We start from the raw sequence: 144179 nt of genomic DNA on the forward strand, positions 1-144179 counted from the left end.
AATACACTTCAACTTGGAAACTCTCCCAACTTCACCAGCAGACTTTCTGTTGAATGCAGCTATTGTCCTGTTAACCTTGAATTGGCTCCTCATGCCTGGGTGTAACTCATTCCAAACACATGCCGGAGAAAATGACATGGGTAATGTACAATTTGGGAGTGTACCATTTTGTGAGAGTTGAACTGTCCTTGAATTGCATTTCTTTTATAAAAGCCAAACAGGCTGCCAATTTGGTGCTTGTCTGACTTCCATACAATTGGAGATGGGTGTGATGATGTCGATTGGCAATGCAATGCCATCATTTCAGATTTTATTTCATCATGCGAGGAGGGAGCAGCAAAACCAATGATTGAAGCTATACTGCATACACACATATAAACATTGTACATTTCATTGAATATGTTATTCACTTCAGATTCATATACATCTATGGTTTGTTTGGCAAAACTTTACAACTATGAGAAAGCCTGCAAATTTGATGGATTATCCAAATTTCAGTTGTTTATTTACCCTAGTCCTAACCCTATTGGTATTATATAATGTCCATCTTGCTCCAATAATGATACATTATCTTTCATGTTATTTAATCATACTGGCCATGTTGAACACCATGTTGTCTCTTTTATCCATGTGTGAAACACCACAAGAGTTAACCAATAAATTGTTAAAAATAATCCGACATCTGCACACATTTCCTGTCAACTCGAATATATTTTTATGTCTATCATGTTAATGGAAATTGGCTGTGTACTTCTAATTTTCTGGCAGCAGAAACGATTTTTCATCACCAATGGCAAAATGACAAGTTTAGATAAACAGTTTCCATTATAAATGCAGGGGACATAGGAATTTAAACAAACATAAAAATAAGGATATTTTTATATTAAATTTTAAAATTTAAAATTAATGTCATTTGTTTTCATCTAAATGTGAGAGGATCATAATGTTTTTGATTATGCTTTTGAAATACAATTGAACTACAGCCATTTTGTGGGCTATAGAGGAAATTGGGGCCAATGATTATGTGCACAATTTTTGCAATTGTTTCACATTAATGTTAACATCAAAGAGAAAATACGTAGAAAGTATGCTTTTTTGATCAATGCTGGATGTTGCAAAGTCCTTTACAGTCAATTTAGTACCTTTGAACAATAAATTGTTTCTATTGGAATGCAGGAAACATGGCAGCCAATTTTTGCAGAACAATCACTACAAATAGTAAACTAGTAATGATCAGTCAATTTTTTTTTGCACTATTGTTTGAGCAATAAGTATTGGCCAGATCACCAGGGATAACTCCTCGACTCATCATCAGAATAGTTCTTTGAATCTTTTTACATATGTCCCAGCAAGGAGATGTGTGCTCTAATGTCGCTTCAGAAGATGGTGTCTCCAACTGTGAGTCTCCCTCAGCACAGAGCTCAGGCATGATTTTGTGCTCTAAGAGAGCACAACTTGGGCCCAGAGAACTTGTGACTCAGAGACCAAGTACTATTCATATCAATGTTAAGACTGGGAAAAACCCCCATGGAACTTGCCATCACTTAGTAATAGAAAAAACATGTGGACGTTTCTCATCTTTATTGCAGGTCTTCTGCCAAATAAATGCTGGTGTTATACATGTTTCCCAGATTTTTAAAAATCTCTCCATGTAAGAAGACAAATGTAAAATTAAGTGAAATGGAAAATGTTCCAGCTGCTTGCTTTGCACATCAAAGAATTTCTCCGTTTCTGGTTTGCTGGTTGCTTGGGTCCTGTCCATTTCCCATTTCAAAAAGCTAAACTTCCTCCAAAGGCTTCCTCAGATTAAAATGGCTTCACTCCTAGACCTGGTTCCTGTTTTCCCATCCATCCTACCAGATTTCTGTTTCTGTTGTTTAACAGTGCAAGTCTAAGTCTTCTCCTTGATCCAAATCCTCTTTGGTGCATAATTCATAAGCCTTTAAATTGTCTTTCAATATTCTTAAAGGTAAGAGATTAGATGCTGTGGAGGGGCAAAGAGATTTGGTTGTTTCCATACACAAGTCACTAAAAGCTGCCACATAGATATGAAAAGCAATGAAAAACAATAAAATTTGGCTTTTAGCCCATTGGCTGCTGGAGGATAAATATGAGCAGTTGATACTTTAATTGTACTGAAGCTAGGATCATAAAGTATAAGAGCAAAGAGATGACATTGAACTTTTATAAAGCAGTTGTTAGCCCTCAACTGGACAGTATTGTGTATAGTTCTGCGTGCCATGTCATTAGGAAGGATATGATCACTCTGGGGAGTTTGCAGAAAAGATTTACAAGAATAGTCCCCAGGATGAGAAATTTCAGTTATGAGGATAGATTGAAGAAGTTGGGACTGCTCTCATTGGAGAGAAGAAGGCTGAGAAGAGATGTTAAACAAAACTATAAGTGAGCTGGATGGATTAGATAGAGAGAAACTGTACCTGTTTTGAAAGGATCGAGAAGCAAAGGGCTCAGATTTGAAAAGAGTCACAAAAAGAGCATAATGAGAGAAAAAAGACCTTTTCACACCTAGTCAGGGTCTGGAATGCATTGCCTGGAAATATAATGGAGGCAGATTCAACTGAAATATTCAAGTAGCCATTGGATGAATATTAAAATAGAAATAATCAAGATGACAATGGGGGAAGAACACAGATTGGCATTAGGTACTAATACTATTAGACCACAAGACATAGGAACAGGAGTAATCCACTCAGCTGCTCGAGTCTGCTCCTTCATTCAACAGGATCATGGCTGACCTGATATTCCTCACATCCACTTTCCTGGCCTTTCCCCTTATATTGATTCTCCTACTGATCAAGAATCTATCTAACTATCCCAGCTTTAGATATACACAAGGACTCTGCATCAATCCCCCAACCCACCATTCCAACTCCCTCTGACAAGGAGTTTAAATACACACAATCCTCTATGAATATAAGTTCCTCCTCATCTCATTCTTAAATTGGTGCCCCTCTATGCTGAAACATCCTCTCAGCATTTACCTTGCCAAACCCCTTAAGACTCCGAAATGGTTCAGTTAGATTACCTCTCATTCTTCTAAATTCTAATGTGTCCCAACTGTTCGCTCTTTATTCACAATTCCTTGTTAGTATAGTGGTTAGTATCCCTGCCTGTCACATGGGAGACCGGGGTTTAATTCCCCGATGAGGAGGCTTTTATTTGGGGTAGCATGGCGGCTCAGTGGTTAGCACTGCTGCCTCACAGGTTCAGATTCCATGGCTGTGTGAAGTTTGCACATTCTCCCCACGTCTGTGTGGGTTTGCTCCGGTTTCCACCCACAGTCCAAAGATGTGCAGGTTAGGTCAATTGACCATGCTAAATTACCTATAGGTTACGTGTTTTAGTCAGAGGGAAATGGATCTGGGTGGATTACTCTTCGGAGGGTCAGTATGGACTTGGTTGGGCTGAAGGGCCTGTTTCCACACTGTAGGGAATCTAATTCCTCCATATCAGGGATTATCACAATGAACCTTCTCTGAACTGCCTCCAATGAAACAATATCTTTCCTTAATTTTTAAAATCATGAGGGGAGTGGATAGAGTAAATAGACAAGGTATTTTCCCTGGGTTGGGGGAGTCCAGAACGAGAGAGCATTTGTGTCTGATTTACAGCATCCACGGTTCTTTCGGGTTTCCCTTATTCTCATTTTCTGTCAGCCTAAGTATCTATCTGACTTACCATTCAACTTTGGTGTTTATTTTGTTCTTGTCCCTAAATGATTTGTTTGATTCCCTACATTATTCCCATTCCTGTACTTGTACCCTATCCCTGACACTTCCTTCTTTTCCAGTGCCACTAATTCATTCATGTTCCGCGGTCGTAAAAAAACAGCTTTCCATCCAACTTAATCTCTCTGTCCAGTTGAAACTGTCAGCCCTTATCAGCGCCTTGAGCAGTTAGTGCTGAACTTACACTGGATCAAATGCGAAAAATGCTTCTCCTTTTCCGTATTTCCATTCCATCGGTAAGTTCTCTCCGAGTGGTGTAGAGATATTGAAAAATAATAGGTCAGCAAGTTTCAAGTTAGGCATATAGCTCAAATAAACGGAAAGCGTATTTTGCAACGCTAAGTTTGACTTGGTTGTTGAGAATGAGGCAAGAACATACCTCCTACAGAACCGGAGCCACCCAATGTTGCTATGAGTCGCTTTTTCAATGGAGCAATTTGAAATGAACCTCATTAACTCGCCCGAGTCCTGTATCTGTCAGTTGTCCTTCAGAAAGTGCATATTTTCTCCTTTAAAGAGTGCATGCTTTTGGATCCTACACCACCCGCCCCCCCTCCAAAAAAAAACACCTGATAAAATGCAACATGCCTTTGGGGAGTATGATTAATGAGATCATGCTTAACGATGCTGTCTGTTACTCGTGTATTCGTTTCTCAGAAATATGTTTCACAACATGAGGCGGCTTTATTGGACAGCACCGGGGAGATGTTGCAAATTGAATGGTGGCGAAAGTCATTGCTTGTTCTGGCGACTTTGACAATTGGGCAAATTTGAAAGCCTGGGTAGAGCTATCCTTTCCAGTGAAAACTAAGCAATACAAATTGAGCAATACAAAGAGGCGTGTTTTTGTTTATATCTGATGTCAGCCAAAAAAAAAAAGCTGTACTTTAAATGAACCGCAGTTTGCTCGTACCCTACAGATTCTGAGTATGGCAGGAGTAACCTCAAGAGCAGTGTTCACTAAACCCAAGGTAAGACAGACTTTAAAGTGACGGTCGTTTCTGCAGGAATTCCAACCTAATGTGTGGTGTTCGTTCAACTTTTTGTTTTGGCGGGGAGTGGTTGTTTACTTTTAAAGGACTTTCCCATCCCTCACTGCTTTACACATTTCAGTTACATTTGCTAGATGTATGTTTTCATTGACTGTCACACTGGAGGTCCCCCCCGCCCCCGAAAGATTTGTTTGATTTTTCCAAACGTCCCGTTGAAAAGTGAATTATCTTGGGAATATTCATGCAGCCGCAGTGGTTTTTCCTGCGGTCATTCATCGATTGAAGTTAATGCACACATTTAATATACTGGTGATGTTGAATGTGCAGTATGTCAATTCTAGTCTGAGGTATTCAATGGATGTCAGCGGCTTTAGTTTATAGCATCATAAAGTAAGAAAGAGATCCTTCAGCCAAATCCACCACCAAAAATAAAACTGCTACCTTCACAAGGATGTTGCCACAATAGGAGGGTTTGAGCTGTAAGGAGAGGCTGAATAGGCTGGGGCTATTTACCCTGAAGCTGGAGGCTGAGGGGGTGACCTCTGGAAGTTTATAAAATCACCAGGGGCATGGAGAGGGTGAATATCGGGGGTCTTTTCCCCAGGGTAGGTGAATCCGAAACTAGAGGCCATAGGTTTCAGGTGAGAGGGGAAAGGTTTAAAAGGGACCTAAGAGGCAACATTTTCACACAGAGGGTGGTACGTGTATGGAATGAGCTGCCAGAGGAAGCGGTGGAGGCTGGTACAATTACAGCATTTAAATGGCATTTGGATGGGTATATGAATGGGAAGGGTTTAGATGGATTTGTCCCAAATGCTGGCAAATAGGACTAGATTAATTTAGGGTATCTGGTCGGCATGGACGTGTTGGACCAAAGGGTCTGTTTCCGTGTTGTACATCGACTCCAGTCCCACTTTCCTGCACTAGGCCTGGAGTTAGCCTTGAATGAAGTGACCCTTCAAGGGCTCATCAAGTACTTGTGAGGTTTTTTGTCTCAACTACCCTCATGGGCAATGCATTCCAGACCACTACTGCCATCTTGCGGCAGGTTCAGAACACATTTTGTGCAGTCCTAAATTGCTTAATACTGGCGTTACATTTGGAACGTCAGTGCACAGTTATTCAAATCAAAATCAGGTTGTGCACAAATCATTGTGAACCAACCCAGACTCCGTTGTACAGAGAAGCATGCCTTTTTTAAAGGCTACACTTGTAGCTAGTAAACAATAAATATACTAATTATCGTTTTGCACCAGTTTTTCAACAATTAAAAATTATTAGAGGTGATTCTTCAAGTTAGTTGTCATGCTGCTGTTTACGAATACCCATCCAGTTAGTAAAGTCCCATCAACATTTGACACCAATTGTTATTAAATCTGTAAACTTTGAAGAAAAAGCTTGTTTACTATTGACATGTTGACCAGACTTTGATCGGAAAAACGATGACCATTTCACACTACCTTAAATATGTTGAAAACCAAAGTACTACAGATGCTGCAATAAAAGCCAAAAGTGCTGGAGAAACTCAGCGTTGATAGAGACAGAAACAGAGTTAATGTTTCAAGCCCAATATGACTTCAATGAAGAGTATCTTAAATATAAGCCTAGGATAAGTCAAAGTGCTGCAGAATGCACTCTTGTATCCTTAGTTTCCTATAGCTAACATTCCTTCGTACTTTAAACACATATGATCTTTACCACCATATGACCATACAAAGTTGCAGAACATTTTTTTAAAAAAAACATTCTTTGAGTCTGTGTCCTAAAAGGATGATCCCAAATTTTTAAACAAAGTGCTTTGTGTGTCAAAGGTGTTGCAAGTGCAATGGGAGTCTGACTGTATGGTGCTGGCACAGTTTGGGTTTTGGCACCATATTTGGTACATTTTTCAATATTCCAATCTACACTGACTTCATTTCTTTTCAAGATCATGTGATTATTTGCCTCACCTTCCAAGCTTCAAGTTATCCAGGAAGACTGCCTATTGGCCCGCAGATTCGGTAGGGGGCTAGGGATCTTGTTTCCAGTGTCTTTGTGCACCATCGGGGGATCTGGCAAGGGGATCCACAGAAGGTACACCTCTGCTGCTGCTGCCATTGGCACCTCAACACAACCTCTTCAGCAACCCAACCTCCCTGACATCCCAATCTCAACCCATCTACTTGACTGTGGAAGATCCAGTGTGGTACTGGCTGTGGCTACACTCTCAGATACTGAAGAGCTGCAGGTCTCAGACTGGAGGTGGTACCTCCACTCTGCACTCGATGATTCCATGAATCAATGTGCCCCCTGGGGACAACCAAGATCCTGCTGGCACTGGGACACTTAATTTCATCAGAGTAGTTAAAATGTGCGATTGCATGGGTGACACCTGTTTCTGTTGTGGAAATCAGTTCACATGCCAGCCGTATTAAATCCCATCTTTTATGTTGCTTTGTCTCTCTTTTACAGGTTGAACTTCACTGTCATCTTGATGGGGCCATAAGACTTAAAACTATTCTGCACTTTGCCAAGTATGTGAATTAATGCATGTTATTCCTGCTTATCTTACTGTCTGTGCAAAATAAAGGCTTCATTATGGCTCTTTGGCATTGGGAAGAGTATCAGCGAGATTAATTATTCCAGGTTCCCATCTCCCTCTGTAATGTTTCCTTCTCCCAGTGTATGATCCCACAATTTATGAGAACACTCACTCTTCCAAATTTTTTAACAACCCAGCTACAAAGGTCTATGCTCAATGATCGTGTCTCAGTTCTTCACAACCGCCATGAACTCCAATCTCGAACTCAATGGGTTGCTCGGAATCCCAACATCCTGTGTTTTCTCAGTCTCTGTGCACTCCAATTTATAAATAATTCAGCACACCTAACTTTTGAGCTTTGGTTAAACTCTTCCAGATTCCCTCATGCGATTCTAGATCGTGGCATTTCCATAGTCATGCTGGTTCATGGCAATTCTCCATTTCCTGCTTGTTTGCATTTTCCAGGGCTGTTTTCCACTGTGCAACTACAAACTCATGTTTCATGGAGTGACTGGAATGACTTCTGCCCTGCAGATCTCATAAAATATGAGTTCCATGATTGGGGCTGTTGGAAGCCCTGGCTGACAGATATAAACAGGAGTCCCGAGGTTCTGCTAACTCTTGGAGCCGGCTTTGTGTTAGCTGGGTCAGTATCATGTACCATGCACATGTAAATAAAGGATGACTTGGTGACGGGATACTGGCCTTTGTGGAGCTATTTCATTCACAGTACAAAACTTCATTATTGCTGAAAAGGCACATTTTACTGAAACGTTTCCTCTTGCTCATATCAGGGCATTTTGTGAGAACACAAATTATCACTCAAATTTGTTTTCTTGCAAAATATCCCGATGAGTGCAAGATGGAAAGTTTTGACAAAATGTGTGCCCTTTTTTTCTGGTAAATTCCTGGGAAGTGTTGCTGAACAAAGAGACTTTGGAGTACAGGTTCATAGCTCCTTGAAAGTGGAGTTGCAGGTAGATAGGATAGTGAAGAAGGCGTTTGGTATGCTTTCCTTTATTGGTCAGAGTATTGAGTACAGGAGTTGGGAGGTCATGTTGCGGCTGTACAGGACATTGGTTAGGCCACTGTTGGAATATTGCGTGCAATTCTGGTCTCCTTCCTAACGGAAAGATGTTGTGAAACTTGAAAGGGTTCAGAAAAGATTTACAAGGATGTTGCCAGGGTTGGAGGATTTGAACTATAGAGAGAAACTGGACAGGCTGGGGCTGTTTTCCCTGGAGCGTCAGAGGCTGAGGGGTGACCTGATAGAGGTTTACAAAATTATGAGGGTAAATAGACAAAGTCTTTTCGCTGGGGTCAGGGAGTCCAGAACTAGAGGGCATAGGTTTAGTGCGAGAGAGGAAAGATATAAAAGAGACCTAAGGGGCAACATTTTCACACAGAGGGTGGTACGTGTTTGGAATGAGCTGCCAGAGGAAGTAGTGGAGGCTGGTACAATTGCAACATTTAAGATGCGTATATGAATAGGAAGGGTTTGGAGGGATATGGGCCGGGTGCTGGCAGGTGGGACTAGATTGGGCTGGGATATCTGGTCGGCATGGACGGGTTGGACCGACAGGTCTGTTTCCATGCTGTACGTCTCTATGACTCTATGACTCTACTGAAATCTAACATATCTTGCCAGACCAAAGATCCATTCATTCCGTTATAAAATATCTCCTTACAAACTTTCTGTTAAAGTTTTCACTGAATCAGCTATTTGTTAGCTCCTCTCTGACTTCCTTTATCAGTGATGGCCTCCAAACTATTGTATGCTCCCCACCCCACCCCACCCTTCCATCTATTACGTTGAGCAAAAACATTATCATGCATGGCAGTAAACACACACAAAAACAGAGATATGAGAAGGACAGAAGAGGGACAAAATAGAAGGGAAGCGACAATGACGAAAAAGGGAACTGCAAAAATGGAATTATAAAATAACCGACTGGAGTGCTTTACACAACACCAGAAAAGAAAACCAGATGAGCAAGCCAAGAATTAAGACAAAAAATGCATGGGAGACATAGATACATGTTTCTTTGATTGTTGCTAATATCAAAATGGTCTGAATTTTAAAAAAGGGGGAATCAATCACCTCCATCTTTTTGCCATCTGACAAGGGCAATTAAAATCAATCCTGTAAGTTCCTTGTGCCCAATTTTATCATTTATATACTTTTGCAAATAACCCAGGATGACAGCAGCTCCTTCGCTCTCTGCCAGCTGAGTAACTCTCTTTCTTTTTAACAGCTTCAGCAGTAACAATAGTGACTTCTATTTATGTACTACCTTTATCATAAGGAAACAAAGAAACATAGAAAATATGTCCAGGTGTGTGCCATTTGGCCCTCCCCAGCCTGTACCACCATTCAACATGATCATGACTGATCTTATAACTTCAGTCTCCCGCTCCTGCTTTCTCTTCATGCCCCTTGATCACTTTGGCTGCAAGAGACATGTCCAGCTCACTCTTGACAAACTGGCCCCAATAGCTTCCAGTGGGAGAGAATTCCACAGGCTCACAACTCTCTGAGTGAAGAAATTCTTCCTCATCTCAGTTGTGAATGGCTCACCCCTTATTCTTAGACTGTGATCCCTTGTTCTGGATATTCCCAACATCGGGAACATTCTTTCCACATCCAGCCTGTCCAGTCCCATCAGGATTTTATATGTTTCTACCAGATATCACCCACCCACCCCATTCTTCTAAATTCCAGAGTATAAGCCCAGTCGATCCAATCTTTCTTCACATGTCAGTCCTGCCATCCCAGGGATCAATCTGGTGAACCTTTGCAGGACTCCTTCACGAGCAAGAATGAGCTTCCTCAAACTAGGAGACCAAAACTGCACATGATACTTAAGGTGTCACCTCACCAAGGCCATGTATAACTGCATTTCCAGCGATCAACTCAACACGACATCTACTTCAAATCTACTGACTCCCACAGCTACCTGGACTACACCTCCTCCCACCCTACCTCCTGTAAAAATGCTATCCCTTCGTCCCAATTTCTCTACCTCCACCACATCTGCTCCCAGGAGGACCAATTCCACTCCAGAACATCCTAGATAGCCTCCTTCTTCAAAGACGGCAATTTCCCTTCCCATGTGGTCAACGATGCCCTCCAGCTCATCTCCTCTACTTTCCGCACCTCTGCCCTTGAACCCTACTCTTTCAATCGCAACAAGGGCAGAATCCACCTGGTCCTCACCCCACCAACCTCCGGATACCCCACCAACCTCCGGATACAACGCATCATCCTTCGCCATTTCCACCACCAATAAACAGAATCTCACCACCGAACATTTATTTTTCTCCCCACCCCAATCTGTGTTCTGCAGAGACCATTCCCTCCATGACTCCATTGTTAGGTCCATGCCCCCACCAACCCACCCTCCACTCCCGGCACCTTCCCCTGCCACTGCAGGAAGTGCCACCTGCACCCACACCTTCCCCCCTCATCTCCAACCAAGGCCCCAAAGGATCCTTCCACATCTGGCAGAGATTTTCCTGTACCTCCACACATGTATCTACTGTGTCCATTGCTCCCGATGTGGTCTCCTCTACACTAGGGAGACAGGACGCCAACTTGCAGAACATTTCAGACAACATCTTCAGGACACCCACACCAAACAACCCCATTGCCCTGTGGCCGAACACTTCAACTCTTCCTCCCACTCCACTAAGGACATGCAAGTCCTGGGCCTCCTCCAACACCAGATTCTAGCCACCCGATGCCTGGAGGAAGAATGTTTCATCTTCTGTCTTGGGATCCTCCAACCACATGGGGTCAATATTGATTTCACCATTTTCCTCATCTCACCTCATCCGAGATCCAATCTTCTGACTCGGCACTGCCCGCTTAAACTGTCCTACCCCCGTCCATCTTCTTTCCCACCTATGCGCTCAACTCTCCACTCTGATCTATCACCATCGCCTCCCCAATCCCCCCCCCCAACCTCCCATCTACCTATCGCATTCCCAGCTATCTCTCCCCAGCCGCATCCCCTTCCCACTTGCCTCTCAGCCCTCTTGAGTCTCCTGATGAAGAGCTTATGCTCAAAACGTCGACTCTCCTGCTCCTTGGATGCTGCCTGACCGGCTGTGCTTTTCCAGCACCACACTTTCTGACTGTGATCTCCAGCATCTGCAGTCCTCACTTTCTCCCTGTATAACTGCAGTGTGACATCCCTACTCCTCTACTCAGATCCTCTTGCTATGAAGGCCAGCATGTCATTAGCTTTCCTCACTGTCTTCTGCACCTGCTGCAGTTACATGGGAAGATGCTGTGGAGAAGGGAGGTGGGGTGGGGTGGTGTTGGTAATTGTGGGATGGACTAGGGGTGTCTTGGAGTGAATGATCCCTGCGAAATGCAGACGGGGTAATGACATGAAGGGATGTGAAAACATGGATAAGAGTTCAAATGGAGGTGTTGCTTGACTAGAACCAGTGTAGGTCAGAATGTACCAGGGTGTTGGGTGAACAGAGCTTAATGTGTGAGGGTGTAGGTAGTAGAGATTGAGATGGCCTCAAGTAGATGGTGGATATAATGTGATAGGTCAGTCAGGAATTAATTGGGGTAGAGAGAAAGTAAGGACTGCAGGTGCTGGAGATCAGAGTCAACAAGTGTCGTGCTGGAAAAGCACAGCAGGTCAGGCAGATCCGAGGAGCAGAAGAATTGACGTTTTGTGTACCAAGGACCAGATATAGATGAGAACAAAGAGGGGTCGTCTGATGGAAAAGGTATGCAACTTGGAAGTGAAGCCATTAAAGAGGCTATTAACAGATAGACGAGAATAGAATCAGATGAATGCATTCCCTTCTGATGAACAATAGTGGAGAGGCATTGCGGGAGGGTGATATGGTTGACCATGTCTTAGTCTTCAGACAAATTGAAAAAAAAACAAGGAGGGAAAGTTTACCTTTGCCATAATCATGCGGGATGGACGTTGAGAGTTTGATTTTAAAAGTTTCAGTTTCTGTGACACTGGCAGAACATTGATTGGAGGGCTTCAACCATGGTATTCCAGGAAAGATGGATCGAGCTTTGGAAGGTCGCAACATGCTTTTGAGTAGAAGGGAAAGTAGAAAATGGAGCATTGGTTTTGCAAAGGTGGTCAGGTTAAGGTTTTTGTTTTGAGGACGGGACTGATAACAGCTTCAATGGAGAGAAGAATGTTACTTAAATGGATATCCCTGAATAAAATTGGCCAATGTGAGGATCAGGAGGGATAGTAAGGTGCTCAGTAGTTTGGTGGGGAGTAGGAATGAATGAGCAGGAGGTGGATGTCATGGACATACTTACCACAGAGAGAAAATCACGGGTGATCGAAAACAAACCGGAGGAAGATACAAATTTGGGATTGGAGTAGGGGAACCCTGAAAGGAGGATTGGCTCAGCAGACTAGTAGAAGGAAGGAAAGTGGCAGAAACAACTAACTAAATGGTGACAATCTTAGCACGTAAGAAGTTCACAAGCTTCTTGCGCGTATTATTGAAGGTCAGGAAGTTAGAAGAAAGAGAGGATTAAAAGCATGTTTTAATGAAGCTGAAGTTTATCTTTGCATTTCAGCATGACCCTGAAATAATAGGCAGTGTTAACAGACTGAGTTGATGTTGACTTGACAAATGATGGAAAACATAGCTAGCTGGGAAGGTGTCACAATCTCTCAGTCAGGATAGCGTCAAGGTCATCACAACCTGCAAAACGTGATCACAGATTGCAAAGACCATTGTTGATCCTGGGGGAAGATAATTAGGCAGGCAATGCACAATGACCCACTGTCAGAGTGTACAGCAATGGAAGAGTTGAGATGGACAGGAAGAAGATTGACAAGATTAGCCTTTAGTAGGCTTGCTGGGCTGGAGATGGGTGAGAGAGTAGGATGGGGCAATTGTGGCTGTTGCTGGGAATGAGACAATGCAAAACGTGTGGATCGGAAAGGCTGCCGACGTCATCATTATACTCTCCTATAACCACAGAAGACACAGAAGCTAGAACGCATATACCAACAGGTTCAGGAACAGCTTCTTCCCTGCCATTATTAGACTGATGAATGGACTATCTAATTTCAAATAATGTTGAGCTTGTTAATGTTGATCTTGCTTCACGCACCTCCTGGGCAGTATAACCTGTATGCCTCACTCTATCTAACCACCCTATGATCTGTTTGTCCTTGCATACAATAGCCTGCCTGTACTGCTTGCAAACAAAACTTTTCACTGTGGTTAGGGACACACAGAACACAGAACATTAGAACATAGAACATTACAGCAAAGTACAGGCCCTTCAGCCCTCGATGTTGCACCACCCTGTGAAACCAATCTGAAGCCCATCTAATCTACACGATTCCATTCTCCTCCATATGCTATCCAATGACCATTTAAATGCCCTTAAAGTTGGTGAGTCTACTACTGTTGCAGGCAGTGCGTTCTATGCCCTTATTACTCTCTGAGTAAAGAAACTACCTCTAACTTCTGTCTTATATTTATCACCCCTCAATTTAAAGCTATGTCCACTCGTGCTAGCCACCGCCATCGATGAAAAAGGCTCTCATTGTCCAACTTATGTAACCCTCTGATTATCTTATATGTCTCAATTAATTCACCTCTCAACCTTCTTCTCGCTAATGAAAACAGCCTCAAGTTCTTCAGCCTTTCATCGTAAGACTTTCCCTCCACACCAGGCAACGTCATACTAAACCTCCTGTGAACCCTTTCCAAAGCTTCCACATCCTTCCTATAACGTGGTCACCAGAATTATATGCAATACTCCAAACGTAGCCGCACCAGAGTTTTATACAGCTGCAGCTTAATCTCATGATTCCGAAACTCAAACTCTCTACCAATAAAAGCTAACACACCGTATGCCTTCTTAACAACCCTATCAACCTGGGTGGAAACTTTCAAGGATCTATGTACCTGGACACCGAGATGTCTCTGCTGATCTGCGCTACCAGGAATCTTACCTTTAGCCCAGTACTCCTTATTGCTGTTGCTCCTTCCAAAGTGAATCACCTCACACCTTCCTGCATTAAACTCCATTTGCCACCTCTCAGCCCAGCTCTGCAGCTTGTCTATGTCTTTCTGTAACCTATAACATCCTTCATCACTATCCACAACTCAATCGACCTTAGTGTCATCCGCAAATTTACTAACCCATCCTTCTATGCCCTCATCCAGGTCATTTATAAAAATGACAAACAACAGTGGACCCAAAACAGATTGTTGCAGTACCCCAATAGTAACTAAACTCCAGGATGAACATTTACCATCAACCACCACCCTCTGTCTTCTTTCAGCTAGCCAATTTCTGATCCAAAGCACTAAATCACCCTCAATTCTATGCCTCTGTATTTTCTGCAATAGCCTACCGTGGGGAACCTTATCAAATGCCTTACTGAAATCCAGAAACACCACATCAGCTGCTTTGCCCTCATCCACCTGTTTGGTCACCTTTTCAAAGAGCTCAGTAAGGTTTGTGAGGCACGACCTACCCATCACAAAATCGTGTTGACTATCTCTAACCAATTTACTTCTTTCTCGATGATTATAAATTTTATCTCTTATAACCCTTTCCAACACCTTACCCACAAGCGAGGTATAATTACCAGGGTTGTCCCTACTCCTCTTCTTGAACAAGGGGACAACATTTACTATCATCCAGTCTTCTGGCACTATTCCTGTAGACAATGACGACATAAAGATCAAAGCCAAAGTCTCAGCGATATCCTCCCTGGCTTTCCAGAGAATCCTAGGGTAAATCCCATCCAGCACAGGGAATTTATCTATTTTTACACTTTCCAGAATTGCTAACACCTCCTCCTTGTGAACGTCAATCCCATCTAGTCTAGTAGCCTTTATCTCAGTATTCTGTCTTTTTCTATTGTGAATACTGATGAAAAGCATTCATTTAGCACTTCCCCTATCTCCTCTGATTCCACGCACAACTTTCCACTACTGTCCTTGATTGACCCTAATCTTACTTTCATCATTTTCTTTGTTCCTGATATACCTATAGAAGGCCTTAGGCTTTTCCTTGATCTTATCTGTCAATGACTTATCATATCACCTCCTAGTTCTTCTTAGCTCTCTAGTTCTTTCCTGGCTAACCTGTAACTCTCAAGCACCCTAAATGACCCATCACATCTCATCCTAACATAAGCCTTCTTTGTCCTCTTGACAAGGGATTCGATTTCCTTAGTAAACCATAGCTCACTATCACCAAAGTGCTCACCTATCTCCAAGTCTAACACCTGGCCAGGTTCATTACCCAGTACCAAATCCAATGTGGCCTCTCCTCTTGTTGGCATGTCTACATACTGTGTCAGGAAACCTTCCTACGCACATAAGACAAAAACTGACCTATCTAAAGTACTTGAATTATAGTACAGGGGAACCTTGATTATCTGAACGAGATGGGTGGGCACTTTTCATTCAGATAATTGATCATTCGTTTAATCGATTCAATGCCTTTACTCCATGGGGTCAGAGTTTTCTATTAAGTCTGCTCCCTGTTCAGACTAGGCAGCAGCACACTGCGTGAGAGCCCCCACCGCCCATCGCGCCCTCAAGCCCCACCCAACACCGACTCCACAAATACCGTCCAACACCGCTTCCTGCTTGACCCCCTGGCCATCCCCCAATCTCGTCCAACTACTTCCCCGCCCCACCCCCACCCCCGCGCACCCCTGCCCCCTCTCCGGGGCAGCCGGACTGGACACCCACAATAAGGCTGCTGCTGCTGCTCCTGCCTTTTAGTGGGGAGAGGGGTGAGTCTCCAAATGGCATGTGTACACACACACACACACACACACACACACACACAACTTTTTGACAGGTTCCACCTTTGCCCTGTACAGGACAGTGTTAGAGAGATTATCTGGGGAAGGGGGTTTAAGAAACACCCTTGTATAGGACTCCAGGGAAAGTGTGGGGAGGGAGAGAGAGGGGTTGGGAGGTGAGTCATTTAGAGACAGTGCCTGCACTCCCATCAGTCCAGGACTGTTCTCAGCAGCACTTTTAATTACTGTAAACAAAATATGCGATCAGTGTTGGAGACATGTCTTTGATGTAATGTTTCTGTCGGGACCTCGAGATCTCCTTCGGATAATCTGATTTTCGGATAATTGGAATTCGGATAATTGACGTTCCCCTGTATTTCCAGTCAATATTAGGAAAGTTAAAGACCCCCATAACAACTACCCTGTTACTCTCGCTTCATCAAGGATCATCTTTGCTATCCTGTCCTCTACATCTCTGGAACTATTCAGAGGCCTATAGAAAACTCCCAACAGGGTAACCTCTCCTTCCCTGTTTCTAATCTCAGCCCATACTACCTCAGTAGACAAGTCTTCAAATGTCCTTTCTGCAACAGTAATACTGTCCTTGACTAACAGTGCCACACCCCCACCTCTTTTACCATTTTCTCTGTTTTTACTGAAACATCTAAATCCCTGCTCTACCCATGTCTCTGAAATGGCCACAACATCAAAATCCCAGGTTAAAGTGAGGACTACAGATGTCAGAGATCAGAGTGAAGATTAGAGTGGTGCTGGAAAAGCACAGCAGGTCAGGCAGTATCAGAGGAGCAGGAAAATTGACATTTCAGGCAGGAACCCTTCATCAGGATGAAGGGCTCCTGCCTGAAATGTCAATTTTCCTGCTCCTCACATGCCGCCTGACCTGCTGTGCTTTTCCAGCACCATCTGATGGTACCAGCCCATGCTGCAAGTTCACCCACCTTATTCCAGATGCTCTTGGCATTGAAGTAGACACACTTCAAACCAACTTCTTGCTTGCCAGAGCTTTCTTGCAATCTTGAAATCTTAGTTCTGACTTCATATTCTCTCAACCTACTGTACACTCGATCTACAACTTTGGTTGCCATCTCCTGCTGAATTAGTTTAAACCCACCCGAAGAACATTAGCAAAATTATCCCAACACGATATTGGTACCCCTCTGGTTCAGGTGAAGACCATCCAGTTTGCAGAGGTCCCACTTACCTACAAGACTACAGTAAATCAAATCAAATCATATGGGAAGGATGTTGTAAAACTTGAAAGGGTTCAGGAAAGATATAAGGATGTTGCCAGGGTTGGACGATTTGAGCTATAGGAAGAGGCTGGATAGGCTAGGGCTGTTTTCCCTGGAGTGTCGGAGGCTGAGGAATGACCTTATAGAGGTTTATTAAATCATGAGGGACATGGATAGGATAATTAGACAAGGTCTTTTTCATGAGTTTGGGGAGTCCAGAACTAGAGGGCATAGGTTTAGGGTGAGGAGGGAAAAATATAAAAGAGATCAAAGGAGAAACACTTTTACTCAGAGGATGGTGCGAGTATGGAATGAGCTGCCAGAGGAAGTGGTGGAAGCTGGTACAATTGAGGCATTTAAAAGGCATCTGGATGGGTGTATGAATAGGAAAGGTTTGGAGGGATATGGGCCGGGTGCTAGCAGGTGGGACTAGATTAGGTTGGGATATCTGGTCAGCATGGATGAGTTGGACCGAAGGGTCTATTTCCACGCTGTATATCTCTATGACTCTATGACTGTAAATCAAATGAAGCCTTTGGAGATTGCTAAGGAAGCTATTAGCTCATCTAAGATTGTCAAATGTAATTGCTGGCAAGAGAACAGGAAGGTCAAGGTATTTTATAATGTTGAAACAGGCATTTGGGAGAGCAGAGTAATTAAGAGAGGAGAAGCAAAAACAGGCATGGTAATAAAAAGAGTAATCCAAGAGGAGTAAATATAAAAGAGACTGTAAAAATGGAAATTGAGTGATGGATTCAGGTTCAGAGTGGCAGATAAATGCATAACTAATGGACACAGGGAGAATTCAAGTGATGTAGCTCTGAGTACATAATAATTGAGAAGATGCATAAAAATCTTGATCGTAAAACATAAGTTGATAGAAGACTAGCCGATAGAGTCCAGAGTTAAAGTTAACAGTTGCATGGTGGATTAACAATTGCAGGGTGAGGTTAGAATGCTACATTGACAAAACTGTTGACTCGAAACTTAAGATAGGCGCAGTGAGTAAAGTTAGGGAGGTATTGGAGTGCAGACTGTCAGAGGAGATCTGATAGCAACCATTTTGCAGGAGTACAGAAGACATTCAAAACTGTTTGCAGAGCAGAAAAATGCTAAAATTGGAGGGCAACATGAAATCCACACACAGTAGAGGTTTGTCTTAAGAAGAGGTTGCAACTGGGAAACCAAAATAACCAGTGGCTAGTCATGAGCTCAGCATGTGACTGACATCAGTCACTCATCGCAGCGGTCAAGGACGGACAGAAACTTGATCAAATCTACCTGAAACTGAGCTAAATATCCAACCATTTCACATTAAACGATGAAACTGCCCAACTGGTTAATTAAACGTTTTCTACTCTTTTACTCACAGGATATCTAAATCTATCCCTTGCAAGATTTTATATTTGATTAATCAGCAAAAATGCATATTCCTGCCACATTTGTCCTGTCGTGCAACTTCTTGCAGCCACTTCCCTCTCTTACTTCCTTAATGGCAGCTATCCAAATATTGTTGCTTTTAAGATTGGAATGTATCAGTGTCAGACTTCAATATCAACAGTATTTCTTTCCAATGTGCTGACACTGTTTCTGAACCTTTCTGATTTATGGGTTTTGTAAAGTTGTGTGCATATGTTTAACTGTGCCCCTCCCCGCGCCCCCACACCTCCCCACTGCCACCCCCGCCCCCCCCCCCAGTACTATTGTAGAAATTTCAATGTTTGTATATGTTTTTCTATGAAAAAAAGCAGACAGACAGACAAAAAGGGAAATCTTTTGAAAAGCACCACCTGATTCCTCCATCCATGAGATCTTGCTCCCACTCACTCCAAAATGAGTGCTCTCTGGTCCATCCGTTGTTCCAGCCCCATTATTAATTATATTTTTTTCACAAACTAGCAAATGAGACATAATGATGTGATTCATCTTGTACACTTCAAGTTGAAGCTCCAGTCTGACCAGTATGTTCATTTCCAAGTATTAATGCTTTTTAATGATTTAACCCTCTGTTAGTTCCCTAGTTTACTTTCACTTTTACCCACCTTTATGTCTACCTGCCCATTTAGCCCATTTGTACTTTGTGTTACAGACAGATGCAAATGGTTTCAAAGAAATGGTGAAAGAAGCTATTGGAAACAAGAAGATACATTTTCCACTTGTGTGGAGGCTTGATCATTGATTATGTTGAAAGCAGAGATTGATAGATTTCTAGGTATTAAAGACATCACAGGATATAGGAAACCTACAGGAAATGGTATTGAGATGGAACTCAGCAATGCTGTAACTGAATGGTGGAGCGTACTTGAGAGGTCCATTGGTGCAACCCTACTTTTATTGTCTATGATTCTAAGCGTGATTCTAGTCCTAAACCTGACCCATTGACAAATTAATGCAAGGCAAGTTATGCTCACAAAGAGTGGTAGGACTACAGAGAAGTGAAATGTACCATCTGTTTGGCAACAAAAAGATCGTTCCCACTGACAATAATTCAGATTTATAGCACGCTCTTCTTGATAAAAGCAGTTCTTAATAAGGTGGAAATCAAACCGAAAAGAAGCAGACTGAGCAATGGGAAAGCTTGCTTTCAGAGATGGAGGGACAGTGGAGACCAAGGTCATTTTTGAGTGACCATTTGAGATCAAGAGGTTGTCAGCAGCAGGAAATAAGCAATTGTTAGAAGGAGAGGAGAGTACAGACAGCTGAATTTGGCTAAAGGAGAACGATAAAGGGCCATGCAGTTATCTGAAGATGAGAATGGATCCAGTCACAAAAACATCAAGGGTCAGTCAACCTCAACACTGAACTGTCAGTCTGCATCATGGTCTCAAATTTCTAGAGAAGGTCTTTGCAATTTTTTTCATGGAAGCAAAAATACTATCAGAGAGCCAAGATGGATACAAAAGAAAGAAAAGGAGAAAAAGCTGCAAACAATCATTTAGAATCTGTCGACAGAGGAAATAAGTTGTAACCTTTCATGCCTAATAATTGGGCAGAAAAGTTTGCAAGTAGGTGGATCAACAATGGGATATTTTCAAATCTGGAATGAAAATAAATACATTCCTGTGAGATGAACAGGGAATAGGATTCAGTGGATACATGGGAGAGTTCAAGGTAAAGGGAAACCTTTAAAGGGGAGGATATGATAAAATTAGAACATAAATGTTAATATTATAAGAAATTTTGAAGTAGTAAAGAAGTGAATAAGGAGAATAAAAGGTCAAAAATGGTAATGAAAGCAATTTTAGGAGATAAGAAAGAGAAATGTTAATGGAACTTATAGGCACATAAAAAATGAAAATTGTTAAAGGTGATTTGAAAGGGAGACTGATTGGTGGTAAAATGGAGATTTACCCTTAATATTAACTCCTCCATCTCTAAGGGAGAGGAAAATCAGTGAAGGTAGAAATGAAACACAAAGACTCACTATTTAAGAACCTCACAGATTCCTAACAAATATCCTCGCTGTGATGAGGCAGTACACTTCGAAACAAATTTAAGTCAGGCTCTGATAGTTCACCTTGGAGCCTTTTTTCTAAAGTTGTTAGACAGACTTTCTCAAGATTTGGAAAACCTGACATTAAACATGTGACAGGAATCTCCAAGCTAGAGATGAAAAGAGAAAACTAAAAGCAAAGTCCCTTTTGCAGCGACATTCGTGGGCAAGAATGAACAAGAACAGGAGGAGCTCCCAGCTGTGAACTCAGGCCTTCCCTTGGTCGCAGCACTAATGTTCTTTCCATGGTTGGAAAGATCCATAATCTCTCCTTCCCCTCCCCCAAGCCCTGAGCTTCCCTTCCCTTCAGTGGGAGCTGTCCTCAGGAGCTCCTGGCTGTGATTAGATTAGATTAGATTAGATTACTTACAGATTAGATTAGATTAGATTAGATTAGATTAGATTACTTACAGTGTGGAAACAGGCCCTTCGGCCCAACAAGTCCACACCGCCCCGCCGAAGCGCAACCCACCCATACCCCTACATCTACCCCTTACCTAACACTACGGGCAATTTAGCATGGCCAATTCACCTGACCTGCACATCTTTGATCTTTTGCCTTTGGTGGAAATACCTACCAATCACGTGCCTATTTTTCTATAATGTCACACTTCAACACTGTCAGGTGGAGACAGGTGATTTTGAAAGGGTTCTTTACTTCTGGGCTTATCCCTTGTGGTCATTGCCCTCCTCATGCAGGTTCATGCTTCTCTTTATAAAGCTTCGGTGCCAACTCCTTCACAGTGTTTGAGAAACTGCTGATCCTGCTGTCTCTCCCTCTTCTGCTGTTTATGAAGCTGCTATCACAGAGTCATCCAGAACAGAAACAGACTCTTCTGTGCAATTCATCTGTGCCGACCAGATATCCTAATCTTACTTAGTCCCATTTGCCAGCATTTGGGCCACATCTAAACCCTTTCCGTTCATGCACACATTTGGATGCCTTTTAAATGTTGTACCCGCCTTCACCACTTCCTCTGTCAGCTCACTCCATACAGGCACCACCCTCTGTGTGAACAGGTTGCCCTTCAGGTCCCTTTTAAATCTTGGCCTTCTCACCTTAAATCCATGCCTTTTAGTTTTGGACTCCTCCATCTTTGTAAAAACATCTTGGCTATTCACCCTGTCCATGCCCCTCATGATTTTATAAACCTCTATAAGGTCACCCCTCAGCCTCCAACACTCCAGGGGAAACAGCCCCAGTCTATTTAGTCTCTCCCTGTAACTTAAACTCTCCAGTCCCAGCAACTCTCTTATAAATCATTTCTGCACCCTTTCAAGTTTAACAACGTCCTTCCTATAGAAGACCTACTGGAATCGAATGCAGTATTCCAAACGTGGCTGAACCAATGTCCTGTACAGCTGTAACATGACCTCCCAACTCCTATAACTCAGTGTTCTGACCACTGAAGGCAAATATGCCAAATGCCAGATGACGCCACCCTGTCTCCACTCTGAAGGAACTATATGCTTATTACCTACGTCTTTGTTTGGCAACACCCCCAGGTCCCTACCATTAACTGTATAATTCCTGCCCTGCTTTGCCTTACAAACATGCAGCTACGCACATTTCTCTAAATTTAATTCCATTTGCCACTCTTTGGCCCACTGACCCATCTGATCAAGGCCATGTTGTATTCTGAGATAATCTTTGTCGCTGCCCACTCCACCAACAATTTTGGTGTCATCTGCAAACTTACTAACTATACCTCCAATACTCTGGTGGCTGACATTTTTTAATTTCAAAAGTATAGATAATTTGTGAATAAAATATATTTTTGAAATTAAAAAAATGTCAGCCACCAGAATATTGGAGGTAAGTTTCCAGATGACACTAAAGTTGGCGATGTAGTGGGAGTGAAGAAGATAATCTAAGAGTACAATGTGGTCTTGATCAGAGAATTTGTGAATAAAGTATAAGTAAATACAAGTTCAAAACTGTTTAGGGCAGATTTTGTGCAGAAAATAAAGAGGAATGTTAACACTCATCAATAGACCTTCTATCCAGTTGCAACAAAAAAATCATTTTCTAAATACGAAAGGAAAGTATTTAGTTTCCCATTAAGGCTTGCACTCTGTCTCACACTGTTTCAGATACGCAGAGTTCTCCTCTTTCTCACTCGTTTAAGTTATGCTGATTGTCCCTTTTCCACTTGTCTAGGAATAGCATGTGATAGGAATGTTAAATTTTGTATACAGTTATACTTTAAACCATATAGATCCTGGATAGAATGGAGTTGGGATTCATGTTGACATGGGAATGGGCTTTGTGGGAATGAATCCATAGCAAGCCCCTGTAATATCAGATTTTTGTTAACGTATACCTGAATCTCATAGGTCAGTCTGCAGGAATCTGAGACAGATTCTGTCACAAAGAGAGAAAGATTAGAGATAATGAATCTCAATTGTTCATCATAAGTGGGAACATGCACTTAGATAAAAGAGATTAAGTTCAAGGAGCTTTTAACAAGCCTGAAAGATTTGATTTCATTTATTGTTGACGCATGTACCTAAGTACAGTGAAAAGTTTATTTTGCATGCAGTACAGGGGGATTATACCATACAAGGACATACAGATCAAAGTTTGATTGAACAGAGCGAGGTGTCCAAAGTTATGGCTGCACAAGAGGTGCACAAAGAGCAGGATCAACATGAGATTTGAAATTCACGAAGTCCGTTCAGGCATCTAATAGCAGCGTGAAAGAAGCTGTTCTTGAACCTGTTGCTCGGTGTGGTAAAGCTTCTTTATCTTCTGCCTGACGGAAGAGATTGGAAGAGATTATAACTGGGTTGGGAGAGGTCTCTGATGATGTTGGCTGCCTTTTCATGCAACAACAAGGGCAGATGGAGTCAATGGATGGGAAGTCGGATTGCGTGATGCTCTGGGCTATGTTCACAACTTTCTGGAATCTCTTACAGTCCTGGACAGAGCAGTTGCCGTACTGAGCTGTGATGTACTCAGATAGAATGCTTCAAAAGTTTGTGAGGGTCCTTATGGACCTGCTCAATTTCCTGAGCCTGCTGAGGAATAAAATGGTTGTTGTGCCTTCTTGACTATCACATCAATATGGGTGGTTCAGGACAGATTGTTGGTGATCACCACTCCTGGGAACTTGATGCTTTTGACCCTCTCCACCTCAGCTCCGTTGATGTAGGTGGGCACGGGGTCCTCCTCCTTTCTTTCTGAAGTCGATGATCAACTCTTTAATTTTGCTGAATTGAGGTAGAGATTTTTATCTTTGCACAGTGACACCAAGCATCCTATCTCCTTCCTGTCATTGTTTGATGTCCGGCCTACAACGGTGGTATCGTCTGCAAACTTGTAGCTGGCATTGGGACGAAATTTGGCCCCACAGTCATGAGTGTACACATCACTAGCTTTTGGCTTGAGGGAACGACCTCTGGGTAGTCATCATTCTGAAAGGCAGATTGTGGATTAGAAGTTGCTTTAGTGGAAAAAGGAAGTAAGCACCAAGAGGCAAGAAAATAGCTCTGGACAGTTTCTGAAAAATGAACAACAGCACAGTACAGGCCCTGCTGCCCTTGATGTTGTGCCAGCCTTCTATCCTAATCTATGATCAGGCTAATGTACATATCTTTCGTTGTACTATCTTCCATGCACCTATCCAAGACTCGCTTATATGTCCATAATGGTCTTTGCGGAAGGAGGAAAGGGGTGGAGACGGATCCCACCACCAGGGATATATTTCCCTCCCCACCCCTTTCCGCCTTCCACAAAGACCACTCCCTTCGTGACTACCTGGTCAAGTCCATGCCCCCCAACAACCCACCCTCCCATCCTGGCACCTTCCCCTGCCACTGCAGGAATTGCAAAACCTGCGTCCACACCTCCTCCCTCACCTCCATCCAAGGCCCCAAAGGAGCCTTCCACATCCATCAGAGTTTTACCTGCACGTCCACCAATATCATTTATTGTACCCGTTGCTCCTGACGCGGTCTCCTCTACATTAGGGAGACTGGACGCCTCCTAGCAGAGCGCTTTAGGGAACATCTTTGGGACACGCGCACCAATCAACCCCACTGCCCTGTGGCCCAGCATTTCAACTCCCCCTCCCACTCAGCTGAGGACATGAGGTCCTGGGCCTCCTTCACCACCGCGCCCTTACCACCAGACACCTGGAAGAAGAACACCTCATCTTCTGCCTCGGAACACTTCAACCCCAGGGCATCAATGTGGATTTCACCAGCTTCCTCATTTCCCCTTCCCCCACCTCACCCCAGTTCCAAACTTCCAGGTCAGCATTGTCCCCATGACTTGTCCTAACTGCCTATCTTCCTTTCCACCTATCCACTCCACCCCCCTCTCTGACCTATCACCTTCATCCCCACCCCCATTCACCCATTGTACTCTTTGCTACCTTCCCCCACCCTCCTCCCTGACCTATCACCTCCATCCCCACCCCCATTCACCTATTGTACTCTATGCTACTTTCTCCCCACCCCCACCCTCCTCTCACTTATCTCTCCACCCTTCAGGCTCTCTGCCTGTATTCCTAATGAAGGGCTTTTGCCCGAAACATTGATTTTTTTCCTGCTCCTCGGATGCTGCCTGAACTGCTGTGCTTTTCCAGCACCACTCTAATCTAGACACCACTGTCTGAGTAAAGAACCTACCTTTGACATCACCCTGAAACCTACCTCCAAGCACCTTAAAATTATGCCCCCCTCACGATGGACATACCTGGCATGGGAAAAAATCTCTGACTATCCACTCTATCTATGCCTCTCAACATTTGGTACACCTCCATCAAGTTACCTCTCAACCTTCATAAAAGTTAAAATTACAGCCTCTGTTCTCATGTACTTCTGGAGGGTAAACATAAATGCTGACAACAGGTGGGTTTTTGGGGAGCAGGGTGAGATAGATAGCCCTCTCATTATTTGTTGTTAGGTCTTTCTCACTCACTGTTTAAAGTTTCTCTGATGACTTATATGTACAACATTGCATTTTGCATCCTGCTTACACAGGACTTTGTCAGTCTTTGAATTTGAAACTGCAATAATTTTGGAGGAATCGTCATTTTTGAAAAGAAAGCATTTTTGAATTAAAAGCAAAAATCCTTGGATCTATCACTTATTGTGGAAAAGTACAAGCTACATTTTCGAAAGAAAAATAGTGAGATTAGGTGTGCTGTGAAAGGAACGTGAAAGGAAAGTGTTGACACAATTCGAAAAAGATTTAAAGCTAACAGCATTTTAAATTTCACAAATGAGAATGTAGTTTGCAACATTATACACAGGAATGATGATGCGGTAATTGGAGAACTGTATACAGTTTGGATGAAGAAATTTTATAAAAGTTTTTAAGGAATGTGTTCAGTATCATTTCACCAGCATGATGCCAAGGGCAAGGAATTGCATACAAGAGTTGAGATACCAGGATTGCATCCATTGATGCAATGAAGGCTAAGAGGGGATTTAATAAAGATATTTTTGATGAAACTTACTGGAGCGAACAGGAAAAGTTTAATGAGTAACGGAAGAGTTTGTAATGGGTGTCATCAATTTAAAATATTGTAACTTGGAATGAGAAGGGAAACATGAAGTATTTCATGACGGGTAATTGTTGAATTCAATGTTTTTGTTCTTACCAAAAATCGATCTCTGTTATTGCAATGCCATCTTTGGAAATCTCATTCAGCCCTATGGGGTACCATTCCTCTGACTCCAACCTTCCATGTTTACCTCCTTTCACCTTTTCCATTCTTGGAAAATGTCCAGTCATCACAAGCCAATACTTTGGACCAATACTTTTTCCAAATCATTTCACCCAACGCTTTGTGAACCTTCAAGTCCCATCTCTTTGACCACGTTTGTGGTCACCCCATCTAACTTTGCTCTTGTTGGCCTGGTGTTACTTTCTTTATTTCTGTTTCTGCATCACCTAAGGATGTTTGTTCATATTCAATGCGCTATAAATGTGCAAAGTCATGGATGCTTACAGAAACCCAAATATTTATTATGCATGATGGCCATATTCTTTACTTTTAGGAAAAGAAAAATCCAAATACCAGCCGAAAATGAAGATGAGCTTCACAAACTGATAACCTGCAGCAAACCATCAACACTCACTGAGGTCTTGTCAAAGTTCAGTTACTACATGCCCGTGATTGCGTAAGTACATTGTCATTTTTATATGTTTTTATAATACGGTCCTTCTGAATATCAGTGTCTTGCATATTGTTAATGAGATCATTGATCAAATATCTGTTTATGATGGTGGTGATTGAAGGAGGACTGTTGACTTATATTGTGGTCATATTTTCTACTCTTCAATTAATACCATGTGTTCTTTATGATCCACTCAAGCTGGCTGAAAGAGCCTGTGTTTCTTCTGCCACCTCTGCCTCCATGCTTACTTGTTCCATCAGGACTCCCACACACCCTCTGAGGGCCCCTTCTCCTGCCTCCAACACATTCTGTCCACTTGGACACCCCATGCTAGTTTGTTACCCACCCTTGATCGCTCTATGTCCAACTGCCGCCATGACATTGACTGCCTTAACCTGTCCACCCCTCTCCCCCACTCCCAACCTCTCAGCCTCACAATGCGCAGCCCTCCACCCCCTCTACTCCAACCCCAACCTCACCATCAAACCAGCAGATGGAGGCGGGCACTGTGGTAATTTGGTGCACTGTCCTCTAAACCACTGAAGCCAGGCACCAACTCACAGACATCTCCTCCTACAGTCCCCTCAACCACGACCTCACCTCCCACCACCAAACAATCATGTCCTAGACCATCCACAACCTTACCACTTCAGGGGATCTCCCACCAATAGCCTCCAACCTCATAGTCTGGGAACCCCACACCGCCCAGTTCTACTTACTACCCAAGACCCACAGACCTGATTTCCCTGGTCAATGCATCGTCTCAGCCTGATCCTACCCCACTGAACTTACCTCTGCATACTTTGACACTGTCCTGTCTCCCTTGCTCAGGATCTTGAAACACCACCCATTGCCCTCTACCTCCTCCATGACTTTTAGTTCCTTGGCAGCAATGCCTCATCTTTGCCATAGGCATCCAGTCCCTATACGCATCCATCCACCATGACGAAGACCTCCAAAGCCTTCCATTTCTTCCTCTCCTGCCAAACCAACCAATGCCCTTGCACCGACACACTCATTCAATTGGCTGAACTGGTCCTCACCCTCAACAATTTCTCCTTCGAATCCTTCTGACATTCCTGATGAAGAGCTTATGCTCGAAACATTGACTCTCCTGCTCCTCGGTTGCTGTCTGACCTGCTGTGCTTTTCCAGCACGACACTTTTTGACTCTGATCTCCAGCATCTGCAGTCCTCACTTTCTCCTAGGGCCTGTGTTAAATGGCACAGGTAACAGATAATGATGGTGCAGCAATCCAAAAATGTATATAACTTTTGGAGTGGTGTCTGAAATCAATTTGCCACTGGTAATGGCCAATTCAGACAAATGGATGCTCCTTTTGTTATCGTTAGACAGGGGCTGATCAGCAGGGAACACTGGGAATTTTCTCAAGGATTTTCTTGACAGTCACTGCACAGTACTGGCAATGCTATAGAACCCTCAGCAGTCATATAGAACTTAGAACAATACAGCACAGAACAGGCCCTTTGGCACTCAATGTTGCACCGACCTGTGAACTGTTCTCAGCACATCCCCCTACACTATCCCATCATCATCATCCATGTGCTTATCCAAGGATTGTTTAAATCTCCCTAATGTGGCTGAGTTAATTACATTGGCAAGCAGGGCATTCCATGCCCTTACCACTCTCTGAGTAAAGAAACTGTCTCTGACATCTGTCTTAAATCTATCACCCCTCAATTTGTAGTTATGTCTCCTCATACAAGCTGACATCATCATCCTAGGTCATCCTACGTCCTATCTACATCATTTACATAGTTTGTCCAAGGTTTCCACAATGCTTGTGCACAGGTTATAGAACAAAACAGGAAAATCCCAGCTGAAGGCCATCCATGGTGGCTTAGTGGTCAGCACTGCTGCCTCACAATGCCAGGGAGCTGAGTTCGATTTCAGCCTTGGGCAACTGTCTGTGTGGAGTTTGCACATTCTCCCTGTGACTGTGTGGGTTTCCTCCAGATGCTCTGGTTTCCTCCCACAGTCCAAAGATTTGCTGGTTAGGTGAATTGGTCATGCTAAATTGCCTGTAGAGTTAGGGGGTCTGGGCGGGTGACTTTTCGGAGGGTTGGTGTGGACTATTTGGGCCGAAGGGCCTGTTGCCACACTGTGAGGAATCTAATCATTAACATCAAGCAAGATTTGGAAAACCATATGAATTTTGTGCATGCAAAAGCATCCTGGTCACACATCTTGAGCATAATTTTCACACTCAAATGAACATATTTCAATGAATGCTAACTTGATGTAAACTACAAAATGAAAAATATTGCAGTGTTGATAATAATACATGAAAAACAAAATACTGCATGTACTGGAAATTAAAAACAGAAATATTAGAAATATTCAGCTGGCCAGGCAGCATCTACGGAGAGAAAAAAGGTAAATATTTTAACTCACTTTCCATAAATAGCAATTTGATTGATTTGAGAAGTAGAGATTGATTGCATATTTAATCAGAAAAACCGTTCCTGATGAAGGGCTTTTGCCCAAATTTTCCTTCTCGGATACTGCTTGACCTGCTATGCTTTTCCAGCACCACTCTAATCTTGACTCTGATCTCCAGCATCTGCAGTACCCACTACTGCCTAGCTGTGAGCCAGCAGCACTAACCACTGAACCACCATGCTACGTGTTGTTGCACAGTTTTTAATGGTATCCAAAATATACAAAGAAAATTTACAGCCCAGGAACAGGCCCTTTGGCCTTCCAAGCCTGTGCCAATCCAAATCCACTGTCTAAATCTATCACTCAATTCCTATGGATCTGTATCCCTCTGCTCTACACCAATTTATGCATTTGTCCAGATGCACCTTAAGTGAATCTACTGTATCTGCCTCAACTATCTTTGCTGGCAATGCATTCCAGGCACCTACCACCCTCTGTGTAAAGTAATTTCCACGTGTATTCCCCTTAAACTTTTCACCTCTCACCTTGAACATGTGACCTCTCATTACTAAATCCCTCACTCTAAGAAAAAGTTTATCTCTACCCACTCTGTCCATATCCTTCATGACTTTGTAAACCTCAATCAGGTCCCCCCTCAATCTCCTTTTGTCTAATGAAAACAAGCCTAACCTACTCAACCTCTCTTCATAGCTAGCACTTTCCATACCAGGCAACATCCTCGTAAAACTTCTCTGCACTCTCTCCAAAGTGTCCACGTCCTTTTGGTAATGTGGCGACCAGAACTGTACACAGTATTCTAAATGCAGCCAAACCAAAGTCATGTACAATTTTAATCTGACCTGCCAGTTCTTATAATCAATACCCTGTCCAATGAAGCCAAGCATACCATATGCCTTCATGACCACTCTATCCACCTGTGCAGCCACCTTCAGGGTACAATGGACCTGAACTCCCAGATCTCTCTGCTCATCAACTTTTCCCAAGGCTCTTCCGTTTACAGTATAGTTTGATCTAGAATTAGACCTCCCAAACTGCATCACCTCCCATTTGCCCAGATTGAACTGCATCTACCACTTCTCTGCCCAACTCTCCAGTCTATCTATATTCTCCTGTATTCTTTGTCAGTCCCCTATGCTTTCTGCTACTCCACCAATCTTCATGTCATCTGCAAACTTACTGATCAGACCACCAATGCCCTCTTCCAGATCATGTATGTATATCATAAACAACAGTGGCCCCAGTACTGACCCCTGTGGAACACCACTGGTCACCTTTCTCCATTTTGAGAAACTTTCTTCAACTACGACTCTCTATCTCCTGTTGCTCAACCAATTCTTTATCCACCGAGCCAGAACACCCTGCACACCACGTGACTTCACTTTCCCAATTAGTTTACTATGGGGATTTAGGGTGTAGGTTTGCTCACTGAGCTGTAGGTTTGATATCCAGACGTTTCATTACCTGGCTAGGTAACATCATCAGTGGCAACCTCCAAGTGAAGCGAAGCTGTTGTCTCCTGCTTTCTATTTATATCTTTCTCTTGGATGGGTTTCCTGGGGTTTGTGGTGATGTCATTTCCTATTTGTTTTCTGAGGGGTTGATAGATGGCATCTAGATCCATTTATGGCACCACAACGCCATAAACAAACACATAGATCTAGATACCATCTATCAACCTTTCAGAAAACGAACAGGAAATGACATCACCACAAACCGCAGGAACCCCATCCAGGAGAAAGATATAAATAGAAAGCAGGAGACAACAGCTTCGCTTCACTTGGAGGTCGCCACTGATGATGTTACCTAGCCAGGAAATGAAACATCTGGTTATCAAACCTACAGCTCAGCGAGTAAACCTACACCCTAAACCTCAACCTGAGCTACAAACCTTCACAAACCTTGTGATTACTATGGGGAACCTTATCAAACATTTTACTAAAGTCCATATATATTTGGATTGGCATGGTGGCACAGTGGTTAGCACTGCTGCCTCACAGCGCCAGAGACCTGCGTTCGATTCCCACCTTGGACAACTGTCTGTGTGGAGTTTGCACGTTCTCCCGTGTCTGGTTTCTTCCGGGTACTCTGGTTTCCTCCCACAGTCCAAAGATGTGCAGGTCAGGTGAATTGGCCATGCTAAATTGCTCCTAGCGTTAGGTGAAGGGGTAAATGTAGCAGGGTGGGTTGGTGTGGACTTGTTGGGCTGAAGGGCCTGTTTCCACACTGTAAGTAATCTAATCTCCAGCCATTCCTTTGTCTATCAACTTGGTCACTTCCTCAAAGAACTCTATTCAGTTGGAAAGGCATGATCTCCCCCACACAAAACATTGTTGCTTGTCATTGATAAACCCATTCTTTTCCAAATATAATTAGATTCCCTCAGTACCTTCTCCAGCAACTTTCCCACCACTGACATCAGGCTGACTGGTCTGTAGTTACCTGGAATATTTCTACTACCCTTCTTGTACAGGGGGACAATATTAGCAACTCTCCAGTCCTCTGTGTTGAAGGATGCTACAAAGGTATCTCCTCTCCCTCAGCAACTTGGGATAGATCCCACCTGGTCCTGGGGATTTGTCCACCTTAATATCCTTTAGCCTACCCAACATCTTCCCCCCTTATGTCAACGTGATCCAGGGTAAACAAACTTCTATCTCTAATCTCAACATTCATCATGTCCCTCTCAACAGTGTACACTGGTACAAAGCACTGATTGAAAATCTGACCCATTTTCTCAGGTTCGACACACAACCTTCCTTCCTTAAGCTTTAGTGGACCAACCTTTTTTCTAGTTACCCTCTTACTTCTTATATATGAATAAAAGGCCTTGGGATTCTCCTTAATTCTGTTCGCTAAAGTTATTTCATGACCCCTTTTAGCCCGCTTGATTCTTCTTTTAAGATTGGTCCTAGTCTCCCAATATTCCTCCAAGACCCATTCTGTTCTTAGCTGCCTGGACCTTATGTACGCTTCCCTTTTCCTCTTGGCTAGTCGCACAATTTCTCCTGTCATCCATGGTTCACAAATCTTGCCTTTCCTATCCCTTGGTTTCAAAGGGACATGCCTATCCTGCACTACTTTTAACTTATCTTTGAAAGCCTCCCACATATCAAATGTGGATTGCCCTTTAAAAATCTGTGTCCAATCCACATTTCCCAGCTCCTGCTGGATTTTGATATAATTGGCCTTAGCTCAGTTTAATAATGTATACATTGATAAAAGTGCAAACAAGATGTTTGTATTTTTATAACATCCTGAAACAATTATGATTGTGGTATATCTGGTGTTGGAAATTGTCTGCATATGGTCTAATATTGTAGGTAGGTTTTAAGGCAGCAGCTCTTAGAAGCAAATACTGAAAGAAGATTTTGTGAACTGAATAAATATCTGTGACATCATTTATACAATCGGAAGTCTTTTGTATTCATTATTCACCAGCAACTAATATTTACTTACTAAACTCGTAATAATGTAAATGTTTTCCTCTGAGTTAGAGACTTGGTCATTTGTTTTTCAAATTCTGCATTTCTCTTATGAATAAGGTAGTATCTTGAATCAGCTCTTACTCAGACAATTATATGTATTACTAGTCAGTGACATTGACCTGTTGATGGTTCCTGTTAGCTAACAGCATATTAATGGGCTCAGTGTTGGACTCACTATTGTGTTACTTGTGCTAAATTGCAACTTGGATAATGATGTGACTATACAGACATCCTAACCATTAATCTGTGTAAAGTGCATTTAATCTTTCCTCCCAGAGGTGACCGAGAGGCTATTCAACAAATAGCCTATGAACTGGCTGAGGATAAAGCAAAAGAAGGAATTGTCTACCTTGAAGCGCGATACAGCCCACACTACCTTGCAAATTGCAATGTTCATCCTATTCCATGGGGACAAACGGAGTAAGTAGACGCAATTAAAATCCGAAGTGACCATAACATCGTAATACAACAAAAAAATTATTTCTAATCAAATACTGCATAATATTTTCATTTTTATTTCCTGTTGAACAATAAAACATTGCAAAAGGATACAGGTATAATTATTCACTGATTGTCAAAGGAAAGCAATTAACAAAGGTCTATCTTATTCTATATTATCTCTGAAGACAGTTGGTTGCAAATGAAAACAAACTGTTCTGACCTTGTGCAAAAGAGAAAAAATTTGAGATGCTGGAAATCTGAAATAACAACAGGAAATATTTAGGAGGTTGGAAAACATCTGTGGAGATGCAAAGCTAACATTTCCGTCTTAACTGAACACATTAGAGATGTAATAGGTTTTAAATAAATCAGAACCATGGTAGAATATTGGGATCGGGGTCAGGATGGGGGCAGGGAGGGGGTGAAACATGTGAAGGCTGGGAGTTGTGTGAGCAATGGAGGAAAGAACATAAGGGAAAATAAAAGAGGTCAGTAATTGATGTCAAAAAGGAAGGATGGCCCAAGGCAAAAGGAGATATTGTTACAACAAAGAAATTAACAGAAGAAAGGTCTAGGGGAAATTTCAGTCAGAATAATTGAATTGTTCCCAACAGTTACTGCACTCAGTTTGAGAATAAAGGAAGGCAAATCTGTATCACTGGTTTGGAAGTTGATTTTGACAGAACTGATATGACAAGGAGGGTTGGAAAGATTCCTTGCATGAAATTGTAGCGTAGTAGTGTAGCAGATAGTTGTTGGAGTTAGTGGACTTGAAACTGATATGCTTTTCTTTCTCCTTAACCAAGGTTTCCATTGCATTGTGGCTAACATGTTCTTTGACTATGTCTATCTCATTGCTTACATTTCCGCTCTCATTGTTTCCTTCTATTGATGCCAAAATGTCAATATGAACAAAGAACATAGTGTTCTACCTAGTGTTTTATGTTCATATTGTAGTTTTGGCTACCTCCTTGCACTCACCTTCTGCAACAGCAGCCTTTACATTCATCCGTTTATCCTCTGCCATCTCCACCACCTTCAATATGATGCCACTGTGTATTTTTTAGCATTCTGAAGGAGTTTTTCTTTCTGTAAATAGTCAAGATTAGAGTGGTGCTGGAAAAGCACAGCAAATCAGGCAGCATACGAGGAGCAGGAAAATCAATGTTTTGGGCAAAAGCCCTTCATCAGGAAGGGTTTCACAATTCCTGATGAAGAGCTTTTGCCCGAAAAGTCGATTTTCCTGCTCCTCGGATGTTGCCTGACCTGCTGTGCTTTTCCAGCACCAGTCTAATCTAGACTCTGATCTCTAGCACCTGCAGTCCTCAATTTCACCTCGTCTTTTTGTAAATGTCCTGGGTGAACCCCTCCCATTTTCCGGGAGCACAAATAATCCCTCTAAGTAAAGCAATGGGAGGAATTTCATGCCATTCCTGGGTGAGTTTGGAGGTGGTTAGGAGTTTGGCTGTGTGCTCAAGGGGGATAGTGCAGGGTGGAGACTCAGACACCCCTGACTGACCACATTTGTGAAATGAAGACTTGCCGAGGTTCTCGCTATCCAGGAAAGCCAATCAGCCGACTCTGTTAGGTTGCCAGCACATGTCGTCTTAATTCTCCTCCTCACTCCAACTTGGACCTCTCTCTCTTCAGTGTTTTGTAGAGCACATTGTAAGCTCAATGAACAGTATCTCATCATTCAGTTCGGCACCTTACAGCTTTTCAGGCTGATCACTGTATTCAACAATAGTGTTTCTTGCCAGTGCATTGACAGACAAAGTTGACAATGCTGGTGCCAGTGACACTCACCACCCTCACTCACTCTACTGTCCTATTCTGCTTGCCCCATCCCTCTTCCCCACTCCCCTGCTCACCACTTCCAGTGAGGAACGGTGGAAGCAATGTTTTTCTCACTGTATTCTGGACGTCCTTCAGGAGAAATATGTATGCTGCTTGGCATTACCACTGTTTCAGAAGACGTTCAGCTCAATTAACATGAGAGAGTTCGTGATCCTCCTGTACTGAAAGTTACAATGAGTGATCTGCTAGTTAATGGATGCAGGCACAATGGAAGAAGACATTGTTGATCAGGATAAGAGTTTAGTGCGACTACTTGACAGAACTTGCCAGGTGAAGTTGATCAAGGAAAAAATTAAAGATGTTCAAAGTCAAGTATATAGGCCATGTACTAGCTGCAAGATTTCTTTGCCCTGATCTGAAAAAAAGTGCAGCCATGAACACACAAAAGATCAGTGCAATGATTGATTGGATTCATCAACTATTTGCCCAATTTGTTGGTGGATTATGAACCATTATGCCAACTCAGCTAAAAACATGAATGGTATAAAAACAGCATTCCATTAACATCCAGCAACGAGTTACAAGAATGCCAATTCTGAAATGGTGCAGCATAAATGATGAAGAAACTCTGCAGTGTGACATCAACAGGTGATGACTTGGAGCAACATAAGTGCAGCAAAGTGAACCAGTTAGTTCTTCATCAAGGGTGCTAACACAAACAGGACTATATTATGTGCAGATGAAGAAAGAATATCTAGCCACTGCCTTCATTTGTAAACATTTTCATCAATACATACAATGAAAAGACAAAATGACACTTGAGTAGACCAGAAGGTTCTTCAAAGCATTTTCCTCATGCTATCTGTTCCAAAGTTACTGCAAGCAATGTTTTCTGGTTACAGAAGTATCACCATCAGGGGACAGACAAGCAAGGGAAGCAGAAGCATGTTGGAGATGTGCTTCAACAGCGAGGAAACAGAGAGCATCAAGGAGACACTTGTTTCTTGAAGAGCATTTTCTGCAGATAGAGATTAATTGACAGCCCAAGATGGAAGATTGTACAAAGGATTTAGACTAATGATCATAAAAAAAGGAAAGGTGCAGAAGTGCATCCATTCAAGCCACTAATGAATTTAATCAAGTCTAAGGAAGGCAATAAGTGTGCTCCAATGGCCAAACATGGTCAACAACTTCAAGGACCCCAGGCAATACACCGCTTGTAATCAGTAGCAACCTAAGCAAGCTACAGAGCTAGAGATGACACACAACATCTCAGATAGAACATGGATGAAGCTGGGAGTAGATCTCTCTTCCAGCAGTTGATTAGCTTGCTCTAATGGCCTACAATTCTGACCACTGGGAGGGAAACTAGTTGACTTCCATAACTACCATGATGGCGTACCCAACATTGTCAGGAGTGACAATAACCCTTAATTTTTGAATGAAGAACTCAGTTGCATAATGAAAGACTAGGAAATACAACAATATATATCATCTCTGCACTCTCCCCAGTCAAACGGCATGACAGAGATGGCAATGAAAATTGCATAGGAAATCGTGAAGAAATCAAACAAATCCTGCTCATGTGGAAATACCCCTACTGGAGGCATGGAAAGTAGACCAATAGGCTAATGTCATGGCACCTGCAACTCCTCTTCCAATAGCGAAAAAGAAATGGAAGCCAGAAGTAGTAACATGTATCAGTGAAAAAATCAAGATGAAATGTCAGAGCCCTTCCTGAAGAAGGGCTTATGCCCGAAACGTCGATTCTGCTGCTCCTTGGATGCTGCCTGACTTGCTGTGCTTTTCCAGCAACACATTTTCAGCTCTGATCTCCAGCATCTGCAGTCCTCACTTTTTCCTAGAAATGTCAGAAAGCCAAACTTCACATTGAAAAGATGATAAACCATTGCCAGAGTTGAGTACTGGAGAGCCTGCCACGGTACAAAATCATTCAATGTTCTCAACAAAAGCCAACCCCTCCCAAGGAGGAGGGGTTGTCTATTTACCCTATACCCTTTATGATTTTAGACCACCTGGAGCAGTGGTCATCTTGATGGTACACAGTGAACATTAATGACCATCGCATTCACAGGCACATGTGCCCAGTTGCAGAGGCTGCTCCTCAATTACAGCCAGCTGATCTGGGGCAGTAAACACACCAGCCCACAAATTGCATATCAGAGTTCCACAGCAAGCCAGCTACAGAAACAGGCAACTGCTGCAACAGGAACAACAAATGACACAGGAATGAACCACACTGGCAAAAACAGCATCATCCAGATGAACAGCAACAACAAGAACATATATGTGTACTATTAAAAGACCAGCAACATTTAAGAGATCATGTGTGAAATGTTTCAACAGAAACTGTTGGAAATAACCAACTGCTAAGGCTTGAGAACAGTAATTGTACTTATAGAGTCATAAAGTAATAGATATGTACAGCACGGAAACAAACCCTTCGGTCCAACTTGTCCATGCCTACCAGATATCTCAACCTAATCCAATCCCACTTGTCAGCACCCGACCCATATCCCTCTAAACCCTTTCTATTCATATACCTATCCAGATGCCTTTTAAATGTTGTAATTGTACCAGCCCCTACCACTTCCTCTGGCAGCTCATTCCATACATGCACCACACTCTACATGGCATTGTGGTTTAGTGGTTAGCATTGCTGCCTCACAGCACCAGGAACTCAGGTTCAATTCCAGCCTTGTCTGTCTGTGTGGAGTTTGCACATTCTCCCAATGTCTGTTTGGGCTTCCTCTGGGAGCTCCAGTTTCCTCCCATAGTCCAAAGATGTGCAGGTTGGATGAATTGGTCGTGCTAAATTGCCCATACTGTTCAAGGGTGTGTAGCTTAGGTGCATTCATCAGGAGATTATGGGTCGGGGTCGGTTACTCTTCAGAGGGTCAGTGTGGACTTGTTGGGCCTGTTTCCACATGCAGTGCTTTAATAAAAATGTTGCCCCTTAGGTCTCTTTTATAATCCAGCAAATCTTAGCAGGACTTATACACTTAATGGTAAGGTCCTAGGAAGTGTTGCTGAACAAAGAGATCTTGGAGTGCAGGTTCATAGCACCTTGAAAGTGGAGTCGCAGGCAGATAGGATAGTGAAGAAGGTGGTTGGTATGCTTTCCTTTATTGGTCAGAGTATAGAGTACAGTAGTTGGGAGGTCATGCTGCACTGTACAGGATGCTGGTTAGGCCACTTTTGGAATATTGCATGCAATTCTGGTCTCCTTTCTATCAGAAGGATGTTGTGAAACTTGAAAGGGTTCAGAAAGGATTTACGAGGATTTTGCCAGGATTGGAGGATTTGAGCTATAGGGAGGGGTTGAATAGAGTGGGCTGTTTTCCCTGGAGCAATGGAGGCTGAGGGATGACCATATAGAGGTTTATAAAATCATAAAGGGTATAGGGTAAATAGACAAAGTCTTTTCTCTGGGGTGGGGGAGTCCAGAGCTTAAAGTCGCTTTCCCACAATATCGCGCATTTATCAGAATTAAACTCCATCTGGCACTCCTTAAAACATTGGCCCATCTGATCAAGATCCCATTGTAATCTGAGGGAACCTTTTTTGCTGTCCATTCAACCTCTAATTTTGATGTCATATGCAAACTTACTAACTATACCTCCTATGTTCACATCCAAATCATTTATATAAATGATGAAAAGTAGTGGACCCAGCACTGATCCAATGGTCACAGGCCTCCAGTCTGAAAACAGCCCTCCACCACCACCCGGTGTCTTCTACTTTCAAACCAGTTTTGTTTCCAAATGACCATTTCTTTCTGTATTCCATGAGATCTAACCTTGCTAACCAGTGTCACAAAGGGAACCTTGTTGAATGCCTTACTGAAGTCCATATAGATCACATCCCCTGTTCTGTCCTCATTAATCCACTTTGTTATCTCTTCAAAAAAACTCAACAAGTTCATGAGACATGATTTACCATGCACAAAGCCATGTTGACTATCCCTAATCAGTCCTTGCCTTTCCTGTCCCTCAAGATTCCCTCCAACAACTTGCCCACCTCCAACTTCAGGCTCACTGGTCTATAGTTCCCTGACTTGTCCTTATCACCTTTCTTAAACAGTGGTACCACGCTAGCCAACCTCAAGTCTTCCAACACCTCACCCGTGACTATCAATGATACAAGTATCTCAGCAAGGGGCCCAGCAATCACTTCCCTAGCTTACTACAGAGTTCAAGGGTGCACCTTGTCATGTCCTGGGGATTTATCCACCTTTATATGTTTCAAGACATCCAGCACTTCCTCCTCTGTAATATGGATATTTTTCAAGATGTTACCATCTATTTCTCCACATTCTATATCTTCCATGTCCTTCTCCACAGTAAACACTGATGCAAAATACTTGCTAAGTGTATCTCTCATCTCGTCCAGCTCCACACAAAGGCTGCCTTGCTGATCTTTGCTTCCTTCTTTTTATTCACCAAACCCTCAATTTCTTTCGTCATCCAGCATTTCCTACAGCTACTGGCCTTTCCTTTCACCTGAGCAGGAATATACTTTCTCTGGATTCTTGTTATCTCATTTCTGAAGGCTTCCCATTTTCCAGCCATCCCTTTACCTGCGAACATCTGCTCCTAGTCAGCTTTTGAAAGTTCTTGCCTAATACCATCAAAATTGGCCTTTCTCCAATTTAGAAAATCAACTTTTAGATCAGGTCTATCTTTTTCCACCACTATTTTAAAACTAATAGAATTATGGTTACTGGCCCCAAAGTGCTCCCCCACTGACACTTCAGTCACCTGCCCTGCCTTATTTCCCAAGAGTAGGTCAAGTTTTGCACTTTTTCTATTCGGTACATTCAGTTATTGAATCAGAAAATTTTCTTGTACACTCTTAACAAATTCCTCTCCACCTAAACCCCTAACACTATGGCAGTCCCAGTCTATGTTTGGAAATTCCCTACCATAACCACTCTTTTATTCTTACAGATAACTGAAATCTCCTTACAAATCTGTTTCTCAATTTCTCTCTGACTATTAGGGGGTCTATAATACAATCCCAATAAGGTGATCATCCCTTTCTTATTTCTCAGTTCCACCCAAATAATTTCCCTCGATGTATTTCCAGGAATATCCTCCCTCAGTACAGCTGTAATACCATCACTTATCAAAAACGCCACTCCCCCTCCTCTCTTGCCTCCCTTTCTACCCCTTCTGTAGCACTGGGATCACTAAAGTACGAGTACTATAGATGGGTCAGTTTTTGTCCAGTGTGTGCAGGAGGGCTTCCTGACACAGTATGTAGACAGGCCTACAAGGGGCAAAACCACTTTAGATTTAGTACTGGGTAACGTGCCTGGCCAGGTGTTAGATTTGGAAGTAGGTGAGCACTTTGGAGACAGCGATCACAATTCTGTCAGGTTTACTTTAGTGATGGAAAAGGATAGGTGTACTCCACTGAGCAAGAGTTACAGCTGGGGGAAGGGTAATTACGATGCAATTAGGAAAGATTTAGGAAGCGTAGAATGGGGAAGGAAACTGCAGGGGATGAGCACATTAAAAATGTGGAGCTTATTTAAAGAAAAACTCCTGTGTGTCCTAGATAAGTATGTACCTGTCAGACAGGGAGGAAGATATAGAATGTGTGAGCCGTGGTTTACTAAGGAAGTGGAATCCCTGGTCAAGAAGAAGAAGAAGGCTTATGTTAGGACAAAATGTGAAAACTCAGTTAGGGCATTTGAGGGTTACAAGGAATTCAGGAAAGACCTAAAAAGAGAGCTCAGAAGAGCCAGGAGGAGACATGAGAAGTTGTTGGCAGATAGGATCAGGGTTAACCCTAAGGCTTTCAATAGGTATGTCAAGAATAAAAGAGTGACGAGAGTTAAATTAGGGCCAATCAAGGATAATAGTGGGAAGTTGTGTGTGGAGTCACAGGATATAGGGGAAGCACTAAATAAATATTTTTTGACAGTGTTCACTCTCGAAAATGAAAATGTTGTTGAGGAAGATACAGAGATGCTTGCATCTAGAGTAGAAGAGATTGAGGTTCACAAGGAAGAGGTATTAGAAATACTGCAGAGTGTGAAAATAGACAAGTCCCCTGGGCTGGATGGGATCTATCCTAGGATCCTCTGGGAAGCAAGGGAAGAGATTGCTGAGCCTTTGGCATTGATCTTCAAATCATCATTGTCTACAGGAATAGTGCCTGAGGACTGGAGGATGGCAAATGTGGTTCCCTTGTTCAAAAAGGGTAGTCGAGGCAACCCTGGTCTAACCCTGGTAATTACAGACCAGTGTTGGTAAAGTCTTGGAAAAGGTTATAAGAGATAGGCTTTATAACCATCTAGAAAAGAATCATCTGATCGGGGATAGTCAGCACAGTTTTATGAAGGGTAGGTCATGCCTAACAAATCTTATTGAGTTTTTTGACAAAGTGACCAAACAGGTAGATGAGAGTAAATGGTTGATGTGGTGTATATGGATTTCAGCAAGGCGTTCGATAAGGTTCCCCACAGTAGACTATCATACAGAATGCAGGGGAATGGGATTGTGGGAGACTTAGCAGTTTGGATCAGTAATTGGCTTGCTGAAAGAAAACAGAGGGTTGTAGTTGATGGAACATGTTCATCTTGGTGTCCAGTTACTAGCGGCGTATCGCAAGGGTCAGTGCTGGGCCCACTGCTGTTTGTCATTTTTATAAATGACCTGGATGAGGGCTTAGAAGGCTGGGTTAGTAAATTTGCGGACGATACTAAGGTCTGTGGAGTTGTTGATAGTGACGAAGGATGTAGTAGGTTGCAGAGAGACATAGATAGGATGCAGAGCTTAGCTGAGAGGTGGCAAAAGGAGTTTAATGTGGACAAGTGTGAGGTGATACACTTTGGATGGAGTAATTGGAATGCAAAGTACTGGGCTAATGGTAAGATTCTTGGGAGTGCAGATGAGCAGAGAGATCTCGGTGTCCATGTACACAGATCACTGAAAGTTGCCACCCAGATTTACAGGGTTGTTAAGAAGGCATACAGTGTTTTGGCCTTTATTAATAGAGGGATTGAGTTCCGGAACCAGGAGGTTATGCTGCAGTTGTACAAAGCTCTGGTACAGCCACACTTGGAGTATTGTGTACAGTTCTGGTCACCGCATTATAAGAAGGATGTGGAAGCTTTGGAAAGGGTGCAGAGGAGATTTACTAGGATGTTGCCTGGTATGAATGGAATGTCTTACTAGGAAAGGCTGAGGGCCTTGAGGCTGTTCTCGTTAGAGAGAAGAAGGGTGAGAGGTGACTTAATAGAGACATACAAGATAATCAGAGGGTTAGATAGGGTGGACAGGGAGAGCCTTTTTCCAAGTATGGGGACGGCAAATATGAGGGGACACAAATTTAAAGTGAGGGGAGATAGGTATAAGACTGATATCAGAGGTAGTTTCTTTACTCAGAGAGTAGTAAGGGTATGGAATGCTTTGCCTGCAATGGTAGTAGATTCGCCAAGTTTAAGTGCATTTAAGTTGCCATTGGACAGGCATATGGACGTACATGGAATAGTGTAGGTGGGATGGGCTTCAGATTAGTATGACAGGATGGCACAACATTGAGGGCCGAAGGGCCTGTACTGCGTTGTAATGTTCTGTGTTCTATGTTCTATTTGTATCCTGGAACATTGGGTTACTAAAAATGAATGTGATAATGCTTGCCTTTTTTTGTAGCTGTAGTAGATTGAACTGTAATAGTGTACAGAACTCTTTTGAACTCATGTGAACTTTACCGTGAGGCACACAACGTATAAACAGACATTTTAAGCTTCACATAGATGAAGTCCCGTGGTAAACATACTGCTGTGTTATACACTTGAACCATAAGAGTCGCGCCCACTGGCGTATTTTAAAAATTCATTTTCAGAATATGGGTGTTGCTGATAAACCTAAAATTCATTGCTCATTGACACTTGTCTTTCAAAGGTGGTGATAAACTGAACGGTCCACTTCAGGAGATGATAAGAAATATTAACAGGAGTTCCATTTGCCCTCCTCATGAGCTTGCTCCACCCTCTGTTGAGATCATGACGGACCTGACTGTGGCCTTAATGGCACTTTTCTGCCTGCCTCCCATTACTCTCTTCAAGAATATGACTTTCCTGCTTCTCGGATGCTGCCTGAACAGCACCACACTTTTTGACTCTGGTCTCCAGCATCTGCAGTCCTCATTTTACTCTCTTGTCAGTCAAAAGTCTGTGTAACTCAGTCTTGAATATGTTGGTTTACCAGCATCCATCACCCTCTGTGGAAGATTTCCAAAGACTGATGACCTCTGTGAAAAGAAAATCCTTCTCATTTCTGTTTTAAATGGGAAATCCTCCACTTTTAAATGTTATCCCTTTGTTCTAGATTCCCCTATGAGCTGAGATATTCTGCCAACATTTACCTTGTCAGGACCCTGATAACTGTATACTTTCAATAATATTACTTTGATGTCCAAGACATAAAAAAGCTCTAGAGGAAGTAAAATAAAGGATTTGGGAAAGACTGAACAGTTTGAAACCTGTTCTATCAGAAGGGACAATACTTAGATGTGGCCTGACAGAATTACTTTTAAGGTGAACATGAGGCCTGCAGATGCTGGAGATCAGAGTCAAGATTAGAGTGGTGCTGGAAAAGCACAGCAGGACAGGCAGGAGCAGGAAAATTGACATTTTAGGCAGAAGCCCTTCATCAGAATGATTGAGTTAGATTGTACTCAGAGTGCTTAGAATGTGGGACTTATCAACACATAAAAGGGTTGAGAGAAATAAATTAGAACTTTTAGAAGGAGGCTAGGTAAACTCCTGTGAGAAAAGACAATAAATAGATAAGGTGAAAGGCTGTGGAAACATAGTTGAAATGGGAAGATACTGGTACAAAGTATAAACACCAGCACAGCCCAATTGAACTAGATGGTCTATTTGTGGTGTATACTACATGTAATCATTTTGGGCTTCATCAGAATCAGGCAGAGTTCTGCTTCAGGGCATCAAAGTTGATAAAGTGTAGCATTGGAAAAAGCACAGCAAGTCAGGCAGCATCTGACGAGCAAGAGAGTCAATGTTTCGGGCATAACCCTTCTTCAGGGTATCAAAGCCCAGCCTTATTATAATGTAACAATAGTTTGAAAATAACTTTTTAAGTTCTGAAAAGTGTAGTTTCAATCATGTACAATTTAAATATCAAATTTTGTTTCCTAGAGGTGATGTAAGCCCAGATGAAGTTGTTCATCTTGTTAATCAGGGCTTTCAGAGAGGGCAATGTGACTTCGGCATTAAAGTAAGATCAATTCTCTGTTGCATACGTCACATGGAAGGTAATTTTCTTTTCTACAATTTAGATCATGGCATTTTTAGAGATGTTTAATAGTTGTTTTTTGTAGTTTTAAAGTTTTTTAAAGCGTGGTTCTGTAACTGACAATAAATGTAGACATTGTATTGCTTATCAGACGTTTGCTCAGATGTTTGTATGACTATGCAATTGCAGTTTCAATAGTTGTTCAAGTATCTGGAATACTATGCATCTATTCCCTCAGCATTAAGTAGGTGCAATACTAAGAAATTTAGCAATAGGAAAGATTGCAGTTATTCAAATGAGTGCTTCAGGCCACTGTTAATTTTATCTTTAACTCTTTTGAGTTAGCCATTCAAAGAAGAGTGAATTCACCTTCAGTATGAAAGTTTCACATCAATTACTGAAAACCAAATATCATTCACTGGTTACTGGTTCGAAAGAATTCAAATTGTGCTGTGCCTTCCTGTTACCCAACCAGCAGGAACTTGATGGGGCAAGAGTGCAGGTCACTCATCCTAATCAGAGCTAAGAGTGTGTGTTGGAAAAGCACAGCAGGTCAGGCAGCATCCGAGAAGCAGGAGAATCGACATTTTGGGCATAAGTCCTTCATTAGGAAATTCCTGATGAAGGCCTTATGCCCAAAACATCAATTCTCCTGCTCCTCGGATGCTGCCTGACCTGCTGTGCTTTTCGAGCACCACACTCTCGACTCTGATCTCAAACATCTGCAGTGCTCACTATCTCCTACTCCCCGTAATCAGCAGCCTACATTGGAAAGTCAGTATATTCCTGCCTCCTTTCTAACAGGCAAAATGTATTTTGCCTAATGTCCATATAAATAACAAAGTAAGTGACTGCTAATATCACTGTTATAAGCTGAAATGAACCTGTGGTTGATGATACTACAGTCATAATATTGGTGGGACTCATGCCGTGTCCAATGCGATTAACTGTTACTTCATATCTTGTGAAGGGAATTAAACTGCCTGAAGACTAACATCTATGATGATAATCTCAAGAGCTTGTGTAGATGTTGAAACTGATTGTCACCAATTTTGCACTCATATGCAGGGTTTCAACTTTATTGAGGATGCAAATATTTAAGGAGTCTTTTCCTCCCATAAATTGTTTATTTTCCTAAGTGTCCTTGTCATATTTTGCCAAGCATGATCAAATCAAATGCTGACAGGTCATTTCCTGCAAATAATCCTGTACAAGCTCACGACCTTTATTTAACCAGTGAGGGAAGCCAGTGTTCAATTCATTGAATCCCTACAGTGTGGAAGGAAGCCCACTCCAAGAGCATCCCAACCAAACCCATCTCCCTACCCTATAACCATGCTTTTCCCATTCCTAATCCACCTAACCAGCACAGCTTTGGACTGTGAGAAGAAACCAGATCACCCGGAGGAAACCGACAGGGACACAGGGAGAACATGCAAACAGTTGCCCATGGTGGAATTGAACCCAGGTCCTTGGCACTTTGGCGCAGCAGTGCTAACCACTGAGCCAACCTGCTGCCTGACCAGACAGCAACTAGGGACACAGATCCTTTAACCGACACAGCAGCAGCTGCACATTGTGCATACCCTTGGCTGAGCGACTCGTTGTGAAATTGGCGTGTTGCATGCCTACTTAGCACTCAGCACTGGGGGAAACAATGATTAGCTATGTCGAACTTAATTTTCTTTTTCTGTCTCTTCAGCATGGTCTCTTGAAATTGTTGAGCTTTGTCAGAAGTATCGAAATGCTGGTGTTGTGGGAATTGATCTAGCAGGAGATGAACTGATGGACGCTGAATCCCATCCAGGCCATGTCCAAGCTTATGAGGTTGGATATGTGTACAGATTATACATTACACTCCCCATTCAAATTTCCTTAACTACTAAAAAATGATCTCACATCTCAATTTAATTTATAGTTACAGTATATATGTAAGTATTTAGCATTTGTTATTTACTTTCATCTATTAAGAATTCTGTTCCATGTAAGGAGGTGTGAAAAGTGAAGAAACATATTGTTTGTATATTATATACCAACCATATTATCTTAAAGAAGAAAAATAGTAAGTACATCCTTAAACCTTTGAGGAATCTTAAAACTTTCAATACTTGAAGGAAGTATTGATTAGGCTTTAGCCAGTAATTTGGTTGTTATATTGGTAGCAATTACCAATAAGTGCTTGCTGCTTAATTCAGAGTGTACCTTCTTTGGTGAATTCCTTTATCATTATTCACCAGGACAAAACAAATGTGGGGAAAAGGAATTTCCTTATAATTGTGCCAGAAACTGAATAAGTCCATTGTCAAATGGAAAACCTGGAAGATCTCCAAAAGGTAGCTGACAAAGGGTAATAAACATTTGCACCATACAAATGTTAGACCCTGAGCATTGCCAACAGGAGAGAATCTAATCTTTGTTCCTTGCCATTCAATGAAATTGCCATTACTGGGCCTCCCACTATTAATATTCTGGGGTGCCCATTGATCAGAAACTGAACTGGACAAATTATATAAATACTGTGGCTAAAGGAGCAGGTCAGAGATTAGGAATTCCACGGTGGGTAACCCGCCTCCTAACTCCTCTAAGGAAGGCTGCAATTCCCTCCAATGCACTCACCATCCTAACGTGGAAATACATTTCTGTTCCTTCTGTGTCCCTACGTCAGAATCCTAGAATTCCCTCTCCAACAGGATTGTGCAGGTAACCCCACACCACAAGGACTGCAGTGGCTCATGAAGACAGTTCATCACCACCTTGTGAAGGACATTTAGGCATGGGCACTAAATAGTGGCCGGGTCAGTGATACCCACATCCCATGATTGAATGAAAAACACAGATTGTCCAGCAGTTAGCAGCTCTCTATTGTAAGGCCTTCTCCCAGATGCAGGTCAAAGTCTCAATCTGAATCTGCCCTCAGACATAGGGTGGCCAGATTTTAAGTTGATTGGCTCAAGACTGACTTTTCCCATTCAGTGTTGGGGAAGAGCGGGGGAAGGGCTGTGTCTTCTTGTAAAATCCAGTCGATAATAGGTGGAAACAGACATGCGGTATCTATATATCACTGAGGATGTCTGGGTTTATGATTAAAGACACGCTGGATGGGCTCAGTGCCTCTGAAACCAAATATAAATCAGTACCATCAGAACAGAAAATCATAATATGGGGACAAATAATTTCATGTGATTTTGAATCTCCCTTCAGATGGCTGTGAAATGTGGGATCCATCGTACAGTTCATGCTGGGGAAGCTGGACCTGCATCAGTGGTGCGTGAGGTAAGGTAGTTGGCAAAGGATTTATGCTTGGTCATGTTGATCATGTTTTGTGATTTGTCCAAAGACAAAACCTTGTGTTAATCAAAGGTGAATTCTTTCTGTAGTTAAATTTTGGTGAGGTTTATTGCCATGCCCTCACTGAAAGGTACTTACAAAGAGGAACGGTGACTTGATCCACACAAAAAATTTTGATTTCATTGTGGAAAATGGATATTCTTTTTGTTAAAACTTTTGCCTCTTGCAGGATGAAAGTATAAATGCGTCAAAAGTATAATGATGAGAAAATCAGTTCTTTGTTTTGCCTGTGAGTTAAATGATTTTAGTAATGCATGTGAATGCACATAGGGATCAGAATCGTGGATGGATTCAATGAATGCAGATAGTTACAATGGTATTTGTGAGGGCCATGTGTCAGAGTGGTCAGTCCCTGCCTCTGGGTCATGGAAGCCTGGGTTCAAGTCCCATATGCCCCAGACCTGTGTCATATCATCTCTGAACAGGTTAATTAGAAAATAAATGGACCACTGTCTATAGCAGGTACCTTTATCTACATAGGGTTCTGTCTGCATAAAACATCCTATTGTGCGATACCCCAACTGTGAAGTTATCCATTGATAATTGGGTATAGAGACTAGGACCACAGTATTGCGGTGTGGCAGCAATACATACCAGCCACTTGCTGAACAAGAAAACAGGAGGGAAAAGAAATAAGGAGGTCTGTCATGCCCTGTCCCTGAGCTTTCAAGGTTCACCCCTCCGACACTGTGTCAGCAACTGTGCTCCACTATTCCCTCTCCGCCCCCAGAACATTATATTGACATGAACTGACTCCTAAATTTAATTTAATTAGATGCGATCAGGGAATTTGTAAGGAATGGCTCGGTTGGCTTCATGCACTGAATCTGACAATTCTTGAATTTACCCACAGGGTGTCTGAAATGTTCATGTGATGTGACAGGCTTTTCAAAGGAAATACATTTGGCAGCAATGCATTTTCTTCATCAGGAAACCAGCCTGATACATGTTCTTGGTTGGGTGTCTGGATGGAGGCAAAAAGCTCACTTGCTGCAGTCAATAAATTGTCTAATCCTTAGAAAATGTTGTGACTGTCTGGTCATAGTACCAAGTCAGCCAAATCAGAGATACCAGTCACATCTGGGTGTATCAATTTGAAACCCTGATTATCTACTCCACCTGGAACCTAATTACACGGCTGACTGTTTCATGAGCAGGAAAGTAAAAAGATCGATGCAGCTATGGGAAATCATGAACATACTTTGTGTTCCTCAACCTTTCTTCCAGTCCCTTCCAAATTCTGTTCACCTTTCCATGTTTCCATGCTCCACTGTTATTCTTATAACAGTTTATCCCTGCTCTGGGTCAAATATTCAACTAGTATTTCTCTCATTCTTTCTTTCGTATGACGGACCATTATTTCTCCTGCAATTTAATCAGCTTCTGATTTCCACCTAGTCAGAAACCAATCATTGAATGCTGCCCACCTGTAAACTTACCTACTTCTAATAAAATATATTGCTCTGAAACGCTAATCTTGCCTTCCTCTCTCCACAGATGCTGCCTGACCTGCTGAGTATATGCTGTATTTTCTGTATGTGTACTATCCCCTGTTTCTTGCAACTATTCTTCCCGCTCAGCATCTTTTTTTTATTGTCTCTCTCTCTCTTCTCAGGTTTGTCCTGCTACCCATTGTTAAAATTGTTTGAAATAGAGTGGAGTTAGAATGTAGAGATATACAGTATTGGTTCTCAGGCCTTTGTTTCTATTTTCTTTTGACCTGTCAAAAGTTAAGTCTGGACTGAAAATGTGCAAATTTAAAATGAATGAGAAACGGGGGCAGGGGCTGGGCAGGCAGCAACAATATATTTATATAGCACCCTAGGGTTAAGATGCGTAGCTCTCGTGAATTATCTCACTCATGATTGTGAAAAAGGATTGAGCTGTACTACTACCTGTATTCTCAGAGAGAGCTGAATAGCCTAAACTATTGAATTGCTTCACCAGTCTGCCTCTCAGTGAGACTGTGCGTGGAAAAAAGGATGAGGACCTAAGGATGCCGAGAATAACCTACAAAATGGACAATTTCAATTGCAACTTTTCAATTTGGGAATTAAAATCATAGTCACATGAGGAAAAAAAACAAATGATTATGTTATGAAGGGTTAGAGGTACTATACCTTTAAGAGAGTTGAAAAGCTAGCAAAACTGCCCGACACTGCACTATGTGTTCTGAGTAAGATGACAATGTAACACATGGTTGACACAAATAGAGTAGCTGGGTTGCCATGAGATAAAAACAAATTCAAATTTGGCCAATCAGTTTAAATTATGCCCCGAGATACCAAAGTCCAATCAAGTTTGAATTTAGTATTTTGATTATATTAAAACCAATGAAACAATCCAATGTTTTGGGGTATAAAATTGACATTTTGAACAGCTAGAGAGAAAACTGCGAAAAGACCAACACATGTAGGCTGCTAGCTCAAGAGCTCTCTGAGACACACCTGCCTGTGGGGATTCTGCACCACAGAGCATCAAAACTTACCTGAAGAGAATCTACAGAGGAATCCAGCAAAGTTGACTGGGTTTGAAATGTGATTTTATTTTAAGTAGACCTTAATTAGGATTTTTTTAATCAGACTAGTTTTGTAGAGTGGGAGGTAAAAGATGGGTTTAGAGAAAGGAGCTATAAATAGTTGTTAGGTTTAATATTCTCTGTTGGACTTAAAGAATAAAGTTATTGATTTTTACTTTAAATACTTACCTCTGGGATAATTCTTTGCCTCTCATATTTTAACAGATTACAGCATAGGGTGAATCTTTTCTGTGTTGCTGATTAAAATTAGCAGAAGGATTTACCCCGTCGCAACAATTAAGATCAAGTTCATTGTTTACTTTGGTTTTCACTAATTCTCACTAGGTTGTGCAGTTAGAACAGTGCAGGTGATCTAGGATAGCATTTCTAACACAGAAAATTGGAACAGGAGTAGGCTATTTGGCCATTAGTCGAGAGTCTGTTGCTGGAAAAACACAGTAGGTCAAGCAGCATCCGAGAAGGAAGGGAATCAATGCTTTGGGCCAGAGCTCTTCATCAGGAAGGGCTCTGGCCCAAAACATTGATTCTCCTGCTCCTTGGATGCAGCCTGACCTGTTGTGTTTTTCCAGCAACACATTCTCGACTTTGATCTCCAGCATCTGCAGACCTCACTTTCTCCTATTTGGCCATTAGAGCTTGCTTGGCTATTCAATATGATCATGGCTAATTATTCATCCCTGTTGCTGCTTTCACCCCATACCCTTTGATTCCTTCATCCCTGAGAACTGTATCTAACTCCGATTTTGAAACATTCAATGCTTTGGCTTCAATTGCTTTTCTATGACAGAGAATCCATAAGCCCACAGCTCTCTGGATGAAGAATTCTCTTGTTCGTTTCAGTCATAAATGGTCTATGCATTATTATTTCTGGCTCTGACTCCCAGGTCATTGGGAACATGCTTCATGCATCTATCCTATCTCATCCTGCTGGAAGTGTAGCTTTCTCTGACATGCCTGCTCATTCTTCTACACGCCAGTCTTAACCAATATCAGTCCTGCCACCCTAGGAATACATCTGAAAAACCTCTGTTGCACTCTCTCTGTAGCCAGCATGCCTTTCCTCAGATAAAGACACCAAAATTTCACACAATACTCCCACTGTGAACTCACCGAGTCCCTGTATGTTTACATCAAACCATCCCTGATTCTGTACTCAAATCGTCTTGTAACAAAGGTGAACATCCCCCTCACCTTCTTTACCACCTGCTGCACCTGCATGTTTCCTTTCAGGTCCCCAGGCCTCATCGCACCTCTCCCTTTCCCACTCTACCTTTATTTAGATAATAACCTGCCTTCCTGTTTTTGCTACCAAAGTGGGAAACGTCACATTTACCCACAGTGTAATTCATCTGCCGTGCATTTTCCTACTCACTCAACTTGTTCATATCTTTGCACCTGCCTCCCACCCAGCTTTGTGAACACATCACGTTTAGTTCCCTCATCTAAATCAATCATACATATTGTAAGTAGCTGGAATCAAGCACAGGTCCCTGCGGTACCTACTGGTCTCTGGCTGCCATGTAGAAAATTACCTATTTTTTTCTACATCTTATTTACCGTCTGCCAGCCAGTTTTCTGTCCATATCAGTACGCCACCCCCAAATCCCATACGCTTTAATTTTACATACTAATCGCTTTGGCACCTTATTGAACACCACCTGAAAATCCATGTAAACCACATCCACTGGTTCTCCTGATCAACTCTATTATTACATCCTCAAAAAATTCCAATAGATTTGTTAAGCATGATCTCCCTTTCATAAATCCAATCTGACTGTCTGATCTTGTCACTGTTTTCCAAGTGCTCTGCTGTTAAATCATTTATAATAGCCTCTAGCATTTTCCCTAATGCCAATGTGAAGCTAATCAGTCTATAATTTCCTGTTTACTCAACCTCGTTTTTTTTAAAAATGGAGTTACATTAGCTACCTTCCAATCCATAGAAACTGCTCCAGTGTAATGAAAGATAACACCAATGAATAAATTATTTCTATGGCCACTTCTTAAGTATTCTGTAATGCAGATTACCAGGCCCTAGGGATTTGTCAGCCTTCAATCCCTTCAATTTCCCTAACACCATTTCCCTACTAATACTGTGTTCACAACATTTTCAGGACATTGTTTCTGTCCTCCTTTGTTAAGACTAAACAAAGATGTGTATTTAATTGGTCCACCACCTATTTGTCCCCCATTATAACTTGCCCTGTTTCTGATGGGGAGGGATCTACAATTGTCTCCACTAATCTTTTTCTCTTCACATACCCAGAGAAGCTTTTTACCATCAGTTTATAACTTCCCTGCAAGCTTATGCTCAGACTTTATTTTTACCCTCTTAATCAATCCCTTTGTCCTCCTTGGCTGAAATCTAAACTGCTCCCAATCCTCAGGTCTGCTGTATTTTTTGGCTAGTTTGTATACATCTTCCTTGGATTTAATACTTTCCCTAAGTCCCATTATTAGCAATAGCCAGGCCACATGTCCCATTTTATTTTCATATCAGACAGAAATGAATAATCATTGAAGTTTCACCATCCACGCTTTAAATGTTTTCCATTGCCCATCCCTTTTAAGGAACACTCCCCAATTTATCATAACTATCCCATGCTGAATGCCGAATGGATTTAACAATTCTGAATATTCATCTCTTTCTGATTCCGATTGATAACACTTGTTAATCTTTATAAATTTATTATTTTGATAGGCTCTGGAAATTTTTAAGTCCGAAAGAGTTGGCCATGGATACGCAATCATAAGTGATCCTGTACTTTATAAGGAAATACTAGAGAAGAAAATCCATATCGAGGTAAAAATGATGCTTTAAGAAATGCAAAATACAATAAATCCCGTAGCTTTTGAAAGAATGTTTTTGTTGTTTATATTTTTATGTTTATAAAAGGCATGTCCCCAGTCAAGTGTTCTCACAGGAGCATGCGATCCTGATTTCACAAAACATCCAGTTGTCACGTAAGTGCTTTTTACCTCCCAATTATTTGACATTATGTAGCATTTACTAATGATATTCAAAGGTTTTTCAAAGGGCAAGGGCTTACTTATTTTCTGAGTGCTTTGAATGAGTGTACAGAATAAAGTAAAGAACATGTTTAAAAATGTATTGCCCTTGAGAACTGGTGGAGATAATCTAATTCCCATATTTAAGGCGGTGACAGAACACATCCAGGAAATTATAGACTAGTCATCTTAACATCTGTGTAGGAAAGCAAATAGGGCAACATCTACAATATAATAGATTTCAAAGTACAATATCTTGTTTGACTAAACTTATTTTTTCTGAGGAGGCAGTGTTGACAAAGCAGTAGATCATAGAATCCCTCCAGTGTGGAAACAGGCCCTTTGGCCCAACAAGTCCACACTGACCTTCTGAAGAGTAACCCACCCAGATCCATTCCCCCTACTCTCTATTTACCCCTGACTAATGCACCTAACTGACACATTCCTAAACACTATGAGCAATTTAGCATGGCCAATTCACCTCACCTACATATCTTAGAATTGTGGAAGGAAACTGGAGTTCATGGAGGGAACCTGCACAGGCACGGGGAAAATGTGCAAACTCCACACAGACAGTCGCCCAAGGCTGGAATCAAACGCGGGTCCCTGGCATGGTGAGGCAGCAGTGCTAACCACTGAGCCACCATGCCACATCTGGATTTTCAAAAATCCTTTGATAATGTGGCTAACATATAAAGTTAGAGAATATGGAGTCAGGGACAAATGGAATAATAGATTGCTAACTGGCATCAAGAGAGATAGAGCAGGGATAGTTCTGCAGAATGGCACAGGTAGGAAATGGTGTTCCACAGAATCAGCGCTGATTCCAAAGCAGTTCACAATTTATATTAGCAATTAGGAGGTTGGAATTAAAATCACAATTTCTAAAACTTTGGTCAGACCACACTTAAAGTACTGTGCATATTTCTGGTCACCATATCATTAGAAGGATATTAGGGCGTAAGAGAGGATGCAGAGAAGATTTACAAAAGCAATACTGAAAATGCATTGTGTGGAAAGGATTGACAGCATGAGTGTTTGCTGTCCTGAATGGGATGGTGAAGGGGTGACCTGCAGAATTATGAAATGTTTAGACAGAACAGTTATAGGGAGCAGCATAACTTGATGCCGTTATTGTAATATATAGAGAGAATTTAGAAGAAACTTCTTTGCCGAAAGATTTATGCAAATGTGAAACATGTTGCCACAGAATTGAATTAATTGAATTGAATTGAGTTAGCTTTATTGTCACATGTACTCAAATGAGTACAGTGAAAAGTTTATAAGTCGCCACTTACAGCGCCATCTTGGGTACAGTTTCTTATAGGGAATGGTTGAAATAAATAATATAGAGGCACTAAGGAGAAACTGCACAAGTTTTTGATGGACATTGCAATGAATGATGACAATGATAGATTGAAATGAGAAAATTTGGAAGCAGGTCCACTACAGCATAAACATCCAAATGGAATGGTTGGGGTGAATGTCCTGTTTCTGTGCCAGAAATCTAATGCAATTCTATTCTGTGTAAAACTGACAGATAAGCTCTAACAAGAGAAATGTAATAGTCTGCTCTGGATGCAGTCTGCTAGTTGATGCATCCAATTTAAAAACCAAAGTAACAGATTAGATGCAGGTTTGCTAACTGACTTAACAATGATAGTTCAAGGCAGAGGAGATGGCAACAGAATATGTAAAGAAACAAAACACTGAGCTACAGAATGTATAAATGTGAAAAGCAGACTCCTCCATGAATCATGTTGTCATTTAGAGTCACAGAGTCATAGAGATGTACAACATGGAAACAGACCCTTCGGTCCAACTTGTCCATGCTGACCAGATATCTTAAATTAATCTAGTCCCATTTGCCAGCATTTGGCCCATATCCCTCTAAAACCTTCCTATTCATATACCTATCCGGATGCCTTTTAAAAACTGTAACTGTATCAGCATCCACCACTTCTTCTGGCAGCTCATTCCATATACGCACCACCCTCTGCGTGAAAAAGTTGCCCATTAGGTTCCTTTTAAATCTTTCCCCTCTCATCTTAACCTATGTCTTCTTGTTTTGGACTCCCCCACCCCGGAAAATGACCTTGTCTATTTATCCTATCCAGGCTTTATAAACCTCATCCTTCAGCCTCCGATGCTCCAAGGAAAAGAGCCCCAGCCTGTTCAGCCTCTCCCTATAGCTCAAACTTTCCAACCCTGGCGACATCCTTGTAAATCTTTTCTGAGCCTGTTCAAGTTTCTCAACATCCTTCTTATTGCATGGAGACCAGAATTGCATGCAGTATTCCAACAGTGGCCTAACCTATGTCCTGTACAGCCACAATATGACCTCCCAATTCCTGTACTCAATTCACTGACCAATAAAGGCAAGCATACCAAATGCCTTCTTCACTATCTTATCTACCTGCAACTCTACTTTCAAGGGGCTATGAACCTGTACTCCAAGGTCTTTTTGTTCAGCAACACTCCCCAGGACCTTCCCATTAAGTGTAGAAGTTCTGCTCTGATTTGCCTTTCCAAAATGCAGCATCTCGCATTTATAGAACATAGAACATAGAACAGTACAGCACAGAATAGGCCCTTCAGCCCACAATCTTGTGCCGACCATTGACCCTAATGTAAACCTAATGTTCGAACCCTCAAATTTCTGTGACCATATGCATGTCCAGCAGTCTCTTAAATATCCCCAATGACCTCGCTTCCACAACTCTCTGCGTAAAGAACCCACCTCTGACATCCCCTCTATACTTTCTGCCAAACAGCTTAAAACAATGACCCCCCATGTTAGCAATTTCTGCCCTGGGAAAAAGTCTCTGGTTATCAACTCTATCTATGCCTCTCATTATCTTGTACACCTCAATTAGGCCCCTGCTCTTCCCTCTTTTTTCCACTGAAAAACGTCTGAGCTTAGTCAACCTCTCTTTGTAAGATAAGCCCTCCAGTCCAGGCAGCATCCTGGTAAACCTCCTCTGAACCCTCTCCAAAGCATCCATATCTTTCCTATAGTAGGGCGACCAGAACTGGACACAATATTCCAAGTGCGGTGTAACCAAAGTTTTATAGAACTGCAACATGATCTCACAGCTCTTAAACTCAATCCCCCTGTTAATGAAAGCCAAAACATCATATGCTTTCTTAACAACCCTGTCCACTTGGATGGCAATTTTAAGGGATCTATGTGCCTGCACACCAAGATCCCGCTGTTCCTCCGCACTGCCAAGAATCCTGTCTTTAATCCTGTACTCAACTTTCAAGTTTGACCTTCCAAAATGCATCACTTCACATTTATCCAGGTTGAACTCCATCTGCCGCCTCTCAGCCCATCTCTGCATCCTGTCAATGTCACGCTGCAGCCTTCAACAGTCCTCTATATTGTCAACGACACCTCCAACCTTTGTGTTGTCTGCAAACTTGCTAACCCATCCTTCAATCCCCTCATCCAAGTCATTAATAAAAATTACAAAGAGTAGAGGACCAAGAACAGAGCCCTGTGGAACACCACCCACCACTGACTTCCAGGCAGAATACTTTCCTTCCACTACCACTCGCTGTCTTCTGTTGACCAGCCAATTCTGGATCCAGACAGCTAAATTTCCCTGTATCCCATTCCTCCTGACCTTCTGAATGAGCCTACAATGGGGAACCTTATCAAATGCCTTGCTGAAGTCCATTGACACCACATTCACCGCTTGACCCTCACAAAGCTGTGCTGACTGAATTTAATCAAGCCATGCCCTTCCAGATGGTCATAAATCCTATCCCTCAGAATCCTTTCTAACACCTTGCAGACAACAGACGTGAGACTGACTGGTCTGTAATTGCCGGGGATTTCCCTATTCCCTTTCTTGAAGAGAGGAATTACATTTGCCTCCCTCCAGTCCTCAGGTACGACTCAGGTGGAGAGCAAGGATGCAAAGATATTCGCAAGCGGCAAAGCAATCACATTTCTCGCTTCCGAAAGCAGCCGAGGACAAATCTGGTCTGGCCCTGGCGACTTGTCGATCTTAATGTTTGTCAAACTTTTCAGCACATCAGCTTCCTCAATCTCTATCCATTCCAGCATGCTTACCTGCTCCTCCATGTTTTCATTGACTACAAGGTCCTTTTCTTTAGTAAAGACAGAAGCAAAAAACTCATTTACGTCTTTCCCTACCTCCTCAGACTCGATACATCGGCCCTACTCTTTATTTGATCATTCTCTTATTCCTCACATACGGGTAAAATGCCTTTGAATTCTCCCTAATCCTTCCTGCCAAGCCTGTTTCGTGCCCCCTCCTGGCTCTCCTCAGATCATTTTTGAGCTCCTTCCTCACCTGCCTGTAATCCTCTAGAGCTGAGCAAGACCCTTGCTTCCTCCACCTTACGTAAGCTGCCTTCTTTCTTTTGACGAGAAGCTCCTCCGCTCTCGTCATCCAAGGTTCCTTTATCTTAACCCTTCTTGACTGTCTCAGAGGAACACATTTATGCATCACTCACAAAACTGTTCCTTAAATAGTCTCCACATGTCTATAGTGACCTTTTCATGGAACAATTGCTCCCAGTCCATGCTTCCCAACTCACGTCTGATGGCATCATAGTTTCCTTTTCCCCAATTAAATATTCTCCCATTGTGCCTGCTTCTCTCCTTCTCCATAGCTATGTAGTATGGGAGGCAGTTGTGATCACTACCACTAAAATGCTCTCCCACCGCAAGATCTGACACTTGCCCCGGCTCATTGCCGAGCACCAAATCCAAAATGGCCTCTCCCCTCATTGGCCTGTCAATGTACTGAGTTAGGAAACCCTCCTGAACACACCTTACAAAAACAGCTCCTTCCAAACCATCTGCTCGAAGGAGGTTCCAATCAATATTGGGAAAGTTAAAGTCACCCATTACAACAACCCTACTACATTCACACTTTTCCAAAATCTGCCGACCTATGCTTTCTTCAATCTCCCTGCTGCTATTGGGGGGCCTGTAGTAAACCCCTAATGAGGTGACTGCTCCCTTACTATTCCTAATTTCCACCCATACTGACTCAGTAGGCAGACCCTCCTTGACAATGGTAATATCTGAAGCTGTGATAGCCTCTCTGATTAGCAGTGCTACACCCCCTCCTCTTTTTCCCCCCTCCCTATTCTTTTTAAATGTTCTAAACCCTGGAACATCCAGCAACCATTCCTGCCCCTGAGAAACCCACGTCTCTGTTATGGCCACAACATCATAGCACCAGGTACTGATCCATGCTCTAAGCTCATCACTTTTATTCCTGATACATCTTGCATTAAAGCAAACACACTTTAACCAATCCCTTGGTTCTTTCCCAGGAAATTCCTTCCCACTGGCTGTGCTACCTCTTGCTATTGCCTCATCTCCAACAACTCTCACCACCAGTATATAGCTCAGATTCCCACCCCCCTGCCATACTAGTTTAAACCCTCCTGAACCACTTGAGCAAACCTTCCACCCAGGACATTGGTCCTCTTCCAGTTCAGGTGCAACCCATCCTTCATGTACAGGTCCCACCTTCCCCAGAAGGCATCCCAATTATCTACATATCTGAAGCCCTCCCTCCTACACCAGCTGCGCAGCCATGTGTTAAGCTGCACCCGGTCCCTGTTCCTCGCCTCGCTATCTCGTGGCACCGGTAGTAAACCTGAGAACACTACTCTGTTCGTCCTGCTCTGCAGCCTCCACCCTAACTCCCTGAAATCATTTTTTATATCTTCAATCCTTTTCCTGGCTATATCATTGGTGCCAATATGTAACACGATTTCTGGCTGTTTGCCCTCCCCTTTCAGAATCTTATACACCCGATCGGAGACGTCCCGGATCCTGGCACCAGGGAGGCAACATACCTTCCGGGAATCCCGATCCTGATCACAAAATCTCCTGTCGATTCTCCTAACCATCGAGTCTCCTACCATTAGCGCTTTTCAGTTCTGCCCCCTTCCCTTCTGGGCCACAGTGTCAGGCGCAGTGCCAGAGAACTGACCACTATGGCTTTCCTCTGGTAGGTCACCCCCCCCGCCAGCAGTATCCAAAATGATATACTTATTGCTGAGGGGAATGTCCACAGGGGATCTCTGCACTGTCTGTCCCCTTTCCTCTCCCTGACTGTAACCCATCTATCCTTATCCTGAGCCTCAACTGCCGGTAACTCCTCTCAATTCCCCCCTCAGCCTCCCGAATGATCCATAGTTCATCCAGCTCCAGCTCCAGCTCCCTAACACGGTTTTCAAGGAGCTGGAGTTGGGTGCACTTCCTGCAGATGTAGCCAGCAGAGACATGTGTCATGTCTCTCACCTGCCACATTCTGCAGGTGAATTAAACTCGGCTCCTCGGCCCATTGACCCAAGAATCAAGATCCTATTGTACTCTGAGGTGACCTTCTTTGCTGTCCAATGCACCTCCAATTTTGGTGTCATCTGCAAACTTACTAACTATACCTTTTATTTTCACATCCAAATCATTTCTATAAATGAAGAAAAGCAGTGGACACAGCACAGATCCTTGAGGTGCATTTGATCCATGTAATCAAGGATCTCCCTTTTGCTCTTCCCACTCCTCCTCTCCCATTTTTCCTGCAGCTTTCACTTGCATTTTTTCTAAGCTTTTGCAGTTCTGACAGAAGGTCACCTTCGGTTTAAACTAGTCTTTCTCATGCCACAGATCTGAGCATTTTTAGTCTTTTTAGTTAGAAGAATGTTTAGAAGAATGAGGGGAGATCAGATGAGGTATTCAAATTGGTAAAAGGTGTGGATAAAATAGATGTGAATGCTTTGTCTTGTGGGGGATTCTAGGGTGAGAGGTCATTGTCTTAGGATAAGGGGAAACAAATTTAAACCAGAGTTGAAGAGAAACTACTTCTGCCGAAGGGTTGTGAATCTGTGGAACCCGCTACCACAAAGTGCGGTGGATGCAGGGAGAGTGAGTAAATTTAAGGAGGAGTTAGACAGATTTTTTAATTGGTAATGGGTTGAAGAGACATGGAGAGAAGACAGGAAAATGGGGCTGAGGGGCATACCAGCCATGATTGAATGAATGAGCAGCCCGATGGGCTGAATGGTCAAATTCCGTTCCTTTAGCTTATTAACTTATGAATTGTTCTTTCATATTTCCAGCATTTGCAGTTGCCTTTGAAAGAGTTTTGTATGTGTTATTTGCTTTAAACATCATGGGAGCTAACATTCAAATCTGATGTCTGTTTATAACATTAAAACATTTATTCCTTCCCATTCCATATGCACAGAAATATTAAAATAGTCAGCCCTGCTCATTCACATTATCAGGCTGCCAAGCAAGCTGGGAAGATTTTGTTATTGTCTTTTATGTATCCTGGTACAGCTACTTTCTCACTTGGCTCTTCAACCTCTTCACAATGTAACCTCGTTTTCTCGATTCAATATGATTTCAAATGCTATATTCTTCCTCTTTTTTGGATCATTTTAGGACCCTATTTTCATATTTTTGGAATGTTAGAATCTAGTGTTGCTCACAGGAAGCTAAATTTACAGGGAGTACAGCTGAGGAAATCATGACTGTGAAATCACTGGTATTCTATCCAGACATATACAGAAAATTACAAACTTTTCACTGCACACCTTCCTGAAAAATATTTCACATGAGTGCGACTCCCCTCTGGAAGTGGTAGGTCATACCATAATACATAATTTTGAAAATGGGATAGGTGAAATCTCTACAGTGCTACCATTAGAGCAAGTAGCTCCCTTTAATCATGTCTCATCTAGTTGAAAAGCAACTCCTTCTGCTGCTTAAATTAGTCTTGGTTATAATCCTGAAACTGGAACCAGCCCATTTCCAAATGAAGGTAGGGAAACATTTTTTTTCACATGAAGACTGAAGAAAGCATGGAACCCTCTTCCACAAAAAAAAATTAGTGAGGACCTCAAATATTCATCTTAAGCCTGAGATCTAGTCAAGGGCTTTAAGTAATGTAAAGTAAGGGTAGATGGAAGGAACTAGGACACTGAACAGCCGTCACATAAAAGCACAACGCTAATATTCTTAGCATAGAATTGTAAAGAAATATTGTCAAGTGATATTCTACCCTGGTGCTATCCAAATGTAGTAGCTCACAAAGAGATGAACTCGGTCTGTTATCAAATAATTAATAAAGTCATCATAATTAATGAACAGAGTTGCATTTATATTACAGATTCAAGAAAGATAAAGCCAACTTTTCGCTCAATACAGATGATCCATTGATTTTTGGTTCAACAATTTACACTGATTATAACATAGCTGCAGAGCACATGACCTTTACGGAAGGAGATTTCATGGAAATGGTAAGCAGGAAGCTGTTAATTTTATTCCTTACCTTTTTGTAGGTTCACTACTTGACTTAATTCAGGAATATAAGAGCAAAAATAAAGACCAAGTCTGGAGGTAATTTAGCTGTGTTGGCTGGAAGGTGGATAAAATGGATGAAATCACCCTTAGCAGGTCTCCATGAACTCCATGGTAGTTCATGGTGACCTGCTCCTTTGCCTTGCCCCATGCCTGATGTCGAATGGTGCCCCTCAAGCTGTAAAACCATTGCTATTCTTTAACAAAGAGAGACAGAGAGAGATACCTGTGGTTTCATTAGATCAACAAAAATCAGACATGCAGTTAGCATCGATTGTTAGATATGTTTTAAAATAAGCGAAGGAGAAGATTGCACTCAAAGGTTACATATCATGGGGAATTCTATTGAGAGCTTTTCCCATTGGCCACTCATTACGTGGTTTATCATGTGGCCACTCCGGTCTTGACCTCATTACAGTCTTGGTTCAACTGTGGACAAAACAAACTAAATTCACAGAAGAGATTTAGATTTAGATTTTATTGTCACATGTACTCAAGTACAGGAACATCGTGAAAAATGTTTAATGTCACCATGCACGGCACCATCTTAGGTACAGAGATACCTAGCTACAAAAAAATCCTGGTGCAAATAATAAAAAAAAACAAAGATAAATGTTAAGTATTACAGACCTTCATAGGATAGGTAAAAAATAAAGAAATAAGGTAATAGTTAACATTAAAATCCCTCTTAGTTTAAACTAGAAAAATAAAGGAATAAAGTTAAAAGTTCAACAGTCGACACAAGTTCAACCGAGTGACTACCCTTGACATCAACATCACATTTGACTGAGTGTTGCAATATGGAACCCCAGCAAAACTGGAATCCTGGGGAAAACTCTCCTCTGGTTAGAATTATGTCTGATAGAAAGGAAGTTGTCTATGGTAGTTGAGGTCAGTCATCTCAGCTCTGAGGCATCACTGCTGGAGTTCTTTCTCAGAGGGCTATCATAGGTCCAACCATCTTCAGTTGCTTCATCAACAACTATCCCTCCATTATAAGGTCAGTAGTGTGAATGGGCAATCATGATTCCACAATGTTCAGCATTATTCAAGACTCCTCACATACTAAAAGTCTACCAAGTGCAGCAAGACCTGGACAATATCCAGATTTGGGTTTACTAGTTGTAAGTGACATTCGTGCCATATAAATACCAGGTAATGACCATCTCCAAGACAGAATCTAACCATCACCTCTTGATATTCACTGGCATTACCATCATTGAGCTACATCCCCCACCCTATTCCTATCAACATCCTGGGAGGTACTACCAATCAGAAACCGAACTGAACTAGCCATATATCTATATATATACAATATGTGTGTGTGCACACACATACTGGTGGCTCTCTGTTTATATATGCACCAGTTCAAAGAGTTAATTATTTCATTTTTGTATTGCAGAATCTCAATGCAGCCACTTCTAGTTTCCTTTGTCCAAAAGAGAAAGAAAACCTTCTTAATTACCTGAAGAGAAAATATGGAATGGCACAAGATGTTTGTTACTAAACAATTATTAAATAATGTGCAGTGTTAATGAGCACCAAATAATTATTGAATGCAAACACAATTTCCACTTAACTTTAACCACAGTTCCCATTTGTAGCGGATCTGTTTTTATGAATACAACTTGTCTACTATGTGCATTGGCGAGAGTAAACAAACGAACAATTATAAATGAAGAAATGATAGAACATACTGAAGATGATTCCGAAATGGTTCCTTGAACTTAGTAGCGATTAAGTTGTCATCTGTACATGGCCAGAATCTTTCACCTCAACTATAATTCAAGTTGGATCATACTGAACCCCAAATTTTCTTAATCAAAGCTAAGCTAGTATGTGGCTAGAAAGAAGGGTTCAAAGCAGTGACAGATATTCCAGAGGTTAAGGCGAATGAAATTTCATAAGCACTAAATTGTGAGGTACAAACCCTCGTCTGAAAAGGTAAGTGTGGTTTGAGTGGTGCCTTTGTAATTGCTGTGTATCACAATAGGTATCGCTTATGTTTTAATCTAAAAGCAGTATTTTGGTTCAAAAAAGCAGACATGGGTAGGTGATCAGAACATTTCAATGGTACACCACAATGTTTACTTGTGTTGCTAAGTATCAACTTTCAGCAAAGCCCTGTAGAACTGATGGCCCAATTCTTGATGGTACATGTATGCAGAGATCACAAAGTCACTGGTTAGATTACTTATGTTGAGGAAACAGGCCTTCAGCCCAACAAATCCACACCAACCCGCCACCCACCCAGACCCCTTCACCTAACACTATGGGCAATTTAGCACAGCCAATTTACGTAACCCGCACATTTTTGGACTGTGGGAAGAAACCGGAGCACCCGGAGGAAACCCACGCAGACACGGGGAGAATGTGCAAACTCTACACAATCAGTCACCAGAGGCGGGAATTGAACCCAGGTCACTGACGCTGTGAGGCAACAGCGCTAACCACTGTGCCACCGTGCTGCCCACTTCTTTAAATTTTTTGAGGGATCGATTGCTTCATGTTTGAGAAGTATACACTATGTGGGCTTTCAGGAATGAGTTCCAAACCGGAATTACCTCAGTCTCCTGTATCTATCACTTCTTGTACTTGGGATAAATCTAAAGATACAATTATATAACAATAGGATTTGACTGATGGAACTCTCAGTATCAAACAATTGTCTGAAAAAAGTCTGGTATTCTATTTTGTAAAATGTGCTAGCTCTATGATATTTTGTTATTTAACCTGGGGAATTGCTTGAAACATTTGAAAAGCTGAATAATACTTTAAACTGTACTTTACAACTTTATTGACCTGAACTTTAATGGAAATTGCTTCATTAAAATTTACTGAAAACGATTAAACTTGAGTTTCTGAAGTCCAATTCATCATTAAGATCAAAATAGTTAGAATTTTAAAAATGTGTTATGAAGCATTAATTAATGTCATCTATCACAATTGCATCATGTGTCATTTCCTTTAGAAATTCCTTTGTCCTGTGGTTTTATGCCCATATCAGAGAGCTTGGTTCAAGACAGACTGGTTTAGGAGACCAGCTCAAGTACAGCCACCATGATTAGACTTGCTTAGAACTCTGTTTATTGCATAGTACTACTATGTACAACTACACAGAGTAATCTCATTTATACAAAACTCCAATCAATAAGTTTCTTTTCCATGAACTGTATAGATCCTCCTTCTTCAACCTCACTAACTCAGTCCATGCTATTTCTGCCCCATGGGGAGCAGCTCCCTAATATCATCACAAGATTGGTCAAGGGTTCAAAAGCCCTCACACAATACCCCATGCCAAATGTTTTGCTCATGTCATTAGATATAAATGTTAATCATTCTGAATTGAGTTACTTCTTTTTGCAACATTTCCTGTACATTTGTCCCCATCTCTCCTACTCTTTCCCAGCTTTAACTTGGTGCATTGGTGTCTATAGATGAGTAAGCAAAGTCAATGACAATGTTTAAAAGCATTCCAAGGTAAGCTGTAATTGAACTGGCAGCCTGACTATATAAAACTGAAAGAACTGCAGATGCTCTAAATCAGAAACAAAAATAGACATTGCCAGAAAAGCTCTGGTGGTTCCTCAGAGGGATCACTGGACGCGAAACGTTAACTCTGATTTCTCTTCACAGATGCTGCCAGATCCGCTAAGCTTTTACAGCAGTTTCTGTTTCTGTGCCTGAGCTGCTGAAGACTCTCACATTGATGTAATGGCGGGAATATTTAGAGAAGTTCGGTTCTTTCTTCTTCTCCGTCAATGGCATCTGGACTGGATGACATTGTATGTCCACAGCCAGATGTTCTCAGACAAACTTGTTCCATTGCAATATTGACTTATTCTTCAAATGTCTCTTCCATGGTATGAAGGTATATGTGGGCTTGAAAACAATTTGGTTTGATGGTTGCTATGCCACGTTATCAAAAATTGACCTCTTTTTCTGCAACCAATACATTGGTGTAAGGCTGAAGAACTTTGCATTTGTATATGGAACCCTACCTGTTACAGATCTTGTAATATTAGGTTGCTTAGGACTTTGCACTGAAGTTGTCACATATGCTTTATATTTCAGGTGAGAAGTCAGTTTTCTCCAGTCAGATCGTTTTAAGTGGAGTGTGTCAGTTGCAGACAGAACAAAGAATTCTTTTGGTGGGCCAGGGGTTGCTAGAGTGCGTATCGCCCATATTAATATACCTAATCCAAATAAGGCCAGTAAACTGGATGTCAAGGAATGGGACATTTGGAGTAGTTAAACTGTGAGAAACTTTGGCTGAGAATCTAAAGAGTTCGGCATCGTGGGATCGGAGGTAGTAAAAGCAATGCAAAGCAAAGAAATATGGAACATACATTTTTGTAAAGAATGTGAAAAAAGGTATTTACCTAATAGGAAACATTTAATAAATGGGAGGAGCACGCGTATTCCCCCATGTAGATGGGAGTGCAACTGAATAATAAAGACATTGGATACTTGTGTACAGAATATTCACATCATAGATAGTGGTTAGGGCCCAGTTGCAGTACCAAGAACTCCATAATAGAATGAATATTAGCAACATGGAAAGAATACAATGAAGATAAACTAGATTAAGCCCTGGACCATTAGAATTTACTGAAGACATGAAAAATTGAAACGTTAACAGAGAATACAGAATCTGAGAAATAATCAAAGTAGGAAAGATTTCAGCAGAGTACCTAGTGAGGCAATTGTCCCTGATCTGAACCCAATTCATCCTGAGGAATGGGATGGTTGAACATTTAAAATTGGGGGAATTAACATACTAACCCACTGCTGCTGGAAGCTCACTGATTGCTGAACTACCTCTCAGCTGACTGGAGTTTACAAATGAGACTGCTGGGAGAGCTTTTGCCAATTGGGAGGTGGGCCTCGAGCAACATTGCTGAGCCTGTCCCATTTTGCACATCAGTTTAATCCTGACATCAACAGGACTACGCTAAAACCATGTACAAGGTATCACAAGAAAGAAGCGAGGTTTCATTTAATATCAGTAGTATAGGGGACAGTAAAGAAAGTTATTTAAGGTTACAAAGAAATCTTCATCAGTTGGGCTAAATAGCTGAGGAGTGGCCGATGGAGTTTAATTTAGATAAATGTGAGGTTTTGCATTTTGGTAAAATGCCGAAGTGCAGAATTTATACAGTTAATGGTAGTGCCCTGGGTTGTGTTTAGATTAGATCAGGATGAAGGCCTTTTGCCTGAAACATCAATTTTCCTGCTCCTCGGATGCTGCCTGACCTACTGTGCTTTTCAAGCTCCACTCTGATCAAGACACTGATCTCCAGAATCTGCAGTCCTCACTTTTGCCCTGGGTATTGTTGTTGAACAGAGAGACCTGGTGGTTCAGGTACATGGTTCTTTGAAATGGATACGGTGGATATGGTGGTTAAGAAGGCATTTGGTATGCTTGCCTTCATTGCTCAGACTATCGACTGAGCATGTCTTGTTGAGGTTGTACAGGATGATGGTGAGACCACTTTTCAACTGTGTACTTTTCTGGCCACCCTGCTTTTGGAAGGATATCATTAAATTGGAGAGGGTTTTGAAGAGATTTACCAGGATGTTACCAGGACTGGAAGGTCTGATTTATAGGGACAGGGTGGATAGGCTGGGATCTTTTTCACCGGAGAGTAGGAGGTTGAGGGTTGACCTTACAGAGGTGAATAAAATCATGAGGGTCTTAGATAAAGTGAGTAGAAAAGGTCTTTTTCCCTAGGGTGGGAGAATTCAAAACTAGAGGATATATTTTCAAGATGAGAGGAGAAATATTTAAAGGTGACCTGAAGGGCAACCTTTTCACCTAAAGGGTGGCTCGTGTGTGGTAGGAACTGCCAGAGGAAATGGTAGATTCAGGTACAGTTGTAATATTTAAAAGACATTGGACTGATAGGTGAATGGGAAAGATTTAGCGGGATATGGGTTGAACATTGGCAAGTGGGATTAGTTTAGTTTGGAAAACTTGGTCAGCATAGACCAAAGGGTCTGTTTCTGTGCTGTATGACACTATGCCTCCATATCCAGTTTCTGTCAGAACATTTAAAAGCACTTCACATAGGTTTAACTGTAACAAGCAGCTATGCAGTTTTGGGAGTGAACTGGGCCAGAAATTGACTGCGCATTTGGAAACTGGCTCTAACCGATCAACATCTGTATTTAAATGCAACCCATTAAGCTACATGTGAGTCACTCCCTTGGGAAAGATAGTTGTCAATTCCAAAATGTTAATCATTCCGTTAGTGTGTTATTAACATTGTGTTTGGAATTTAACTGCGACTGAACCAATTCCCTAGGCTTCTTCGAATGCATCGATTAAAAAGGCAAGAACATTTTGAGAGTGCTGCAGCCATGATAGGAATAGGGAAATGTGCCGATAAATGTCTTAGAGCTGGTGTATGATGATCTGATTTGTGTGAAAGGCCTGTTCATAGCTTCTGTACTCAACTCAAGTTTTTTTTAAAACGTTTTTCCTCTGGGAGAGGTTACTTCCCCTAATTTGAAGTGCTGCTCATTTTATTTCTTTTTGGACTTCAGATGAAGACTAAGATTGCAAAGGCAGCATAGAGTCATAGAGATGTACAGCATGGAAACAGACCCTTCAGTCCAACCCATCCATGCCGACCAGATATCCCGACCCAACCTAGTCCCACCTGTCAGCACCTGACCCATATCCCTCCAAACCCTTCCTATTCATATACCCATCCAAATGCCTCTTAAATGTTGCAATTGTACCAGTCTCCACCATATCCTCTGGCAGCTCATTACATACATGTACCACCCTCTGCGTGAAAAAGTTGCCCCTTAGGTTTCTTTTATATCTTTCCCGTCTCACCCTAAGCCTATGCCCTCTAGTTCTGGACTCCCCCACCCCAGGGAAAAGACTTTGCCTATTTATCCTATCCATGCCCCTCATAATTTTGTAAACCTCTATAAGGTCACCCCTCAGCCTCCGACGCTCCAGGGAAAACAGCCCCAGCCTATTCAGCCTCTCCCTGTAGCCGAGATACTTCAACCCTGGCAACATCCTTGTAAATCTTTTCTGAACCCTTTCAAGTTTCACAACATCTTTCTAATAGGAAGGAGACCAGAAGTGCACGCAAAATTCCAATAGTGGCCTAACCAATGTCCTGTCCAGTCGCAGCATGTCCTCCCAACTCCTGTACTCAATACTCTGACCAATAAAGGAAAGCATACCAAACGCCTTCTTCACTATCCTATCTACCTGCGACTCCACTTTCAAGGAGCTATGAACCTGCACTCCAAGGTCTCTTTGTTCAGCAACACTCCCTAGGACCTTACCATTTAGTGTATAAGTCCTGCTAAGATTTGCTTTCCCAAAATGCAGCACCTCACATTTATCTGAATGAAACTCCATCTGCCACTTCTCAGCCCATTGGCCCTTCTGATCCAAGTACTGTTGTAATCTGAGGTAACCTCTTTGTTGTCCACTACACCTCCAATTTTGGTGTCATCTGCAAACTTACTAGCTGTACCTCTTATGCTCGCATCTAAATCATTTATGTAAATGACAAAAAGTAGAGGGCCCAGCACCGATCCTTGTGACACTCCACTAGTCACAGGCCTCCAGTCTGAAAAACAACCCTCCACCACCACCCTCTGTCTTCTACCTTTGAGCCAATTCTGTATCCAAATGACTAGTTCTCCCTGTATTCCATGAGATCTAACCTTGCTAATCAGTCTCCCATGGGGAACCTTGTCGAACGCCTTACTGAAGTCCATATAGATCACATCCACTGCTCTGCTCTCATCAATCTCCTTTGTTACTTCTTCAAAAAACTCAGTCAAGTTTGTGAGACATGATTTCCCATGCACAAAGCAATGTTGACTATCCCGAATCAGTCCTTGCCTTTCCAAATACATGTACATCCTGTCCCTCAGGATTCCCTCCAACAACTTGCCCACCACCGAGGTCAGGCCACTGGTCTATATTTCCCTGGCTTGTCTTTACCGCCCTTCTTAAACAGTGGCACCACGTTAGCCAACCTCCAGTCTTCCAGCTCCTCACCTGTGACTATCGATGTTACAGATATCTCAGCAAGAGGCCCAGCAATCACTTCTCTACCTTCCCACAGAGTTCTCGGGTACATCTGATCAGCAGGAATACAACCAGCAGGGGCAGCACACTGTTTGTCCTTTGGAATGCTGCAGCTCTATAAGAGAGAGGAGATGCTGAGCAGAGAAATGTAGCCTATGGGATGCTATATCCACAACACGGTGTATAGTAAAGGATAAAACTCCTTTCCACAGTGTTTCAGAAGCCCAGGATCTTGTGTTAGATCCAATGACAGACCTTTGCAATGTGCTGGAACAAGGTGGTTCTGGTGCCTATGCTTTAGAATTGTCAAAATCATCACTGTCTGCAATCTGTCTTTCTCTGGATTCTCTTCCAGAACCTGTTGAAGTCATTTGCAGGATCTTGCAAGCAGCTCCAAATTGTACAAAACAGGTGACTGACTTACTTTGGAAAGAAAACAATGCTGTGTGGGGTGGGGTGTTCTTCAGACGGTTGGCCAAATGGCCCACTTGTGCACTGAAGGGATTCTAAGACTTTTCTGACAAAGCGAGAAACTCTCGAGATCACTGTTGATATAAATTGGGAGGCCTTCCTCAATGTGGCTATGTCAATGAAAATCACAGGGGATCTAAAATGGTCAGCAGCTATCAAACAATAAGAACCTGGAATCTTCTTTCCAATGCTCGTGAAAATACGAGGTGCTGGAAGGAACCCAGGACTTAGGGGCCTGGTCTTAGCTGCTGTTTCCCTCTGGTTTTGCCTTCACATAAGCTCCAATTGTGTCCTGAAAAACCAGTCCATTTATATTGCTTTACTTTTCACAAATTCTGCCAGACCTGGTGAGTATTCGATCTTTTTGTTTTTATTGGTTGACTCTTTTTTTAAAAAAATCATCGCCATATTAGGGGCGGTACAATGGCTCAGTGGTTAGCACTGCTGCCTCACAGCGCCAAGACCCGGGTTTGATTCCTGCCTCAGGGTACTGCCTGTGTGGAGTTTGCACGTTCTCCCCGTGTCTGCGTGGGTTTCCTTTGGGTGCTCTGGTTTCTTCCCACAGTCCAAAGACATGCAGGTCAGGTGAATTGGCCATGCTAAATTGCCCATAGTGTGATGTTCATTAGGCAGGGGTAAATACAGGGGAATGGGTTTGGGTAGATTACTCTTCGGAAGGTTGGTGTGGACTGATTGGGCCAAGTGGCCTGTTTCCACACTGTAGGGAATCTAATCTAACATAATTATATTTAATAATTTCAACATTGACTTAAACAGAAAGTGAAGATCTCAGTTTGTTTCATAAAGCTCTGAAAAATCATGAGGATTGTGACGAAAATGTGCCAGCAGGAAATCAAGAGATTTTTGACAGGAGTCTCAAAGAGTATTTTTTTTAAATGAAAGACTTAGCGATGCATAACATCGCAAGTGTTTTCTGCAAATGAAGTCTAATATCTATAGTTCAGCAGCAGTACAAACATTCCTGGGAGCTGCAGTTTATTTCAAACCTCCAGCATTTTCAGTGTTGTTTATTCGCAGACTGGTGCATGGAAATCTTTCAGTTACACTAACAAACAATATATTTCACTGTTATCACTCACTGAGTTCAGTGAGTCACAGCCTCTTCTTTTTCTCTTTGGAATGAGTTAAAATATACATTAGAACAAATCGTTATTCCACAATTTCACCATAATGATCTTATCATGCATTCTAAACGATGTGCAGAATGAAATCTTATACACTTTAGTGCTACTCCCATTTAAAAGTATAAAAAAACAGTACTGGAGGGAATCTTGTCTGTCATGATTCTGGGAACAAATAGTTGAAGAATGCAGCCAAATCTTTACAGATCAGGCAAAACCTCCATCAGAAAGGACTGTCTGGAGTGTTTTAGGATTAGCTCCTGATGATAATCCTTGGAGTTTTGAGGGCAGGAATTAGAAGTTGCTGTGGAATTTAAATGTATGCAATAGGTTGCAAGTGTCAGCACAGGTAAAATAATTAAAAATGCATCATAATGGAAGTCTTTGTTTGAGTTGAGAATCATTTAAACAGATGTTTGCAGAGCACCAAATGCTTGCGCAGTCACTGTGGTACATTAATTGGAGGAATTTAGTACCTACACTTGTGTATCCCATGGATGGTTCGTGCAGTCTACATTGGAGCAAAGCTAGTGGAGGTCTTCATGACAAAGAGCTTCAGAACAATCTGCTTATTTCATGGAATACAGTCTGCTACCAAAAAAGCTATGAATGCCAGTTTGTCAGGGCATGCACCTGAGAGCTCCATGCGATTAAATCAAAAACACACATATGTCTCAGGCGTTCAATGATCTGAATGGAACTATTAAAGCTTTATGTCCTCTAAACATGATCATGTGGAAACAATGTCTGTCGCTAATGAAATTTCATTAATGTGTTCTAAAGTTAATGATATGAGGATACTCCAAGAAGTGACCCTTCTATTGAGATATTCAGTGGAGAATGCTATCTTCGCCACTTTATCTGAGAAACCATTACTCTTTGAAGATCTTCTTTATTACAATAATAAAGGTGTTGACTTGTTAGAATTTATGTCCTTGCCTTACATTTTGAAATATATGAACTTATGGCCCATTCACAATTGCTCTAAGATTATAGTGCTAATGATTTTGCCTTCCACACCAACTTCAGAATTCTTCATGAGATAACATATAAGGACCAAGCTATGTATTGGATTGGTAGGTGGAAGTTGACCTTCACAAAGAACATGAGTAAATCATATGGGTTTTCAAAACATTATTGCTTTTATTCTGCCAATCTAGCATGTGCTAGTTTTATTGAATTTGTTTCAACATGTAACAATATTAGTTCTTAATTTCTTGATTGCTTGTCCAGTGATATCAAAGCTTTACTACATTTACACATTTTCTTTTAAGATGAAGTAATGTTCTGGATTGGCCCTTCTCATACCTTAATTTAATGTGCACCCCATTAAAGATTGCTTTGTATGTGTGTGAATGGAATGATGAGAGCTATGTGTCCTGTGAACATGGAGAAAGTGAGGACTGCAGATGCTGGAGATCAGAGCTTAAAATGTGTTGCTGGAAAAGCGCAGCAGGTCAGGCAGCATTTAAGGAGCAGGAGAATCGACGTTTCGGGCATGAGCCCTTCTTCAGGGCTCATGCCCGAAACGTCTATTATCCTGCTCCTTGGATGCTGTCTGACCTGCTGTGCTTTTCCAGCAACACATTTTCAGTCCTGTGAACATGATCATGTGAAAGTCACATCTGTTGATAATGAAATGACGTTAATGCATTCACAACTTAATGACATGAAGATACTCTAAGAGGTGACATTCTCTATGGTCCTCATAAATCAGTTTTGTGACTCTTCTCTGTATCATCTTTATCACTCAAGTATGTGTCTTATGTCTCTGTCACTGTAAATGATGGGCTCTGACAAATACTCAAGGTTTGGCTTGAATATAACACTATTAAGTTCTCAGACATTGAAACATACTGTTTTGGCTGCAATGTTCAGTATTCTATTTGTGCTGTGTGCAATAGGTTGAGCTTTTAAAAGTTGAGGCACAGATCTTGCTTTACCTTTAGCTATTTTGATGTCATTCATTGTGCCCGTTTCCCTTTCCTTTATTCAGCTTTATTCTTATTCTTGGATGTTCCAAATGCAATCTCTCGTTATTTGCCCACTTACCTTTGGGGATTTTAGACTTATCTCCTCTGATTTCCACTGTCTCTACTAGTTTTGTATCAACTGAAATGTTGATGACTTCACATTTGGCCCCTATCACGAGGTAAATTAGCCTGGTAGGGTTAAAACAACCGATCCAACCTGGTCAGAACCTCTGCACTCTGGTAAAGAATCTCTCACAAGTCGCTGTTATTTCCCACAATGCAGCATTTTCTTATATTATCCATTCCCAAGACTTAACTGCATCCTCAAAGCTTTAAACACAATTAATAACCTTTCACGTAGAACTTTGCCAAATGCCTTTTATAGGTCTCGGTACAGCACGTATTGGGATTTTCATAGCTCATTTAAAACCCTTTCAAGTCAAGATGGAGGAGTCAAGCTTCAATATGGCAGGAAGAGATTGGAGTCATCCTTTCCCGTGTGAAAATGGTGATTGCTATCATGAGTGCATTTAAAACAATACCTCAGCTTCCATTGCAGAATGTCTGTAAGCCACCTACTGTCTCAGTATTACAGCGGATACTCAGATGGAGACCATGAGATCTATGCCTGCCATCATATAGACTCAATCTGTCATTGTTTCAAATCTCAGGGCTCAAATGGTATGTGGCCTTTTAATCTGGGTCCCAACAGATTGCCAAGGTTGTTGAGGTGCATCTCTGTTAGGGGTCCAGTGTCATCCTCAAGCATGAACTTTTCGATTTCTCTCAAGTGTCAGAATGTAAATTTGGGATAACTTGGCCAAACACAAATATTGACCAAATTGTAACAGCAGACTGCACCAAACCAAAAGAGCTCTTCTATATTTGTTGCTGAATTCTGCAAACTATTTTTTGTAGATAAGAGAGGCTTGGGAAAGGGAAGAGTTCCTCAGACAGTTAAGTAAAAGAGAGGCCTTAGCAAAACTTATTATTATTTGGGAACGGCAAATGACTCAGGATTGTGGGCACTGTCAGGGATTGAGTAATCGTTGGGATTGGGCCCTGTTGTGGGAGGTTGGTTAGGTGAGCACTATCAGGATTGAGCTCTGTCTCAGACTAGAGTGGAGAGTACAGTCAGGACACTGGGCAAGCAGAAGCAATGATGGTGGGGTGTGGGAGAGGGTTGAAACTTTTGATGGGGGACAGGGGTGTGTCGAACACTGTCAGGTGGAGTGAAGAATGTTGGAGGGTGAGCACTGTCCAGGAAGTAAGTCCTGTCTGAGTTTACAAGAATCATTCTAGGAATGTAATGTTACAATTATGAGGAAAGGTTGAGTAAACTGGGACTGTTTTCTGTGGCAGAGAAATCTGACAGACAAAATAGTTGAAGGTCTAGACAGAGTAGATAGGGAGAAACACTTGCCACTCATAAATGGATGGAGAACTGGAATGCATAGTTTTTACATGATTTGTAAAAGATAAAATAAAATTGAGAAAATTTTGTGAGTAGTCAGGATTTGGTATCACTGCCGTAAAGTGTAGTGGAGATGAATTCAACTGAGGCATTCAAGATGCCATTGGATGGTTATTTAAGTAGAAACAAAGTGCAAGGGTTATGGGGAAGAAGTAAGAAATTGGCACCAAGGGCAAAATGTCCAGGCAGCTACTGCAGACACAATGGGCCGAATGACCTCTTTTACAACAGAATGATTCTATAATGGTGGTGGATGGTGTACAACAATAGGGGTGCTTGGAGATCACTGCCTGAAGGGTTGATGAGCACTACCTGCGAGTGTGGGTGTGGGGTGGGGTTGTTTGGTGAGCTTTGGGGTGGTTTGGTCGGGGGAGGGGTTGTTGAGCACTGCCCGGGGTGGGGGGGGGGGGGGGGGGGGGGGGAAGGAGGGGGAGGGATGGCTGAGCATTGCCTAGGCGGGCCGGACAGGAGGTGTTGAGTATTGCCTGAGGGAGGGAGAGGAGGAGGGGTGTTTGTTGAGCATTGCCTGGGGGGAGGGGAAGGGGGAGGAGTTGTTCAGCACTGCCCGGGGGGAGGAGGAGGGGTGGTTGTTGAGAATTGCTGGGCGGGGGGGGGAGGGGGAGGGGTGGGTGGGTGGTGGTGATGGAGTACTGCCCAGGTGGGGTAAGATGGGGTGGTTGAGAATTGCCCGGGGTGGGGAGAAGTGGTTGTGCAATGCCTGGGGATGGGTGGGTGGTGGTGGTGGTTGGTGAACACTGTCTTTGGGAAGGGGGCTGGGGAGGGGAAAGTGTTGTTGAGCACTGCTGGTGGGGGGTGGGGGGGGGGGGCGGGGTGGGGGGTTGGTTGGTGAGCACTGCCCATGAAATATGGTGAGCACAGTCAGGTGGGATGGACTATCAGGGTAGCAAGCAGTTTTGGAAGATGGGGGTTGGTTGGTGAGGCCTGTGAGACCAGGGTGAACACTCTTTGGAGACTGAGAAGTTCCATGGGGGAGAATGTAGTCAAGGAGTCAGAGGGATATCCAGCACAGAAACAGACTCTTCAGTCCAACTCGTCCATGCTAACCAGATACACTAAACTAATCCAGTCCCATTTGCCAGCATTTACTCATATCTCTCAAATTTCTTCTTATTTGTATGCCTTTACAATGTTGTAATTGTACCAGCCTCCACCAGCTCTTCTGGCAGCTCATTCCATACATGCTGCATGAAAAGGTTGCCCCTCAGGTCCCTTTTAAATCTTTCCCCTCTCATCTTAAGCCTATGCCCTGTAGTTTTGAACTCACCCACACTGTGGAAAAGAACTTGTTTATTTACTCTATCCATGCCCTCAGTATTCTATAAACATCTATAAGCTCACCCCTCAGCATCTGATGCTCCAGGGAAAATAGCCCAAGTGTATTTGACCTTTCCCCTTAGCTCAAATCCTCCAACCCTGGCAACATTGAATTGAATTGAATTTATAGTCCTGTGTACCAAAGCAATACAGACTGATCACATAGTTAAATAGCACAGCTAAGTAAATAATAGGTAAACAGTGGCAAAAACCAAAACACAGGAAAAGGCAAATGCTAGGAATTTTTGAGTCCATTCAGTATTCTCGCAACAGTAAGGTAGAAACTGTTTCGAAACCGGCTAGTGTATGTGTTCAGGCTTCTGTATCTTTTCCCCGATGGTAGAGGTTGTAGAAGAGCATTGCCAGGGTGGGATGGATCATTGAGAATGCTGGCGGCCTTTTCTTGACAACGGGCCTAGTAGATGGATTCTATAGATGGGATTGTACGGGCCAAGTTCAGCACTCTCTGTAACTGTCTCCGATCTTGAATGGGACAGTTGCAATAACAGGTAGTGATACATCCAGACAGAATGCTCTCGATGGAGCACCGATAAAGGTTGGCAAGGGTATTCACCATCATGCCAAACTTCCCCAGTTACCTGAGGAAGAAGAGACATTGTTGGGCCTTTGTAACCAGTGCGTTCACATGAAGAGTCCAAGAAAGCTTGGTGTTGATGACTACTCCCAGGAGCTTGACACTCGCCATTCATTCCAGCTCTGTGCTGTTAATGTGTAGGGGGGCATAAGTAACATCCCGTCAAAAGTCAATAATGAGTTCCTTGGTTTTGCCAGCATTGAGAGCGAGGTTGTTCTCAGTGCACCATTTTTCCAGATCTTCCACTTCCCACTTGTAGTCTGCTTCATCACCACCTGAGTTTCGACTGGCTATGATGGTTTTTGCAAGGTTGTGAAGGTTTGTAGCTCAGGTTGAGGTTTAGGGTGTAGGTTTGCTCGCTGAGCTGAGCCAGGGACAGGCTAAGCAAAGGCATGCCAGAGAATTCCTAGAGGCCTGGCACTCCAACCACAACGCCATAAACAAACACATAGATCGAGATACCATCTATTAACCCCTCAGAAAACAAACAGGAAATGACATCACCACAAACCCCAGGAACTCCATCCAGGACAAACATATAAATAGAAAGCAGGTGACAACAGCTTTGCTTCACTTGGAGGTTGCCACTGATGATGTTACCTAGCCAGGTAATGAAACGTCTGGATATCAAACCTACAGCTCAGCGAGCAAACCTACGCCCTAGACTATGATGGTGTCATCAGTGAACTTATAAATGGTATTTGTCTGGTATTTAGTGACATAGTCATGGGTATACAGCGAGTACAGTAGGGGACAGAGTATGCACCCCTGGGGGGCTCCAGTGTTGAACGTTAGTGAGGATGAAATATTAGATCAGATCAGATTAGATTCCCTACAGTGTGGAAACAGGCCCTTCGGCCCAACAACTCCACATCGACCCTCCGAACAGCAACCCACCCAGACCCACTTCCCTCTGACTAATGCACCTGACACAATGGGCAATTTACCATGGCCAATTCACCTGACCTGCACATTTTGGACTGTGGGAGGAAACCGGAGCACCCGGAGAAAACCCACGCAGACACGGGGAGAATGTGCAAACTCCACACAGATGGTCGCCCGAGGCTAGAATCGAACCCGGGTCTCTGGCACTGTGAGGCAGCAGTGCTAACCACTGAGCCACCGTGCTGCCCTTAATTGTCCCCAATCATCACTGATTGTGGCCTGGGGGTCAGGAAATTGAGGATCCAGTTGCAGAGAGTGAGGCTTATTCTGAGATTACTAAGTTTAGTAATCAGTCTCAAGGGCATTATAGTGTTGAAGGCTGTACTGTAGTCAATGAGTAGGATTCTTGCATAGCTGTTCTTGGTGTCAAGATGTTCTAAGGAGGAGTGAAGGGTAAGTGAAATGGCATCTGACATGGATCTGTTAGTCCGATAGGCAAATTGGAGTGGGTCGAGAGTAGTGGGAAGGCTGGAGTTGACTAATGCCATGACCAACCTTTCAAAACACTTCATGACCACTGAAGTTAGGGCCACTGGGCGGTAGTCATTGGGACATGCTGCATGAGCTTTCTTAGGCACAGTGATGATGTTGGCCCTCTTGAAACAGGCAGGGATAGTGGCCTGCTGCAGGGAGAGGTTGAAGATGTCTGAGTAGAACTCTGCCAGTTGATTTTTGCGTGCTCTGAATGCACGGCCTGGTACTCTGTCTGATCCCATCAATTTCCTTGGATTCACACAAAGGAAAATTGATCTGACGTCTGATGCAGTGACTGTTGGTATAGGTTCGTCAGGACTTGTCAGAATAGGTGTTACCTCTCCACCAAAACTCTGCTCAAAGCGAGCATAGAAGGCGTTGAGACAATTTGGGAGGGATATGTCATTGTCTGCTATCTTGCACTGTCTCTTTTTAGAACCCATGATGTCATTCAGTCCTTGCTATAGTCGCTGGGTGTCTGTCTGGGTCTCTAGTTTGGATCGGTATTGGCCCTTGGCTGTCTTAATGGCTCTGCGAAGGTCATACTTGGATTCCTTATATTTGAGTGGGTCTTCTAATCTGAAGGCCTCACGTCTGGTTTTTAACAAGTTCTGTATGTCCTGATTCATCCAGGGTTTCTTTTGGGAACACCCAGATGGACTTCCTTGGTATGCAGTTTGCTGCACACTTGCTGATAAAGTCTGTGACGGTGGTGGCGTACTTGTCCAAGGTACCTGCGGCCTGTTTAAACATGGTCCAATCAGCCAATTCCAGACAGCACCAGAGTTGATCCTCTGCCTCCTCCGACCAACACTGGGCCTGTATCCGTGAGGGGGTCTCCTGCTTGAGCTTTTGCCTGTCAGTCAGAAGAAGAAGCATGGCATTATGGTTGGAGTTCCCGAAATGAGGGCGGGGGATGGGGTGGTAGGCATCTTTCTAACTCTATTCTGAACCCTTTCAAATTTTACAACATCCTTCCTATTAGTCTAACCAATGTCCTGCACAGATGCAACATGACCTCCCAACTCCTATACTCAATGGCACTGACCAATAAAGGCAAGCATACTAAACGCTCTCTTCACTATTCTATTTACCTATGACTCCACCTTCAAGGAGCTATGAACCTGCACTCCAAGCTCTCTGTGTTCAGCAACACTCCCCAGGATCTTACCATTAAGTGTATAAGTCCTGCCCTGATTTGCCTTTCCAAAATGCAGCACCTCACATTTACCTAAATTAAACTCCATCTGCCTATTGGCTCATCTGATCAAGATCCCGTTGTACTCTGAGGTAACCTTCTTCATTGTCCATTACAATTCAGGTGAGCAACGTAAGTGCATGTTGAAATGAAATCATATGAAACTGGAGTCTGGGATCTTTAGGGCTATTGTATTTATTTCCTCTCCTCCTTTTGTCCCTTGATTATTTAGCTTTTGGAATGGTATAATGTTCTTTATCATGAAGACTGATGCAATGTATTTACTCAGCTCCCCTGCAATTTGCTGGTTCCCCAATGTTATGTTTATAGTTCTCATTTTCTAAAGGCTCAGTGTTCATTATACCCTCTTTCTTCCTTTTTATACGTTTAAAGAAGCTTTAACTGTCCATTTGCTTAATCACAGTAGTTAAGTATCCTTGAAAGGAAAACCATACAGTGTGGAAAAGATCAGTGGCAAACCACAGCAATGGGAACATTTTAAAACCAACTCACTCCAAACTGAAAGCTGTGTTCTTCCATATTATGATTAGAGTTCCTTACAGACTATTTTACTTTGAGATTTTTGTCCTGTGAAGAGAGATTTGTGAATTTAGGCCTGTATTTTCAAATGTTTTGAAGATTGAGAGATGATTTGATAGAAATCTCACAAATACTTAAAGGGATAGACAGATGTAGATAAAATGTAGAGTCTAGAACGGGGAATACACTCTCAAAACAAGGTAGAAGCCACTTAAAGTAAAGGTGAGTTACATTTTTAATTAAGAGATTGTGAATTTTTGGAAGTTTCTGTCCCAAGGGGTGTGAAAACTGACTGTCTATGTTTGAAGTAGAGATGGACAGATTTTTAAATGCCAGTGATGTAAAGGGATATCAAAATAAGGTGGGATTGAAATTGATGATCAACTATGATTGTATTGATAGATGGAGCAGGCCTGATGAGCTAAATGGCCCTACTCCTGCTCCTATGTTCCTATCAATAGTGGAAGGGAACTTACAGGCTGGCTCTTATCCAATCGTTTAAAAGTGCATCTTTGGGCATTTAGTTTTAAGAATACTTTTTGAGGGACAATTAGGCTAATCAAAGAACAATGTAGGTTTGGTAAAGGTTGTGTGAGATATTGTAAGAAGGGACATGATACACAGCAGTTGGAAGTTACCTTGCCCATAAGGGCCTTCAGCCAACCAGGACTGAACATTCATTTGTTACTTTCTTGTAATGTACTGATGTGTTCTTCAAACTGAAAATTTGAATCTAAAAGTAAAGTGAAATACTAAGTGAAGCTCATTTCTGCTAAATCACACTTAAAAGGATCATAAACTCAAACAGCTCAGAAATGAGGCCTGTACAGGATTATTGTATTGTGGCCCCACTACTGCCCTTACTGCTGCCTTTCAGTCATCCAGCCCAGATTGCTGCCACTCATATTGAGATAGCACAATCTAAAATAGGATCCTTAAAGATCAAGCTGTACAGGGATGACCTTCACGATCCTCTGCAATCTCCTCAGTGATAGTCAGCAACCTTCCACCAGCCATGCTGCAGTTACCATGATAAGAGTTGTGTAGGAGCACTAGCATTCACAAAGCTAAGTACCTAGGAAACACACAGTTCATTTTTCTTCATAGGTGGATGTGTTTTCAGATAAAGCTGGTCTGGAACATTATTGGTAGCGGCTTTCACTGCAAGCTCTTAGTCAAAAGGCAGGTTAGGCCATAGATTGGCCATGATCTCATTGAATGATCGAGGGGCTGAATGGCTTACTACTGTTCCTATACTCCTAGGCATTTGCGATTTTGCATGTTGTGATCGAGCCCTCTGGAAGTTTAGTGTTAGCGTAGCTGGCTTTGCCCTGCTGTATGGCTGTAGGTCCCACTGAAATAGTGTGGCACAATTCTGTGACTACTTCACCATTGAATCTGAGTCACCTTAGGGATAGCTCCTGGGTGAAGTGGAGCTATAAGCAATGTAAGAAATGGTATCTCCAGCTTTTATAAAAAGAGACACAACTCAGCATTATGATAGAAAAGGTCTCTGGTTTAAAGCGCTCCCAGCAATCTGTTTCCTGTGAACAGGACAATGTTAGCCATTTGCATTAAACCTTAGCGAGAGGATATCTGGTCAAACATACAACCAGGCTTTGGAGAGTATCTGATAATGATTAAGGGAAGAAGTCATCATCTATAATATGAAAGCATGCAGCATGATTATAACAGGTGTCCTGACCAGATAGAAGCAAAGCTACTTTTATGGACCCAGTGTCAGTTTGTGAGTGAACCACATTGACCATCTGTTCCCTAGTCATTTGACAACTGAATGAGTAAAGATAATTGAGTGCTTAATAGACTGGTGATATCCCCCATCCCCCAAAATAAGTTACAAAAGTAGGTGGTTGAGAGGGCAGGGTGGACAGATGAGATGGATCCATGTTAACTTTGGGTTAACACCTCAGCAGTTCGTGATACAACAGAGGAAGAGATCATCACTGCAGGATACAAAGATCAGACCATTCTGTCCCATCATGTGTCTGTCCCATCCAGGACTGCAAACAGTAGATTCCCTACAGCATAGAAACAGGCCCTTCAGCTCAACAAGTCCACATCGACCCTCTGAAGAGTAACAGGCCCAGACCCATTCCCCTACATTTACCCCTGACTAATGCACCTAACACTCTGGGCAATTTAGTATAGCCAATTCACCTGACCTGCACATCTTTGGATTGTGGGAGGAAACCGGAGCACCTGGAAGAAACCCACACAGGCATGGGGAGAATGTGCAAACTCCATATAGTCACTCAGAGGCGGGAATTGAACCAGGGTCCATGGCGCTCTGAGCCTGCAGGGCTAATCACTGAGCCACCATTCTGCCCCAAAAAACTGTCATCATTTGTGTTAGGTTATATGTCTGTATTTCCTGATTAAATGCCCTATATGTTACATTGAACTGTTGCTTAAAGCAATTCTAGAATAATAGAAGTAAAGTCACCATAGGCCTAGCTGACTCATTAGAGAGAGATGACTGGTAGTGATTTAACCTGAAAGTCATATGAGGGGAGAGAATTAGAAGGAGAATCATAGAGTCATAGAGACGTACAACATGAAAGCAGACCCTCTGGTCCAGCTTATCCATGCCAACTGGATATCCGAAATTAATCGAGTCTCATTTGCCTGCATTTGGCCCATATCCCTCTAAACCCTTCTTATTTATATGCCTATCCAGATGCATTTTACATGTTGTAATTGTGCCAATCTCCAACACTTCCTCTGGCAGCTCATTCCATACACACACGACTGTCTGTGTGAAAAAATTGCCCCTAAGGTCTCTTTTAAAACTCTCCTGAAATCTATGCCCACTAGTTCTGAACTCCCCCACCCCAAGGAGAAGACTTTGTTTATTTACCCTATACATGTCCTTTTACCTTTATCTTCATTAGAACAGTCACTTTCAACACTTGTCGAATATTGCAACATCTCAGCATTGCCCTGTTTGTGGAGTTGGTTCAATAATGAAACTGTGTCTTATTCTCCACATGTTAATCTTTGCTCAGTCAAATAGACAACAGAAAGCAGAGAACAAAGTAAAGATAATTGTGGGCGGCACAGTGGCACAGTGGTTAGCACTGCTGCCTCACAGCGCCAGAGACGCGGGTTCAATTCCCACCTCAGGCGACTGACTGTGTGGAGTTTGCACGTTCTCCCCGTGTCTGTGTGGGTTTCCTCCAGGTGCTCCAGTTTCCTCCCACAGTCCAAAGATATGCAGATCAGATGAATTGGCCATGCTAAATTGCCCGTAGTGTTAGGTAAGGGGTAGATGTAGGGGTATGGGTGGGTTGCGCTTTGGCGGGGCAGTGTGGACTTGTTGGGCCGAAGGGCCTGTTTCTACACTGTAAGTAATCTAATCTAATGTTATTTTTGAAAATTGAAGGACTGAAGAATTTTTTTTATTCATTGGCAGGATGTGAGCATCACTGGTTAGGCCAGCATTCATTACCCAGAGGGCAGTACAAAGTCAACCATAATGCTGTGGATCTGGAGTCACATGTAGGCCAGACAAGGTAAGGATGGCAGATTACTCTCTTGAAGGACATTACTGAACCGGATGGGTTTTTCCCCAACAGTCAACAATGGATTCACATCTATCATTAGACTCCTAATTTGAGACTTTTTTAAAAATTGAATTCAATTTCTATCATCTGCTATGGCAGGATTTGAACCTGGGTCCCCAGAACATTACCAATAACACTACGAGTCAGCAGAGCATGTAATTGAAAAACACAAAAATTTCATTGAGGGCATATTTGGGGACAATGAGGGAATTCAATGAGAATTGATGCAATTATGAATGAAGCTTACATATTTCTCTGAATGTGAATTAAATATGAGATCAGGAGAAAGTAAATATTTTCACCACCATGGCACCACTAGATCTTTTTGAAGTGGTATCAAACCAATACTGCCCATGAGATCCAGACACAACAGAATATGCTGAAAGAAAAGAAATTCTGAGGACTCAAATTATTACACAACTGAGAATGAAATTGCTTTGCAAATTGAAATCCATTAAACCTTTAATGGAAACAGTTGCCAAGTGAGACTGTTACACATTGCATTCTTAAATTAAACAAATTCTCTCATCACTGTGGGGGTGGCATGAACTTGGAAATCAACCATAGAGACATGTTTGTAGGAAAGCTAAAGAAAAATATAAGGCAGGCCAAGTTTGTGAGCAATAAGCTGATGTGGAAGGAGGTCAGTGATGAGGCCACAGCCTTGGAAATGACAGCAAGTTGTAAATCGTAAGAGTGTTCATTTCCTCAGCTGGCAGGAGGATCCCACTGTATTTCAGTGAGATACAGGGGCAGGGCCAAGGCAGCCACATTCACAATCTCAGAATCAGAAATTTAGTTGCTACCGTTCCCCATGATAGCCCACAACATTTAAATGCCCCCTTTTCCATAAAAATGCTCTGCTATGGGAATGTTGGTCATTTCCAGAGCAGGGCAGAGGTAGAAGAATTAGTAATGTGCCAGATGATGGAATACTTCCAGGTCACAGATATGATCCAAGCTGAGGTCACGGTGGATCATAGAACAGTACAGCACACTACAGGCCTTTCAGTTCTTGATGTTGTGCTGACCTTTTATCCTATTCTAAGATCAAACTAACATACATATTCTACATTTTATTATCATCCACACGCCTATCCAAGAGTTGCTTAAATGTCCTTACAGTGTGGAAGTTTAGAAATCCTTGAATGTGCATGTAATAGTTATAATGAAGAGAGAATCTAACTGCCTGAGTGGCTGACTGACTCTGCCCTAGTCCCTAAACTGGTATCGGAGGGTGCTCTTGACTTATTAGGCTGGGATCTCCTGATCAAAGACTATCTCTGTTAAGCGAGGGGAGGTGATGACCAACTGGTACTATTGCTAGGCTATCAATCTGGAGGCCCAGGTAATGCTCTGGGGACCTGGGTTTGAAACTTGCCATGGTGACCATGTAGCCAATGTGAGAAAAAGCCATGTGTTCATGAATGTCCTTCAGGGAAGGAAACTACCATCCTTACCTGATCTGGCCTACAGAGAAAAACAATGACTGCAGATGCTGGAAACCAGATTCTGGATTAGAGTGGTGCTGGAAAAGCACAGCAGTTCAGGCAGCATCCGAGGAGCAGGAAAATAAATCTCTCCACCCTTCAGGCACTCTGCCTCTATTCCTGATGAAGGGCTTTTGCCCGAAACATTGATTTTCCTGCTCCTCGGATGCTGCCTGAACTGCTGTGCTTTTCCAGCACCTCCCTAATCTGGCCTACATGTGACTCCAGACCCACAGCAATGAGGTTGACTCTTAACTGCCCTCGAGACAATTAGGGATGGGCGGTGAATGTTGGCCTAGCCAATAACACCCATGTCCTGTGAATGAATTAAAACGTAACAACTATTACAAGCCTAGAAGCGATATACAAGCCTTCTGGCTTCATGTCTGTGTCAAATGACAAGGTGAGACAGAAGGACTGTGAAGCCTGAGATCTCTGGCTGCGGGTGGGGCAGGGGGGTGTGGTGAAGTGCAAAAAAGCAGTGCGAGACTGTGAACATCCATGTAGGCTCACAGTGACTGAGCACCACAAGAGTAAGCGAACAGATGGAGATCAGCCTTGACCGGTTCATGAGGGGTGTGTGTGTGTGTGTGTGTGTGTGTGCGTGTGTGTGTATGTGTGTGTGTGTGTGTCCTTGAGTATAAAGTGTCTTGGTGCAACCCAAGGTGGAGAACTGAAGTGCAGAAGCATCCTGTAAATGGATTAGAGATATGCCATTTGAGTTCTGAGAAGCCAGCACATGCCATATGGAAATGTTAATGGATGTAGGGTTTGAGCAGCCAAGGTGACCTGAGATGCTGGTGTCTGGCATCTAATGTGAATGTATTTCAGAACAATCTGATGCCAATCCACCAGGTACCCACTCTGACTTTTACATCAAGTCTGCTTGACATCTGTGTCGAAAAGTGTGGCACTGGAAAAGCACCGCCAGAGTTTATTGCTCATTAAACACCTTCCCACATCACAAGTCGACATAATAACACTCAGCTTCCTGCTTTACCAAATGTGACAAACAAGGCAGATGTCAAGCAGGAGAAGAAAGTGGGCACTGCAGATGCTGGAGATCAGAGTTGAAGAGTGTGGTGCTGGAAAAGCACAGCCGGTCAGGCAGCATCCGAGGAGCAGGAGAGTCGATGTTTCAGGCATAAGCCCGAAGAGATCCTGATGAAGGGCTTTGCCTGGAACGTCACTTTTCCTGCTCCTCGGATACTGCCTGACCTGCTGTGCTTTTCCAGCATCACTCTTTTTGATGCTAATCTCCAACATCTGCAGTCGTCACTTTCTCCCCCTGCTTGACATCTGGCAAGCCTGGAAACTGAATGTTATTGTGTTGACTTGTGCTGTGGGAAGGTGTTTAACCTTGATTGGTGATTCTCCATGACTTCGTGAGAAATTCATCTTGCTGCTTGCCAAAGGAATAAAAGTTGAAAGGAGATGCCCCTGACAGAGACTGATCTTACTGGAGGTCCTGCATGATTTTGCCACAAATCTTACCCCAGTCCACATTGCTCAGGCCCCTACAAGATTCCGTCATATTGGCACTACGATTGTGGCAAATGTAGAGTAGAATAAGGCAAATGATACCAACATAGCAACAGGCAGAAAAAAAGGTTTTAAAAATCTGTTCACCATAATTTTCAGACAGGTATTCACAGCTGTACTGAACTCTGAAAGGCTGTGTGATAAGAGGATGATTGTTGTAGTCTTTATGTTAAAACTTTTGCATAGGTCATTCTAATTAAGTGATAGCCTGCATAATCAACTCTTCCTTGACATACATTTATCTGAGAATCAACAGAGCCATCTAGTATTTTGAGCAAGAAATACTGAGCTGTAAAATGTTAGTTTTGTAAAACGGTATATTTTTCTCAGGCATAGGATTCTATGAAAGGAGGTCAGATAGTAAGACAATTGATATGGATTGATGAGTGAAGTAGTCAGAATAAATAATTATTCATCATAATTATCAAAAATATTTTTCCAGAATTCTGGTAAACTAACAATTTACAGTTTGAACAGCAATAATGTACCAACAGTAACTTCTATTATATTTGTACCTAAACATAATAAAACATTCTAAAATGCCTCACAGCAGGGCTATCAAATAGAATTCGACATTGAGCCTCACACAGACATACTGGGACAGATGTTCAATAGCTTTGTCAAAGAGGAAGGTATAAAGAATATTGATATGTTTTCATATTGATCTGTTTTTAATAGACAAAATTGCAATATGGGAAGAATTGGTCTAAATTTTGTTCTCAAAAAGCCTGCCATATTCTCAAAAACACTTCTCAAAATTTTTGATAAGTTATTGAAACAGGCTTTCATCGCAGCAGGGGGTGCTATGAGTGTATACTTTGACAGTGCTGCTTCCAACAAGGCCATAGTTTAGAAGAGCAATGATAGGAATTAGCAGTTTGGTGTGAAAAATAATGGGCCTCTTATATCTGTTTCTCAAACTATTTGAAACAAGTGGGTGGTTGTAGCACATGAAATAGGATTGTATCCAGCAGGAAGCGAACCATCTGTGTTCAACACAGACGCCTTCGAAAATGTGGGCTGTGAATATCTTTGGAGAAGTTTGCTTAAAAATTTTTCATGAATGTTTTAAGTGTGTAAGTTTCAGACATGGGTGCAATGCGTGTAATTCTGTGAGGTTGGTTAGGAATAGCCAATAACTACTCAACATTCCATGACTGCTGCACCCGACTCTCATCTACTAGAACAGAATGTAGGTAGCTCCTCTGTGGTTTGCAGTGCCCAATGCAGTTCGGCTCTCTCATAGCCACAGAGAGATTCCTCCCCCCTCATTTCCTCATTCACCTCCTTGGATTGATGATGTGGTACACTCTGTCCAGGCTGTCCGGGATGGTCCCCCATGCCAACCAGTCCAAGCAGTGGGAATGCATTTTTAACAGCCTTACTGACTGCTTTACCTGATGAAGCACAAAGTCAGAAATCACACACCTCCAGGTTACAATCCAACAGGTTTATTTGAAATCACCAGCTTTCACAGTGCAGACCCTTTGTCAGGTGAAGTTCACCAGGCTGCAGCACAGCTAGCTCTGCATTAGTCAGAGAGTTGCGCAGTGGTGCCATGTGACATGGTCACAGTAGGTAGCTTTTATACCCCTGTAACCAGCCTCGTAATTCTCCTGAAACCTCAAAAGCATCAGGTACAAACGAGTGCTTGTGTAGGAATCATGGCAGCTGTCAGGGTATTGGGCACAAACCTCCAGGAAATAGTGACCATGATTGCAGATCATCTGCACATTATGTGAAATGGAAGCGTTTCCTGTTGACAAATTTGACTGCATTGTGCTGGTGCCCTCCCAGTGCCATGTGTGTAGAGTCTATGCCATCTGGACCTGAGGGAGCCAGCTATGTTTCCAAATCCTATTGCCCTGCCTGCAACATTGACCTCCTCATTGGGAAATGAAATAAACTGGTGTGATTCTGCACAGGTTGTATTGGTCACTGTCCTGACGTATTTACAGTTGCACAACTGAGATACAATACAGGTCACCCATTGCTCTCTGGAAAAAGCACAGAAGTTCAAAGAGGCAGTGACTTTCACGGTCACTGGGTCTTCCAACCCAGCATAATTCTGTCACACAGTCCCAGGATGCCTTCTGACACGGTGCCTCACTCATCTCCAGATGATGGAGTGGGGGGTGAATACCTCTCATTCTCTTGTGCATCCTGAAGGGCTGTGTGGCTGGGAGGTCTGCTAGATCTGGCGCCCATTATCCTCCACGGTGGCTTGCTGCTGCTTCATGTCTTGCCATTGGCCCTGGTCCTTATGCATCTGACTTTGCCTTTGTCCCTACAGTGGCTGAAAGTGACCTGTTTGAGGAACATAAGAAGCAAAGCAGGTTCAACTCTGAGAACAGTTAGTGATGGCACACATTCCTCTGGCCAGTGAGACTGAGGCACAATCAAGCAGATAGCAGATGTTGAATGGTAAGTCAGGCCTCAGACTGAACATCTTTTCCCATTAGGGTGGAACCAGAGTTGGAGTTGTGTCTGAACTGTGTTTTTTGGGGGAGTTGTTAACAAAACAACTTCTGGAATCCAGAGGACAAAGGTGAGTTGGAAGTCTTGCTACCTTTACTTGGATGAACAGAGAAGGTGACCTGATCAACAGCTCCAGAAAAGCAACCAAGCACGTCCATGCTTCCTTATTGTTTAATTTTTTTCTCTGCTAAAGTTATTGCGCATTTAATAAATTGCTAGCTTTTTTGAGATACCTAACTTGGGTCTGGAATTATTCACAAAGTCTGCAATTTGTTATTCAAATGTCTAGTTCAGAACTATTGTGGTAACTATTGGGGGTCTTTGACAGTTTTGATTTATTATGTTGTGAATAGAGAGGTAGAAAGGCTGACTTGGTTTGGCCATCTGTCTCCATGTTGCAGTGGTGCCATGTGACATGGTCACAGAAGGTAGCTCTTATACCCCTGTAACCAGCCTCCACTTCAAATGGAGGTTTGAGTGTCCATTGATCTTTGGTAACAACCTCCTACTGAACATCTTGTATGTGGACCAACTTGCATCCTATAGATGGTCATCAGCAACTTTTGTTTGATAACTGCTAGTAAGGGTGCCAACTGTGCCTTTGAGGGGACTGTAACAATCATGATTTTGTCACGTCAATATTCATCACAGATGGCACAGATAGAAATTAGTGAGCTTTTTATCTCAAAAGTTGTAAGTGATCTGTTTCACATAAATGCAACAAGGTACTGAGAACACTGGCCTTATACACAACCAGTTTAGTCCCAAAATTCCATTTCATAGCAGTTCATGCAACTTCCATGATTCAGTGAAAGCTGGAAGCTCTTTTTCTCTCTCGATGTGTTGAGTTCTGCATCAAAACTCAGATTGCCACTGTGGATCTGAGATAGGAAATTTGTTGACCACTTTCAGTGGAGTGTTACGATTGTGATCAAAACTTAGAATGCAACATCTTGTCCCATGATGACTGATTTCTTTATGCCCAGAGAACAAGTCTCAGGCAAGGGAGAGATAATCCATGAGGTTGGTATCTATATGGGTGACAAACAGAACATTGTGAAAGACCTCTCTGATCAGAATAGGATGCGCTATTGACTTTGCTTTCAGTGCTGATATATTATAGAGCTAGCGACCTAACCTATGGTGCAAGTGAACTCCTTCCATATGTGCAGGGAATACGAAAAGCATGGAGAAACAGAAGCCAGATTGCATGATGTTTGTTTTGATCTGAAGCTATTGACAGTGGAGCCATCAAACTGTACACTGCAGTCATTGTTGTCATGGAATGAACAGAGGAAACTGATAAGTTTAGGCGTCCAGGCAATTTTCTCCAAAATCTTGGACAGACCTGCTCTGCAAAAAAAAAATTGGCTACTTCAGTGAGCTTTTACTCCATTCCCTGCCCTCATCTTATAGCAAGCTCATACAGAAGACTGTCTTTACTGTGGATTGCTGGCATGAAAACCATACTATACTTCCAGGTACACTCAGCCTGCAAGTAGATTGGAATCGTTTAAGTATGACCCTGGCAAAGGATTTTCCTGTAATATTGAGGAGACAAATGCCCCTATGGTTGGTACTGTCTCCTATATTGTTTTGATTTGATTTGTTATTGTCATATGTACCAAGATAAGATGAAAAGAATTGTTTTGTGTGCTAACCAGACAAATCATACCTTACATAAGTACATCAGAGTAATAGAATAGAATGAAGAATATAGTGTTACAGCTTCAGGGCAGATGAGAAGGATCAACTTTAATATCTGACTTCATAACAGACCTCTCTGTTAACAGTGGGGAATAAACGTTTTAAATCTGTTAGTAAGTGTTTTCAAACTTTTGTATCTTCTGCCCAATGGAAGAGAATGGAAGCAAGTATAACCAGGTTGGGAGGGCTCTTTGATTATGTTGGCTGCTTTCCTGAGGCAGTGGGAGGGAAAGACGGAGTCAATGGAAGGAAGGCTGGTTTCCGTGATGGACTGGGCTGTGTTCACAACTCTCTGTAATTTCTTGGGGTCTTGGGCAGAGCAGTTGCTATACCAAGCTGTGATGCATCCAGATGGGATGCTTTCTATGGTGTATCTATAAAAATTAGTAAGAGTGATTGTGGACATGTCCAATTTCCTCAGTCTTCTGAGGAAGTAGAGACACTCATGTGTTTTCTTGACTGTAGCATCAATGTGGATGGACCAGGATAGATTGTTGGTGATATTTACTCCGAGGAACTCTACCTCAGCATCATTGGTACAGAGAGGGGCACGTCCTCTACTCCATTTTCTGAAGTCGATGACCAGCTCCTGCATTTTGTTAACATTGGAGGAGAGATTGATGTCTTTATACCATGTCACTAAGCTGTCTATCTCTTTACTGTGTTGTCTTGTTGTTTGAGGTCTAACCCACTATAGTGGTGTCATCAACAAATTTGTAAATAGTATTAGAGCTGAACTTGGCCACACAGTCAAGAGTGCATAAGTACTGTGGGGGGCTGAGTACGCAGCCTTGATAGATTGAAGGGTTGAAGATTATCGTGGAGGAAGTATTGTCGCCTATCCTCACTGAGGTCTGCGGGTCAGGAAGTCAGGGATCCAGTTGCGGGGAGGAGCTGAGTCCTAAGTTTCAGAGTTTGGAGATGAATTTGGTTGGATTTATGGTGTTGAAGGCAGAGCTAATGTCAGCAATTAGGAATCTGACGTAGGTGTCCTTGTTATCCAGCTGTTCCAGGGATGAGTGTTGGGTTAGGGAGATGGCATCTGCCATGGATCTATTGCGATGGTAGGCAAATTGTAGTGGATCATGGCAATCTGGGAGGCTGAATTAGATGTGAGCCATGACTAACCTCCTGAAACCCTTCATAATGATGTCTCCTGTAATGTTCACATTTTAGCACCATGTATCTCTTGTGGAGTGGAGGCTACCTTTCAGCAGGGAAGGAGAAGGTCACAGAAGTGCAGCAATAGATGAGATTTTCCATGCATTAGCAGCTTGTCTGGAATCCCATCCTTGCTAGGTGCCTTTTGTTTTGGAACGTAATCAATGGCCCTTTCAGTGGAGGGATCAGAGTTCTTTATCTGACTCATCAATGGCAGGAAGAAGCTGCAGAGAACACCATCAAGCACCAACTGGGAGATGTTTTTAGAAAACAATATTAGAATGAATCATAGAATCCTTACAGTATGGAAGCAAGTCATTTGGCCCATCAAGACCACACTGACCCTCTGAAGAACATCCCTCTGTAACCTGACATTTCCCATGTCTAATCCACTTAGCCTGGACATCCCTGGACACTATGAGTAATTTAGCATGGTCAATCCACATAAATTGTATATCTTTGGATTGTGGGAGGGAACCAGAGCACCCGGAGGAAACCCATGCAGACACGGGGAGACTGTGCAAAAATCCACACAGACAGTCACCTGAGGCTAGAATTGAACTGTGAGGTTGCAGTGCTAACCACTGAGCCACTCTGCTGTTTTACATCACTCACCTCGCTGTTGTTGTCTGTCCCCATTCCCATTTGGGGTCGGGGATGGGTAATCTGCTTCTCAGCTTCTGGCACTGTTGTCTGAAACATTCCGTAATAATATTCAATGCATTTACACCTTGTGGAAAAGCTTATCCTCTTCAAACTGTGATTTGCCATGCCAACCCAGCCAGAAAGGTAACCCACTGTGAGAAGGATCAGGGACAGAAGCTGTTTCTGTCTAATCTCTGCTTCAGTGTTGCTTCCCAGTAGCCTAGAACTATAATATTCTCATTATACATAATCTCCTCCTTTATGTAGCTGTAATCATCCTCATGAAGGTGTCAATCCTTCAAAGGATTATTGCTCGTATCAAAAGGGCATATAGAGTCATTTCAGGAAATAAATTTCCACGGTTTATGCAGAGGCAGCAGGGTCAGTGACATCAAGTCTTGGGATTTGCTGCTGTTTCCAAGTTCTGTACATAATGAATGCTCAGTCTGTCCATACAGCTCAGCGGCACAGTTGACATTTTGAGGGCCCATGCTAGACTCAAAGAATATTTTGTGAAAAATTCGCAGTGAGAAAATGAAGGACATAATTGAAAATTTTTAAACAATTGTGTTGATACTGTAGAATCAGTACCATAATGCAGAATGGATTGGTCAGCATTGGCAAGTTATAGAGGCGATGTGCATTTTTTTTATTCTGAGCATTTTTACCCCTTGAGCACTGTGATTGTTTGCTGGAGAATGAATAGGTTTATGACATTAAGTTAGGAATAAGTTACATAAGACAGCCCACAGTGAGGCAGTCATTGTTGAAGCAAATTGGGAAATGAGGAATGGCTTTAGGAGATCATCCTTAATGTCATCCTGAAGGGCAATTATGGGCCTCAAGTGATCTCTAGGTGGGTTATCCCTGTTCAGCTGGCTCTGCTCCTGATAGAGTTAGTGTAAGGAAAATGTTGGATATTCCATCCTCCACCTCATGATCCTCTCCTACTTCCCAACCACTCTTCAGAGGGAATTAAACTTTGTGCATAATGTGCTGAGGCTAAAATGCAGAGGTCACCCACAAGAAGATGCACATTCTTTCAGATTTATAAGCACAAGTTGCAATTTTATTTCATGAAAATTAACACAGAATAATACCACATATATACTCACCAACAGCTGATCACTGCTATTTGCAAAGACCCTTTCTAGCCATCATTGCTTTCTTCACTGTTCTTTTTCCTCTTTTCGTAGGAAATAAGTTTGTCAAATTCTGTAAGACACACCTTGAGTCACAATAACTTTGGTGTAAAATGGATAACACTGAAGCAGCTGCCTGAGGCAGTTCTCCTGATTTTCATTTCTATTGTAAGATGGGCAGCTGGTCCAATATCAACCATTTTTGCTCCAAGTTAACATTATCCCCACTGACCAATCCTGATCTTGTTAAAAGAGGGTTTGAATTAAAATGAGCATGTGCTTGAAAGATTCCTAAAAATATTTTCAATTTTTTCTGATGCACAATCACAAAATAATTTTTCAAAAGGAGAAGTTGAAGATTTAAAAGCGTGAAGGCCCATTAAAATGATATTGGACATTGAAATTGGTTCAAATGGACAGAATGATAATATTGATACATTGCAGTATTACATGGGAGAAATCAAAAAAGATGCAGAGTTCAATAATGACAAACAATGCACATGAAGGTATATTTTGACTCGAATAGGTTCTTAATTAAGCTGAAGAATACATAATTCCTTGAAATTATATACTCTGCTGGCTCACCTCTTGCCAAATAAGTATATACTTTAAAAGGCCCAAAATAAAGCTTCATCTTCAAATTTTAACAATGATTATTTAGATAACAGTGCCAAGCTTTATTTAGACCACAGATATTAGCAAAGTTGGACACTGAAGTTTGAAACTAATCAACAATTAGAAATGCTTTTAGAACAATTAGTACTGTTTGTCATACTCATAATTTCACAATATAACTGCAAGATTAATTGCTTTGTTTAAAATTGTAGACAGCAAACGTGGTTCATCTTTACCAATACTTTAGTAAAATTATATTTTAGAATCTTGAATGATTGACCAATACAAAATAAATACACAAAATGTATCAAAGGTTTACAAAGCTCCAAAAGTACACAATGTTTAATTAGACTCTGGAAAAGTTCATTCTCGGTTAAAGTCTGAAAAAATGCTGAACATTTTGTCACTGTCAGTTTGTTGGAAGAGCAACTCTTTTTTTTAAACCATTCTGTGACAACTGATGCAGTAAAAAGATCACAACTGGCAGAAAGATTAGGTATAGAAATAGTAAGGAACTTGATTAAAACGCTGTCCAATCGATATATTTATTCACAATTAGGATGTGATGAGAAAGACAGTTCATAGTGTTGGACCAAAGATGTAAATAGCACAATATAGATGTAGGAATATATTGTTGGGAGGCATTCCATTGAAAGCATATATATATAGATATGTATGTATTAATATTAATTAAAGGGCTAATTCTGTGAAATTAAAGCAACTGTAAGTACACATGCAAATGTTTCAAGTTAAGATCATTACTTTCTTTAATATTTGAACTGGTTATGATTAAAAATCATAATGTTCTTTCAAGATACATTTTGTCTCTCCCAAAACATCGGTGCTGAAGAAGAGTGAATATTTCACAGGTATCATAAACAATTGTATTGAATTGAATAAACTGCACTGGATATCGTGCCTCTGGGAATGCTTAGCTTTTAACAGACACTGCTAAACGGAACTAAATTATAAATATGGCAAGCTACAAAGACGTGAATGTGCCCACAGGCTGTCTCCTTGTGAAACTTAATGCAATTGCTTGGTGACTTTGATGTTTAAGTAATCCAAGAACAAATCTTACAACACAAACTATTATACAGCAAATCTTTACAAACAACTACTGCAAGCTCCAAGCAGGTCAGTTATATTACAAAAGTCCTATCCTTTCCACTACATTTTGATTAAAGACAGTCCGATTGACACACATTCAGGTGAACAGCACTGAGTGCTCACAAGCATCAGTAAAACACTGTTTCTGGTCACTTGCAAAAATCAAAAGAAAACCATTTCAGCTTTCCTGACTATAGTGCTTTGATCAGGGCACCTATAGTTTTCTCTCGATCACTGAATCTTTTTCCTTAAATGCAATAGGATCCTCTGTCTTGGATAATGACACATATTGACACATGGAAGTCTGACAATTCGAGCAGATATTTGATCTGTTCTGTCATCCTGCTAAAGCTAATTGTGGATGTAACTGACCCAGAAATCACATTTTCTTTAATAATTCAAATCAGCATCTCTTCAACCATTGAGAAAGAGGAAGGTCGAGTCCATTTTGCATGTAATGATATATTCAGTCCAAAACATAACGAGTCCATTTCCAGATTGCCAGTCTTCTAAGGAATCCATGTTTCAATTTCTTAAACTCTGTGAACAAACTCTGATGACTTTAGGAAACACCAAAACTGTTGAACAGCACCCGTTAGTTCAAGAGGTTTCTTACAGGTTAACTTTCTCCCTTTTCTTGTGCCTCCTGAGATCCAGAAGGTTGATTTGTTGAAGCCTGTGTTTCCTTATCAGCATCCCCTTCTAATGAAAATACAAAGACAATTTAGGAATCCATGCAAGGACTGAAAAAAATGACAGTTGATTTGCGGAGTGCTTCCAACATTTTCTATTCTTATTTCAGATCCCCAGCATCCCAATATTTTGCTTTTGTGCTGCTGCTATTCACTTTGCTGTATATTGTGGCGCACAGTGCTACAGTGAATTAATTATCTAAAATTACATTGCTAAGATCCACTACATTCAGTCAACTAATGGTGTGCAAGTAATTATAACAACAATTCAGTAAAAAAGTGCATCATAAGAAAGAGTAGTTCATTTGGAATCCTTGAGCCTGTCAATTAGAATAAGAAATAACCTACAGATCTTGGTTGCATAGTCATTGCTATGTTTTCTGAACAAAAATCAATTGTGGTTTTGAAATTTTCAATGGACTCAGCCTCAGCAGGGTTTTGGAGGTGCGAGATCCTGAGTTCTTTAATTCCTCCAACAGTATACCAACCAATGATGTCAGAATCTGCATCTGCAGTTCCTTACAGACGTTTCAAAATAAAAGCACAACATGAGCCACCCTCCAGTCCTCCGGCACCTTGCCCGTGGTTATAGATGATGCAAGTGTCTCTGCTATGGGCCCCATAATTTCTTCCCTAATTCCCACAATGTCCTGGGATAGACTTGATCATGTTTTGGAGCTTTAGCCACCTTTATGTTTTTTAAGACCTCCAACACCTCCTCTTTGGTAATGTGGACTGTTTTCAAGATATCACTAGTTATTTCCCTGAGTTCCCTATCCTCCATGTCCTTCTCCACAGTAAAAACTGATGCAAAGTATTTGTTTAGTATCTCTCCTATCTCCTGTGGTTCCACACATAGGCAACCTCATTGATCTTTAAGGGACTCTATTCTCTCTTTAGGTGCTGTTTTGCTCTTAATGTACTTGTAGAATCTCTGGATTATCCTTAACCTTATCTGACAAGGCTATTTCATATCCCCTTAGACAAGTCTATGTTAGCACTTTTAAAGGGTCAATGATAGTAGTCAATGGAGTGCTATGTTCCTCCTGTTGGATGTGGGAGATTAGGGAAGAGTTGACTGTCCCTGGAGATTAAGTCTGCAGGAGGTGTGTTTGGATCTATCTCATATTAGACCATTTAGTCAGCCAGAGAGGCAATTGGAATCACTGAGGAGCATACAAGAGGCACAGAGTGTGATGGTTAGTAGATGTAGAGAGATAGTCACACCACAGGTTCAGTCAGATAGATGGGTGACTGTCAGGAAAGGTAGGAAGGTTGTGCAGGAATCTTCTGGAGCTATTCCTCTCTCCAGGGACAGTCAACTATTCCCTATTGGGGTGGCACTGTGGCACATGGTTAGCACTTCTGCCTCACAGCACCAGGGTCCCAGGTTGATTCCAGCCTTGGGCAACTGTCTGTGTGGAGTTTGCACATTCTCCTCGTGTCTGCGTGGGTTTCCTTCGGGTGTTCCGGTTTCCACCCACAGTCCAAAGATGTGCAGGTCAGGTGAATTGGCCATGCTAAATTGCCCATAGTCTTAGGTGCATCAGTCCAAGGGAGATGGGTCTGGGTGGGTTCCTCTTCGGAGGGTTGGTGTGGACTGGTTGGGCCGAAGGGTCTGTTTCCATACTGTAAGGAATCTAATCTAAATCTAATCTAATCTCCCACATCTGACAAGAGGAGCATAGCGCTACATTGACTGCCATCATTGCCCCTTTAAAAGTGCTAACATAGACTTGCCTAAAAAGGCCCACATTTTTCTCAAATCCAGTGTTTGTGGGCTGATTGCTGCTGGTAAATCATACTGGGAGAACTTAAAGCCAAAATTTTATTTTAAAAGGCCTAAAAGAAGAAGCTCTAAATAAAACCTTATTTTTAAAAAAAATTCTACCTTTCTCTTACCCGCAGTTTTTAATTTTAAGCATGCAAAATTCTGCTTTAATTTACAGTAAAAACTTATATATGCTCCTCAATTGCTTTGAATAACAGGGTGTCTGGTGCAGCTCAGATGGAACCGAGCTACCTTTTCATTCAGTTTCAATTGACTCCATTGTGTTGTGGATAAGGCCAGACCCCTTCAAATTATTTTAAGAAGATAGCATAGACCCTAACTTTTTCTTATTTTAAGGGAAGGTGTGAAATGGGTATTCAAGGTGTGATGCAGCTGGTCAAATCATTCGGCTTTGAGCAAAACAGAATTTATTTCAACACTGCTGTTGTAACACAAACCAAAGAAAATCGAATTTAAAATAACTAAACTATTGGAAAACCTAACTGATACAGCCACTATTAGTAATTAACTGTGCCAATATAGCAATATCCCACAAATACACCCCTTGGCAAAAAGGTATATTCAAACACGGATTCTTACAGACAGGAGGGAACGACATCCAGATACAGAGATTTCAGAGAAAGTAAGAGGAATTCTTCACTGAAGCTTGCAGCTTCCCTGGACTCACACATTTTGTGACTGCTACCGCTAAAACAAACTAGAAAAAATGTGAACTGGGAGAACTGGCCACTCCCCTTCCATTAGGCGAAAGTGAGGACTGCAGATGCTGGAGGTCAGAGTGTAGATTAGAGTGGTGCTGGAAAAGCACAGCAGGTCAGGCAGCATCCCAGGAGCAGGGAAATCTACATTTCAGGCAAAAGTCCTTCATCAGGAATAAAGGCAGGAAGCCTCCAGGGTGGAGAGATAAATGGGGGTTGGGGTGGGGCTAGGGAGAAGGTAGCAAAGAGTATAATAAGTGAATGGGGGTGCGGATGGAGGTGATAGGTCAGAGAGGAGGGTGGGGGAAGGTAGCAAAGTGTACAATGGGTGAATGGGGGTGGGGATGGAGGTGATAGGTCAGAGAGGAGGGTGGGGGAAGGTAGCAACGAGTACAATAGGTAAATGGGGTTAGTGATAGAGGTGATAGGTCAGAGAGGAGGGTGAAGCGGATAGGTGGGAAGGGAGATTGGCAGGTAGGACAGGTCATGAGGACAGTGCTGAGCTGGAAGGTTGGAACTGGGGTAAGATGGGGGGGAGGGGAAATGAGGAAACTGGTGAAGTCCATGTTGATGCCCTGGGGTTGAAGCGTTCCGAGGCGGAAGATGAGGCGTTCTTCCTCCAGGTGTCGGGTGGTGAGGGAGCAGCGGTGGATTGATACCAAACACAATATTATCCACCGTGCTTCCCACCACAGACTTTGTGAGCGGGAGAGGAGGTAATGCCCTGGGTAGTGTTTAGATTAGATCAGGATGAAGGGCTTTTGCCTGAAACATTGATTTTCCTGCTCCTCGGATGCTGTCTGACCTGCTGTGCTTTTCCAGCACCACTCTAATCTCCACTCCCCTTCCATTGTTAAACCAGACCTTTCAGCACCTCTGACTTTACGATATTTCCTCAAAAAATGCCAAGGACAAAATAACTTTTTAAAAATGAAAGCATTATCACAATTGTCTGGTGTGCTTTGACAGTTCAGTCCATTAGGAACTGAGTTTCAAAAGCAGTGAAACATGTGATTATACACATTTTAGTTAATAGTTTAACAAGTTATTAAAGGATTATGTCTTTATGATTTCTAAATTGATGTTTGCTTGTTTTAACAACTTAAAGACCACTTGAGAAATTTAACTTTTGTCAATGGTACTGAAGGTTTTAATACCTGTCCTATATGTATGATGTGTTTGCATGCATGAAAAATTTATCAGGGGTTCACTGTTATTTTAAGATTGCACGAAAAAAAGACTTCCTGTTGCTATTACATAATTCCTAAGGTTTGCCCATAATATACATCGGTGGATCAGTTTTTATCCAATGTGGGCAGGAGGGTTTCCTGACACAGTATGTCGAAGGGCCGACAAGAGGGGAGGCCACACTGGATCTGGTGCTTGGTAATGAACCAGATCAGGTGTTTGATTGAGTGATAGGTGAGCACTTTGGAGAAAGTGATCATAATTCAGTTATGTTTAGTGTAGCAATGGAAAGGGATAGATACATGCCACAGGTCAAGAGTTATCGATGGGGAAAGGGCAATTATAATGTGATTAGGCAAGAATTAGGATGCATAGAATGGGGTCACAAAATGCAGGGGATAGGGTCAAAGGAAATGTGGAGCTGGTTTAAGGAACAGATATTGCATGTCCTTGATAGGTATGTCCCTGTCAGGCAGGGAGGAAGTGATAAGGTAAGGGAACCGTGGTTTACCACTGAAATTGAATCTCTTGTTAAGCGGAAGAGGGAGGATTACATGTTGATGAGACAAGATGGTTCAGTTGAGGTGATGGAGAGTTACAGATTAGCTAGGAAGGATTTAAAGAGAAAGTTAAGAAGAGCAAAGAAAGGACATCAGTGGTCTTTAGCAGATCGAATAAAGGAGAACCCTAAAGCTTTCTATAGGTATGTGAGGAATAAAAGGATGACTAGGGTAGGAATAGGGCCAATCAAAGACAGAGTGGGAAGTTGAGTGTGGATCCAGTGGAGCTCGGAGAAGAACTAAATGAACATTTCTCATCAGTTTTCACTCAGGAAAAGGAGAATATTGTAGAGGAGAAGAGTGAAATATGAGAAAGGATTGAGGTTAGTTACGAAGAGGTGTTATCACTTCTAGAAGGAGTGAAAGTAGACAAGTCCCTTGGGGCGGATGGGATTTATCTGAGGATTCTCTAGGAAGCTAGAGAGGAGATGGCGGAGCCTTTGGTTTTGATATTTGGGTCGTTATTGTCTACAGGTTTAGTACCAGAGGACTAGAGGATTGCAAATGTTGTGCCCTTGATCAAGAAGTGCAGTAGAGATGACCCAGGTAATTATAGACCAGTGAGCCTTACTTCTGCTATAGGAAAGGTTTTGGAAAGGATTATGAGAGATAGGATTTCTAATCATCTAGCAAGCAACAATTTGATTTCAGATAGTCAATATGGTTTTGTCAAGGGCAGGTCGTGTCTCACAAACCTCACTGAGGTTTTTGAGAAGGTGACCAAGTATGTAGATGAGGGTAGGGCAGTTGATGTGGTGTACATGGACTTCAGTAAAGCCTTTGAGAAGGTTCCACATGGTTGGCTGTTTGAGAAAATGCAGAGGCATGGGATTGAGGGTGATTTAGCAGCTTGGGTTAGAAACTGGCTTTCTGAAAGAAGGCAGCAAGTGGTGGTTGATGGAAAATATTCAGAGCTGAAAAATGTGTTGCTGGAAAAGCGCAGCAGGTCAGGCAGCATCCAAAGAGCAGGAGAATCGATGTTTCAGGCATTAGCCCTTCTTCAGGCTTATGCCCAAAACGTCGATTCTCCTGCTCCTTGGATGCTGCCTGACCTGCTGCCCTTTTCCAGCAACACATTTTTCAGCTCTGATCTCCAGCATCTGCAGTCCTCACTTTCTCCAGGAAAATATTCAGCCTGGAGTCTGGTTACTAGTGGTATGCCACATGGATCTGTTTTAGAACCTCTGCTGTTTGTCATTTTTATGAATGACTTAGACGCAGGCATAGGTGGATGGGTTAGTAAGTTTGCAGATGACACTAAAGTCGGTGGAGTGGTGGACAGTGTGGAAGAATGTTGCAGGTTGCAGGGGGACTTGGATAAACTGCAGAATTGGGCTGAGAATTGGCAAATGGAGTTCAATGCAGCTAAATGTGAGGTGATTCACTTTGGGAAGAATAACAGGAAGGCAGAGTATTGGGTCAATGGAAAGATTCTTGCTAGTGTGGATGCACAGAGGGATCTTGGAGTCCATGTACATTGATCCCTGTAAGTTGCCACCCAGGTTGATAGTGCTGTTAAGAAGGCTAACGGTGTGTTAGGTTTCATTGGTAGAGGGATTGAGTTCCAGAACCGCAATATCATGCTGCAACTATACAAAACGCTAAGGCAGCCGCACTTGGAATATTGTGTACAGTTCTGGTCGCCCCATTACAGGAAGGATGTGGAAGCATTGGAAAAGGTGCAGAGGAGATTTACCAGGATGTTGCCTGGTCTGGAGAGAAGCTCTTACAAGGAAAGGTTGAGAGACTTGGGTCTGTTCTTATTGGAAAGAAGAAGGCTAAGGGGGGATTTGATAGAGAGATAGAAGACGATTAGATAGGGTAGACAGTGAAAGTCTTTTTCTTAGGATGATGACGTCAGCTTGTTCAAGGTGGCATAACTACAAATAGAAGGGTGATAGATTTAAGACAGATGTCAGAGGCAGGTTCTTTACGCAGAGAGTGGTAAGGGTGTGGAATGCCCTACCTGCCAATGTCGTCAACTTAGCCACATTAGGAAGATTTAAACAATCCTTGGATAAGCACATGGATGTTGATGGGATAGTGTAGAGGGATAAGCTTAGAATCAGTGCAACACTGAGGGCTGAAGGGCCTGTTCTATGCTGTATTGTTCTGCGTTTTATGGTACTGGGTGAGAGATAGTGGAGGGGGCATTGGTGATAGGGTGAGAGGGGTAAATATTGTGAGGGTTAGTGGGGAAATGAATAATTTGGAGAGTTGGACTAATTCCCCTGAGAACCAGGATGGATCTCTAAAGAGTGAAACCCAGTATCCATACAGAATAAACACTGCCTTGGCTTACCTCGGGAGAAAGCAGCCCCAACATTACCCACACACGTCTCTGAGCAACGAAAAAACAACTATGTGAGGAAGTAATACGTTTGGGTTGATAAAGTTAATAATAAAAAAGGTTTTACTTACATTACTATTACTGATCTCCCGAGACCGAAAATACTGATTTCCATTCATCATCAATGGCACTGGATGGTGATCAGTAAATAGTGGTCAATAATCTAAATGTTTACCAAACCCAAATTAATTGGGTAGCCCTGACTTGGATTTCCTGAATCAAAGATGAAAATCTATCCCTTTGTTGACTTTTAAAAATATATTTTGTGCATATATAGTAGGTTATTAATGTTTATCAAGTGCCCCTCCTCTACAATTCTTAATGCACACCATTTAGAAAAATACCAATTTAATGTTCCTAGGCCAAAGGTGGATGACCTCACACTTCCCTGCACTGAACCCTACCTAACACTCTTCTGTTCACTCATCTCAATCTATCAATTTCCTTTTGCAACTTTCTAAACAATGTACTAACTTGATGCTATTACGACAAGGTCATTTCATCCTTGCATTCAAGTTCAGGTAATTATCGTATGAAGTGAAAGCAACAAATGCTGGAGATCACTATGGGTCAGACAGCATCCATGGAGAGAGAGCAACCTAATGTTTATGCTGCCAGTTCTGATGAAGAGTCATCCAGACTCGTAATGTCAGCTTACTTTCTTTCCATGGATGCTGTCTGACCCATAGTGATCTCCAGCAGTTGTTGCTTTCAGTACAGATTCCAGCATCTGCAAGAATTTAGTCATAGAATCATAGAGATATACAGATGGAAACAGACCCTCCGGTCCAACTCATCCATGCTGACCAGATATCCCAATTTAATCTAATCCCACTTGCCAGCACCCGGCCCATATCCCTGCAAATCCTTCCTATTCATACAGCCATCAAGATGCCTTTTAAATGTTGCAATTGTACCAGCCTTCACCACTTCCTCTGGCAGTTCATTCCATACACATACCACCCTCTGTGTGAAAATGTTGCCCCTTAAATCTCTTTTATATCTTTCCCCTCTCACACTAAACCTATGTTGTCTAATTCTGGACTGCCTCACCCCAGGGAAAAGACTTTGTCTATTTATCCTATCCATGCCCCTCATGATTTTATAAACCTCTATAAGGTCACTCCTATACCTCCAACGTTCCAGGGAAAACAGCCCCAGCCTATTCAACCTCTCCCGATAGCTCAAATCCTCCAACCCTGGCAATATCTTTCTATATCTTTTCTGAACTGTTTCAAGTTTCACAACATCTTTCCAAAAGGAAGGACACCAGAATTGCATGCAATATTCCAACAGTGGCCTAACCAATGTCCAGTACTGCTGCAACATGACCTCCCAATTCCTGTACTCAATACTCTGACCAACAAAGGAAAGCATACCAAACACCTTCTTCACTATCCTATGTACCTGCGACTCCACTTTCAAGGAGCTATGAACCTGTATTTCAAGGTCTCTTTGTTCAGCAACACTCCCTAGGACCTTACCATTAAGTGTATAAGTCCTACTTAGATTTGCTTTTCCAAAATGCAGCACCTCGCATTTATCTGAATTAAGCTCCATCTGCCACATTGCCCATTGGCCCATCTGGTCAAGATCCTGTTGTAACCTTCTTCGCTGTCCACTAAACCTCCAATTTTGATGTCATCTGTGAACTTACTAACTATAACTCTTATGCTCGCATCCAAATCATTTATGTAAATGACAAAAAGTAGTGGACTCAGCACCGATCCTTGTGGCAGTCCACTGGTCACAGGCCTCCATTCTGAAAAACAACCCTCCACCACCACCCTCTGTCTTCTACCTTTGAGCCAGTTCTGTAACCAAATGGCTAGTTCTCCCTGTATTCCATGAGATCTAACTTTGCTAACCAGTCTCCCATGGGGAACCTTGTCAAATGCCTTACTGAAGTCCATATAGATCACATCTACAACTCTGCCCTCATCAATCCTCTTTGTTACTTCTTCAAAAAACTTAATCAAGTTTGTGATACATGATTTCCCACTCACAAAGCCATGTTGACTATCCCTAATCAGTCCTTGCCTTTCCAAATACAGATACATCCTGTCCCTCAGGATTCCCTCCAACAACTTGCCCACCACCGATGTCAGGCTCACTGGTCTATAGTTCCTTGGCTAGTCCTTACCACCTTTCTTAAACAGTGGCACCACGTTAGCCAACCTCCAGTCTTCCAGCACCTCACCTGTGACTATCGATGATACAAATATCTCAGCAAGATGCCCAGCAATCACTTCTCTAGCTTCCTGCAGAGTTCTAAGGTACATCTGAACAGTTCCTGGGGATTTATCCACCTTTATGTGTTTCAAGACATCCAGCACTTCCTCCTCTGTAACATGGACATTTTGCAAGGTGTCACCATCTGTTTCCTTAACTTTTATATCTTTCATGTCCTTTTCCATAGTAAATAGTGATGCAAGTGCTTCTTTAGTATTGCCTTCATTTTTTGTGGCTCCACACAAAGGCTGCCTTGCTGACCTTTGAGGGGCCCTATTCTCTCCCTAGTTACCCTTTTGTCCTTAATGTATTTGTAAAAACCCTTTGGATTCTCCTTAACTCTATTTGCCAAAGTTATCTCATGTCCCCTTTTTGCCCTCCTGATTTCCCTCTCAAGTATACTCCTACTACCTTTATACTCTTCTAAGGATTCACTCAATTTATCCTGTCTATACCTGATATATGCTTCCTTCTTTTTCTTAACCAAACTCTCAATTTCTTTAGTCATCCAGCATTCCCTATACCTACCAGCCTTCCCTTTCACCCTAACAGGAATATACTTTCTCTGGATTCTCGTTATCTCATTTCTAAATACTCCTGAGATTTGCTTTCCCAAAAACATATGAACCTAGGCTGTAAGGAAACTAGAATAAATGAATTTGTATGGTCTTATTCACATTTGTTCACATTGAAAATTCGTTCAAAATTCCACAAAATCGCATATAAAGCTGATCAGTCAGGATTTGGGAGGTTTTGCATTGGGCTTTACAGTGATCATAGAATCCCTATAGTGAGGAAACAGGCTATTTGGCCAATGGAGTTTATACTAATCCTCCAAACAGCATACCACCCAGACCCACCTCTCCACCGTATATCTGTAACTACATATCCCTGGACACTATGGGCAATTTAACATGGCCAATCCACCGAACCTGCACATCATTGGAGTGGTGCATGCTCTCTTAACTCTAAGGAGGAGAACAAGTTTCTTGGAAACTTGGCTGATTGGTACCTAACATAGGCAGTCCATCCTTGAAATAGTAAGTGCTAAAAGGAAAATAATGTTTCAGTAATCAGCACTTGTGAGTGAAACCTCAAGACCACAAAAAGAACAATGTTTACTGTCAGGAGTTCTACATATTGCATATTTCTTTCCTTTGATTAGTTAAGGAGCGATCAAAAATCTTTAATTCAAAACATATTGTCACAGAATTACTATAGTGCAGGAGGCCATTCAGCCCATCATGTTTGCACCAGCTCTCTGAAGGACAAATTGCCACACTTACTCCTCATCGCACTACAGATCGACATTTTCAGAAAACCTGACTCTCTCTAGAATGCCCAGTTGACCTTATCTCCTCCTACTCTCAAACAGTGCATTTCAGATCCTAACCACTTGTTGGGTGAAAAGATTTCCTCTCATGTCTCCATTATTTATTTTACCAATGAAAACTGTGAGCTTTTGTTCTTGATTCTTCCACCAATGGATACAGTTTATCCCCATCTACTCTGTTGAGATCTCTTATGATTTTTCAATGCTTCTACCAAATCTCCTTTCAAGCTTGTCTTGTCCTATAGTATGAACCTGTGAAGTAATTTTTACCTCAGAAAAACATACAAATTCTTCATTTAATAACTCAGTCATGCCCTTTTAATTTCCTTTTCGGTTTTTAATCAGCCTCACTCCTTCTTTTACCACTCTTTTGCTACCTATTTGCTCATAGAAAACAGTTTGAGATTCACTTCTGTGTGAGCCACCACTATCTTTCATATTCCCACTTTGTTTATTCATCTTTCAATTCCCATCTTAACTTTCTGTTCTCAGTTGTATTGTTCACTTGACACATTTTTCACCTTTAATTTCTATCTCTTTCATTAGCTAGGAAGCTGTACCTTCCTTTGCCCTACTATTCCCTTGACTGTGCCCAAATTCTCTCTCCTTCAGGCAGCCAATTACTCAGTTCCCAATTTGTCTATTGAGATTTGATTCCAGCTTACTACTGCAGATTCATTCTTATCATACTTAAGCTGGCATTCCACTACTTAGTTATTCCTTCTCTTATTGGTCTCTTCTTCTTTTTGCAGAGCTAACCTAAATTTGAGATGGCTAAGGGAAGGGTGTGGGAAAGAGTGGTTCCATTTCATGGGGCATTGACATCAGTTTTGGAACTGAGGGGATCTGTTCCAATGGGATGGTCTCCACCTGAATCGATCTGTAACCAGTGTTCAAGCGAAAAGGATAAATAGGGTGGTCACTCAGACTTGTGAGTCGGGGGGGAAGGGAAAGGGAAAGGGAAAGCAACAGGAAGTATGGTGATAAATGAAAAGGTAAGCAGCAGGTTAGCATGTATGAAGGAGGGTTTAAGTTCAAGGCAGACTATGAAAGAAGCAAAAATGAAGGATAACTCAGGAGATATTAGCGATGTTGTGAATCATGATGGTACGAGAGCTAGCATTAAGGCATTTTACCTGAATGCTTGTAGCATTCGTAACAAGGTTGATGAATTAACGGCACAAATCATCATAAACGAATATGACTTGATAGCCATCACGATGATTTACCGATGACACTAAGATGAGTGGCAGAGCGAAGTGTGCAGAGGACTGTGAAACTTTGCAGAGGAACACAGATACATTGAGTGAGGGGCAACGGTCTGGCAGATGGAATACAATGTTAATAAATGTGAAGTCATACATTTTGTTTGGAGTAACAGCAAAATAGTTTATTACTTGAATGGTAAAAATTGGAGCATGCTGATTTGCAGAGGGACCTGGATGTCCTAGTGCATGAATCACAGAAGGTTGCTCTGCAGGTACAACAGGTAATTAGGAAGGCAAATGGAATTTTGTCCTTCATTACTGAAGGGTTTAAAAGCAGGGAGGTTATGTTACACCTGTACAAGGTGCTGGTGAGGCCACACCTGGAGTACTGTGTGCAGTTTTGATCTCCTTACTTGAGGAAGGATGGACTGGCACTGAAGGGGGTATGGAGGAGGTTCACGAGGTTGATTCTGAAGTTGAGGGGTTGGCTTATGAGGAGATGCTGAGTATATTGGGATTATAGGTGAAAGTGAGGACTGCAGATGCTGGAGATTAGAGTCAAGATCAGAGTGGTGCTGGACAAGCACAGCACGTCAGGCAGCATCCAAGGAGCAGGAAAATCGACATTTCGGGTGGGAGCCCTTCATCAGGAATGAGGCTGGAAGCCTCGAGGGTGGAGAGATAACTGGGAGTGGGGCTGGGGAGAAGGTAGTTGAGAATGCAATAGGTGGATAGAGGAAGGGGTAAAGGTGATAGGTCGGAGAAGTCGGTGGAGCAGATAGACGGGAAGGAAGATTGACAGGTGGGACAAGTCATAAGGATAATGCTGATTTGAAAGTTTGGAACTGGAGTAAGGTGCGGGGGGGGGGGGAGGGGAAATGAAGAAACTGGTGAAGTCCACATTGATGCCCTGGGATTGAAGGGTTCCGAGGCAGAAGATGAGGCGTTCTCCCTCCAGGCGTCCAGTGGTAAGGGTGTGGCGAAGGAGGAGGCCCAGGACCTGCATGTCCTCAGCAGATTTGGAAGGGGAGTTGAAATGTTCGGCCATGGGGTGGAGGGATTGATTGGTACGAGTATCCCGGAGATGTTCCCTGAAGTGAATTTAAAAGAATGAGAGGGTATCTTATAGAAACATATAAAATTATGAAAGGAATCGATAAAATAGAAATAGAGAGGATGTTTCCACTGGTAGGTGAGACTAGGACAAGAGTCCATGACCTCAAGATTAGAGGAAGCAGGTTTAGAACTGAAATGAGAAGGAACTTCAACACCCAGAGGGTTGTTAATCTATGGAATTCCTTGCCCAGGGAAGTAGTTGACGCTCCTTCAGTAATCACTTTTAAAGCTAACGTAAAATAAAGGAAAAATAAAGGAATTAAGAGATATGGTGAAAATGTTGGTAAGTGGAGCTGAGTTCATGAAAAGATTAGCCATGATCTTGTTGAGTGGCTGAGCAGGCTCAAAGGGCTGGATAGCTTATTCCTGCTCCTAGTTCTTATGTTCTTAAGTTCCAATGGTGACTGTTAAAGGTTCTACTGACACTTGATGACAAATACTTCAAATCATACTGCATTTATATAAGCTGTTGAAAATGATGATGATTGTAGAACTATGTAGAGCAATATTCTACACTCTTTAAAGGCTTATGGCATTAAAAACAAAAGTAACCCAAATCCTGTGAGATCATAGGTCTCAGGCTTAATAGATTGCAAACAACATCAAAGCTAAAGATGGCTAAAAAATAGTTTTATTTACATTACTACCTACTGATTTGCCAAGTTGGAATATACCAGTTTCCATTTATTATCAATGATACTGAACAATCATCAGTAAATAGTGATCAATAACCCAAGAGTTAATAGAAACCAAACTAATTAAGAACATGATCTGAATTGCTCAATTAATTAGGGGCAGCATGGTGGCTCTGTGGTTAGCACTGCTGCCTCACAGTGCCAGTTAATCCCAGCCTCAAGTGATTGTCTGTGTGGAATTTGTACATTCCCCCTGTGTCTATGTCGGTTTCCTCCCACAGCCCATAGATGTGCAGGTTCGGTGGATTAGCCATGCTAGTGTGGAGAGATGTGTAGGCTGGATGGGATTAGCTATGGAAATTGCAGGGATATGGAGGGATTGGGGGTGCGGTGGAGGGGGAGGTGAGTCTGGGTAGTATCCTTTTCAGAGTGTCGGTGTGTACTTGTTGAGCCAAATGGCCTGTTTCCACACTGTAGGGACTCTATGGATAGACATTTACTTAAAAGTTAATTTACTAATCTAGACCATTTACATATAAATTATGTACAACAAATACATACTTTTCTTCTCTAGTAATTTGATTACAAGGATCACAAGGTCAACACACTAAGAACATAACCAGTTAGAAGTACTGATAATATCAGTCATCTTCACCTTTTTTGTCAATGTTCAGCTCTGCTAATTTAAGGCTTAAATCGCTTGTGTTTACACCAGATGGAGAGTCCAGGATGTCATGCAGTGCATTTCTCCGTCCAGTCCTTCCTGAAGCAATGAAGTCTGCATACGAGGTTTCAACATCAGTCATTGCTGACAAGTTTCCACATAGCAATATCTGCAATCCAAGTACATCAACAAATAAGAACTTATTGGAAGAAGCAGCATAAAACTCCTGAGAGAGAGCTCCACATATTCGTGACAGCCTTAATTAAAATCTGTGTCATCCGAGACTTCACTGGTGTTTATACATAAACTTTGCATGTTTATGCTTTAATTGCAAGTGTCACAATTATGAATGCCAGTACCCACAAGCCCAAATAAATCATATATCTCAGTCCTGAAGAAGTTGAACAAATGAACGAGTACAATATTTAGTTTATTTTGTAAATTGTACCTCAATCAAAAATAAGCAAATGTTTTAAAAATATCCTAAAATTAAAAGCAGTTAGAAAATCATTATAATCTTTCAAGCCAATGCACAAAGAAAAGTTAAAAATCACACAACACCAGGTTATAGTCCAACAGGTTCATTTGAAAGCACTATGCCCTGTTCCTTTGAAGGAGCAGTGCTCCAAAAGCTAGTGCTTCCAAATGAATCTGTTGGACTATAACCTGGTGTTGCTTGGTTTTTAACTTTGTCCACTCCAGTTCGACACTGGGATCTCCAAATCAGCACAAAGAAAAGGATGTCTTTTCCAGTTGATTACTTATTCTTCTTAAGAAATCTTTAAGGTTCCTTGGCAGATACTTAACCTGTGTAACAATTGCTTAATTTGTACTGCTCCGTAACATTACAAGGAAACCAAATGATGCTGGCAGAGAAAAAAAGTTTCCTTTTCTTTGCTCTTTAGATTAGTGATAACAATACACAGGAAGTGCATTGTAAATAGAATTCAAAAGTTAAGAATTTCCAGACAATGGGACTGTTCTGGCAAAGAAATATCCAGAGTGTAGTGCAATAGTACAGGGTTTCATCATAAATAGAATGCAAAGGCTGTGAATTTGGTGAGAATGGGAATTTGGTGCAGAGCAGAAAGGGGAAATTGCTTTTATCGCGATGGTTTGTGTAAGCTGGTTGCATGGGCATTTGAACATTTTGACTATAGCTGAGTACAAGTTAATGTGTAGAAAAATAAAAAACAAATCAAACTGGCAAGTGTATATAAAAATATAAACTAATCAAGATCTATACATGACAGAACAAGTTGTGTATATGAACTGCAGGATGCGGAACTTTGTCAACAGTGAGATTTTTCTGAGCAAACGTACTTGCATTTGATGTCTTTGTTATAGAATGGGGACCAGCAGAAGGCCAGGCAGATGATGGCATCTTGAAGTATGAGCTGTCCATTGGGGAAAGGTGGAGGATAAGCATGGTGGTTCGAGGATTGATAGAACTCTTTGTAAGCAGGAACCATCATCCCACATGGTATGTTTCCAACCTGGTGCCAAAAGGAGGAACACCTCAAACTGGTTTAAAAGGATGTGAAGAGGAAGGGGGAGGGTCCAGTCCTAGGCATTGTTTGTTCAGACAAACAGAAAAAGGGGGCAAGAAATCCGCCAGTGACTAAGAAGGTGACCTCAGTAGGTTATAAACTTTCCCAATTGTGATTTGGCACAGGGATAATCAGATAAGGGAGGTGAATACCTGGCTGGAGGAGTGATGTGGGAAAGAGAGGTTTCATTTCATTAATTTCAGGCAATTGTATTGGGACAAGGAATCAGGGAATTACCTGAATCTGGCTGGGGCTTAATAGAAGGGATAAACACAGTGGTCAGAAGGACCTTAAATTTAACAAGTCATTCAGATGGAAAAAACATCAAAGCGGTATTAATAAACTTTAAAAACAAATAGACAAGCACAACAGCAACCAGAAACTGAGATCAAGGAACAACAGGTAAAGGGGAAGAAAAATTGAAATAAATGTAAAGTGTTAAAATTTGGACAAAGAAATAACAAGTGTGTAAGTGCAATAGTGGAAAATGGTGTCCCAAGTGCAAATGTATAGGTATAAAGAGGAAATTGAATATACAGCAGTCACAAATTCAACTAGGAGGATAATGACAGGTTAGCTGTTACTTGGACATGTGAAAATAACACAGCAATGGGAATAAAAACAAGCCAGTGTATGAGCTGTGTAGGAATACTCATGGACAAAGATGAGAGTGGTCCGAAAGGAAGAGTGCTAAATTGGGGGAAGGCCAACAGTAGCACAATTCGGCAGGATCTGGGGAATGTGGATTGGGAACAGCTGTTTGAAGGTAAATCTAATTTGAAATGTGGGAGGCTTTTAAAGAGAGGTTGATTAGATCGCAGAACAGACATGTCCCTGTGAAAATGAGGGATAGAAATGGCAAAGTTAGGGAACCATGAATAACAAGTGAAATTGTGAGACTAGCTAAGAGGAAAAAGGAAGCATACATAAGGTCTAGGCAACTGAAAACAGACGGAGCTTTGGAAGAATATGGAGAAAGTAGCACCAATCTGAAACAAGGAATTAAGAGGGTTAAAAGGGGTCATGAAATACCTTTGGCAAACAGGGTTAAGGAAAATCCCAAAGCCTTTTATTTGTATATAAGGAGCAAGAGGGTAACTTGAGAAAGGGTTGGCCTACTCAAGTACAAAGGAGGAAAGCTATGCGTGGAGTCAGGGATTAATGAGTACTTTGAATCGGTACCCACTGAGGAGAGGGATATGACCGATGTTGAGGTTAGGGATAGATCTTTGATTACACTAGGTCAAATTGGCATAAGGAGGGAGGAAGTGTTGGGTATTCTAAAAGACATTAAGGTGGACAAGTCCCCAGATCCGGATATGATCTATCCTAGGTTACTGAGGGAAGTGAGAGAGGAAATAGTTGGGGCTTTAACAGATATCTTTGCACATCCGGTTGAGGTCCCAGAGAACTGGAGAATTACTAATGTTGTCCCCTTGTTTAAGAAGGGTAGCAGGGATGATCTAGGTAATTATAGACTGGTGAGCCTGATGTCAGTGGTCGGGAAGCTGATGGAGAAGATACCGAGGGATATAATCCCTTTACATTTGGAAAAAAATGGGTTTATCAGTGATAGGCAGCAGGAAAAATCAGGTCTTACCAACTTAAGAGAATTTTTTGACAAAGTGACAAAGTTGATTGATGGGGGAAGGGCTGTAGATGTCATATACATGGACTTTCACTAAGTTGTTTGATAATGTTCCACATGTTAGGCTGGTGGAGAAAATGAAGTTGCAAGGGGTCCAGGGTGTACTAGCTAGATGGATAGAGAACTGGCCTGGCAACAGGAGACAGAGAGTAGTAGTGGAAGGATGTTTCTCAAAATGGAGAACTGTGACCAGTGGTGTTCCACAGGAATCCATGCTGGGACCTCTGTTGTTTGTGATATACAGTGGAAACTTGATTATCCGAATGTGATGGGCGGGCAGTATTTCGTTTGGATAATCAATTATTTGGAAAATCAATTAAATGCTTTCCTCTGGGGCTCGGAGTTTTTAAAGTCTGCTCCCTATTCAGGAGACTGCAGCAGCACACAGCGTATGAGGCCCCGCCCCCAATACAGCCCCTGGCCAACCCGGCACCCCCAGCCAAACCGGTCCAACCCGCCCCCAGCCCAGTCCAACTCTGCTCCCCCCCTCCCCATCAAGTCCAAACCCGCCCCCTGCCCCCAGCACAAAGCATGAGATTCCCTGCCATCCCCACCCCCATCCCGTCCACCTCCTGCCCCCTCTCCAGGGCATCCGGACTGCACACCAACAATAAGACTGCCGCTGCTGCAGCTGCTTCTGTTGGGTAAGTCTCCAAATAGCAAATAGTGCGCAGACACAGCCACAGCCACACACACTTTTTTACTGCAAATTTTTGACAGGTTCCACATTTGCCCTCCACAGGACAATGTTGGAGAGATTATTCCTGGGAAGCCGGGGTGGGGGTTGGGAGGTGTTAGGGTACACCCCTCTGTAGAACTCTAGGGAAAGTGTGGGGAGAGAGAGAGAGAGAGAGAGGGCAGACAGTCATTTTGAGACGGTGCCTGTTTAATCATTGTAAACAAAAGATGTGATCACTGTTGGAAACATGTCTTTGCTGTAATGTTTCTATCGGGACCTTGAGATCTCCTTCGGATAATCTGATTTTCGGATAATTGGTATTCGGATAATCGAGGTTCACCTGTACATAAATGATCTGGAGGAAGGTACTGCTGGTCTGATTAGCAAGTTTGCAGATGAAACTAAGATTGGTGAAGTGGCAGATCATGAAGGGGATTGTCAAAGGATGCAGCAGACAATAGATAGATTGGAGAGTTGGACAGAGAAATGGCAGATGGAGTTCAATCTGGGCAAATGCGAGGTGATGCATTTTGGAAGATCCAATTCACGACCGAACTATACGGTAAATGGAAAAGTCCTGGGGAAAATTGATATACAGAGAGATCTGGGTGTTCAGGACTATTGTTCCCTGAAGGTGGCAATGCAGGTCGATAGAGTGGTCAAGAAGGCATTTGGCATGCTTTCCTTCATCGGATGGGGTATTGAGTACAAGAGTTGGCAGGTCATGTTACAGTTATATAGGACTTTGGTTCGGCCACATTTGGAATACTACATGCAGTTCTGATCGCTACATTACCGAAGGGATGAAGATGCCTTGGAGAGGGTGCAGAGGAGGTTCACCAGGATGTTGCCTGGTATGGAGGGTGCTAGCTATGAAGAGAGGTTGAGTAGATTAGGATTACTTTCATTAGAAAGACAGACATTGTGGGGGGACCTGATTGAGGTCTACAAAATCATGAAAGGTATAGACATGGTGGATAGCACGAAGCTTTTTCCCTAGAGTGCAGAACTCAATTATGAGGGGTCACAAGTTCAAGGTGAGAGGGGAAAAGTTTAAGGGAGATATGTGTGGAAACATCTTTATGCAGAGGGTGGTGGGTTGCCAGCGGAGTTGGTAGAGGCACTTTAAATGTATCTGGGCAAGATACACGAATGTGCAGGGAGCAGAGGGATACTGATCCTTTGAAAATAGGTGACAGGTTTACATAGAGGATCTGGATTGGTGCAGGCTTGGATGGCCGAAGGGCTTGTTCCTGTGCTGTAATTTTCTTTGTTCTAGGAAAGACAGAAAAGGTAAAGGGAAAGGAATAGCCTTCAAGGTTGGGGGTGAAGTTGGGGGAAAGGATGCCACAAACGGTAAATAGAGCAGACACTGTTAATGTAGAAATTTTTAAAAATGGAAGGGTTTTAATACTTCCTGTCAGCAGGTGTGAAATATATAAATGCAGAGAGTACACAAGCATGGAGCTAAAACAATGTAGCAATATGGGTATTTTAATTTTCATATAGATAGGCATAAGCAGACTAGCGCATGGCAGAAGGTAATGAATTTCTTCAGTCTGTCGAAGATGTCAGAACTTTCTACAATTGCAGCATAAACAACCAGCCGAGGAGCATGACAAATTTCACTTAGTAATGATTCATGAGTCAAATGTTAGTAAACAGCCTGATAGTGAATGAGAATTTATCTAATAGTGCTTGTAATATTGCAGTGTTTGAAAAAAATGCAAAAGAAATAAGGTTCAAGATTTAGGTAAAACTGACTTCACTGCTATCAGCCAGAGACTGTTCACAGTAGACTGAGTAAATTTGCTAATGGGTAAAATGACAGAGGATCAGTGGGAGGTGTAATTTAATATGATGTGGAATCAGTTTATATCCCAAAGAGAAAGAGCTTTACTCGCCAAAAAACAGCCATGGACAAGAAAAGAGATAAAGAGACAACATAAAACTGAAATAAAAAGCATACGAAATGCAGAACACAGCACAAATTATAGCAAACAGCATAAATCCTGGCAAACAAGAAAGATGTACAGTTCACAAACAGGTCCTAAATGTCACAGAATTGGAATAGGAGGAGAGATCTGCATGTGAAAACACAATCATAACTCATTTTTTCAATGAATACATTCAGACAGTTGTCAGGAGCAATACAATGGGCCCAGTGAAAACTGATAACAGTAATACGAAGCTGAACCTTACTGTTGCTGACTGCGTAGTAGTTGTGTCGAGTTTCTTTCTTTCTTTCTTTGTGTTTCACTTTGAGGCTATTGATTTCTCTCTCAGTACCTTACCAAACTCGCTTCATTAACTACCCACCCCGGCCTTACACTGTGCCTCTTGACTGATTTCAGCCCTGGCTTGCCACTTGCCTTTCCTGGAATTAACGGTGGGTGGGATATTCCAGAATAGATCATCACGTCTGGCACAAGCACCCACTTTAAAAGCCAGTTGTACAACCAGACAACGTTGCCAATCTGGAGCTGCCCTGTACAGTTCCTGAGATTTCATCCAAATGTCACTGACATGGGGAATTTGTTGCTCTACTTTGTGGGCAGGGCCTTAAGGCCCTGGTGGGCATGGTGAGGCAGAGGTCAGACATCCTCTGCCCCCAAGATCAGCAGAGGATGGAAGTGGGGATGAAGGTGATAGGTCAGAGAGGAGGGTAGAGTGGATAGGTGGGAAGGAAGATTGGCAGGTGGGGCAGGTCATGAGGATTGTGCTGAGGTAGAAGGTTAGAACTGGGGTAAGGTGGGGGGAGGGGAAATGAGAAACTCGTGAAGTCCACATTGATGCCCTGGGGTTGAAGTGTTCCGAGACAGAAGATGATGCGTTTTTCCTCCAGCATAAGGTGGTGAGGGAGTGGCGGTGGAGGAGGCCCAATACCTGTATGTCCTCGGCAGAGTGGGAGGGGGAGTTGAAATGTTAGGCCACGGGGCAGTGGGGTTGATCGGTGCGGGTGTCCCGGAGATGTTCCCTAAAGCCCTCTGTGAGGAGGGGTCCAATCCCCCCGATGTAGATGAGACCGCATCGGGAGCAACGGATACAATAAATGACATGTGTGGATGTGCAGGTGAAACTTTGATGGATGTGGAAGGCTCCTTTGGGGCCTTGAATGGGGGTGAGGGAGGAGGTGTGGGCACAGGTTTTACAGTTCCTGTGGTGGCAGGGTAAGTTGGCAGGAGGGGAGGGTGGGTTGTTGGGGGGCATGGACCTGACCAGGTAGTCACGGAGGGAACAGTCTTTGCGGAAAGTGGAAAGGGGTGGGGAGGGAAATATATTCCTGGTGGTGGGGTCCGTTTGGAGGTGGCGGAAATGTCGATGGATGATGCGGTTTATGCGAAGGTTGGTAGGATGGAAGGTGAGGACCAAGAGTGTTCTGTCCTTGTTACGGTTGGAAGGGTGGGGTCTGAGGGAGGAGCTGCAGGATATGGATGAAATGCATTGGAGGGCATCTTCAACCACGTGGGAAGTGAATTTGCGGTCTTTAAAGAAGGAGGCCATCTGTGTGTTCTGTGGTGGAACTGCTCCTCCTGGGAGCAGATATGACAGAGGCGGAGGAATGGGAAATATGGGATAGCATTTTTGCAGGAGATAGGGTGGGAAAAGGTGAAACCCAGGTAGCTGTGGGAGTCGGTGGGTTTGTAAAAAATGTCAGTGTCCAGTCGGTCGTCATTGATGGAGATGGAGAAGTCCAGGAAGGGGAGGGAGGTGTCAGAGATGGTCTAAGTGAATTGAGGGTCGGGGTGGAGTGTGTTGGTGAAGTTGATGAACTGCCCTTATGAGGATCTAGGTTGGCTCAAGGTGAGTGAACACTATGATGTGTCAGAAAGGCTCAAGATGCAGCCACTGTGCACAGGCCTCCAGTCTGAAAAGCAACCCTCCACCACCACCCTCTGCTTTCTACTTGGAGCAGGGACATCCATCAGCTCATTGACTGAAAGCGTTTGGTATGCTTTCTTTTATTGGTCAGAGTATTGAGTACAGGAGTTGTGAGGTCATATTGCTGCTGGACAGGACATTAGTTAGGCCACTTTTAGAATATTGCATGCAATTCTGCTCTCTTTCCTATCAGAAGGATGTTGTGAAAGGGTTCAGTAAAGATTTACAAGGATGTTGCCAGGGTTGGAGGACTTGAGCTATAAGGGAGAGAATGAATAGGCTGGGGCTGTTTTCCCTGGAGGGTCGGAGGCTGAGGGGTGACCTTATAGAAGTTCATAAAATCATGAGAGGCATGGACAGGATAAATAGGCAATGTCTTTTCCCTGGAGTGGAAGAACTAGTAGGCATAAGTTTAGGGTGAGAGGGGAAAGGCATAAAAGGGACCTAAGGGCCAACTTTTTCACGTGGAGGGTGGTACGTGTATGGAATGGGCTGTCAGAGGATGTGGTGGAGGCTGGTACAATTGCAGCATTTAAAAGGCATCTGGATGGGTATATAAATAGGAAGGGTTTGGAGGGATATGGGCCAAGTGCTAGATTAGGTTAGGATATCTGGCGGCACAGACGAGTTGGACCGAAGGGTCTGTTTCTATGCTGTACATCTCTATGACTCTATGAGTGAGCAGAGTCCTTGCAGCCACATTATAACGATAGATGCAATATTGCTCAGTGTTGTAACATTGAAGTGCAGCATTCCTGATGACGGGCTTTTGCCCGAAATGTCGATTTTCCTGCTCCTCAGATGCTGCCTAACCTGCTGTGTTTTTCCAGCACCACTCTAATCTTGACATTGAAGTGCAGATTGGAGGCATTAATGAGGGTTATAAGAGGCTGGCACATGCCAGATGCCAACGTTCATGCACGTGCTATATGTTTGGCCATTGCCCATGAAGCGTGCCCAAGATGTTGGTGCTCTGTATCTAACACAAAGGCCCTTTGAGTCAAGCAGTGAGTGGAAGTTGCCATGTAACTTCAATGTTGAAAATTCCTGACATCTAGTTTTTTTCACTGTGTCTTAGTAAGACAGCAAGCTGAAAATTAATGAGGTGATTTGCGTTGTTTCAAAGGCATTTAGCAAGCAACAATTCCCCTCAACTGGCCACTCACCACTGCCAAGTGAGGAACTTGACTCACAACTTGGCAAATGCAAAACAGGTGGAGAGATTTACTCCTGGCATCAACCTAAGTCTTGGGGGACATTCTGCACAATTCGACCACAAATGCAACTATAGTGCACATCATTTAGGCCTGATTAAGATGCAGCTATTGTGGAGGGGAACAGGAAACTGATGGCTATGTCAAACAAATCCTAGGCATCTGCATTTATAGTTGTGGAAGAGGTCAATGCCAGATGTCCCATTTTTCTGGGACTTTGTCCATGTGGTTTTCAAAGCTTTTAGATTTTCTAATCCTCAACCTCACACTGTCTCACATCCCTGTATGTATCATGCCCTCATACCCTTCATGTCACCTTCATACATGCCATACTCTCATGACAATTCATAACCTGTTACTACATACATAACCATTCACTCAATTCTTACTATGGGCAGACTCTCCACAGCAATTATAATATATAATTATAATCTAATAAAAGTCTAATATACATATGAAAGAAGAACAAATTCTCATTCACAAAACACCACTGGAAGATTTTAAGTATGCTCAAGTATTCACTAGGTTATAAAATCAATTAAGCTTCTGTTCAGTAACCACATGAAACTCAGATAATCCTTGAATAGCCTCTTAAAATCTCATTAAAATTTGAAATCAGCAGCTGCCTGAGAAGTGTTTTTGGTCCTTTTGAAGTGCTCATAATGGGCTAAACAGCAAAAACAGTCTTTGGAAAATGACAGGAATTGGATCCATTGAAATGGTATGGACATATTATGTTTTCTTTTCTAGGCTACACCAAATGGCCTGTCAATCAATGCAGTGGCATATCTCATTTTCACGCTGACAGCTGAAGCTGAGTACTTTTGAATTATTTTTAAGGGCTGGAGACTGAAATCACTTCAGATTAGCCTCTACCCAACTTTCAAGGATGCTTGTATTTCCTCCGTAAAATTGTGACTCACACACGGTGCACCACTCCACACTTGTGCTGCTAAGGCATACAAGAATATAGGCCACGTGCTGGAGAATGGGGGCGAGAATAGATAGGTGGCTGTTTTTGACTAGTGCAGACTCAATGGGCCGAAGATCATTTTTCTGTGATGTCAACCTCTATGAGTCTAAAACTCTTACTGCAGGGAAAATGAGGGCAGTTGAACCTCTGCACTAATTTCAAATGGCTCTGTTGAGTCCGTGTTTCCCACCAGCATGACTCATATCCCACACACCTTCTACTGCTGACAAAACTGGGATCAGCTGGAAATTAACTTGAGACCTTTGGAACTAGGCTCTGTTTGTTAAAGGTTCTTGCAGTCATCCTAACTCTGTGAAAATCCAGGCCTGGGTTTCTGAGAGGATGTCTCACATAAAGTCATAGAGATGTACAGCATGGAAACAGACCCTTCAATCCAAACCCATCCATGCCGACCAGATATTCCAACCCAATCTAGACCCACCTGCCAGCACCCGGCCCATATCCCTCCAAACCCTTCCTATTCATATACACATCCAAATGCCTCTTAAATGTTGCAATTGTACCAGCCTCCACCACATCCTCTGGCAGCTCATACACGTACCACCCTCTGCATGAAAATGTTGCCCCTTAGGTCTCTTTTATATCTTTCCCCTCTCACCCTAAATCTATGCCCTCTAGTTCTGGACTCCCTGACCCCAGGGAAAAGACTTTGTCTATTTATCCTATTCATGCCCCTCATAATTTTGTAAACCTCTATAAGGTCACCCCTCAGCCTCCGACACTCCAGGGAAAACAGCCCCAGCCTGTTCAGCCTCTCCCTATAGCTCAAAACCTCCAACCCTGGCAACATCCTTGTAAATCTTTTCTGAACCCTTTCAAGTTTCACAACATCTTTCTGTTAGGAAGGAGACCAGAATTGCATGCAATAGTCCAACAGTGGCCTAACCGATGTCCTGTACAGCCGCAACATGATCTCCTAACTTCTGTACTCAATATTCTGACCAATGAAGGAAAGCTTGCCAAATGCCTTCTTCACTATCCTATCTACCTGCGACTCCACTTTCAAGGAGCTATGAACCTGCATTGCAAGGTCTCTTTGTTCAGCAACACTCCCTAGAACCTTACCATTAAGTGTATAAGTCCTGCTAAGGTTTGCTTTCCCAAAATGCAGCATCTCGCATTTGTCTAAATTAAACTCCATCTGTCACTTCTTAACCCATTGGCCCATCTGGTCCAGATCCTGCTGTAATCTGAGGTAACCCTCTTCGCTGTCCACGACACCTCCAATTTTAGTGTCATCTGCAAACTTACTAACTGTATCTCTTATGCTCGCATCCAAATCATTTATGTAAATGACAAAAAGTAGAGGATCCTTGTGGCACTCCACTGGTCACAGGCCTCCATTCTGAAAAACAACCCTCCACCACCACCCTCTGTCTTCTACCTTTGAGCCAGTTCTGTATCCAAATGGCTAGTTGTCCCTGTATTCCATGAGATCTAACCTTGCTAATCAGTCTCCCATGGGGAACCTTGTCGAATGCCTTACTGAAGTCCATATAGATCACACCTACTGCTCTGCTCTCATCAACCCTCTTTGTTACCTCTTCAAAAAACTCAATCAGGTTTGCGATACATGATTTCCCATGCACAAAATCATAATGACTATCCCTTATCAGTCCTTGCCTTTATAAATACATGTACATCCTGCTCCTCAGGATTCCCTCCAACAACTTGCCCACCACTGAGGTCAGGCTCAGAGGTCTATAGTTCCCTGGCTTGTCCTTACTACCCTTCTTAAACAGTGGCATCACGTTTGCCAACCTCCAGTCTTCCAGCACCTCACCTGTGACGATCGATGATATAAACATCACAGCAAGGAGCCCAGCAATCACTTCTCTAGCTTCCCACAGAGTTCTCAGGTGCATCTGATCAGGTCCTGGTGATGTAACCACCTTTAACCGTTTCGGGACATCCAGCACTTCCTCCTCTGTAATCTGGACATTTTGCAAGATGTCACCATCTATTTCCCTACAGTCTATATCTTCCATATCCTTTTCCACAGTAAATACTGTTGCAAAATACTCATTTAGTATCTCCCCCATTTTCTGTGGCTCCACACAAAGGCCGCCTTGCTGATCTTTGAGGGGCCCTATTCTCTCCCTAGTTACCCTTTTGTCTTTAATATATTTGTAAGAACCCTTTGGATTCTCCTTAATTATATTTGCCAAAGCTATCTCATGTCCCCATTTTGCCCTCCTGATTTCCCTCTTAATTATAGTCCTACTTCCTCGATCTATCCTGTCTATACCTGATAACGAGAGTATCTGCAGAAAACTGGACACACTCAAGTAAACCCCACTTCTGGCCATTGTGATAAATATTTGCGACATCAAGCAGAATGACACCCAAATGTGTGCTCCTGATCGCTGAGGCTCCTTAATGCCAGAATCAGAGGTTTTCAGGTGAGGGCATTAAGGACATTGGAGAGCCCTCCACAACATTATGCAACCCCCCCACCACGCAATTTATGAAAACCTACCCAATTGCTCTTTTAGGTTAAAACGTGGTTGTGTTAATAACTGAGAGGCAGAGAGGCTGATGGAGTTCCTCAAATGGTAATGGACGATGTCTACTTGTTGTGTCTTGTCACCCCTGCTGGGGCTCGTAAATTCCACTGCGGTCTCTGTACATGGGCTTGTGTTAATTTCTGTTCAAACTTCATAATCAGGAAGTTATCCCTTATAGGCAGACTTTCATGATATGCACCACAAAGGCAAAATCCTTGCCTCCTATCATTCTAAAGAAACTAGACATGTTAAAGCTTTCTGGCAGCTTGAAAAATGCATCCAGACAGGAAATTGCAGGAAGTAAGACGACATTGTGGATTTTATAGAAATAGAACAGTACAGCACAGGACAGGCCCTTCGGCCAACCATGATGCCATTCTACACTAATTCCATCTGTCCGCACAAGGTGCATGTCCCTCTGTTCCTTGCCTGTTCATGTGCCTGTCTTAGTGCCTCTTAAATGTTAATCTGATATATTTTTTACAAAAGGATTGTAAACATTTCGGGCAAATATGCTCTCCAGCCCAATTTTGACAAGGAATTCTCAAGACTCCCACTCACAATAAGACTATTGTGTAATGCATGTACGTGGGAGGGATTCTCAAAAATGCATCTTTTAAATGAAGAATAGCACCTCCCATGAATACTGGAGATGGCATGAAAAGATAGAAATGGGAAAACAAATAGTTTACCAGAAGAAGTAATTTTAGAAAAGTAATCCAAATGGTTATAAGTAACATGTTTATAACATGTCATGCCATACAAAAGAACAACAATTTGATGCTTCTTTGAAAATGAATGCAACTGTGCACTTCTGATATTGTGCTTACAGTCTCGATTTGACAACTCTCAGGAAGAAGCAGGTGGCCTGTGGTACTAGTGCAACAGTGATTCAGAATGGCACGGTGCCAAGCAGGAAGAAGTCAAATACAAATATTGTACTCTCTCTAGTCCTGTGCTCAATATTCTCAATTCTCAATATTAAAACCGGAGTCTGATGCTGTGTTCATCCAGAAATTGCACAAAGTTCACCTTCCAGTAAGGTTTTTCAAAGAACAGTCATGAGCCTCGGCTCCTCTGTTGTGTTTCTGAGCTTGGATTGCGTGCAGGATTGTTTTCTGTAGTGTGTCTTTCATTGTGAAACCCAATTCCCTCTATTGTAAAGAACCAATTTCCCAAATGACCTTCGCCTTAAATTCAAACCGAACGAAATGTGGACGCTGTATTCAGAACGAAAGCGGAGAGTTGTGAAGGAAATGCTGTGAAGGAAAGACTGGTGGGCTCATTTCAGAATGTCAATCAGAAACAAAAACAGAAACTGCTGGAAAAGCTCAGCAGGCCTGACGGCATGTGAGGAGAGAAACCAAAGTTAACATTTCAGGTCGAGTGACTCTTCCTCAGAACTGACCTTCTCCTTAGTCTATGAAGAAAATATTCTAAACTCTGTAGGTGGGGGCTGAAAATAGCTTCAATCGGATCAAAGCCAGAGAAAATGAGGGCTCAACTAAGATTATAAATTGGATAGTCTGACAAAACAGTGTGAATGGAGGGATCAAAGAATATGATGGAGTGGTAGAGTTGGATGTTATTTGCAAATAGGTTGAAAATAATGAATTCAGAATGAGTATTACCAAGAATTAAAACTAAATAAGGAAAGAATGAGGCCATGGGTAGATACTAAGGGGAAACCGGAAGTGGCAATGTCAGGATGTAAAGATTGTAACAAATACAGTACTGTGGCTATGATTTAATAAAAAGAACTGCAGTGAGAGCTGAGAGAAGTAAAAGGATAGGGTGCTCACACTCGTCATTGGTTGCAGAGAAGTCAAGGAAAATGAGGAGAACAATGCATCATGATTAGAGTCTTGAAGAACATCTTTTATGGTTCATTATGATCCATTGCTGTGCTGTGTTAGGAATGAAAGCAGAGAGTTGTGAAAGAAATGCTGTGATGGAGAGAGCTGCTAGCTCAGTTACGAAGGATGCACAGAAAGGAAGGATTGGAATTGGGGCGAGAGTTAACAGCAGAAAGTTCAGACGAAGGTTTTTAAGGAGAATAATCATGGTCACAGATTTCAAAAGGGAAAAATATCAGCTGAGAAAGAACTGTTTACAATGGGAGATAATCTGTCAGCTAGAAAGGAGTGAGCAATGAAATGAATTTCCGTAGGAATAGGATTAAGGGAGTTAAATGTCATGGATAAAATAATTTTAAAGACTGAAGGGGGCACAGGAAGAGAGACAGAGAAAGAGACATGGGCTGAGGGCTAAAATAGAAGAGAATTATAGAAGAATTAGTGCAGGTAAATAGGAATTGGAATAGCTGGTCTCAAATAGAGTGAAATACATGATCTCTTCATGTGAGTGAGGGTAAAGAAGCCAAGAGAAGTCAGTCAGTATCTGACAAATAGTTACCTCTGCCTTTCAGAGCAATGATAGAATAGTAGTTGGTTTTAGCCAAGAGGGTGAAGGGAAGGAGAGATTTTTGATACGTTCAATCAGAGCTGGTGATGACTGTCTAAGTCAATTGTTTGCTCATATGAGGGAATGGAGATAGAACCAAGAAAATAGGAGCATTAGATAGGAGGCAGCTACTAACACATCAGTACTGACATGTCAGATAAGAGGAAATTTGCATCTTGTTTTGCAAACAAAGACCTGGAGGCCCTGGTGGATAAGACGCTACAGAGGAAGGAAGTCCCTTCCCTCAGAACTAAGAGGAGGCCACGACACCAGACCCTACCAGCCTGGTCTGAGGTTGCCACCTAGGCCAGTGTACTCTCAACCATCTGGAGGAACAGCCAGCAATGCCTCAAGCAAGTCAATGACCTTCTCCACTCCACCAGGGTAAGTGCCACCATCTTTCCTCTGCTATCTCACACATACTCTCTCTCTTTTACTGCACTGACCTCCCTCCCACTCAGCTGTTGACCTGGAACAGCACAAAGACATAATGAAGAGAAAGAAAGGAGACCATGTTCTGAGAGCATGTAGGGAGCACGAGTGGGAAGTCACAGTAAATGCGCAATCACATTTGTAAATATATATTCACTTTTCTTCACTGTATCTACCTGTGTCTGTCTCGCTGCTACCACAACATTGAAAGTACAGAGCCTAGCCATCCTTGGTACTGCACAGGGTTTGATAATCCAAGGTGTGAAGTGAGGAGCTCCTGCTCCATGTGCAGGTGATGGAAAAATGGCAAGTGATTGCCATTTAGTAACTCGGGGGAATCTTTACTGGTGGCAAAACCTTGCTTATGCATTACTGCCTCAGTGGGATTGACGTGTAAATTTGCCAGTTATGATGGAGAATGCTTGCACAAGCACCACTAATCCAGTGTAAATTTGTTAGTTATGGTGGACAATGCTTTAAAATGGCAAGAAATTGCCATTTAGTAACTTGGGTGAATCCTTACTGGTGGCAAAACTTTGCTAATGCATTACTGCCACAGTGGGATTGACGTGTAAATTTGCCAGTTATGATGGAGAATGCTTGGAGCAAGGATGTGCTTGAGGTCCACACGAATTGCCTGCAGGGGCCTGTATCATGCTGTGCCCTTACAAGGGCCTCACATCAGTTGAAATTGGAGCTTCCCTCCCTCACTGGATAATACACTTACTGCTGCCACTCCATTGTGGTCATAGTCATTTTGAACATGTTAAAATCAGGATTGTTGGGTCCCAGGTAGGAAACTATTGAGTAACTCATCCAGGGTCTGCCCATTTCCAACTGGATGCGATTTGATTTATTACTGTCACATGTCCGAAGATTCAGTGAAAAATATTGCTTTGCCTGCCAGGAGTACAAATCACACGAGAAGATGGGATTGAGGAGAGGTGGGGGTGAGGCCAGGTGAGCAACAGTAATGGGAGGCAAACCCAAGGGGGGGGTGTGAGGCTGGAGGGAAGACGATGCAGGAGCCACAAAGGTGGTAGATGGGGCAAAGAGTGGAGGGAGAAGAGGGACTGAAGCCAAGAGCAGAGCAGTGGGGGAAAGTCATGAGAATACATGGGACACAGAGGAAGAAGTCGGTGGCAAAGAACATTGAAGTGAAATTAATAATGTTAAACAAATATATACCTTTGAATGAAATTATTGTAAATCAGTCCACTTTAAGTGGGAACTTAAAATTAAAACAGAAAGTGCTGCAGAAACTCAACAGATATGGCACCATATGTACAAAGGGGAAATTCATATGTCCAGTAGATTATAAGGGTTAAGTTTCATGGAAACTCTGCTGATCATCTGCAGAATTGTTGGTAAATAGTTAATGGAAACAATGGTCAAGACTGATGGGGTGTGCACCTTTCCAAGGCTCTTCTACAGTGGACATTCACACAATCTCATGTGGAGTGGAAATTTGCTCAGAACAGAAAAACTGTAAGAATGGAGAGCTAGGGTTGGACTGTGTGAACCCTGGGTTAGATTTTAAAAAATATTAAGAGCTCCTTGCTCAATTGTCACCCAATGCCTCTCGATTTAAGTAGATTGCTAAGAGTGACTTAATCGTAACACTTGAAAATTGACCACTTTGGCACAATGTCAGAGAAGATGGAAAGAAGGTGAAAAGCTGCCAGAAATAGAAAGCAGGAGAAAGAGAGAAAGGCAAAAAAAAGGTGATGTACAATGGTATGATCAAGTGATACCTGATTCTTATCAGTCTCAGAATTCCGTGTGCAAATGGTATTTTCTGTCATTACTGCAACTCCCAAGCTTCTCAATGGCACACTAAGCCAGATCAGATATTGGCCAAGTTTGTTATTAGTGCTTTGTTGTAGTTGCTAGGCAACACCATAGCAACTTACAGTTACATCTGCATAAGCACAAAGATGGAATGTTACTTTATAATATTAGCTGGCATCAGCAGTTGATTCTATCATGAGTCAATGGAGTAGAAATTGGTATGCACTGCAATCAGCTGCTGGGCACAAAGTAGTGAAAAGCATACTAATTTAGAAGTGTGATGGTTTGCATTTATTGTGTGCATATATTGGTCCTACTAGTAATTATCAGAAATTCCCAAGGCTAAAAGCAAACTTATTGAAGTTTGTTGCTGATGAGCAGAAAAAGCTCAGGATCCTTTATTGACAGCTTGCTCCCCCAAATCCAAAGGAGCTGCAGCCTTACCCTTCTTCACTGCAGCCTAGTTTAATTCCCCTGCTCAGGACTGGTCTGAACACTATTGCCAGCTAGGCAGCCTGCCAGGTATGTTATCTACAGTTGGTGGAACCTCTTGGGGAGATCCTTGCACTGGGAGTGCGGGCTGAATATGTTGATGAGGCCCAAGGTTCAATGTCCATTCATCTTCACACCTCCTCATCCTATTACCCTGATGTACTTCTGCTCTATTATTCTAACCTAAGGTATGATTTATCTGGTTAGCATGCAAAACAATACTTTATATTGCATCTCGGCATATGTAATGATAATAAATCAAATCAAACATGGCTGGTCATACAGTGCTAAGAAAGCAGGTACAGACCAGAACATGAGGTGCTTTGTTCTGGTCGTCGAATCTGGGTCACTCGCCATCTGTACCGAGGGATTGAATTTTCCAGGGCATTCCCTCCCACTCATCTGCTGTAACTTTAACAGAAAGGATATGGAAATCCTGGGAAATGGCAGGCAGATGGGGCCGAGCTAATGTCACATTGAAAAGCTCTTCACAAGTGCAGTATTCCTTCCATACTGCATGAAAGGCTCAACCTTGATTGACCAAATATTGTTCAGGAGCAAAGTGTGCCCTGGAAAACATGGCCCTAATGAATCCAGAGTTCTTGAGTAAGCGACACGTGCTTAACGGACAGGATGGCATAGGAAGTCTTTAGTTTCAGCTCATTGCAGAACAATGTTTCTTTGTTGCTTCTGTATTTATTGCAGTGTGTTGGTAATAAGTATGATTAGTGATGGAGGTTGTGATCTTGTGCAATACCTACAATATCTTCTCTGTAATATGGCTTAATAGAATGAGATTCTTGCCAAATTGCCCAATTGCTCCTGCAAGAACTTACTGAAACATTCTTGCTCTCTTGATTACCCAGACGTTGGTGTCTGCTCTGTTGTCCAATATTTATCAGTGTACATCAGTTCTGTGCCCTCTGTCCACTGGCATCATTTAAATATAGTTCCATAATTAAAAAACACCAAGATTGAAATGTAAGCTGGTGAATATGTTTTGCTGTCCTTTCATCCTGGAGTCAGGTTTAAAACCATCCACATGTAGTCTTTTGGATAAAATGCCCAGGCTCTTCTGCACAGGTTTGCTGCTCAGGATTTGAAATGCTTTCTGAATTTGATTTGATTTGATTAAAAATCTAACTGTGGAGTGTAAAAATTTAGTCAGTCTTTAAACCAAGGATTGACTTTAATGTGGGAAATGATAAGGCTGTTATAGCAGTGGATTCTTTTGTTAGATGAGTAGACTGGATTTGTACTTTTGTCACGATTCCAACGTTTACATCTGGAAGTTATCCAGAAATGCAACTGCAAAAAACGCACAGCATATTGGAGAAACTCAGCAGATCTGGCAGTATCTGTGATGAGCGAAACAGAGTTAAGGTTTGAGTCCTGTCTGACTTCAGTCATGAAGAGTCATACTGGTGTAGCAATGTTAACTGTTTCTCTTTCCATACTTGCTGCCAAATCTGCTGAGTTTCTCCAGCATTATCTGTGATTGTTTCAGATTTATACTATCTGCAGTATTTTGCTTTTATACAAGTGAAACTGTAATGGCTAGGTTAAAGCAGATTGTTTTAAAAACGAACACATACAGATGATTTCAATCATCTTTCCCTCTCAGCACCTTACTATATTTTCTTGGTTCTGCTGGCAATGGTTACGAATTTCAACCAATGAGGTCATATCACAAAGAATACAGTGAGGGTTTGTGAAAGATTAAAACTGAAAGAGGGTCATACAAATAGAAACAGACAGAGCAAGCAGTTGGTTTTGCTAATCGTGGGTTTCTCCGTGGTACAAGGTAGCATTGACTCCACATATATTGCTTTGTGGCCAGTGCGATTTAATACTGAGATGTGCCACATACGTAAAGGGTTCCTGTTCCTCACGTTTAACCTGGTGGCCAACAGTATGATGTGCATTATGTGGCACACTGCAGCAGCAGGTGTGAAAGCTATATCTTGTGCCAGTTCATTGTACAACCAGTACTTGAATCACCGTTAAAATGGCGATTGGACATCAAGGGTTACCACTGGCTGCCTGACTCGCACATAAATCTGAGCCACATTGCTACGTGGAATGTCTTTGAGTAGACTATCAGGGCTCTTAACAAACACTGACTGGACCAGTCCAGAGGAATCATAAGTCCATAAGACGTAGGAGCAGAATTTAGGCCATTCAGCTCATAGAGTCTGCTCCATCATTCGATCATGGCTGATAGGTTTTTCAACCCCATTTTCTAGCTTTTTGCCATAACCTTTGATCCTCTTGGCAACCAAGAACTTAGCCATCTGTTTTAAATATACGCATTGACCTGGCCTCCACAGCTTTTTGTGGCAATGAGTTCCACAGATTCACTATCCTCTGACTAAAGAAATTTCTCATTATCTCCATTCTAGAAGGTCCTTTACTCTAACGCTGTGCCCTCGGGTCCCAGACTCTCCTATCATTAGAAACATCTTCCCAACATCCACCCTGTCCAGGCCATTCAACATTCTGTATGTTGCAATTCCATCACCTCTGACCTTCATCGAGTATACTCCCAGAGGCCCCAAATGTTCTTCATATGTTAAGCCTTTCATTGCTGGGATCATTCTTGTGAACCTCATCTTCCCCTGCTCCAAGGCCAATACCTCTTGCCTGAGGTTAGGGGCCAAAAGCTGCTCACAATACTCTAAATGTGGTCTGACCAGATCCTTATAAAGCCTCAGAAGGACATACTTGCTTTTAAATTCTAGCCCTCTCCTAACTACCGACTCAACCTGCAACCTTACCTTCAGAGAAACCTGGACTAGGACTCCCAAGTCCCTTTGCATTTCAAACTTCTAAATTATAGAAAATAATCTGCTCCTTTATTCTTCCTCCCAAAGTACATGACCTCACACTTTCCCATGTTGTATTTCAGCCGCCACTTCTTTGCCCTCTCTGCTAACCTGTCTAAATCTTTCTGCAGCAACCCCACCTCCTCAGTACTATCTGCCCCTCCACCTATCTTAATATCATCCTACAGTACTTTCCAGAGCATTGGTCCCGGTTCATCGTGATCAGCTGTACACTGTGGAACCTCTTGAGGTACTTTTCACTCAGAATACAGGATTAGAGTGGTGCTGGAAAAGTACAGCAGTTCAGGCAGCATCCGAGGAGCAGGAAAATCGATGTTTCGGGCAAAAGCCCTTCATCAGGAATAGAGGCAGAGTGCCTGAAGGGTGGAGAGATTTCCAGCATCTGCAGGATTTGTTTTTATCTAGTTGATTTGAACCCTACTGCGAATCCTCTTGCAAGGATGCCTGCCTTGAAGAAGTTTTCCTCTGCTCTCTACAAGAATCTCAGGGAGTCCCTCTCCCACTGCAACTCCCAGGTCATTTCCTCTGCCCTGAAGCTCTTCAACCATGTCCTGAAACAGACTCGAAAGCTCCTGTCATTTACCTCTCCACCCTTCAGGCTCTCTGCCTCTATTCCTGATAAAGAGCTTTTGCCCGAAACGTTGATTTTCCTGCTCCTCGGATGCTTCCTGAACTGCTGTGCTTTTCCAGCACCACACTAATCCAGACTCTGGTTTCCAGCATCTGCAGTCATTGTTTTTACCCAGTCAGAATACAGCAAGCAGCTGGGAAAGAAGAGGATGTATAAGAGGCAAGATGGAAAGGAGAAGGAAATGGCCATTTCAGTCACAGGTTGAATGGCTGACACTTGATGCAAGCTGTGGGTCATATGGGTGTGAGACTTGCATTGGTTCTAAATATGTAAATGCCAAATCAGGCTATGAATGTGAGGTATGAGTACTGATTAGTATTGTTGGTAGGTGACCAATGGTGCATTTAAAAATGTGTTCATGGACCTCGACTATTCAGATGAAATAACCGATACTGTGTCACTGTCATCAGGCCCTCAGATCTATACTGCAAGCATTGACCATGATACCATCGTTTATTCAAAACTTTCTTTGAGGGCCTCCTGTCTCCATGTGGATAGAAGCCTCACTCCTCCTATGCTGCACCAAAATCCTTCGCACAATGAGGAACCTGTCATATCATGACCACTCTTTGTAGGTCAAAACCTTTGTCACAGTTACTTCCACTATTTGAAAAGTGATAGGCAGGTACTAATTAGCAGGTACGCATTAGGTTGATCTCGCACCAGCTAATCATGAGGTGACACCGACAGCTCTTAAAAAGAAGGCAACATTTGATTGGGTATGGCATCAAGGAGAATGAGCAAACCTGGAGCCAATGAGGTTTGGGGTCAAACTCCCTGCTCCTGGAGTCATGCCTGGCACAAAACAAGATGGTTGTGATTGTTCGAGGTCAATCATCTCCATTCCAAGACACCTCTTCGGAAGTTCCTCAGGACACAGTGTCCAGTGACAAAATATCTTCAGCTGCTTTATCAATGACCCTTCTCTCTATCAGAAAGTCAGAAGTGGGTTATTCGCTGGTAATTGTGCAATGGGCACTATTCAGCCACTGATGCAGTCTGAGTCCATATGATAAAAAGACCTGGATGATATCCAGACTTGGGGTGCTCAGTGGCAAGTCATGTTCATGTGATAGAAGTACCAGCCAATAACTATTAAAAATTAGAGGCAACCTAACCTTCTTTGTTCAATAGTCAATGGCATGACATTGAAAATCCCACTTTCAACATCTTGGGGGTTACCATTGATCAGAGGTAACTCACTTCTTGTCTCTTCAAAGCCTGTCCATTATCTTAAAGGTACAAATCAGGAGTGTAATGGAATACACCTGGCTGATGAGTGCAGATCCAAGAACATGCTGGAACTCCATAACATGCAGGAGAAAGCAGCTCACTTGATTGGCAGCCCATCCATCATTTCAGCATTCAGTCCCAGCACCACCAAGTCACAGCAATGTGTACCATCCACAAGGCGCTTTACAGGAATGGACCCAGGCTCCTTTGACAAGCATCTTCCAAATATTTAAAACCATGACCACTTCCATCTGGAAATGTGAAGGCAGCAGATACATGGGGACACCACCATGACCTGTAAGATCCTCTTCAAGCCACATTTCATCCTGTCTCAAAGCTGTATTACTGTTCCTTCACTGTCACTGGGGGACAAATTCGAGGAACCCCTCTTCTAAACAGCATTTTACCTACAACTCAATGACTGAAGAAGTTCAAAATGGCAGCTCACCACTACCTCCTCAAGGGTAATTAGGGACAGGCAAGAAATGTTGGCATAGTCAGCTGTAGTGACTATAATGAGATCAGCCAGATGGACCTCTTAGAACATGAGTTCGCTGACTGGGGCTGTTAATTTGGTCCAATCAGGAAGCCCTGGCTGATAGATATAAACAGGAGTGTCAGACATCCTGTTCAATCTGAGTTCAGTGGATCAGCGCCGAGAGGACTCTCCACCTGTAACTAAAGAGTGACTTGGTAATGGGATACTGGCCTCTGTCAAGGTATTACACAGTGACACATGCATCGCATAAATAAATAAAAAATCTCACTGCTCAAACATGTTGCTATTCAAACACATGTCCAGCTTCAATCATGCCGTTGAGGAAGCAGTCTAACATTTGCATCTTGTTTGCACTGCAATCAATGTTTCTGGGTTAATTGTGCCATTTAGTCCCTATAGTCATTCTTTCAACTGATCTTGGTGGTAAAACTGGTAGAAAGAACTACCTGTATTGTCACAACGGCTTATTGGGTCTCCATTAAATGTTTCAAACAGCTTCACATACAATAATATGTGATAATATGATAATCCAATCACTGTTGTTACGTAGGCAAATGTGACACAATGTTTTTCAAATAGCAATCAATGCATGAGCAGGTTATTTGATCTGGGGTGGTATAGCTTACAGGGGAAAAAAAAACAGAATTTCTAATTTATTTCACGGAGAGGAAAGAATCCATTTCTGTGAGGCGAGAGAGTAGTTTGGAGCAAGGAAGTGCTTGGCAAAGTTGCCTTTTGAAGAAAAGTGCTAAGTGATACGATAAAACTGGTTTGGATGAGAATATAGAAGGGATGGTTAGTAAGTTTGGGGACGACACCAACATTAGTCGCAGTGAAGACGGTTTTCTTGGAAAACAAATGGAACTTGATCAAATGAGTCAATGGGCTGAAGAATGGTATATGGAGTTCAATCTGGATAAATGCAGGGCATTGCATTTTAGTACAACAAACAAGGTTAAGGCTTACACAATTAATGGTAGGGCCCTGGGTAGTGTTGTAGAACAGAGGGACCGTAAAGGTGCAGATATATAATTCCTTGAAGTTTGCTTCACATGTAGCCATGGTGGTTAAAAAGGTGTTTAGAACGCTTACCTTCGTTGCTCAGCCCTTTGAGTATAGGAGTTGGGAAGTCAAGTTGACATTGTACAGGTCATTATGAGGCCTCTTCTGGAATATTGTGTCCAGTTCTGATCGCCCAGTTTTAGGGAGGATATTATCAAACTACAGAGGCTCAGAAGAGATTTACTGGGATGTTGCCGGTTATGGAAGTTGGAGTTATAAAGAAAGGCTGGAAAGGCTGGGACTTCTTTCTCTGGAGCATAGGAGGTTGAGAGGCGACCTTATAGAGATTTATAAAATAATAAAAGGTATTGATAGAGTTATTGGTAGCTTTCTGTTCCCTGGGATGGGAGATTTCAAGACTAGGGGTTATATGTTTAAGGTGAAAGGAGAGACTTTTAAAAAAGACAGAAGGGGCAAATTTCTTATCACAGAGGGTGGTTCATGTGTGGAATGACCTTCCTGAGGAAGTGGTGGATGTGGACACAATTACAACGTTTAAAAGACACTTGGATAAGTACATTAATAGGAAAGATTCAGAGGGATATTCGCCAGGAGCATGCAGGTGAGACTAGCTTAATTTGGGACTATGTTCTGGATTAGTTGGACTGAATGGACTGTTTCCATGCTGTATGATTGTATGGAAAAGTTAAGCTGCATGATTGATAAATGATGCACGGGGTGAGACAGTTTTGATTTAACTTGTAAAAGACACTATAGACCTATCAGATCATAGGTATGCACTAATTAGAGAGAGATGACTGGTGGTGATTAAGAGAGGTTGAGAAGGGGAGTCCATCACTGTGCAGGAATTAAGTCATTGTGCCGGCATCACTTTGCATTGCAAATCAGCCATCCAGCCAACTGAGCTATCAGATCTTTACTTGACCATCCACAGAAGTCATTAAATCTTTCTGCAGGGTTTGGTAGCTCTTGAGGTGGTAGAAATTACCTGATTGCTTCTCTGCATCATGTTCCAAAGGCACAGCCAATGATGTATTTGAAGCTTTCAGGCTAAGTCAATTGTTACTACCTCAAGGGTGTTTTCTTTCTCAAAAGCAATTCCAGCATTATATTTCCCAAATGGCACGAGGAGCTGCTTTCTGATCTGAAATCTACACTGCTTTTTAATGAGGGCTCAGGAGTGGCAACAGGTCGCAAGTCAGCAGCAGCTAATAGAATTGCCACTGACCTGCCAAAGAGAGGAGAGAAACCACATCTCTGTACATTAAGTATTTTCTATGCACCTGCGGTCTGAAATAATATTTGAATCCCAATAAATTTTCAAATATTCAGGGAAAGGATTTACCATAAACTTACCAATTATATATATTAAAAGCAATAGAATATCATTAGTACAGCTATCTATTAAAAATCATAACCAGCAAATTAGAGGATTTCAAACATGGCTGGTTTTCACTAGATCCATTTCAGAAATTCTACAGGTTGCCTTAGGCAACTGTAAATATTTTTGTATTCAGGCAAGTTGTTCCCAAATGCCAAATTCTTGTTCTATTTTGGTTAATGAAGATTTCATCACCTACCATCAAATCCGCTGCAGCTGTCTCTGTCTGTATGCCAGCAGATGTCTAAAATAGTGGCATCATCAGATGATTCTTTTGATATAGAAAAGACCTTTGCTACAGTTTACTTCAGAAGAGAGCCAACTTCACGTAAATGAAATGGCATTTAAAGACCAGTTGCAGCATTTGCTAAAACATGCTAGAACTTTCAGGAACAGGGACTGATTAAGACAATTATGATCACTTCATCCTGGCCTGGGTGCATCTGGCAAAATTAATGGATTATTTAGTAAACAAAGCCAATTCTTTTTTTCACACTCCCTTTGTACATTAGCACTGCAGCTCTGCCAATCAAAGGGCTATTGTCAGGTCGAATTTTCTTAATTGAGAAGATTGTCAGTGCCACTCCCAGCTCCAAAAAGCAACAGTGAGAGCCTGTTTCCTCAGATGGTAATGGGTAGCACGAGGGGGCATAGCTTTAAATTGCGATGCCAGAGGTCGGCACTTCACTCAGAAAGTAGAAGAAGCATGGAATGCACTGCCTGCAACAGTAGTCGACTCATCAATGTTAAGGGCATTTAAATAGTCATTGGATAAAAATATGGATGAAAATGGAATAGTGTAGGTTAGATGGGCTTCAGATTAGTTCCACAGGTCGGAGCAACATCGAGGGCTGAAGGGTCTGTACTGCACTGTAACGTTCTATGTTCATGTGTATTATCTTCCAGCAAAGAAGTACATGCTAAATCATTTGCAGGAACTCATAGAGTCATAGATATGTACAACATGGAAACAGACCCTTCGGTCCAACCCATCCATGCCAACCAGATATCCCAACCCAATCTAGTCCCACCTGCCAGCATCCGGCCCATATCCCTCCAAACCCTTCCTATTCATATACCCATCCAAATGCCTCTTAAATGTTGCAATTGTACCAGCCTCCACCATTTCCTCTGGCAGCTCATTATATAACCGTACCACCCTCTGTGTGAAAAAGTTGCCCCTTAGGTTTCTTTTATATCTTTCCCCTCTCATCCTAAACCTATACCCTCTAGTTCTGCACTCCCTGACCCCAGGGAAAAGGCTTTGCTTATTTACCATATCCATGCCCCTCATAATTTTGTAAACCTCTATAAGGTTTACCTCAGCCTCCGACACTCCAGGGAAAACAGCCCCAACCTGTTCAGCCTCTCCCTATAGCACAAATTCTCCAACCCTGGCAACATCCTTGTAAATCCTTTCTGAACCCTTTCAAGTTTCACAACATCTTTCCAATAGGAAGGTGACCAGAATTGCATGCAATATTCCAATAGTGGCCTAACCAATGTCCTGTACAGCCACAACATGACCTCCCAACTCCTGTACACAATATGCTGACCAATAAAAGAATGCATACCAAATGCCTTCTTCACTATCCTGTCTACCTGTGACTCCACTTTCAAGGAGCTATGAACCTGCATTGCAAGATCTCTTTGTTCAGCAACACTCCCTAGGACCTTACCATAAAGTGTATAAGTCCTGCTAAGATTTGCTTTCCCAAAATGCAGCACCTCGCATTTATCTGAATTAAACTCCATCTGCCACTTCTCAGCCCATTGGCCCATCTGGTCCAGATCCTGTTGTAATCTGAGGTAACTCTCTTCGCTGTCCACGACACCTCCAATTTTGGTGTCATCTGCGAACTTACTAACTGTACCTCTTATGCTCGCATCCAAATCATTTATGTAAATGACAAAAAGTAGACGACCCTGCACTGATCCTTGTGGAAGTGATACATTAGTATTAACTGTTGATTTACAGGTGGATTGAATTCACAGTTTACAGTGAATGTGTAGTTAGACTGATTTTTTCATGTTTACATGCAAAAAGATGATTGATAAATACAGTCTGGTGTAAATGTCTATGTGATTTATTACTGTCAAAACATTCATTCAAGATATTGTGAGGCACATTAAACTTAGCCGTGTAGAATGTTCAAACAAATGAACAGTATTACTGCAGAACAACCAGTGCAGTGAGGTGAGTTGTAAATACGTAAGACCACACAGGATATCCAACTCAGAAACAGGCCACTTACCCCAACCAGTCCCTGCCAGTACTTCTGCTCCACTTAAGCTATTACAAACTGGATGTAAAAGGTGTGAAATACTGTCCTGTGAAATCCAGAAATGCGAAACCTATTGAAAAAACAATTCAATTCAGTCCTAGCCATGATCATACAAAATAGCAGCAGATGTAGACCATTCAATCAGGCCTGCTCCACCATTCAATAAGATAATGGTTGATCGGTTTATGTTTTGATTGCCACCTTTCCACCTCCCCCGATTACCCTTGATTTCCCTGCCTATCCAAAGTCCATCTGCCTCTGTTGTGGAAATATTCAATTACTTCACCTCCATACCTTCTTAAGCAGAAAGTTCCAAAGTCTTTGATAGAAGAATTTCTCCTAATTTCTGTCCTAAGAGGGTGATTCCTAATCTTAAAACGGTATCCCCTAGTTCACCCACAAGAGGAAACATGCTTTCGGTGTTAACCTGATCAAGATCATTCAGAATCTTATATATTTCAATCAAGTTTATCAAGTCAGGGGAAAAAGGCCAGACTATCCAACTTATCTTCATAAGACAACCCACTGACTTCAGGTATCAATCTCAGAAGAGTTGTACCAAAGGAATAAAAACAGAAATTGCTGGGAAAGCTCAGCAGGTCTGGCAGCATCTGTGGAGAGAAATCAGAGTTAATGATTCAGGTTGAGGGACCCTTCCTTAGAACAGTCTTCCTTTGAGGAAGAATCACTCAATCTGAAACATTAACTCTGATTTCTCTCCACAGATGCTACCAGACCTGCTGAGCTTTTCCAGCAATTTCTACTTTGTCTCTGATTTACAGCATCTGCAGTTCTTTCAGTTTTGTTTTTAGTTGGACCATAGTGTGTGTTTCTGTGCTGTATGATTCTATGACTCTATAAACTGCATCAAACACATTTACATCCTATTAGTCATGTACAAGACCTCAGATCTCTTTGTACAACCACACTTCCCAATATATCACTATTTAAATAGTACTCTCCCTTTCTATTTTTCACATCAAAGTGCACAACTTGACATTTCTCAACATTATACTGCATCTTCTCATGTTTGATCACACACTCAACATGTCTAGATCACCCTGACATCTCCTTATACCCTCCTCACATTTCACAATCCCCCACAGTGTCGTTCTGAATTCACTATGTTCAATGTTTCTCTCTTATTTATTCTATTTACATCCTCAAAAACCTCCAGGAGATTAGTTGGCATGTTTTCCCTTTCATAAACCCATGCTAAGTTTGCCTAATCACATTAATACTGTCCAAGTGTTCTATTATCGCATCTCTTAACAGACTCTAGCATTTCCCCACAACTGATGTCAAACCAATAGGTCTATACTGTTCTTATTTTCTCCTTCCTTTTCTTCATAGTGGCATTATATTTGCCACCTTCCAATCTGTAAGATCTGCTTCTGAGTCCGTAGGATTTTAGAGTTGATCCCATATTTCCTGGGCCACATGGTCTATTACTCTGGGATGCAGATGTTGGGATCTCTGAAATTGTCAGCCTTTAACCCCGTTAGTTTCTTTAACATACTTTTTTACGAGCTGATTTTCTTCATTTCTTCCCTCTCACTAGACGCTTAATTCCCTAACATTTCTAGGGATTTATTTGTGTTTTCTTTTGTGAAGACAGAACCAAAACATGCGTTCAATTCTTCTGCCTTCTTTGTTCCCCATTATAATTACTCCCATTTCTTACACTAAGAGACCTACATTTTTGTTTTCTCCTCACATATTTATAGAAGCTCTACAGGCATAGAGATGTACACCACCGAAACAGACCCTTTGGTCCAACCCGTCCATGCTGATCAGATATTCCAACCCAATCTAGTCCCACCTGCCAGCACCTGGCCCATATCCCTCTAAACCCTTTCTATTCATATATCCATCCAGATGCCTTCTAAGTGTTGCAATTGTACCAGCCTCCACCACTTCCTCTAGCAGCTCATTCCATGCATGTACCACCCGCTGTGTGAAAAAGTTGCCCCTTAGGTCTCTTTTATATCTTTCCCCTCTCACCCTAAACCTATGCCCTCTAGTTCTGGACTCCCCGACCCCAGGGAAAAGGCTTTGTCCATTTATCCTATCCATGTCCCTCATGATTTTATAAACTTCTATAAGGTCACCCCACAGCCTCCGATGCTCCAGGGAAAACAGCCCTAACCTATTCAACCTCTCCCTATAGCTCAAATCATCCAACCAACCCTTTCAAGTTTCATAACAGTCTTCGGATAGGAAGGAGACCAGAATTGCATGCAGTATTCCAAAAGTGGCCTAACCAATGTCCTGTATAGCCGCAACATGACCTCCCAACTCCTGTACTCAATATTCTGATCAATAAAGGAAAGCATACCTAATGGCTTCTTCACTATCCTATCTACCTGTGACTTTACTTTCAAGGAGCTATGAACCTGCACTCCAAGGTCTCTTTGTTCAGCAACACTCCCTAGGACCTTGTTGAACACCTTACTAAAGCCCTCATCAATCCTTTTTGTTACTACTTAAAAAAAAACTCAATCAAGTTTGTGAGACATAATTTCCCATGCAAAAAGCTTTGTTGACTATCCCTAATTAGTCCTTGCCTTTCCAAATACATGTACATCAAGTCCCTCAGGATTCCCTCTAACAACTTGCCCACCACTGACATCAGGCTCACTGGTCTATAGTTCCCTGACTTGTCCTTACTACCGTTCTTAAACAGTGGCACCATGTTAGCCAACCTCCAGTCTTCTGGCACCTCACCTGTGACTATTGATGATACAAATATCTCAGCAAGAGGCCCAGCAATCACTTCTCTAGCTTCCCACAGAGTTCCAGGGTAACCTGATCAGGTCCTGGGGATTTATCTAGTGTTATGTGTTTCAAGACATCTAGCACTTCCTCTTCTGTCAGTTTTTTGTTTGCTGTAAGGTTACTCTCGTATTTGATTTTCCTCTCTTAATCAATCTTTTTGTGTGCTTTGGCTGAATTCCAAACTGCTCCCAGTCCTCAGGCTTACTGCTCTTTCTGGCACTTTTATATGTTTCTTCTTTTGATCTAATATTATTTATAATTTCTTTTCTCAACCATCGTTGAATCACTATCCTGGTCTAACTTTGTTCTTGATAAGAATAAATAATTTTGTAATTCATGCACACATTTATTAATTATTAACCATTGCCTATCCACTGCCAACACTTTTAGTAAGATTCCCCAATCCATTATAACAATTTCACCTCATACCCTTGTAGTTTCCTTTCCTTCGATTCCGAATACAAGTTTTGGATCCAACTTCTTTACGTTCCATCTTAAATGAACAATTTTATGATTGCTTGTCCTCAACAAATCTTACCTCATTGAACTAGATTAGGATAGCCAGCTCTTTAGTTGGTTCCTGAATGTATTGGTTTAAGCAACGGTCACATGTACACTCCAGGAACTTCTCTTCCACAGTATTATTGTTTGGTTTGATGGCCTGTTGGTCTGACATTAGAAATGATAGAATCTGTTACAAGAGATGTGATAATAGAACACTTGGAAAATATTAATGGGATTAAGCAAACTTAGCATGGTTTATGAAAGGGAAAACTTGCCAACAAATCTCCTGGAGGTTTTTGAGGATGTAAATAGTAGACTAAATAAGGGAGAAACATTGAACATAGTGAAGTCAGAACAAAACTGTGGGGGATTGTGAAATGTAAGGAGACTTCAGGGTGATCTAGAGTGCATGGTCAAACACAAGAAGATGCAGTATAATGTGGAGAAATGTCAAGTTATGTACTTTGATGTGAAAAATAGAAAGGTAGTGTACTATTTAAATGGTGATATATTGGGAAGTGTGGTTGTACAAAGATCTGAGGTCTTGTACATGACTCAATGAAAGTAGAGTTAGGTGCAGCAAATAATTAGGAAGGCAAATGAGATATTGGTCTTCACTGAAGCAGGATTTGGTTTTATTTCAGAAGTAGGGATATCTTACTGCAGTTATGCAGGGCCTTGGTGAAACCACATCTGGAGTATTGTGTGCAGTTTTTGCCACTCTACTTCAGAGAAAATATACTTGCGATAGAAGGATTACAGCAGATGTTTATTGGCTGATACTGAGGATGGCAGGTGTTGAAAAGAGATTTGTACAAGAGTACAGAAGAACGATAGGGAACCTGATTGAAATGTATACAATTCTAACAGGTCTGGACAGGCTAGATGCAGGGTTCTAGAGCCAGGGTTCATAGTCTCAGGATACAGTATGGACTGTTCAGGACTGAGATGAGGAAGCATTTCTTCTCTCAGAGGGTGGGATTCATTGCCAAAAAGAAACCCTAAGGAGGCTGGCTGACAGAGTATATTAAAGAAAGTGATTAATAAATTATTAGCTACTCAAGGCATCAGGGATATGGAGAGAAAACTGGAAGACGGACTTGAGATAAGGTTCAACCATGATCATAATGAATAGTGAAGAAGGCTTGAAGGGCTAACTGATCAATTTCTGCTCTTGGCTTCTATTCAAATAAGGAGACCAAAACTGCACATAGTATTCAAGCTGTGGCCTCACCCAATGCCTTGTATATCTGAAGCAGAATGTCCTTACTTTGATGTTCAACTCCTCTGCAATGAAGGATAGCATCCCATTAGCCTTCTCAATTACATGTCGTATCTGCATCCTAATCTTTTGAGAGGTTAAAGTTGGACATTGGATTAAATCATTTGAAAATAAACTGAATTTAAACTTTCAATACAATGAATAATTTCCTTACCACAGAAATTTGTAAATTGAGAGATCCCATTAAAATTGTTATCGTGCATTAAACAGCTGTGGATTAATTTGGACCAATGACATTATAGACATTAAAATTCAATGTAAGCATTTGACAGAGATAAACAAGTTTCGGGGATTGAGGCTATCCAGCTAAATATAGGAAATGTAGATAGGAAATATATTTAATTAATTTCTCAAAGATCAAATAGAAAGCCATCTAAAATGTGGAAAATATGTTAACATTTTATAAAAGTGAAGTTTCATTCAAAATACTTACCATTTTTAACAAAGCAAAAGAGTAGAAAAGGGTTAATGTTGTAAATGTGATATATTTGGATTTTCCTAAAGATCTTTTTGATAAAAGGGATTGCATTGGAGATGAGGTGATGGCTGGGGTGGAGTGCAGGTGTGTGTGTGTTGGGGGGGGGGGAAGAAATACAGGCAATCTGACCCAAACGTTTAAACCAACTCTGGCCACAGGGAAGGTGCTAGGGCTCAGTTAATGCGGTTCCACTTTACAAGAAGGCTATTAGACATAGACCAGGACACTATAGATCAGTGAATCGAACCTCAGTGGGACGGAAACTATTGGAGAAAATAGTGAAGGAGAAAATTAATTTCCACTGAGTGAGGCAAAGTTTTACCAGGATAATCAGCATGATTTTGTCAGAGGGAAGTCATGCCTAACAAATCTAGTTGCTGTTTTCAGAAGGTGATCAAGTGTTCGGATGAGGGCAGTGATGTAGTTTATATGGATTTCAGCAAAGTCTTGATAAGGTCCCACATAGCAAACTGATAAAAAAGGGATTCACGGGTAACTTGATAAAATAAATCCAAAATTGGCTTAGTGATTTCTGTCTCCTATGTTCGCCAAGCTGGGAAGTTGACTTGCAGACATTTCATCCCCTGTCTAGGTGACATCTTTAGTGCCTTGTAGCCTCCTGTGAAATTGGATGGTAGGAGGCTATTTGTGTGACTCCAGCCTATTTTGCAGTGATGTACCACAGGGATCAATGCTGGATCCCTTATTGCTTGTGATATTCATCAATGATGTAGATGAGAATGTGGGCAGGATGAGAGGTCAGTTTGCAGATGACACAAAGATTGGCCAGGTGGTTGAAATAGTGAGGAGGAATCTATTAGGTTTAGGAGGATATCAATGAATTGGTGAGATGGGCAGAGCAGTGGCAGATGGAATTTAACCCTGATAAATGTGACATGATGCACTTTGGAAAAGGGAACAAGACAAGGCTGTACTCAATGAATGGCAAGACATTAGGAAGCTCAGAGGAACAAAAGGATCTTGGAATGCCTGTCCACATTCAATAGATTCCTGAGTTTAGGGGTTAGGGATAGTACCTCAAACTGAGAAAAAGTGAGATGTAGAGCTCAACAGATTGGAAATGAGACCATTTTTGTTCACAATTCACATAAACGATTTTAAGTATGACTTAAAAATTTGCAGATGACACTAAATCAAAGGAACAGTTAATGTAAAAAGGAAGAACATGACAAATACTGGAAAATATTAATAAGTTGTAGAATGGGCATGCTGACAAACAAATTTAAATATGAATAACTGTAAAATGGTGCATTTAAGTGAGAAAAATATTGAGGCCATACTGCTGAGATAATAAAAGTTTGAAAGTGATAAAGAGCAAAGAGGCTTTTAAAGGTCATTCAGGAATACCCTTCCTAAATGCAAGTCCGAGGCTCATTGTCCAGTGACGCTTCATCCTCAGTTAATGGGTTGTTCATTCAGTGGCTGTGAGTCATTATAAACTACTCTCAGACACATGGTGATAATGCAAAGAAAATCACAAAGATATTATTGGACTTAAAGGCCTAACTTTATTAGTAAGGGCTGAACTGGCTGTGAATTTCCTATTTAGAATAGCAAAGGCTGAGGGATGTTATGATAGAGAGAACTGTCAAAGATAATGGAAGAGTTTGATATAGTAGATGGAAGGAACATGTTTCCAGTTGTGCAGAACTAGACTAAATCTCAATGTCATAAATACAAGATAGTCATTAATAAATCCAATGGAGAATTGTGGAGAAACCTATGTATCTGAAGAATGGTTAAAACTTTGAACTTTTTTTTTGGAAGTCGGAGAGTCAA

At 42.2% G+C, this 144179-nt stretch overlaps 1 protein-coding gene across 2 annotated transcripts; it reads left to right on the forward strand.

Moving 5' to 3' along the window:
• The first annotated feature begins 3928 nt into the window (after nt 1–3928).
• LOC140477437 (adenosine deaminase-like) lies at nt 3929–63323 on the forward strand. 2 transcript variants are annotated; one of them, XM_072571338.1, is made up of 12 exons: nt 3935–3985; nt 4670–4720; nt 7193–7254; nt 26810–26932; nt 33115–33258; nt 44273–44388; nt 46072–46196; nt 47571–47642; nt 52958–53059; nt 53153–53220; nt 61437–61566; nt 63030–63323. In XM_072571338.1, exons 1-12 carry the CDS (start codon nt 3944–3946, stop codon nt 63132–63134), a joined length of 1140 nt encoding a protein of 379 aa, XP_072427439.1. In that variant the 5' UTR covers nt 3935–3943; the 3' UTR covers nt 63135–63323. The 2 variants fall into 2 exon arrangements, with proteins under 2 accessions (XP_072427440.1, XP_072427439.1); XM_072571339.1 differs by lacking the exon at nt 4670–4720 and having other exon boundaries at nt 3929–3985.
• The last annotated feature ends 80856 nt before the right edge of the window (nt 63324–144179 follow it).

Source organism: Chiloscyllium punctatum, chromosome 5, assembly GCF_047496795.1.
Source record: "Chiloscyllium punctatum isolate Juve2018m chromosome 5, sChiPun1.3, whole genome shotgun sequence".
Taxonomy (NCBI): Eukaryota; Metazoa; Chordata; class Chondrichthyes; order Orectolobiformes; family Hemiscylliidae; genus Chiloscyllium; species Chiloscyllium punctatum.

Coding starts and splice junctions, on each gene's coding strand:
- LOC140477437 (XM_072571338.1), top strand. CDS start 3,944: ATGCGAAAAATGCTTCTCCTTTTCCGTATTTCCATTCCATCG. Junction 3,986..4,669: donor TCCGTATTTCCATTCCATCG/GTAAGTTCTCTC, acceptor CGTACCCTACAG/ATTCTGAGTATGGCAGGAGT. Junction 46,197..47,570: donor GCCATGTCCAAGCTTATGAG/GTTGGATATGTG, acceptor ATCTCCCTTCAG/ATGGCTGTGAAATGTGGGAT.